The sequence below is a fragment of the Puma concolor genome, chromosome A1, assembly GCF_028749965.1.
Source record: "Puma concolor isolate L17-30 chromosome A1, mPumCon1.1.hap2, whole genome shotgun sequence".
Taxonomy (NCBI): domain Eukaryota; kingdom Metazoa; phylum Chordata; class Mammalia; order Carnivora; family Felidae; genus Puma; species Puma concolor.
In genome coordinates this window covers 227060544-227182047 of record NC_141667.1, presented here as the reverse complement: position 1 = coordinate 227182047, position 121504 = coordinate 227060544, and the positions used below count along the sequence as shown (strand labels likewise).

Genomic DNA, 121504 nt, shown 5'->3' with positions numbered 1-121504 from the left:
CCTGAGAAGGCACTGCCTTATCTCTGAGTTTCCAGTCCAGATTGTTCTGTCTTTGAGTTTTGACAAATCTGGGGACTGATTGTCCATGGACATAGGTCAGAGCTGCCCACTACAGTTTGAAATTTCAAGCTTATATTTGTAATCACAAAGTTTGCATTCTGCTCCTGATAGGTCTGGGCTTTAGTATTATCCCTGGCTCCCATCCATCTTTGACTAGAAAGATTGATCTGCCTTTTCCTTTGACTTCTCTGGTGCATTTTCCCTACTGTGAATCAGTTTGAGAAGTGTGAATGTGAGACCTTGTTGTCTGACAGAAATCAGCACTAGTACTCTGGTACAGAATTTATTTTGCTTACTGCTTGATCTTTAGTGCTGAGAAGAGGGACCCTTAGTAGTTATGTACGGTTATGCTAATAAACGACAATTTCAAAGATTTTTTAAGCATAAAAAGCACATGTGGTAAATGCTTGTTTCATTTGGTTGCTGCTTATCAGCATATTTTTGGAAAGTTGATAATTTATGGGAAAAATATAAACAGCAAAAGTTTTCGACCTATGGTTGCTACACTTAAAGTTTGTGTAAAATAGAATTGTTTATTAAATGCATGCTGGAGCTAAGCAAAGTCTTCAATTAGAAAGTAGGTTTTAAAGGAGAAAAGAGATTAAGGAAGTTTAAAAATCTATATTGGGGGATATTTTAAGCATGGGGACAGTTTGGAATTGAATTGTTTGAATAGAACATAAATGTAGTAAGTAACACATTTGATGGATAACATGTTTAATGTCCAAAAGAACAACCCAGATTTGTAGGCAAAAGAGAATTTTAAGCATTTTGAAGAACCAGTGCAATTAATATCAATTACGTACAAAGAGATGCTAAATATGTTCACTGCTTTAAAAATAAAACCTACAGGGGCGCTTGGGTGGCTCAGTCGGTTAAGTGTCCGACTTCACCCCAGGTCATGAACTCACGGTTCGTGAGTTTGAGTCCTGCATCGGGCTCTGTGCTGACAGCTCGGAGCCTGGAGCCTGCTTCTGATTCTGTGTCTCCCTCTCTCTCTGCCCCTCCCTAGCTCATGCGCACGCGCGTGCTCTTTCTCTCTCTGTTAGGAAATAAATAAACTTAAAAAAATAAAACCTACAGTTTAAAAAGAAGTGTAATATGAAGGGCACCTGGGTGGCCCAGTTGGTTGAGCATCCAACTCTTGGTTTTGGCTCAGGTCATGATCTCAGTTTGTGAGTTCAAGCCCGGCTCTCCACCCCCCCCAGCACTGTGCTGATGGTGCAGAACCTGCTTGGGATTCTCTCTCTCTCTCTCTCTCTCTCTCCCCCCCCCTGCTTGCTCTCAATATACTTTAAAAAATAAAAATAAAACATAAAAAGAAGTGTAATATGAAAGAATTCTGTCAATTACTCAAGTGGTATGGCAAATCCTGCACTCCCACTTTTGTGCTTAGCCTGGGACAGGTTGTGGGGAGCAAGTTGCGGGTCTCTCAGACACTCACCAGCGTCTATTCCCTGCCTTAGTGGCTTTCTCCTTTCTTCCCTAGCCAGAGTTCTCAGTTCTTCTCTCTTATAGACTCTCCTACAGACTTATAGGAGTGGGGGTGGGAGTGAGATAGGGATGGTAGAGGGATAGTCACGTATTATATATTCTTCCAAATCTTTGATTTACACCTAAACAATAGCTTTTGAAATATCAAAAGCCATGAATTGATGTTTTTGTTCTCTGGTTTCTTTGTAGAACCCCCTGCTTCTTTGGGTCAGGAGGAGCAAGAATTCTCTCCACCTGTAATGCTACTTCCAGATCACTACTCTTCCATCTTCATGTAAAAACTCACGCCTCTGGTGCTGATTCATAGGGGCACATGTACCCCAATGTTTATAGCAGCACGTTCAACAACAGCCAAATTATGGAAAGAACCAAAATGTCCATCATATTATAAATATATATTTCTCTTGGTAATGTGAAAGAATGAAATCCTGCCATTTGCAGCAACGTGGATGGAACCGGAGGGTATTATGCTAAGTGAAATATGTTTTCACTCATATGTGGAACTTGAGAAACTTAACAGAAGACCATGGGGGAAGGGAAGGGGGAAAAACAGTTACAGAGAGGGAGGGAGGCAAACCATAAGAGGCTCTTAAATACAGAGAACAAACTGAGGGTTGATGGGGGTGGGGGGGAGAGGGGAAAATGGGAGATGGGCATTGAGAAGGGCACTTGTTGGGATGAGCACTGGGTGTTGTATGTAAGTGATGAATCATGGGAATCTACCCCCAAAACCAAGGACACACTGTATACACTGTATGTTAGCCAACTTGACAATAAATTGTATTAAAAAAAAATTTAAAAAGTTACAAAAAAACCCTCACTCCTCTGATATGCATGGCTTTTAAATTGTTTTTAATTTCAATTTTAATTCCAGTAAAGTTAGCATACGGTGTTATATTAGTTTCAGGTGTACAATATAGTGATTCAACAATTATATACATTACTAGTGCTCATCACAGTGTGCTCTTAATCCCCTTCATCTATTTTACCCATCCCCCCACCTACCTTTCCTCTGGTAACCATCAGTTTGTTCTTTATAGTTAAAAGTCTGTTCTTTGTTTTCGTCTTTGCTCATTTGTTTCTTAAATTCCACATATGATGGTATTTGTCTTTCTCTGACTTATTTCACTTAGCGTTATACCCTCTAGATCCATCCATGTTGTTGCAAATGGCAAGATTTCATTATTTTTTATGGCTGAGTACTTCTGCATTGTATATATATACATCTTCATTCATCTATCAATGGACACTTGGGCTGCTTCCATAATTTGACTATTGTAAATAATGCTGCAATAAACATGGGGGTGCATATATCTTTTCAAACTAGTATTTTTGCATTCTTTGGGTCAATACCCAGTAGTAGAATTATTGGATCATATGGTAGTTCTATTTTTAGTTTTTTTTAATGTTTATTTATTTTAAATTTGACAGAGAAAGAGACAGAGCATGAGCAGGGGAGGGGCAGAGAGAGAGGGAGACACAGAATCCGAAGCAGGCTCCAGGCTCTGAGCTGTCAGCACAGAGCCCGACTCGGGGCTTGAACTCACGAACCGTGAGTTCATGACCTGGGCTGAAGTCGGACGCTTAACCGACTGAGCCACCCAGGCGCCCCTATTTTTAGTTTTTTGAGAAATCTCTATGCTGTGGTCCACAGTGGCTATACCAGTTTTCATTCCTACCAACAATCCATGAGGGTTCCCTTTTCTCAAATCCTTGCTGTACTTGTTTCTTGTGTTTTTTGATTTTAGCCATTCAGACAGGTGTGAGGTGATATCTCATCTTGGCCATTTTTGTTATCTTCTTTGGAGATATATCTGTTCATATCTTCTGCTCATTTTTAAATTGAAAAATTTAGTGGCGCTTGGGTGGCTCAGTAGGTTAAGCCTCTGACTGGCTCAGGTCATGATCTCACGATTTGTGACTTCAAGCCCCATGTTGGGCTCTGTGCTCACAGCTCAGAGCCTCGAGCCTGCTTCAGATTCTGTGCCTCCCTCTCTCTCTCAAAAATAAACATTAAAAAAAACCCCATAAATTGGAAAATTTGTGTTTTTGGGTGTTGAGTTTTATAAGTACTTTATAGATTTTGGATACTAACCCTTTGTCAGATATGTCATTTGCAAATATCTTCTCCCATTCCATAAACTGACCTTTAACTTTGTTGACTGTTTCTTTTTGCTGTACTGCTTATTTTGATGTAATAGGGCTTTTATGGTTTCAGGTCGTATTTCTTTTAAGAAATGTTTTTTTAAAGCTTCTTAAAAGTTTATTTAAAGTTTTATTTATTTTAAAGTTTTATTTTTATTTTTGAAAGAAAGAGCGTGAGCAGAAGAGGGGCAGAGAGAGAGAGGAAGATAGAATCTGAAGCAGGCTCCAGGCTCGGAGCTGTCAGCACAGAGCCCGGTGTGAGGCTGGAACTCATGAACCATGAGATCAGGACCGGAGCTGAAGTCAGATGCTTAACCCACTGAGCCATCCAGGTGCCCCTCAGATCTTACAATTAGATCTTTATAATGTATTTTGAGCTTATTTTTGTGTATAAGAAAGTGGTCCAGTTTCATCCTTTCACATGTAGCTATCCAATTTTCCCACCACTATTTGTTGAACAGACTGTCTTTTCCCCATTGCATATTCTTGCTTCTTTTGTGAAATGTAATCATGAGTTTATTTCTGGGCTGTTCTGTCCCATTAAGTGTCTGTTTTTGCATCAGTACCATAGTATTTTGATTACTATAGCTTTGTAATACATCTTAAAATCTAGGACTGTGATGCCTCCAGTTTTGTTTTTTTCAAGATGGCTTGGCTAGCTAAGGTCTTGTGTTTCCATACAAACTTTAGGATTATTCTAGTTCTGTCAAAAATGTTGGTATTTTGATAGTGATTGCATTAAATCTGTAGATTGCTTTGGACAGTATGGACATATTAACATTATTTGTTTTTCCAATCCACGGGCATGGAGTATCTTTCCATTTGTGTTATCTTCAATTTCTTTCAGTGTTATATGGTTTTCAGAATACAGACCTTTTACCTTCCTGGTTAAGTGTTTTCCTAGGTATTTTGATTTTGGTGCAGTTATAAATGGGCATTCCTTCCTGATGTAACACCATCTATTCCTCACTTCCCAAAGACTTCACAGTCATCCATTGTCTGACTTTGACATCAAAGTGGTCTTTCCACTGGAAGTCTTGCCCACACCTTGACCTTCAACTTGCAACTCTCATCACTTTAATCTCCACTCCACTTCCACAGCTATACTCTGAATCCTGTCATCAGAGTGGCTTTAACTCAGAAAACTTAAATTAGCAAAACTACCGCATACCAAAACCTCATTCTTTTAGGTCCCAACTCAGATACTCTCTAAATAACAATGTTTTGTTAACGAGGGATATTGTCTATGAAGCTTCTTAAACCTGCAAATGCTGGGACCCTGTCCCTTACCACAGAGATCTTGGTTCTTCAATAGCACACTCTAACAATTTGCTCTTCAGCTGGCTTCCAATTTTGAACAAAATAGATTGGTGTGTGTATGTGTACAAAGAACACTTTTCATTGTTACTGTTTCCTCCAATGAATAGCTTCTCCAGGGTGATCAGTTTCTTCACTTGTGACAACTTTTTACATAGAATACATTTGAAGATATTACTTGGGAGTTTTTTTCCCACCTCATCGATGTTCTTATAATTTTTAATTCATCTTTCTGTATCTTGAAAATATACTGTGAAAGAAAAAAATTTTGAAGAAAACAAAGCTATCGAGAAATATAATGTTCTCTTTTAAGTATTTCTGTTGCTAAACTAAATACAAAATGGTGAAAACAATAGGAAATCTTGAATTTGGCAAGAACAGACCAGAGAACTAGTTTCTGTTTGTGCAGAGCTTTACTCAGGCTTAACTAAAAAGTGAAATATAAAAGGATTTCTGGCTAACAAGCCCTAAGCTTCACTTTTCTTAGCTTGGCCTAAAATACCCATGAAGGCAGAGAAAAAGACAAGCTCACACTATCACCAAAACCGAAGACTAATGATCTGTTTGGTAATAACGTGGGCAATTTTCTACCAAGTATCAAGAGAGTGGAACTGTAATTTAAAATAAAATAAAAACAACTAGTGTTAAGCAGCTGGAGTCAGAGGATATCTATAAAGGCCATTTGTCCTTTCCTATTTACCTCAGTTTAAGAAAGATGTCTGGCCTATCACTCCATGTAGGTCTCTCCTTTTTGAGGTTAGTGTAGAACGTTTTTCATACTTTTAGATCTTTCTCAAGAACCTCTCTTTGATCTCTATCTCAGTTTCCGATTCTATAAAATGAAATTGTAATAGTATGTAACTCATAGGAATGTTGTGAGGTTAAAATGAGTTAATGTATGTAAGAGCACTTAGAACATTAATGGCTCACAGTAAGCACTACTTAAACATTAGCTATCATTATTTCTAGACAGTTGGTGCCTTGACGTACTCCCAGAAAACTACCCTATACAGCATGAGGAAGGGACAGTCTGTTGAGGCAAAATGAGGAAAAACCCTGGTAGCAGTAAATATTGAGAACTGTTGTTTTTCATATGGTGTATCTTATGAATACTAAACAGCAAAGCAGAGCTACTAGGTAAGGGCCTCTCTACAGTGAAAACGGGACTACAAAGCAGCTGTGATGGTTAATTTTGTCAGTTTAACTGGGCCACAAGATGTACACACACTTGGCCAAGTATTATTCTGGATGTATCTGTGAGAGTGTTCCTGGATGAGATTAACATTTCCATCAGTAGACCTAATAAATCAGATTGCCCTCCCAAAGACAATGGACCTCATCCAATCAACGGACCTGAATGGAACAAAAAGGCTAAGAAGGAACTTTATTTAGTTGAACTTGGTTTAAATCCTTAGTTTTCTGGCCTTTATACTCAGACTGAAATGGGCTCTTTTTGAGTTTTGAGCCTACAGGCTTTCAGAATGGAACTTACACCATTAGCTCACCTGGTTCTCAGGCCTTCAGACTTGGACTGAAACAACACATTAGATCTCCTAAGTCTCCAGCTCACTGAAGGGCTATCTTGGGAATTTGCAGCCTCCATAATTTCATGAGTCAATTCCTTGTAAATCTCTTTATACTCTCTCTTTATATATGAATCTCTTTATACTCTCTCTCTCTCTCTCTCTCTCTCACACACACACACACACACACACACACACACACACACACACACACACACACACACACGTATTTATCTCCCCTATTCTGTTTCTCTGGAAAACTCTAATATAGAAGCTATACTTATGAAGATTTTGTCTGTCTAGCCATTAATATGAAAAAGCAACCCACAACCAAGTAAGCAGAACGGAATAAAGGAAAATGGACAACACAAATCCAACTTTTCGACCTCTGGTCTCAGTGAACTTTGTAATCTTTAGGCTCCACTATTTGTCATCCCACTTCTCAAACTTAAGGCAGAGACTAACTGGAAGCTATATGCCAACTCATTTTTATTTCCACTTTAATTAGTACATTATCCTTGGCCTTAGGGAAAGGATCCATCAATTCTATGTGTTCCCGAAATACAACCCTGTGAACACATTTGAGGACAAGCAATTCAGAAAGTTTATTCACAAAGCACATTTTTTAAGACAGTTTCAAATAAAATCTAATAAACTAAGTAGCCATTAGACGTTTAGAAATATGAGAATGGACAATAGTTATGAACACCAGTACCAATCATTTTAAATCTGTAGACAAAAATAAAATGCTGTTAGGTACTTATTTATATATTTGTACCTTATAGGTCTGTAAGTGTCCTGTCTTCTGCCAGAGTGGAAACTGTTAAACCTACTTGCCATGGATTAAGTCTAAAGCCTTCACATTCTTTACCATGACTATGAACAGAACATTTCCTAACAATTTACTGGCTTTCTAACATATAAAATTCCAATGACTAAATCCCAAACTAAAAATATATTTACCATCCAAAGAATCCTGCTTGTATTTTTATAAAATTTTAGCCTCTTGGAATAACTTAAAGTGGATATGGTAAAATGATTTCTTAAAGCAACTTTGTCCTATTAAGCTCATGATATCACTTCATATTTTAACACAAATCATACACCAAAATTTCTTAAGTTCCTAGATCAACACCAGTCTAAATCCAGAAGACTTAAAAATCTTTGTATTCATTCTAAATCAAAAAGGCCATCCCACTTCCTAACAAAGATACAAGCTACCAAATAATTTTATAGAACCTCATTTTATTTTTCATGATTAGCCTAGTCCCTGTATTGAAAAAATCTTTTAAATATTATCTGAGAGTTTTTTTAGTTTAGGATTACAGTTGTTGTGTCTAGCTTACACACTGAAAATTTTGGCAAGCACCTAAAAAAAAAAAAATCCACAATTAGTGCAAAACCAGGAAATAATATTTTAAGTTGGTCTTTCCAAGTACAACTCAAGCTAAGGTTACTAAATGCGAAATTTTATGTAAATATATAATTTCCTACCTTGCTTTATGAAAGACGGCAAATACAAAAATAGCTTAACATTAGGTTTAATGAGGTTTATTAAAGCAAATGTTTCATTAGTCTTATTTTAACTGCAAAAATATTTCAGCCACATTTAGGAAAAATAAACTTACTGAGACTATATAATCCTGTATTTGTAAAAGCCAGATGCAAGAATACAGATTCTTTCCTTTTAAGTAGAATACATGCTATAAAGCTTATGAAACACTTTGTAGGAATGAATACATTTTTAAAATACTGGTTAATCTGTGGGGAATTCCACATTTGCCTATTAAAAAAAAAATGCATCCACCTTGTAAGGCTTTGGTATAGGTGATTCACAGCACTTCCATCATTTTTCTTTCTTCTTTGCCTCATTCTTCTCTCGTTCCTCTGTCTGCTCACCTTTCTCCCTTTTCATGTTTACATTTGCTCTTCCTTCTTGATGTCCCCCCTTAGAATTATCAACTATTTTATAGTCTTCAAGGAGGGTTTGTCCTGTTTGTTTTGCTGTTTTCTTCACCATTGCTTTGATACCAATGTTGTCAATATTATAGGCAGTTACACCAACATTGATGGCAGAATCTACTGCATCATGTGTAGCTTCTCCTGCAGTATGTCCGTATCTTTAAAAGATTAGAAAAAAGTGTAATGACATTATAAATGTAAATTAAGACCTTCTTATTTAGTATTATATAAGTCACATGATTAGTATGTTATTCCTAAAAGCAAAATCAAAGATTTGGTTTCAATTTTTTTTTCAATTTAATAACTTAAAACAAAGTAAAAAATAAAATCAAACTGTGCCAAAGCTATTATTTCTCCTTTAGCAAAAACTGTGTGAAAATAAAATCAAGCTAGCCGAGATTAATGTAATAAAGACTGTTTATGATGAAGAATAAAGTGTAAATTATAATCAGGGTACCTGGGTGGCTCAGTCAGTTAAGTGTCCAACTCTTGATTTCAGCTCAGGTCATGATCCCACAGTTCAGGAGTTTGAGCCCCGTGTTGGGCTCTGCACTGTGTGGAGTCTGTTTGGGATTCTTTCTCTTTCTCTCTCCCTCTCTCTGTCTCTCTAACCCCCTCACTGTCCCATCCCCACTTGTACATGCTCTTACCCAAAATAAGTAAGTTTTTAAAAATGTAAGTTATAATAAAGGTTGTTAGTCATTTTTTTTTAATCCACCCCTTCTGGAAATAGGAGAGAACTTTCAGTGAAAACAACTATAGGACATAAAGAATCGAGAGTCACTATAAATGGTTTTGAGTTCTATGTTAACCAGACTTTGGTAACGTCTTTAAACTATCAGAATCTGAGCTTGTCTTTAAGCAAAGATTGTATAACACTTTCTCCCTCACTCCACTCCACTCCACTCTGCTGCAGACTCACTGGCCTTTTTGCTATTCTTTGAACCATCAAGCATACATGTGCCACTTTATGACCTTTGTACTGGCTGGTATTTGCCTAAACTATTCTCATACCAGGTACTCACATGTCTAACTGCTTCACCTTCTTTCAAGTCAGGTAAGTATTGTATTCTAACTATCCCGCCGATTTCAACTGCCTTACCCCACATGCTCCACCCCACAGCCAATCAATCCCCCCTAAAGCTCCTCCCTCATTTTTTTTAATGTTTATTTATTTTAAGAGACTGAACAGGCACACACAAGCGGGGGAGGAGCAGAGAGAGGGAGAGAGAAGCCCAAGCAGATTCCATGTTCAGCACAGAGCCAACGCTGGGCTCAATCTCACAAACTGTGAGATCATGACCTGAGCTGAAATCAAAGTTAGACACTTAGCCAACTGAGCTACCCAGGCATCCCTTAAGCTGCTCTTCCTTATTCTATAACTTATCACCTGCTACATACTCTAGAACTTATTCACTCTCTTTGTTTTGGTTTGCTTATTGTCTGTCTTGCTAGAATATAAACACTATTATCATAAAAGTACTCTGCTGTATTAACATATCTTATGCATTGAGAAAACTGACATTCGATATTTGTTAAATAAATAAATGAGTAATTCCTGCCCTATCCATCTGAGAGTTTCTTTAGCATCAAACATACAGCAAAATGCTTGGGAGATTATACAGGCACTATACAAAATAGTATTATTGACAATTATCGATATAAGTGTTTAATATCATTTCTATGAGAAAATACAAGTTGAGGACCTATACAAGGATACTGAAAGTTATCCCACTGTATTTTCTCTTTCCCTTTTTAAAGTACCAGGTTTTTATAGTTCTCCTTGCTTAGCAGAGAACTGCCTAAACAAGCAACAAGAGGGCAACATTTTACAATTGTCTTCAGGATGCCCTCAAGTTTCATATGTGCTTTGTGACCTGTATCTGGACATTTTATACTAACATTGGATCTGCCCTCTGAATTAACAAGTTCTGTATTACTGTAAGTTTGGCCTGGAATAGTGGTTTGTGATCCTACTAGCTTGTTCATGCTTGGTTTTTTTTTTCAACCTCAGGGCGAATAATGTGAATCTTAATTCCTGAATGAGGATTCCATTATATCCTTAGCCTAATTTTAATAATTAGAGTCAGAGAATGGCAGAACTTATAATGTGCCAAACCTTACATCCATATCACTCTTGACTGGGGACTTCTCACCAGTTACCAGACATCAAAGCTTCTTAGCTGCTTTCTGCTGGTCTCTATTGCAACCCTTCAGCATTCCATAGTACTTGCTGATGTTGCAGAAGACATGGAGCTTTCTCACTGTCAATCAAGCCCCCACAAATACCAGGTGGCAATGGTTATGGTTAAATGAGAAGAAAGGGGTGGAAGAATTGGAAGAGTGACCATAACTCTTGGTTGAGCAGGTTTCTCTTAGGGCTCTTTTCTAGGACTGTGTGACTAAGAATTTGGCCATATTAGTGTTTATGAATACAGGAAATCCTCCAGATTCATGAACTTCCACTTCCCTATTCTAATGTTGCAGTTTGATACCTCTAACTGCACTCACAGTATTTAAAAAATAATTTTTTTTTAACGTTTATTTATTTCTGAGAGAGAGAGAGAAAGTGAGTGAGCACAAGCAAGGGAGGGGCAGAGAGAGAGGGAGACACAGAATCTGAAACAGGCTCCAGGCTCTGAGTTATCAGCACAGAGCCCCACGCAGGGCTCGAATCCACAAACCGTGAGATTATAACCTGAGCCAGAGTCTGACGCTTGATTGACTGAACCACCCAGGTGCCCCATTCACAATATTTTTATATATAACACAATTCTAAAGGCTACATTATTAGTAATAATGTGCTGAAAAGGAGTCTGTGTTGGTACCCTGATGTTTTGCTTGTTTTTCCATGCTATCTCCATTTCAGCAAGAATTCCTGTTAATTTGGGGAGAAGTATCAAACTAGCAGTCAAAGAACTAGATTCTAATACCAACTGTGCCAAAAACTAGCCATATGACCTTGATGAGGTCTCAACTTCTTTACATTTCATTAATTTTTTTTCTTTCATCTCATAAAATGAGATTTGTAGGTTAAAGCACTTTGAAAATTCCACAATACTAAATGTATAATTATTTTTAAAGACCTTATAAAATGGCTTTTAAGCAGTTCTGTTTATTTCCTTTAATATATCCTCACCCTATCATCTCTGCTTCCCAATATGCCTTAAAACCAGTATTCCTGGCAGGCATCTATTTTTCTCTTCCTTTATAAGTAACTGCTCAGTTCTTTCCTTTATTTGGACTACATTGTAAATTCAAACTACACTGTTAAAAACTAGAAAGTCTATCTCTGATAAAAAGACAATGTTTATTTTTGATTTCTTTTTAAAAAGTTAACTTTAATTATAGCTTATTAGATTTTATATTAAAGAGCAATAAAAATGAATACAAAGAATGCTCTAAATAAGTTTATGAGGGGCGCCTGGGTGGCGCAGTCGGTTAAGCGTCCGACTTCAGCCAGCTCACGATCTTGCGGTCCGTGAGTTCGAGCCCCGCGTCGGGCTCTGGGCTGATGGCTCAGAGCCTGGAGCCTGTTTCCGATTCTGTGTCTCCCTCTCTCTGCCCCTCCCCCGTTCATGCTCTGTCTCTCTCTGTCCCAAAAATAAATAAACGTTGAAAAAAAAAAAATTAAAAAAAAAAAAATTAAATAAGTCTATGAGACTTAATACACAGTTTGAATGAGACTTCTCAGAAATTTCTCCAGCACATTCAGTAATGTCTACAAAGACAGCACAGTGGTGGTGATTCTAGATTTCACTAATTGTAACAAAATTTCAGTCATAACAAATTTCAAACAAATCTTCCTAAAATTCAATTCACATGCAACCTTCAAAACTATTCTTGAAAATATTAATCTTAAATATTTTAAATAGAAATAGCTTCTTCTTAGTGTACCCATCAAAGATAGGTGGATTGTGGCCAATTTCTAAAGGATGTTTAAGGTGAAGCTGAGGAATTTAAACTTTGTCTTGAAACCAATGGGAATGGCATAACCAAAATTACATTTTAGAAAAATCTAACTCAGGTTGCATCGTGAATTGTAAGGGTGTCAGAGACAGACAGAGGAACCAGTTAGGAAACAAGCTGTGTGATGGATGAGAAACAATGAGGGTCTATTCTACAGTAGTGGCAATGAGGCTGGAGAGGAAAGGATAAATATAAGAAACAACAGCACTTGGTGAATGAATAGCTGTAGTGCTATATAGTTGGGACTTATGAAGCCTAAAGATTACAATAAAAGTTAATCAAAAAACATAGATTTGAGAGGTTGAGAGGTTGTATGGACACGGTATAGGTAATATCTATGAAGAGTAGAAAAGGATAGAACATAGAGTAAAACTCTAGAATGAATGGATGTGGAAGACAACAGCCCTGAGAAGAAGTCTGATAAAACTGAAAGGTGAGCTAAATGAGAATACTGTTAAGATTTGGAGACATCTAACCCACCAATCTTAATAAGCATATCTTAGAGCAAGATCAATCAGGACAGGCTACAGTAAGCATGTGACTGGATTTTACCCATGAAAATTTAAGGAAAATATCTAAGACATTAAAAAGACAAGTCTTTCAAATCTACAGATAACATAAAATGGAAACCTGGCTAATATGACATACACTAAATCTGAAGCCAAACTGAAGGACTTAATAATGGATCAAGATCAACAGATGAAATTAAGCGCAAATATAAAGTTCTTAATTTTAGGTACAAATATCAACTGCCCCTAAAATAAGAGGAGGGCCAAATTTTAAATTAAAGTTTCATTTTTTAAAAAAACAAAAGTTTGATATGGGTTAATCGAGTAACAGCCACTAAACAGATAGTCTTTGTCTTGTGTGCCATGTATGCCAAATGCTAAGTATGACCAAATAAGACAGGCAAATCTCATGGTATTCTAGCTGGTCACAGCAAATGTGAAATACTTCATTCAATTCTGGGTTCCGTATTTTGAGAAGAACAATGATGAATGAAGTATCTGGAAACCATACTATATAGAGAATTCTTAAAGGAACTGGGAGTAGTTAGAAAAAAGTAAGTGAAAGACACAATAATAATGTTTAAATATTTGTACAGTTACCACAAGGAAAAAAGAAGACTGACCTTAAATACTTAAATAATTCCTGAGCAGATGTTATATAGACTGGTTTTGGGTACTATGACATCTGCCCAAGGAATTGCCTTCAATAAATTTGAATTTACCCCTTCATCCAAAGGCAATTTTAATTAAAATTCACTAAACAAACCAATAAAATATGGTACCTGAAAAGCGTAAATTCCTCATAGAAGAACAATTTTACTAAGCTTATTCTTCACAAATATGTATTGTAAGATAAAGTTTTAATGCGGGGAAAACAAAAATGGATCTAACTGATGTTTTATGATTTTCCTCTAAACAAGGGTTTTTAGGGGCGCCTGGGTGGCGCAGTCGGTTAAGCGTCCGACTTCAGCCAGGTCACGATCTCGCAGTCCCTGAGTTCGAGCCCCGCATCAGGCTCTGGGCTGATGGCTCAGAGCCTGGAGCCTGTTTCCGATTCTGTGTCTCCCTCTCTCTCTGCCCCTCCCCCGTTCACGCTCTGTCTCTCTCTGTCCCAAAAATAAATAAACGTTGAAAAAAAAAATTTTTTTTAAATAAATAAATAAATAAACAAGTGTTTTTAGTTTTTTTTTTTTTTTTTAAGTAACCTCTATACTCAACATGGGGCTCAAAGAGTTGCACACTCTTTCAACTGAGCCAGCCAGGTGCCTCATCCTCTAAACAATTTAAAATGGAAAAAAAGAAACTTAAAGGTGAAATTTAGAAGCTATGTAGAAGAGTGATGAATTATTTACTAAATGCTATACTGCAATTATATATAACAGGTTTGAAGTTACTTATTGCTTTTCGTTGTTCCTGTAAGTCTTGATGTTCCTAAATCTAAAGTAAGACAAAAGCATTAATGTAACTGACAAAAATAAAAGTATTAATGAATAGTTCCCACACATTTACCTAAAAATTTAAGAGTATAATTAATTATACAGATCCTTAAGTAAACCACTCATCATCAGTGAACACAGTCCCAAATCATAATCAAAACCATCAAAAGTATAAATAATATACTTCTCCAACATAATCTGCTTTAATTTATTTATTTTTAAATGTTTATTTGAGAGAGAGAGAATCCTAAGCAGGTGCCACACTCAGGGCAGAGCCCAAAGCAGGGCTCAATTTCACAACTGTGAGTGATGACCTGGGCTGAAATCAAGAGTCAGACACTTAACCCACTAAGCCACCCAGGCGTCCCACAATCTTCTTTTAAATATGCTTAAATTAAAAGATAATCCTCTATGTTGGCTTGTAACACCAGAAATCAGATAAGGAAGTTTATATATAGTTTGTTTTTCTTCTTGTCATAATGCATGTAATTATGGCAGATTTAAAACAAGCTGGGAGAATAATTTATCATAGGCAAAAAGAATATAAATTTTCTATATTATGCAATCATCAGTTGGATTGGAGAAAAACACAAATGCTTACTCATCAAATACTTTTTCAAAGTGCAAACAAATGTAAATAAAAGTAAATTTATAAATATAAAAATATAAATTACATTTATACTCATAAATGTAAATTTACATAAATGAGAAGTAAATTTAAGAACTAGCTCTTTCTTTTCTTCAGTGATAAATATCACTAAGTTATTATTAGTTTCATACCTGCAGTTTCTTCTCTTAAAAGACAACTTTTCTTCTTCTGGGCAAGATTATTTATAAGTATTACAAAACCCTTTGTATCCCCTTGCCCCTCTCCATCTTTCCAAGTTTTTTTTTTTTTCTTTAAAAAAAATTTTTTTTAATGTTTATTTTATTTTTGAGAGAGAGAGAGACAGAGTGTGAGTGGGGGAGGGGCAGAGAGAGGAGACATAGGATGGGAAGCAGGCTCCAGGCTCTGAGCTGTCAGCACAGAGCCCAACATGGGGCTTGAACTCATGAACTATGAGATCACGATCTGAGCCGCAGTCGGCGCTTAACTGAGCTACCCAGGCACCCTTCATCTTTTCCAGTTTCTAATTAAATTACTGCTAAGACCAAAGTAGTCTTATAGTTAGAAATACAAACCTACTGGGGCACATGGGTGGCTCAGTCGGTTGAGTGTCCAACTTCAGCTCCAGTCATGATCTCGCAGTTCGTGAGTTCAAGCCCCACGTCAGTCTCTGTGCTGACAGCTCAGAGCCTGGAGCCTGCTTTGGTTTCTGTGTCTCCCTCGCTCTCTGCCCCTCCCCCACTCATGCTCTGTCTCAAAAATAAATAAACGTTAAAAATTAAAAAAAAAAAACATTATTTAAAAAAAATACAAACCTAATACTTAACTAAATTCTCACCTGTTTTTTCATTCCGTGAATCTTTGGAGGAAAGGATAAAATAGCAATATGTACCATAATAGAAATAAATGAGCTCAGAGTCACTGTTAAAATATCCTTCTCATCATATTAAGTTCTCCTCACTAAGGACAAAAAATACAAAATCTACACCAAAACTTTGATAGTTATGTGAATCCCTAACCTTTAATAAGGCTCCACTTAATCGTACTTAGGTAACCTTTTTTTTTTTCATTAAAGTAGGAAATGGACAAATCTAATGAAGCATTTCCTAACATGACTGCTTAATTATCTCTGCTAACAAATGATACTGATAATCTAAAATGAATTCACTTTTGGCCTAAAGGGCACTTCTGACTTTCTTCTGCTCTTGCAACAAGAAACTGTTATTCTAATTACGACTGATCCACCAAAGTAACCTCAAAGCCGTAACACAAAGAGCATTAGAGATCAATGGTATAAGTAGCAAAAGATAAGACTGAAGACTTGGGTTTTATATTTCCACCAAAAGAATTACAGATCTTTTCTGGATCTTCTTTGCCAAATCTTTTAGTCAAACTGAAACTGTAAGATGATGTGTCATGTTGCTTTGATTCAAAGGTATGCATGCCCCAGATGGAGATCAAATCAACTCAGGAGAAATTAAGTTAGTTTTTTCTAAGTCAAAGGTAATTTACTATGGTGGAAGAGAATCTAAATGTATGGCAGATAGTGCTGGAAAGTAACTCTAGATACTGAACTTGCACAGATGTCCCAACAAGGGCAGGGTTGGTCCACCACTGTTGTTTCATACTGCATGACACAAAGATACCTGGCTTACATCCCAGCTCTACCACTTACTAGGGGTATAATCTTTAACAAAGTTTAACAGCTCTACACTTTGGCTTCCTCATCTGTAAAAATGGAGATGATAGTGTTAAAGATTAAATAACATATACTGAAAAGAACCAAACACACTATCTGATACAGAAGTATGAACTCAAATGTTGTGAGTGGGTAATTAACACAAATAACTGAGATTTGAGAACACCACTAATATTACTTTTTTCTTTCTAAATAAAAATTTAATATTAGGCTTTAAACTCATGCAAAGCTAAGAAAGCAACTCAGGTCCTTCATATTATCTTTAGTTTTTAGACCTTGATTGCCCTAGGACTTATAAAGAAAAAAGACCTCAAATCAGAAGACCTGTTTTAAGTCCACCTTAAAATAGTTATCAGATCAGCTTAGATCATTCATTTTTTGTTTGTCCACTTGTTAATATATGAAATAGATGACATACCATCTGTCCATTCTAATAAAAATGAACAGTGGTAGAGTCAAATAAGATGTGACAGAATTTAACATTCTTTGTAAACAGAAGAGGCTAATATTAACAAGGTATAATAGTTTAATTATAATTCAAGTTTTTCCCATCAAAACTAAAGGCAAACATCACCCATCAAGAACATGCAGTAGGGGCACCTGCATGGTTTAGTCAGTTAAGTGCCCAACTCTTGATTTGGGCTCAAGTCATGATCTCATAGTTCCTGGGTTCAAGCCCCGCGTTGGGCTGTGTGCTGACAGTGTGGAGCCTACTTGGGATTCTCTCTTCCTCCCTCTCTGCCCCTCCCATGCTCTCTCTCGAAATAAATAAACTTTAAAAAAAATTTTTTAATCAAAAAGTACCAAAATTTACTAAAAAAAAAAAAGAACATGTAGTTGATAAGGTATACAGAAACTCCAGGCTTTTTTTTTTTAATTAAAAATATTCTCTGCATTGATGATGAAGAAATATAACCATTAGTAATAGGAGGCAAAGTCACAGTAATTCTATTAATTTGCTAAAAATATTATTAAGAAAAACAGTGAAAAAAATTTTGTTTTAGCAGCTACTCAATGACATAATCATTTTAACTGTCCTGAATTTTTACAAATGCTGTAAGAGTTTTTAGTCATTAAAATTATAAAAGTCAACTTACTTGTATCTGACAGTTTGTACAGTTTCTGCTGAAACATTGTTAACAATACATTTAGCTGCACATTCCAATCCCTGCCAGACAGTTGAAAATCCTGCAAATATATTTAAAAGTAAGTAAAATGATAGCTAAAGAAATGGACCTTCCTAGTTAAATTTCTGGCCTATTGTTACCTTGAACACTACTTGCTGCTACGACCATAGCACCATCCAGAGGAGACTTCCCATTTCTGTCTTTTTTAAGAGATTCTGGAACAAGTTTGCTTCCATGCTTCTTCACGTGTGGAGCTAGTTCCTTTCCAACACAATTTGCTACAGTGCAAACTCCATCAACTAATATAACCATAAAAAGAAAAGAAACACTTAGAAAACGTTTCCCTTGATTCTACCATTCTTACTTAGCAAAATTCTCATATGAGCATCTAACATTGTTTTACTGCATAATTTACCATTTCTATATAAGGATGAGAACAAGGCCTGGCTAGTTTTAAACAAAGGCTATTATCTGGTTTAAAGACATGTTTGCAGAGCTGAAGGATTATAACCTTGCCTCTTAAATATAATGTTCTTTATGGCAATTTGCTTAAAAGAAAACAGAGACTGCTGCAGTGTAAGAGCTATAGGTCCACCTTTCATGTTTTTTAGCTATGAGTGTTTCTATGTTCTATCAACAAATACCTTACTGAAATAGTAATAAGGTATTTAAATGTATAAAAAAAATAAAACCATAATCTGATTCAAAAGAATATTGAACATTGAATCCCAAGAAGATAATTTTACTAAATTTAATCATAACCTATTAAGGGGTGATTTGACCATCTCAAAATACCAAACTTTAAGGCTATGATTCTCAAAGGAGCAGGAACGAGAAGCATATTGCTTGGGAAGACGAACACCAGAATCACTGAATCTGCTTAACTGAAATAATACATCCCTCCACTTGACCCTCAGCTATGACACAGTGAGCTGTCCTTAAAAGAAGGTATCATATTCAAGGATAGCCAATACATTCAGAGCCATTCCTTTTCAAAGGTACAGACACTTCCCTCTCCGACCCATCAAAACAACCCTTTAACCAATGTTTCTCAAACTTTAATATACAAATAAAAATCACCTAGGAATCTTGTAAAAATGCAGATGCTGAATTGGTAATGTGTGCCAAGTACCTGAAATATATTTGGGTATCAGTATTTCTAACGTATTTGAGCCTTAGTATTTCTAAGGCTCTCAGGTTGATGCTGCTACAGATCCCACGATGAACAGCAAGGTGAAACAGCTTCATCCTAATCCTTTACTCTTAAGGTTAAACCACATAAATGTGCATTTAGATTAACCCAGATTAAGAGACCATTTTTAATTTAACTGAAAGGAAAGTCTTCCAAAGTTACTTTACCCAGGAACTGACTGACTTTTGCTGCTCCTCCTGTAGCCTGCTTTGCTATATAAAGTCCTCTGGTCACAGCTGGACTAACTTCCACTGGTTTTTCTTCTGGTTGAATCCGTTCACGGAGTTTAGAAGCGCCTTTCTGGATTGCTTTTCCAGTAAATTCAGCACCTTTGACCAAACCCCAGCTCACCCAGGAAGCACCTTTTTATAGGAAAATTTAAAATTGCACAATTAGAGTTGATTATACCTGTAAACCCTTTAATAACTTACCAACAGGAAAAAAACAAAACAAAACAAGGAATTCAATGTTTAGATCCCAAAGATGCCATTAACTTTCAAGCCAACTTTATACTTATAATTTTCTGCCTGGAATACACATCTTTTCTAAGTAAATTCATCTTTCAGTACTTAGGCCATAGATCACTCAATAACAGAGTTCTATATTACTCTATGCTGCCACTATAACTTGTAGGTATCTCTCCATGTCACTGACCACACTATTACTATTGTTACAAACTAATTTTGAGTTGGTACCATTAAGATGGTATTTGGCTTGAGGACCCAGGTATCCTTGTTCTTCTTGCCTTAGTCCAGGTACCACTTTTCGTCCACGAAGTGCTGAGGGGTTTAGACGCAAGTAATGCAAGCTGGAAACCAATACACCTGTATCTCAAACACCAAGGCAGAAGAACTCTTTGCTTGCTTTAGACTAAAGGCATAAGGCAAGGGGACCTGTTCCTCCCTCAAGCCCAAACCCCACGATCTCAGCACCTTTTAGCTTATATCATAAACCTGAATAACAAAGACAAAAGAATACTCAAAAAAATTCATGAGAAGAAAAGATGTAAGAAGAAAACTTGGGAAGCCTAGATGGTTTAGACATTTGTCATGAGAACAGGCCCTAGCACTTTGCTTTGGCTCAATGCTTCCTGCAGAATGAATGAAAAAAGAGAGAGAAAGCAGCACAGTACAGACTGCTCTAGCGAAAAGGCCCTGCACACATGCAGGGAAAGGAGAAGTGGGAATGAAATGGGAAAAGCAAGAAAAAATATACAAAGAGAATAGTTGCCCCTAAGAGGAAGAATCAAGTGTCACCCTGCCTTGGAGAGCTTACAATTTTAAATATTTCCTTTTTGGCTATACCCTGGAACAATGAGCTTGGACATATAAAATACTTAAGTATATTGTACCAAGGTCTGTGGCATAGCTTTTACATAATTACTTTCGCCTGTGAGTGAGCAGGCACCCAATGTCATGTGAAAATCCTGTTTGTTTAAAAAGGCTGACAATGAAAAGTAAAGTGGTGATTGATTAAAAAAAATTGTGGTACTTCTGTTTTTGTTTTAGTCAACACATCCATCTGACTCAAACCCTACCCCCACCATCCTACCCCTGGGGAAGGACCAGGTCTCAACCCAGGGAAAAAGCTTTCAGCCAAGAGTTCCCATAACAATAAAGAGATTAAAGACCTCTATTAAAAAACAAACCAAACCAAAAAAACACCAAAAAACAAAAAACAAAAACGTGTATTTTTAAAGTTAACTCACAAGTTGAAAAGATACAAGAAGTAAAAAAACCAACTGAACTTGAAGACTGAGAAATCATAAAACAAATGATAATGAAAAAGGAAAGCTCTATACTCCTGCAATGAAACAAGCAAGAGGGACAGAGTCCATTGATGACTGAGAAGAATAAATGGAAATGAGATAAATGAAAAGTCACAGGACTGATAAAGAGAAACACTAGATCAAATTATAAAGAAGCTATCACCATGGAAGAGCACATAACAGAGATAATGTGTTAAAACTGAAAAGACTGCAACAGAAGATCAAGAAATGTAATGCTTTATTGGTAGCTACTAAATTCTTTTAAATGGCATGTGTAGTGCCAGATATAAATTTATTCTATCCACGTTCACATTATTTGCACCCATTTAATGTTGAGATACAGAAGGCAATGAATGTTTGCTGAATAAATGAGAAGTTGGCAGATGACTTAAAATGATCTCACTCAAATCTAACATAATGGAGGGGGGCTCTAATCAGCCCATTGTCATATATCCTCTACCTCCTTCCAAATTAGCTTACTAAACTCTACTCCATCTAAGATGTTTGGCAGTTGCCTTCTTAAAAGTAATTCTAGGCTCCTAAGCCAATATTCTACACAGATAATTTTTAAGCAGTTCATATTTTTTCACCTTTTATATTCATAAAACCTAAGACTGTAGCTTTTACTGATCTTAACTGATTCTCTGACAGTGGACAGGAATCAATCATGGGCTAAACTGACTGAGCTCAATTTAGATCCCTGATTACTTATCTTTGTATAGAGCCTGCACAAGTCAGGAAGAAATAGTTGCTTGACAGATCAGATTATTTTCCTCTGGAATAAATCTTGGGTATTTTCTGCACCTCTTTGCTACTTATACTTTTAAGTATTTGGTGAGGTGGTGGGTTTTCATTCTATCTACTAAAAAGCACATAAAGAGATATATACTCTGATTGGCAGTTAGTTTTAATGTAACCAACTATTAGAGATATTTCTAGAATTCTGAGGGAATAAGATGAAAAGTGTTACAAACACCTGCCAAAGTCTCAAGCAGTAAAGTAGGCCTCTTTGCGTTACCATAATGTAGTTTTTGCTCATTCTCAAATGATGCACTGCTGAGAGTTTTTCTGAAATCTCTAAAGAGATCTCTGCCCAGAATTAGCTGATACTAAGGATGCTCTACCTCTCTGAATAGAATCACTGTGTGAAATCTTTGGAGGTCTAAGACTCTGTGACATGCTATACTTTCCAAAGATGGTCAAAATAGTATTTCCTGTTCTACATGTTCTTTTAACATGACCTTGACATTCCTCCCATTGAGAAGTGCGGTCTCTGTTACAATCCCTTCAATTTGAGCAGGTTTGTTACTTTCTTGTGATGAGTGATACTAGAAATTTCCAAGAATGTCAGGAAGAGTATGCAGCCTCTAGCTGTTTGCTATATCATATACGCTTCCAACCCTGAGCTACCATGTAGAAGCCAAACTGGCTTAAGGCTGCCAAGCTGTGAAGAAGTTAAACCACATGGAGACCATGTCTAGGCACTCTATTTGGCAGTCCTAGATTTTGAGCTCTTCCAATCCAGATGCCAGATTTGTGAGTGAAGGAGCCTTTGGATGATTCCAGACCCCAGATACTGAGTCACTAGTCAGCTTTTGAGTCTTCCTAGCTAAGGTCCTGACCTCATAGAGCAGATCTAAGCAATCTCTGCTGTGACCTTCTGGAATACCTGGTCCACAGTTATCCTAAGCATAAACAAATTGTTGTTTCATGCCATTAAGTTTGGAATGGTTTGTCACACAGCAATAGTAAATAGAACTATTTACTATTTACTATAAATAGTGGTATAAATTTTAAAAAGTTTATAATCTTTGAAATTAGTTATCTACCTATGTGTGAATATAGGCAAGTTTTCTGAATACTGACCTAATAGCCTAGCAACCTGTAAAGTTATGGGGCAGGGTAGTAAGAGTGAAGGTTTTCTTTATAACTTCTTTGAAAATCTTTTTCAAGGATCAATTTTAACTGTTAAAAATTGTAATTGAAAATTCTGGCTGTCTTTTCTTACCTCTAGCAGCTCTCTGACACCGGGCAAAATATTTTGTTAGCTCCTAGCTAATTAATTTTCCCTTATTTTAGCTTGTTGGCTTTTCATGTTGAAGGTTTTTTCTGCTTTAGACACCTTTTTATTTTAATGGGGTTTTAGTACAGACATGGAAGTCTGTATTGACAGTCTTTTAAATGACTGGTCAAGATGCCTTTACAGGGTTATGAATTTGGCTAACTAGTGACTGGTAATGTTTTTTAAAAACAAATTAGAATGTCTAAATCTGAGAGCTACTATAGTTGAAAAGCTAAAATGTTAACCAATAAAAGTGAAAAGATCTATGTCAGTAATGATAATTCTGGTTTTAAAATAACTGATCTGGGGCACCTGGGTGACTCAGTCACTTAAGTGTCTGACTCTTGATTTAGGCTCAGGTCATGATCTCACGGTGGGTTCGAGCCCCAAATCAGCTCTGCACTGACTAGCTGAGCCTGCTTGGGAGTCTCTGTTTCCCTTTCTCTCTGCCCCTCGCCTGCACTCTCTTTCTCCCAAAAATAAATATATAAATAAATACATAAATATATTTATATATATCCAACATATATATAAATGCATGTATATATTAAATATATACAAATATATATATATATATATATATATATAGGCCTATAAAAAATTATAAAATAATTGATCTGATGCCCTTTCTAGCCAAAATTAAATAGTAGGGCCTACATCCCAAAAAGCTTGGCTGTAATCCTCAGATCTTTAATACCTCCACTGCTATGTGGTTAGGGAGTGCTGGTTTGCTTCCAAAGATGGATGAATATCTTATCATTTTTTGGAGGAAGAGGGAAGGGGAGAAAAGAAAAGGATTAAGGGAGAATTTCAAAGAGGAAAGGAGAATAACTAATTTTATGTTCAGAGTTGTCCTAGGAGTTTGGGGATTCCTGAAGTTTTTCACTATCAATTTTCCCAAAAGTGAAACAGAAAAAAAGCAAGAAGAAACTTATACCTATAGGATAATATGTGATGTTCTAAGAGACTAGTTCCTTTCAGGTATTTATAAAATGATCATTTAGAACCAAAATACAAAATTACCTTTCTAAGTAGTCACTTATGGATTCCAAACATTTCACATTATATGGGGGAAAAGTTAGCATTACTGTAATACCTGACAAAATATTTTGAGCCACTTTCTCACTCCATTCGGGTAATTCCTTTGCTTTGTCTTCTGAACCTGGCTCATAGGGTACAATGTGACTCAAATTAACTTCTTCATTTGGAGTATCTTTGGTCTAAATAGTAAAAATATTTCAAAATGTAAAACAGTAAAATACTAAGGGGAAAAATGATAAGCAGTATTTAATAAAATATTAAGTCAACAAACACTAGTTATAATTAATAAGATTATTTCCACCCAACATAGCTATCAGTACATTTTATACACAATATCATAACTGCCATGAAACTGAAAACTATACTGGTCTTATGTAAGGTCTCACTGGTAAATAAGGTTTAAATACCAACATATCTCCAATAGATCATTTATCAACTCATATTTAAATTGATGAGATTACGGGGTTCCTTTATATAGCTATCAACCCCTTAATAAGATTATGCACATGGTGTACTCAGTAAGATTTAAAAGATTTGTTAAATGACTCAATCGGTAAGGATACATCCAAATAAATTGGTTTTGACAGAAATCAAATAAAGCAAGTAAAAATATATAAACACAGAAAAATCTACTCCATCTGAATGGAAATGGGGAACATAGAAATACCTGTATTTTGCTAATTTAATAGCTGTTATGTGAGCTAGGGCCAACACTCAAATTGTCAAAGCTCAATGTACTCATTCTAAGAACTTAACAGCAAGCTAACTCAGACCTCATAAAATAATTTGAAAATAAAACTGCTTAAGAGAACTAAGAGAACTTCACTTAAAATATAAAACATTAAAAACAAAAACTTCTATGGGAAGGGGGAAGCCATTCATAAGTAAAACCTAAAGACAAACGGCACAAAATATTTACAATTTCTATCTCTGATAATGGGCCAATGTGCTAATATATAAAGAGCTCCTGGAAATTGAGAAGACTAGTGACCCAGTCATAAAAAGTGGACAAAGTACAAGAACAGACAACACACAGAAAACAAAATTCAAGGAATCCTTGAGCATATACACATCACTCATAATAAAATCAATACAAATTAAGATATTCCAATACACCATTTCTCATCTATCAGACTGCCAAAATACAGAAAGACTGATCAGCTTCTCTGTGGATGAGGCTATGAGGAAATGGGTCTCCTACACTGCTGGTGGGAGTGCTGAAGAGTACAGTCCTTGGGGAGGGGAAATTAGCAAAATCTATCAAAATTAGGGGTGGCTTGGGTGGCTCAGCTGGTTAAGCATCTGACTCTTAATTTCTGCTCAGGTCATGATCTCACAATTTTGTGGGTTCGACCCATGTCAGGCTCTGCGCTAACCCTGCAGAGCCTGCTTGGGATTCATGCTCTCTCTTGCTCTCTCTCTGCCCCTCCCCTGCTCACACTCTATCTCAAAATAAACTTAAAAAAAAATTATTAAAAAAAATCTATCAAAATTACAAATGCATTTATCTATTGACTCAGTAGCCCCACTTCTAAGAATTTACCTTATGAATTACCTGCAATGTATGAATCAATGGATCTAAAAGTTATTCACTGAAGCACTGCTTCTAATAGCAAAAACCTGGAATCATCCAAATATTCCTCAATAAAAGATTGGTTAAAGAAAACTATGATAAACTCATACAACGAAATATGAGGTAACTATAAAAAAGATTGAGAAGGTTCTCCATTTATTAACATTGAAAGATTCCCAGAATTTATTATCAGATAAAAAAATAAAACAGAGAACACTCTATGATGTTACCTTTGGTGAAAGAGAAATCTAACAGTTTTTACGTTAGGTGATGCAATCTAGCCTTCTATGTACCTTCATCTAATGATCACACTGGATAGGGAAATTATCTCTTTGTTAATCTGTCCTCCTCACTAGGTATTAAATTCCTTAGGATAAGAAATTTAACTTTCCCACTATGCTCAGCATTCTGGCACTAAACACTTACCGAACTGTATTCCCAATTTACCATTTAGAGAATATATACTCATGAGATGAAAAAAAAACCTACTAAACATATTTTTAAAAATCCATTTCTTTCCTGATGACAATCCATAAAGAAACAAGACTGAATAAAAATGGTAGTGTAAGGAAAAGCATACCTAGCCCCAAGACCTTGGTATATACAGGAAAGTGGAGAACACCACAAAACAAAAAAAAAAATGCATTAATGTAAATACAAAAAATCTTTCAAATACTTGAAAAAAAATCTATCCCCAAAACACAGAATATGCTATAAAACAGTTTAAGTCACAAACACTGTAAAGGAAAATATTAAAGCTGATTCTAATAATTTTTACCAGTGATTTTATAACTGCAAGTTGCTCTGCTTTAGTAAACAAGAATAAGGTTTACTTATTTATTTCACCAGGTGAAAGGTACCATTTGAGTAGAACTCACACACATACCTTATTGTTTTTTTACTTACTTTTTTCCCCCGTTTTCCTTTATGACGCACGTCCTTATTGTCTTGGTCCAATGAAGGACCCAACTGTCTCACATCAGTGCCACTGGCTTCTTTCAACTGGTCAGAGGAACGTCTTGCTCTTCCAGGGATTTGGAATTCATTTTCTCCTTCTGCCCGGTTCCAGTTGGCCTAAGGGGTAAAGGACTAAGCTCAAATTCATATTTTCTCAAATGACTGTCCTCTTAGCTATGCTCTAATAATGTACTTGTTCAACTATCAGTGTTTGACAGTCTAAATATGACCACTTTTACTTGTCTTTCTTCTATAATTTTGTTTTATCTCATCATCCAAACCCCAACCCTTTGAGTTCTTTAGTTTGTAGCATATGGCCTAAAGCAAATTTCCAAAGACAAAGCATAAAAGATAAACTTACAGCAGTTATTAGGGTAAGTTATCATTAAATCAGATGTAGCTACATTTGAATTTAATTAAATTAACAAATTGTAAGTTTTAGGAAACAGATAAATGTAAGACTAAGTGAGTTTAAAGCAATGAATAAGGGGCGCCTGAGTGGCTCAGTCTGTTAACTGTCCAACTCTTGATTTTGTTTGAGGTCATGATCTCATGGTTCATGAGTTTGAGCCCTGTATCAGGCCATGTGCTGATAGTACGGAACCTACTTGGGATTCTCTCTCTTTCTCTCTCTGTCCCTCCCCTGCTCGCTCTCTCTCTCTCAAAAAATAAGCAAACTTAAAAAATAAATAAATAAAGGCAATAAACTCATGTCTGTTTAACCACTCTGCATTATTGGAAAACTGATTTTGTGTGTGTGTGTTTTTTTTTTTTTACTTAAAACTACAGGTATTTTGCTTGCATATACTTTACTGAATAAATACTTAAAAGTAAAAACAAGTCAAAATTATAGCTAATAACTAACTTTTGTTTACAGTTGGAGTTCTGGGACAATAGAGCAAACTAAAAATGACATGCAACTAGGGGCGCCTGAGTGGCTCAGTTGGTTAAGCATCTGACTTCAGCTCAGGTCATGATCTGACAGTTCGTGGGTTCAAGCCCCGCATCAGGCTCTGTGCTGACAGCCCAGAGCCTGAAGCCTGATTCAGATTCTATGTCTCCCTCTCTCTCTGCCCCTCCCCCACTTGTTCTCTCTCTCAAAAATAAACATTAAAAAATATTTAAAAAAAAATAAAACAAAAATGACGTGCAACCAAAAAATAACACCCGAGGAAAGTAAACATGTAACCTAAAAGTCAGTTTAATTTCTTTCCTAAAGCCCAGTAATATATGTCCAATGAATGTAGGGGTGAAAGGAGTAACTGCTCTATAATAGTTCTGAAATAATTAAAAATGTCACTTCACTCAGCTAAGTAAATGGCAAAGCTAAGACTTGAACACCTATCCACTTGGTCATGTTTCTGTCTTTATAAACTACTCTCTATGAGCACACTAAGGCTACACACATTTCTGTCTGGGGGGGGGCCACATGTTTTGTTAATATACTTTAAATGTTTAGTATTGGCTATGCTAAAGTATATATTGACCACCAGATCATTCTCATATGCAGTTCATGTAACCTAATGCTACAGATGACTCTGACCTTTGGTTTAGCCGGTAGTCTATTCCTATCGTCTGTGATCTTTTCAATATAGGTATGAATTGAAAGAGTATTCGAATTCCTGAGAAAAGAGTAACAAAGCTTTTGAGACTAAACTCAAGGGAAACCATTTTGTGAAATCCTCCCTGATCTCCTTCCTGAACTGTGTGTATACTTTTATTTCATCACCTATCATACTGTACTGTGGTTACTCAGCCACTGTAAGTACAAGAGAATAGGAGTTGTTCCATATCTTTATAGTGTCTTATTCTGTCTTCCCACCCACCATTTAATACCTAAACAATGGATTCTAAATACACACTGACTAGAGAATAAAAGATTATACAATTATGCTGTGAATCTCCTTCAACTTCAGAAAACTGTCAATATTCACAACAAAAATATTTTCCCCCTCTTGTCCTACATCAGGATGAGCAAGAACTAAAGAAAGCCTCTCCTTAATACTCTATTTTATCTCCCCATAACAGATCAACATGCAGGCAAAAAAAAAACAGGCTCAAATAAGGAAAATTCACAGGATGACCAACCATATTTTAAATCACACTTTATTTTCTCTTTATTTGGTTTCACTTATCATGAGAACAAAGATAATTCCCTCAAATAAAACCTGTTTCTTCCTCAAAATGCCAATCATACCCCTAAAATGTTCAACTTAAATCAATTTGACAATAAATTTCATATATAAATAAAAAAAAAATAAAGTTTAATTGCTGCAAAACAAAACAAACAAAAAAAATGTTCAACTTAGCCCATATGCTAATGCCAAAATTACCTTCACTTCACCATTTAGTCCCCTTAACCTATTTTTCCAACTGAGCAGGAACACAGTGATGATAACAAGAGCTAACATTCACAGAACACTACCGCTTGCCAGCACTGATATAAGACAACAATAACTTTAAATCTTCACCACGGCCCAATAAAGCAGATGATATTATTTCCATTTTATGATAAGGAAACTAAAAAGAAGAGCAATAAGTTGAGTTAAACAGCTATTAAGTGGAAGAGCTCAAATTCAAACCCAGAGCTCACAATCTTAATCATTACTTATAACCAATTTCCAACTAGTATTTGTGAACACACAAATTATATATTCTCAATCTCCTAACTCTGATTACATTACAGCCTATTACAATTTCTCTAAAAGCAAAAGTTGCTTACGTTAAAGCAGATTTTCATCCTAAAGATGATCATACATTACCTGAAGCCGAAGGTCAGACATCTGTCTTAATAAATCCTCGAAGAGTTCTCTATCATCTTCTGGTAATTCAGAAGACAAGACAACCCCCACAAAGCATCCTGACGCTTGTAACATGGTATCAGGAAACATGTAGGCTCCCACAGTACATTTAAGAACTGGAGATCTATCAGGAACTAGAGGATACAACCAGTCACAAACCTGAAGGAATTAGTTTAAAAAAAATTAATCAAAAGAACTAGGTTTTCACTGAAGTTTTAGAATTGTTATACCAGAAAATAAACATTTCCAAGTTCTAAATGCATTTTACAAAGCTTTACAGAATCAATGATTCTCCACTAAAAATTAGCTATTTGCTAGTATGATCTTTGTGCATACCACTCACAAGAACTGTCCTAAAAATGCTATTGCTCCACTAATTATACAGTGTTGAAATTAGTGACCTTAAATAGCCCACTAATTAACCAATGATGAGTCTAGTTTTAAATAAATAATGGTCAAAGTAAAGCGAAACTATATTATTCAAATTAGACATCCCTTTGTGGAAATACATAAAATCAAACTGTTTTCAAGTACATATAATTACTGATTTAATTAATTCTCACAACAATTCCATGAAGTTAGTTATTATCATTTCATGTACAAAACTGAGGCATAGAGAGGTTAATTAAGTTGCTCAGAGTCAACTAAAAAAGTAGAGCTAGGATTTAAACACAGATCTGGCACCAGAGAAGCCAGACAATTACTTTAATTAAATACCCAGAATTCATAATATTGAATAATTTTTTTTTTTTAGAAATTGACATGACATAGCTAGAATAGAATATGAAGTTATGTTTATGGAGTTACCTTCTATTATTAAGTTCAGTCAAAATGACACAAAGCTGCCCAGCAATATCATCAGATTGTCCATATGCTAAGACTTAAGCTCACTGGATGAGGCACATGGGTGGCGCTGGATTGAGTATCAGACTCTGGATTTCGTCGTGGGTCATGATCTCATGGTTCATGGGATTGAGCTCCCCATTAGGCTCTGCACTGAGGGGGCAGAGCCTGCTTGGGATTCTCTCTCTCCCTGTCCCTCCCCTCCTCACGTACATGTTCTCTTTCAAGTAAACATTGAAAAAAAAAAAAGGCTTAGGGGCTCCTGGGTGGCTCAGTCATTTGGGCATCTGACCGGCTCAGGTCACAATCTCGCAGTTTGTGAGTTTGAGCCCCGCATCGGCCTCTGTGGTGACAGCCTGGAGCCTACTTCTGATTCTGTATCTCACTCTCCCTCTGCCTCTCCCTGGCTCACGCTCTGTCTCTCTCTCTCTAAAAAATACACAAATATTAAAAAAAAATAAAAAAGAAGAAGACTTAAGATTACTTTCTGGAGATCTAAATTCAGGAAAGACTAAGCTTAAATCATAATATCCAAATGAATTCATTTCCATCGAGATTACATTCTTTGAGCAAGGAGAATACAATTGTGTTGCTCACTCAGGACACATGGTCTTCCTAATAATAAGAAACTGGGAAGAACAATCTATTATCAAAATATTGTATAGTAAATATGAGTCAAAGAGCATGGAAGATTTCATATAAAAAATGAAAAATTCTCGGGGTGCCTGTGTGGCTCAGTCGGTTAAGCGTCCAACTTTGGCTCAGGTCATGATCTTGTGGTTTCCGAGTTCGAGCCCTGCATCAGGATCTGTGCTGACAGCTCAGAGCCTGGAGCCTGCTTCGGATTCTGTGTCTCCCTCTCTTTCTGCCCCTCCCCCGCTCACACTCTGCCTCTCTCAAAAATAAGTACACATTAAAAAAAAATTTTTTTTAATGAAAAATTCTGGTATACTGCCATCATTTCTGACCAACAGAATATAAACCTGCAGGGATCAAAGAATCCAAGTCTGATTCTTTCTTGGAAAGTGCTTAAAAAACATTTTCAAATTCTTCTTTTATAGATTGTCTTTTTTAGTCATCTCAAATGCCACTTTCCAACTTTTTTAAAAGTCAAACTTTAGAGAAGTCACAAAATTGATTATCACGTTTTCAAAAGTATGATATATTGCCATGAATAGTATATGAAATAAATTTAAGTAATATACAGACTATTTGAGTAGTAATGTATTTTAATATATATTAACAAAAAAATACATCTTTCTCTCAACTTCACAGCTGTTATTGGTTAGGATAAAATTAACAAATGAGATATTTAAATTCAAATATTAGGAATGTTATAGCAGAGATATGAAATTGACAAAAAAGTTGTAAAAATTATACTTACATAACTAAAGTTTGGGAAAGTTTTATTTTACAATGTCATGATTTCTCTAAGATTAATTACATTCTGGACACCTTGACTGAAAGGGAGTATCCCCAAATCTTCTGAAATAAAACCTTATAGACCTTTCTCAGGGTAGATCATTAAGAACTGGAAGGCTCATCCACCACAGGTTGATTTCACCCAGATTCACTTTCAGGGGGCAACTTATGTCTAAGTTCTAATTAATGGAATAAATGTAATAGGTTTAAAAGGTATATTAAAACTAAAACCAGGGGAGCACCTGGGTAGCTCAGTTGGTTAAGCTTCTGACTTCAGCTTAGGTCATGATCTCACTGTTCATGAGTTTGAGCCCCATGTCGGGCTCTGTGCTGACAGCTCAGAGCCTGGAGCCTGTTTCAGATTCTGTGTCTCCCTCTCTCTCTCTCTGCCTCTCCCCCACTCACGCTCTCTCGCTGTCAAAAATAAACATTAAAAACAAAAATTAAAAAAAAAACCCTAAAACTAAAACTGGGGCATCTGAGTGGCTCAGTTGGTTGAGCGTTCAATGCTTGGTTTTGGCTCGGGTCAATATTTCATACTTCATGGGGGCTCACATCAGGCTTTGCACTGACAGCACAGAACCTGCTTGGGACTGACTCTCTCCCCCTCTCTGCCCCTCTCCCACTTGCATGCACTCTCTCACATGCACTCTTAATATTCCAATTTAAATGTCTCATTTGTTCATTTTATCCTAACCAAAGGAAATGAAATCTAGGTAACTAGTGCCACAACTAAACCAACCACATCATCTGGACTCTGGACAATAGGACCTGCTTTGCTCAAACAGTCATCTCCCTTCTAAGCAAACTCCTTTGTTATACCCAATGTAAATGGAGTCCTCATTTGTACCAATGTCCAATCTTTTAAAAATACATTGTTATTGGAACATCACCTTCAGAATAATTCATTAATTCTGTAACAATGCCCTAACATCCTGTATTTATAGCCAGCCTTTACTCTTCGACAAAGAGCATCCTGGTAAATTTATCTGCTTGGAATGTTAAAATGCATCTTAAATTATCATCAGAGTCTCTACTTCTAGACCAAGGTTTCTCAACCTGTGCATGATTAACGTTTTGAGTTAGATAATTTTTTTATTGACAGAAGCAATACTGTTTAGATGTTTAGCAGTCCCCCGGCCTCTACCTACTATCTGCCAGGAGCAGTAGCACAATAGCAGTTGTGACAACCAAAAATGTCTCTAGACGTTCCCAAAATGTCCTTGGGTTGGGGGGTGGGGTTGGGAACCACTGTTCTATATACTGGGCTGCGTCTAGCCCAGATCAACTGCTCAGATGGGGCTTGACAATATTTGTGGAAATTTACACATCCACATGAGTTACATAAATCTCTTCTGAATTGAAGTTATTAGGTTTCTTCTTCAATAAAAAATTGAAATTTTATGGGTACCTGAGTGGCTCAGTCAGTTTTAAGTGTCCCAATTCTTTATTTCGGCTCAGGTCATGATCTCACAATCCTGAGATCAAGCCCCACATAGGGCTCTCTGCACTGGGCACAGAGCATGCTTAAGATTCTCTCTCTCCCTCTGCCCCTCCCCATACGGTCTCTCAGAAAAAGAAAAAAAAGAATTCAATTTTAAGGATGAATGCTTCGATACCCCTCAGGTCCTGTCATCATAATTTTAAAAGTAAAACACAAGCTTGTATCTTTAAGGGTCATAAATTTCATACAATATATTAAAAAGAACCAGAAAGATCTTTTTACATTTATTCTCCTGGATACATAATATTGACAAACAAAAATAACGTATTTCATACATATTTCAGATTATGTTTACACTTTTCATTGGCTTACCTGAAGAAACCCAGGAGGACGGTTTAGAACTGTATCAAGAGAATTATCCAAGAACCTCACAATTCGAAGATACCCTGGATACGAAGGTGCACTAACCTCCCCTGCAGGATTTACAAAAAAAATCTGTACTCCATTTGGTATCAAAATCAACTCATCTGCATCTAGCCCTAAGGTCTCAAGAGGAGGTGGTTGAGAATGATTCCTATAAAAGTCTTCTCCAACTGATGAAAATTCCCCAGATTCTGTCCCATAGGATACAGTATAATGACCCTCAGCAGCCTGAGGAGTATAAGCAGGAGGTGCTTCTGCTGGATGACTCTGAGATGGTAAGGATAAAGAACTAGATGCAGAAACCAACCCTGGACTTGTTGAAGTGCTTCCATTTACTTCAGTGTGCTGAGAAAGTGAACTAAAGGAGTGAGGCTCTGGTGACTTTTCAGGTATGTCTTTAGGCGGAAATTCTGGATATAACTTGGGCACCTCCTGGAGATCATTCCGTAGAGAAGTGGCAAGACCCTTCTCCAGAATTTCCAATCTGGTACGTACATTCTGTAGTGTTTCTTTCATTTTCTGTTGCATCTGTCTAGCAGATTCCCAACCAGGACCAGTGTGTTCAGGCTCTGTGGATGAAATGCTGATTCCCCTGAGCAGGTGTCCTATTCCTTGCTTATAGTAGTTCTTTGCTTCTTCCTTCTGACCTAATTCATCTGTATTTAGTCCTTTATTAACAAATAAAAAGGCCTTTGTGTATGCTTCCTTGATGATCTTAATTTCAGAAGGTTCTCCATTTTGTGGTTCTTGCTCCATTTCTGCCAAACAGAAAATATTATCTTCAATTATCTAATTTAACTATTTCTTTACTGATTATCAATTTCTCCTACCTAAAGATATTTCAAGAAGACAGGAGCTTTGTTGGTCTGTCTTGTTCACTATTGTACTCCCTAAGCCTAGTATTAGATCTGACATAGAGAATGCACTCAATATGTATTTGTTGAATAGATAAATAATGCTCGTTCCTAAATATCTTTTTATTAAAAAAAAATTTTTTAACATTTTGGAGAGACAGAGAGAGACAGAGGCGAGAGGCAGAGAGAGAGGAAGACACAGAATCTGAAGCAGGCTCCAGGCTCTGAGCTGTCAGCACAGAGCCTGATGCAGGGCTCAAACTCAGGAACCATGAGATCATGACCTGAGCCAAAGTCGGATGCCCAACTGACTGAGCCACCCAGGTGCCCCTCTAAATATCTTTTTAATTAAAAACAGAAGAGAACAAGAATACATCTACTGAATAATTTTCTTGTTCCAGTTTCTTATAATAAATAAAAGTTTCCTATCACGTATCTAACGTTAGAACCAAAGAGCTTCATTCTAAAATGTACTATAATACAGATCCAGATTTTAGCCAACTAATTAAAAATGAGGTTGAAACACACATTAGAGAGGAGAAAAATGAGAAAAAAATATCTGGATAAATCTTTAAAGTTACCTGCTTCCATTTAAAGATGTCAAGTTACTCACATGTGGTTAGTTCTATTCCCTCCCAAAACTCCATTAAAATAACTCTAACAAGGGGCGCCTGGTTGGCTCAGTGGGTTAAGTGTACAACTTTGCCTCAGATCATGATCTCATGGTTCGTGAGTTCGAGCGCCACGTTGGGCTCTCTGCTGTCAGCAGAGCCCACTTGAGATCCTGTCTCCATCTCTCTCTACTCCTCCCCCGCTCATGCTCTCTCAAAAAATAAACATTAAAAAAATAATAAAAAAATTAACAAGATTAAAAAGGCATAACCTCTCATTCTTGTTAATGAGAAAATGACGTGAACAGGTACTTCACAAGCATATATTTTTTAATGTTTATTTTTGACAGGAGGAGCTAGTGGGGGGAGGGGCAGAGAGACAGTGGATCTGCATGGAAGAGGGCTCTGCAAGAGGGCTCTGCAGGAGGGCTCTGCACGGGAGGGACAACAGGGAGTCCCATGTGGGCTCTTACTCACCGAACCATGAGATCATGACCTGAACACAAGTCGGAGGCCCAACCGACCAAGCCACCCAGGTGTCCCCCAAAAAGAGTATTTAAATTTTTTTTTTAATGTTTATTTATTTTTGAGACAGAGACAGACAGAGCATGAACAGGGGAGGGTCAGAGAGAGAAGGAGGCACAGAATCTGAAACAGGCTCCAGGCTCTGAGCTGTCAGCACACAGCCTGACGCGGGGCTCGAACTCACGGAGTGTGAGATCATGACCTGAGCCGAAATCGGCCACTTAACCGACTGAGCCACCCAGGCGCCCCAAAGAGTATTTAAATAGCCTATGAAGGGGAGCATGGGTGGCTTAGTCAGTTAAGCGTCTGACTTCGGCTCAGGTCATGATCTCACAGTCCGTGAGTTCAAGCCCTGCATTGGGCTCTGTGCTGATAGCTCAGAGCCTGGAGCCTGTTTCAGATTCTGTGTCTCCCTCTCGCTCTGCCCCTCCCCTGTTCATGCTCTGTCTCTCTCTGTCTCAAAAATAAAATAAACGTTAAAAACATTTTTTTTAAATAAATAGCCTTTCAACGCCTTATCTTGTGCATACCTTCATTTCAAAGCTTATTTTACACAGTGTGCTGAAAGATTTCCTGAAATAATGTGTCTCTGGAAGAAATGGGTTGGCTACTGAGAGGGAAGGCAAGGCATGGGGGGTGAGGGGTGGGGGGGGATGGTGTCCAGGGGTCTACAGCTGAATAGCATTCCTTGCTGGCACCTCCATCTTGGGGGAGGGAGAGGGGGAGAAGTTTAGCAAGGAAAAACGCCTGGAAATTGATCAGGTGAAACGTAACTGGACTCTCTGCACACGGAAAGGAAAAGTGTGGGCTAAAATACTGTATTTTTAATTTGGGATTTATCCCAGGATGTTATATTCTCCGTAGTCTCTGAGAAAATGCATTTCACAGGGGTAGCAACTGCAGAATAGTATTTTTATCTTTTCTAGTGCCTGTTATGGGGTGCCTGGGTTGGGTCAGTTAAGGGTAAGACTACAGACTCTGGCTCAGGTCATGATCTCACAGTTCTTGAGACAGAGCCCCAAGATGGGCTTGCCCTGACAGCACAGAGCATGCATGGGATTCTCTCTCCCTCTATCTCATGCACAAGCACTCTCTCAAAACAAACTTAATCTAAAAAAGAAAAAGAATTACAAAATGCCTGTCATATCCCTAATCGCAATTAAAAGTTTATCAAAGGCTTGAAAAAATGAAACCCATTATTGCATGATTTCACTTATTTTAATTTTTAAAGTTTGGAACAGAAAGTCTTCAAAATGTCAATCTGTAGTATTTAATAAAACAGTATAATCGTCTTAAAACCGAAACCTGGTTCCAGATACAAGCGGTGCATTTTTTTTTTTTTTTTAACGTTCTAACAAAGTAAGTACAATGTGTGGTACATGTGTGTAAGCTTTAAAAAAAATCTCAGGAGAAAAGGTGAAATTCTGAATCAAACAACTAACAACTTAGTTCAATCCCATAAACCCTAAAAGCAGTAACGATCAAGGTAAAGGTCAACATTACAAGTAGTCTTTAATACAGACGTTGCTCTACTACCCACCTATCTGGCCTTTTACCAAAAAAGGAGGGGGAACTTTACCTGTATGCAACGCCCTCCAATACCATCCCATCCCATTCTCGTCAGGAGAAATATACAAATGATGGTCCACAAGGCCCCACAGGTGAGAAAGAACCCACATAAAAGCTTCCTGTTTCAAACAGGTTTCCTATAAAAACACCGAATGAAGTTTGATACTGCAATGGAGAGCAATTAAAAAATAGCTCGATTCGTAACCGGGGACCTTACTATATTTTTTCTCGGTTTTGCTTTCGGAAACTTTGAAGAAAAACTGTTGAATTCTGAACTATTTAAAGCAGGATTTCAGAGGCAACAGCAATCTCGAACGCAAACCCATTAAAATGACACGGCAATAAAGTTAAGTTTCGAGGATCCTCAAGTGGGAGTAAAGCAATCCATTAGTGGAAAACTGGGCCAACCCTACGGTAATGCAATAATGCCACGTCACGAAACAGTGCACATTCCAAGAAAAACTTTCCAGGCACAGAAATTAGGTCAGAGAGATCCTCTGCGGTGCCCAACCTCCAATGAACACGAACAAATGTATTCCAAAGAGCAAAATCCTACGCTCTCCATTCCCATTACAACTGCTGTTGGTTGCTGACATTTTGTAAACAAAGACTACCGAACTTTCACGAAGCCTAACTGCTGGGTAAGGGCGAATAACCACAGCCATTTTCGAAGCCAAGTAAACAGAGCGGAATGAGGCAGCAAGAAGGGTCAAAAGAGACATTCCGGGAGGACGACGACCAAAGTGGAGGGGGTGGGAGGCAGCGCTGAAGGCGCAGGAAGCGCAGAACTTGCAGGTCCCATAAATATGTATGATATGGGGGCTAAGTGAACAACTTCTCAAACTTTCCTCTAGAAATTGCTCCCTTCAACGACAGTTGCATCTCCTACTTGGATGAGGGGGTCCGGGCCTTCTCTGTCCTGCCCCTCCCCCCAGCCCCGTCAGCCCGCGGGGCCCGGGGCGCTCACGCCACCAGCCCGCCTTGGGGGTCCGCGCGAGGGCGAATCTTTCTCCTCCGGCCGCCGCCCCACCTGTGCCTTCCAGATCTCGGGCGCTCGGGCGCCACCCGAAGAGCTCCCCGCCCGGCTGCCGCAGGCCAGAGGCCTGCTCCCTCAGACGCGGCGCGGCGGCGAAGTGCCCGGCCGGGACCGGTCCCGAGGTTCTTCGCGCTTCGCACTAGCGCGCGCGCGACCGCACGACGGAACTCACAAAGCATTCCAAGTCGCGCGCTCCAGAGCGCGCCACGTCACGCGGCCGCGCCGCCCCGCCCGTCAGCTCTCGCTCCCGCATCAGGGCACTGCGGGTAGGTTTTCACGTGACGCCCACTCGGGCGCCTCTCTCCCCGCCCCCCTCCCCGGCCCGCCCGGCCTAAGTCCTACCCACCCTGACCTTCTAAATGGTGTGTGCGGAGACGTCAGTCACCTTCGAATCCCGGAGTCAAGGCGAAACTCTGTGGGGAGACAAGGGGCGAGGGCGGAAGGCCCCAGAGAACTACGTGAACCAGCCCCTCGCCGCGGACCCCCGACCCGGGTCTCCGCGGCCACGTCGACAACCCCCGCGCTTGCGCAATATCTTCTGCTTCCCCCGCCCCCCCTCCGCGGACCCAAGGCTGCCGGAGAGGCTAGGAGAGGGCGGTGGGCAGGGACGGAAGTCATGGCTAGAGGGAGCCCTGCGCGCGGTGCACGTGCGAGAACAAAGGCCGATTCTCTCCGCTCTTCTGGAACCTGGGCTCTGTGACTCCTGTATTCTAAGACCGTTGCCTCCCAAAGTCCACGTACGCTACGTGGTAAAAGTCTCGGGGTGTGTAATCTAGCAGTATGGTACAAAATGTTAAATTCCTGACACGTCAGGATACAGAGCAACGGTGCTAATACTTCTTACGACTGTGAGAGGCTAAAAGGGGAACGGCAAAGTGAACATACCTTACCTTTCTTCAAGACCTCTTTAAAATTAGTAAAATAGTGTGGACGCCAGATTTTAAACTCTTCAATCGGCCTGCCTTTAAAAAACTGCATGTATAATGCCCTTAGCCTTTACAGCTAGTGACTTGTTTACGCATGGCAGTGACTTACCTCCAAATGTATTCTTTACCTCAGTCAAAATTAGTCAGAGGACTGTTGGATGACCACTGGGTGAGGCTTTTAAATTAGGGGCCATTTGGGAGTTTCCCCAAGTTGAAGAAAGGTAACAGTCATCCCAAAGAGAAAAACCTGTTAGGAAGATACATATTAATACGATGGTTTAAAGGATTTTGTACGTACACATCTTCAAAGAATTCTGGAAAAAATGTGACTGTGTACCTTCTCCCTCTTTTTATATGGACCATAAAAATTTTCATCTTAAACAGTTGCAAAAGATGCAAATTGTTTTACTGTAAATTGACATTTTTAAATAAAACTGTAACATGTAACAGTTTTAAATGTAGCCAGTGATGGGGCGCCTGGGTGGCGCAGTCGGTTGGGCGTCCGACTTCAGCCAGGTCACGATCTTGCGGTCCGTGAGTTCGAGCCCCGCGTCGGGCTCTGGGCTGATGGCTCAGAGCCTGGAGCCTGTTTCCGATTCTGTGTCTCCCTCTCTTTCTGCCCCTCGCCCGTTCATGCTCTGTCTCTCTCTGTCCCAAAAATAAATAAACGTTGAAAAAAAAAAAATTAAAAAAAAAAAAAAATAAAAAAAAATAAATGTAGCCAGTGAAACTCAAATACCAGGTAATTTGATATTGTTCACCAATTTTTAAAACCGCATTAACAAGCTTCTCTTTAATGGGAAATTTTACATCATTCCTTTTCTTCCTGAAACTGTATTTCCATATTTCCTCATAAAATTTTCTCGCAATATAGTATCTCTTTCTTCTGGAAAGTCTTTTATTGATCATCTATTACACTTCTCTGCATCATAAATAAGTACATAAATTTAAATCTAATTTTATTTTTTCAAAGGAAAGTATTTTCTATTTTAATTTTTTGAGAAAGACCGAGAATGGGTCAGGGGAGGGAAGAGAGGGGCAGAGGGAGAGAGAGAGAACCCAAACAGGCTCGGTGCAGAAGCCCAAACAACCTCAGGACCATGACCTGAGCTGAAATCAAGAGTCAGACACTTGGGGTGCCTGAGTGGCTCAGTAAGTGTCCGACTCCTGGTTTCAGCTCAGGTCATGATCTCAACGTTTCTGAGTTCGAGCCCAGCATCAGGCCCTGTGCTGATAGTGAGGAGGCTGCTTCGGATTCTCTCTGTCTCCCTGCCTCCCTACCCTGCTGGCACTGTCTCTCTCTTTCTCTCTCAAAATAAAAAATAAACTTAAAAAAAAAAAAAAGTCAGTCATTCAACCAACTGAGCCACCCAGGCACCCCATTTAAATCTAATTTTATAATTTTGCAATAGTCGTAAAGGTTAAAGTGTTTAAAAATGTGAAAATATACAAGATCGTTACATATAAAAACCCTAAAATATACTACAAAGCAACTAAAATTAATCAAGTACATCAAGGTTGCAGGATAAAAGATCAGCATACAGAACTCAATAGTATTTCTAAACACTAGCAATGAATGCTCCAAATATGAAATTAAGAATTTCATTGACAATATTATCAAGAGCAAAATACTTTGGAATAAATTTAACAAAATAAGTGCAAGACTTGTACACCAAAAACTACAAAACACTGCTAAGAGGATTTATAAAAGACCTAAATAAGTGGAAAGACATTCTACATTCACAGACTGCAAGATTTTATATTGTTATAATGGCAATATTCCCCAAACTAATCTATAGATAGAAGATAACCCCAACCCAAATCCCAGACAATTATTGTGCAGAAACTGGCAAACTAATCCTAACTCATATGGAAATGCAAAGGAGCCAGAATAGACAAAACAATCTTGAAAAAGACGAACAAAAGTGGAGGATTTACCCTTATTTTTTTTTTTTTTTTGGTTTTTGATTTGTGCTTTGCTTCTTTTATTTGTTCTTCAAGTTTTTATTTAAATTCCAGTTAGTTAACATACAGTTAGTTAACATACATACAGTGTAATATTAGTTTTAGATGTAGAATTTAGTGATTCATCACTTATATACAACACCCAGGGCTCATCACTACAAGTGGCTTCCTTAAACCCATCACCCGTTTAACCCATCCCCTCTTCCCCTCCCAACCTCCCCTCCAGTAACCTTCAGTTTGTTCTCTATAGTTAAGAGTCTGTTTCCCGGTTTGCCCCCCTCCTTTTTTATATGTTCATCTGTTTCTTAAATCCCACATATGAGTGAAATCATATAGTATTTGTCTTTCTCTGACATTTCACTTAGCATAATACTTTCTAGCTCTATCCATGTTGTTGCAAATGGCAAGATTTCATTCTTTTTTTATGACTAATATTCCATCATATATATACATGTGTGTGTGTATATATATAATATACGTGTATATGTGTGTATAATATATGTGTGTATATATATGTATATATAATATCTCATATTTTATTCATCCATAAGATAATGGACATTTGGGCTCTTTCCATAATTTGGCTATTGTTGATAATGCTGTTATAAACATAAACATTGGGGTGCATGAATCCCTTCAAATTAGTATTTTTATATCCTTTCTGTAAATACCTAGTTGTGTAATTGCTAGATCATAGGGTAGTTCTATTTTTAACTTCTTAAACCTCCATACTGTTTTCCAGAGTGGCTAAACTAGTTTGCATTCCTACCAACAGTGTAAGAGGGTTCCCCTTTCTCCACATCCTCACCAACACCTGTTGTTTTCTGTGTTGTTAATTTTAGCCATTCTGACTAGTGTGAGATGATATCTCACTATAGTTTTTATTTGTATTTCCCTAATGATGAGTGAGGTATAACATCTTTTCATGTGTCTGTTAGCCATCTATAGGTCTTCTTTGGAAAAATGTCTATTCGTGTCTTCTGCCCATTTTTTAAAACTGGATTTTTGGTCTTGGGCTGTTCAGTTTTATAAGTTCTTTATATATTTTGAATATTAACCCTTTATCAACTATGCCATTTACAATATCTTCCCCCATTTCAAAGCTTGCCTTTTACTTTTGTTGATTGTTTCTTTCACTGTGCAGAAGTTTTTTATTGATGAAGTCCTGATAGTTCATTTTTGCTTTTGTTTCCTTTGTGTCAGGAGACATATCCAGTAAGAAGTTGCTATGGTTGATGTCAGAAAGGTTACTGCCTGTATTCTCCTCTAAGACTTTGATGGTTTCCTATCTCACATTTAGGTCTTTCATCCATTTTGAATTAATTTTTGTGTATGGTGTAAAAAAGTGGTCCAGTTTCATTCTTTTGCATGTTGCTGTTCAGTTTTACCAACACCATTTGTTGAAGAAACTCTTTTTCCCATTGGATATTCTTTCCCGCTTAGTCAAAGATTACTTGACCATGTCGTTGTGGGTCTATTTCTGGGTTTTCTTTTCTGTTCCATTGACTTATGTGTCTGTTTTTGTGCCAATACCATACTGCCTTCATCACTCTAGCTTTTAAGTCCAGAATAGTGGTGCATCCAGCTTTGCTTTTCTTTTTCAAGATTGCTTTGGCTATTTGGGGTCTTTTGTGGTTCCATACAAATTTTATGATTTTTTGTCCTAGTTCTGTGAAAAATCCTGGTGGTATTTTAATAAGGATTGCATTAAGTGTGTGGATTGTTTTGGGTATGGATATTTTAACAATGTTTGTTCTTCCCATACACGAGCACAGAATATTTTTGATTTCTCTGTATCATCTTCAATTTCTCTCATCAGTGTTTTATAGTTATCAGAATACAGATCTTTTACCTCTTTGGTTAAGTTTATTCTTAGGTATCTTACAACTTTTTGGTGCAGCTGTAAATGGGATTGATTCCTTGAATTTTCTTTCAGCTGCTTCATTATTGGCGTATAGAGACGCAACAGATTTCTGGACATTGATTTTGTATCCTGCAACCTTACTGAATTTGTGTATCAGTTCTAGAAATTTTTTGATGGAGTCTTTGGGGTTTTCTATACAGAGTATCATGTCATCTGCAAATAGTGAAAGCTTGACTTCTTCCTTGTCTGTTTAGATACCCTTTTTTGTTGTTATTGTCTGATTGCTGAGGCAAGGACTTCCGGTACTATGTTAAATAACAGTAGTGAGAGTGGACATCTTTGTCTTGTTCCTGACTGTAGAGGAAAAGCTCTCAGTGTTTCCCCAGTGAAGATGATATTAGCTGTGAGTTTTTGTATATGGCCTTTATTATATTGACATATGTTCCCTCTATCCCTACTTTGTTGAGAGTTTTTATCATGAATGGATCTGTACTTTGTCAGATTCTTTTTCTGAATCTATTGAAAGGATCATATGGTTCTTATCCTTTCTTTTATTAAGGTAGTATATCACATCGATTGATTTGTGAATATTGAACCACTCTTGCAGCTCAGGAATGAATCCCACTTGATTGCGGTGAATGATTCTTTTACTATACTGTTGTATCTGATTTGGCAGTATTTTGTTGAAAATTTTTGCATCCATGTTCAAAGATATTGGCCTGTAGTTCTCTTTTTTAGTGGAATCTTTGATTTTGGAATCAAAATAATGCTGGCCTCATAGAATGATTTTGGAAGCTTTCTTTCCATATCTATTTTTTGGAATAGTTTGAGAATGATAGGTATTAACTCTTCTTTAAATATCTGGTAGACCTGGGATGCCTGGGTGGCTCAGTCAGTTAAGCGACTGACTTCAGCTCAGGTCATGATCTTGCAGTTTGTGTGTTCGAGCCCTGCACTGGGCTCTGTGCTGACAGCTCAGAGACTGGAGCCTGCTTCAGATTCTGTGTCTCCCTTTCTCTGCCCCTCCCCCACTCACACTCTGTTCTCTCTCTCCTTCAAAAATAAATAAACATTAAAATTTTTTTTTTTAAATATCTTTCAGACCTCCCCCCATGAAGCCACCTGGCCCTGGACTTTTGTGTATTGGGAAATTTTTGATTACTTATTCAGTTTCTTTGCTGGTTATCAGTCTCTTCAAGTTTTCTATTTCTTCTTGTTTCAGTTTTGACAGTTTATAGGAATGTATCCATTTCTTCCAGATTGTATGATTTGTTGGGATATAATTTTTCCCAATATTCTCCTATAATTGTATTTCTGTGGTGTTGGTTGTTATTTTTCCTCTCTCATTTGTGATTTTATTTATTTGAGTCCTTTTACTTTTTGATAAATCTGGCTAGGGGGTTATCAATTTTATTAATTTTTTCAAGGAAACATCTCCCGGTTTCATTGACCTGTTCTTTTCATTTCTATATCATGTATTTTTGCTCTAATCTTTATTATGGAAATAATAAGTTCTTCTTCTGCTGGCTTTAGGCTTTGTTTGTTGTTCTTTTTCTAGCTTCTTTAGGTGTAAGTTCATGTTGTTTGAGATTTTTCTTTCTGCGATCCATTTTTCTCTGAAACCACATCTCCACACTTCCTACCTTCCTCTATGTGGCTTCTTCTCTCCTTCTAGTTGTGCACTTTGTTCTGTCAGTCCTCAGGTCATTGTTGGGCATTCAGAATGATTTGATAGTTACCTAGCTGTGTTCGAGGGTCAAGGCAAGCCTAGAGTCCTCCTACTACACTGACATCTTAGCTCCCCCTCATATGTTTCCTGATAACCAAATTTACTACAAAGTTGCAATAATCATTTCAGTTTGGTATTGGCACAAGAACAGACATATGTGGGATAGAATTGAACAATGAAATAGAATTAATAACCCATAAATAAGCCCATTCACAGTTAACGGATTTTCAATAAATCTCAAGAATATTCAATGGGAAAGAAGTATTATTTTCAACAAATGGAACAATAGGAAATTCATTCAAAAAGGAGAATTTGGACCCCTACCTCACAACATACTAAAAAATTAACATAAAATGGATCAAAGACCTAAATGTAAGAACTAAAACTGTAAAACTCTTAGAAGAAAACATGAGTAAATCTTCATAAACTTGGATGAAACAATGATTTCTTTTTTTTTTTAAGTTTATTTATTTTGAGAGAGAGACAGCATGTGTATGCATGAGCGGGAAAGGAGCAGAGAGAGAGGGAGAGACAGAATCTCAAGTAGGCTCTGGCTGTTAGTGTGCAGCTGGATGTGTGGCTTGATTCTCATGAACCATGAGAACATGACCTGAGCCTAAATCAAGAGTTTGATGCTTAACCAATGGAGCCACCCAGGCACCCCTGAAGCAAGGATTTCTTAGTTACAACCCCCAAAATATAACGAATAAAAAACAATTGATAAGTTGTATTTCATCAAAATTAAAATATTTTGCTTTTCAAATGACGCCATCAAGAAATTGAAAATAACAACACATAGACAATGAGAAATGATTCGCAAATTATTATATCTGATTTGTATTTAGAATATATAAAGAACTATTATAACTCAACAAATAAGGCACAGTTTTAAAATGGACATAGGATTTGAATAGACATTTCTCCAAAAATATACAAATGCCCAGAAAGCACATGAAACATATGTTCAATGCAATTATCTTTAGAAAAATGGAAATCAAAAATACAACATGTCATTATTTATCCTCTAGAATGTCTATAATAAAAAGGATAGATACTAAGAAGTATTGACAAGGATGTAGAGAAATTCAAACTCTCATGTACTACTGGTACCAATGTAAAATGATGCAGCCATATTTTGGTAAGCAATTTGCATCTTAAAAAGTCATTTGTAGACTTACTATATGACCTGCAATTCCCATGACAGATGAAATTGTGTACATGTTGTCATTTCTCTTGGTTCAAAAAAATCAAGTGATGCTCTTGTTATAAAACTTCCACTTCTGTTTATTTAGTTTAGGTGCATAGAGTCTCTCAGTTTTCACATCTATAAATGTTAAAATTGAGATAGAACTGATGCTGTATCCTGTGTTATTCTGGAAATAGAACACATGTAATACAAACAATAATATAAATAGCTATACACACATACAAAGTGTACAGGTATACTTGACCGAAATGTTCACAGCAACATTATTTAAAATGGCCAAAAAGTAAAAACAACCCAAACATATATCAATCATGAATGGATTTTTGAAAATGTGGTATATCCATACAATGGAATATTGTTCAGTCCAAAAAATGCTGCACATGGATGAACCTCAGTGAGAGAAGCCAGATATGAACATATATTGCATGATTCTATTTTTGTGAATTTTTTTAAATGGCAAATATACAAAGACAGAAAGTAGACTGGTGGTTGCCTAAGGCTGGGGTTGGTAATTAGAATTGACTGTAAATGGACACAAGGTTTTCTTTTTAGGGTGATAGAAATGTTCTAAAATTAGATTGTGATGATGGTTGTATAGTTCTGTAAATATAATGAAATCCATTGACTTGTACATTTAAAATTAGTGAACACCATAAATGGTGTATACATATTATATTTAAAGCAGTTTGAAAAATACCTCCTGGGTAGAGGGATTATTATATTTGTAGTTATATATATTTTAAGTGTGGATAAATATTTATTGAACAAAGAGTATATATTTATTGGAAATGCATCTTAAAGTGGTGACGGGGACTTTTTTTCCAGTTAATTAGTATACTTCCAGATGATTATCATTTATTTCTAGAATGGGACAGAATTCAGCTTCAATGCTATTCTAATTTCAATATTTATATATGTAAAGGCTGAGAAACTCCACATAAACAAAATGAACTAATCTAGGTTATCACTGGTGATATTACCTAATTGCTCCCAGCTCATGTTGAACTCAACAGAACGACTTGGTATAAAATAAAAGTCCTGGAAAGTACATTTTGTTTAAGGCTAATGTGATAATACTATTCTAAAAGTTCTAGGGGACCTTGAGTGGGTCAGTTGGTTGACCGTCCAACTTTGGCACAGGTCATCATCTCACAGTTCATGAGTTCGAGCCCCACATCAGGCTCTGTGCTGACAGTTCAGAGCCTGGAGCTTGCTTCAGATTCTGTGTCTCCCTCTTTCTCTGCCCCTCCCCTGCTCACACTCTGTCTCGGTCTCTCAAAAGTAAATAAACATTAAAAAATTTTAAAATAAATGAATAAAAATAAAAATTCTACATGATGCTAGGTCTTCACTGTATGACCTCATTCAACTTTTCTTCCTTAAATTTTTTGCATATGAAAAGCATGAATTTGACCAAAGGTCAATAATTGTGATGTTCTTAGTACAGTATAATTTTCCCCTGGCAGACCAAATAGTGGATGATGGACAAATGTAGCATTTTAAAAACTGAGTAATAAATAGATAAAAGTAATTTCTTATTCAGATTTGTAGATACATATGTAGGCTTTATAAGTTCTATATTTCCATATAAAATATTTTATCTGTTCCTTAGCAAATATATATACCCTTAAAAAACATCTATTAAAGTATGAAAAACAATTCCTTTAATATTTCTTACTAGCCTGATTTGGCTTCATTCTTGCCAAATTGATGTTTTTTATATTATAAAGAGGCTAACGGCTGGTTCAGTAAACTACCTCATTTTCTTTTTCTTTTTTTAAATTTACATCCAAGTTAGTTAGTATATAGTGCAATAATGATTTCAGGAGTAGATTCCAGTGATTCATCCCCTACATATAACACTCAGTGCTCATCCCAACAAGTGTCTTCCTTAATGCCCCTTGCCCGTTAAATCCATCCCCCCTTCAGCAACCCTCAGTTTGTTCTCTATATTTAAGAGTCTCTTATGTTTTGTCCCCCTCCTTGTTTTTATATTATTTTTGCTTCCCTGCCCTTATGTTCATCTGTTTTATATCTTAAATTCCACATGAGTGAAGTCATGATATTTGTCTTTTCTCTGACTGACTCATTTCACTTAGCATAATACACTCGAGTTCTATCCACGTTGTTGCAAAAAAGTACCTCATTTTCTATACACTTAATATGCATAACAAGATGGTGGGGTAAAGTTTAACACTAGACACCAAAATAATAATAATTCTTCTTCTTCTTCTTCTTCTTCTTCTTCTTCTTCTTTTTAATTTTAGAGAGAGTGCTTAAGCAGGAGAGAGGGTCAGAGGGAGAAAGAGACAGAGACACAGAAAGAATTCCAAGCAGGCTCCATGCTCAGCATGGAGCCCAACGTAGGGCTCAGTCCCTCGACTCTTAGAATCCCAAGCATGATTCCATGGGCCTGGAACTCACAAAACATGAGATCATGATCTGAACTGATATTAAGAGTTGGATGCTCAACTGACTGAGCCACCTAGATGCCCCCCAAATTATTCTTACAGCAACTGTGTTGCTTTAAGGAAATCTTGGTAAGTCACTTAGAGTCAGGGTGAATCCCCAAGGACATAGGCAAATAAGAGAAAATAAATGAAAAAACACCTACAACATTTTTAATACTGTTACTACATTAGAAATGAGCCAAGGCGTGCTCATTTCTAATGGGGCTTCAGGAACAAAGGAAAGAAGGAAGGAAGGAAGGAAGAAGGAAGGATGGAAGGAAGGGAGGAAAAAGTCAAGATTGGAAACAGGTGGAATGGGGAATGAGGGGCACTGAAAACTTAGAAGGGAGGAAAAGCCAACCAACATGGTAGATTGATAAAGGACTCAGAAGAAAACAGTTTCCTGAGTTTGCATTTGTGGTGGTTTTTGCTACTGTAAGAGACCTACAATTTCCTGAATCCTTCAGTGTAGGTTTCAAAAAATTCTTTGTGTTTTGTTTTTGTTTTGTTTTGGTGAGGGATTTAGAAAAGAGGCTCAATACCCATCTTGTTTACATGGTTCAGAACAAAACAAGTATGTGAATGATGAGGAGAAGATCAATGAACTGAATTAGGGAAAGGAAAGGCCCAGATCCAGATGTGTCCTTGAGACTGTAAATCCTTTGGGAATTTTTGAACATCTCAAAGAGAGTATCAGATTTTTTACAAAAGGTAGAGATGGAGCTCAAGGAAAATGTCAATGTCTTTTGTCAGAAACCAAGAATATACTGGAGTTTGAGCTTCTGTTATACACTGCTTGTCTTTTTTTTTTTTTTAATGTTTATTAATTTTGAGAGCGAGTGTCAGTGGGGGAGGGGCAGAGAGAGAGAGAAAGACAGAGGATCCAAAGCCGGCCACACACTGACAGCAGAGAGCCCGATGCCGGGCTTGAACCCACCAACCGTGAGACCATGGCCAGAGCCAAAGTTGGACGCTTAACCAACTGAGCCACCCAGGCACCCCAACACCACTTGTCTTTTTATAGAAGAAACTGTAAGTGGAATGTGAAAGAACCCCTTGATAAAACACCAAAGCAGTTGCATTTTCAACCTTATTAAAATGTGGCTATATTTAAGTATTTCATGTATACTTGTAAAGGTTTTTCAAGTTCTGTGTAATTAGGGATTGTAAGAATAAAGAGAAGAAGGTATCTTTAGTACTGGTTGACTGTAATACCAGTTAGACACTAGCCCTTTCCCCTTCTTGAGTATGTCACTTATTAAGGAGGCTAAAAAGAAAAATGTGTGATGAACTGCTGGTAAAATCCACTGAACACCAGGGATTCATTTTTGGATATCCTGATGGTCTTGGAGGGATTCGCACTGCAGAACAACCAGCACTTTTCTGGCCATATTCAGGCAATATCAATTGAAAGATCTAGGTCTAGGAGTTCCATCTTCAGCACTCTCAATTCTTGGAACTATCTCATCCCAGCCTGATTGCCCTATAAACTTATGTGATAGCAGATGACAAGGAACACAATATTCAACAAAACAAAGATTTGAATGCATCAGTTCACAGAGAATTCATAAGCAAAGATACTGTTTATGAAATAGAAAGAAAGAAAGAAAGAAAGAAAGAAAGAAAGAAAGAAAGAAAGAAAGAAAAGCCTGCTATTTTGTGAGACTGTAAAAGTACACCAAAGGTTACATTTTTATAGTTAAAAATTTCAAGCAATTCTTTCCAGAAACTTTCTTCCTTGTTCAATAATATTTATTTCCTGAATAGTTTATGTTTCTAGGTCCTTTTTGTCAGTTTGTAGTCTAATTGATGTTGTTTCTTTAAAAATAAAGTCCCTTTTCCTAAAGCAACACAAACTTTAAAAAACATTCATCTGGGGCACCTGGGTGGCACCTGGGTGGCTCAGTCGGTTAAGGGTCCAACTCTTGGTTTCAGCTCAGCTCATGATCTCATGGTTCAGGAGTTCAAGACCCACATCAGACTCAGCACTGACTCTGCTTGGGATTCTCTCTGTCTCCCTCTCTCTGCCCATCTCTGCTCATGTGCTCTCTGTCTCTCAAAATAAATAAATAAACATTACAGAAATTTAAAAAATAGGGGTACCTGGGTGCCTTAGTTGGTTTAGCATCTGACTCTGGCTCAGATCATGATCTCACCATTCATGAGTCGCAGCACCATATCTGGCTCTGCACTGACCTCTCAGAGTCTGGAGCCTGCTTTGGATTCTATGTCTCCCTCTCTCTCTGCCCCTCCCCTGCTCACACTCTGTCTCTCTCTCAAAAATAAACATTAAAAAATTTTTAAATAAATATAAAAAAATGAAATTCAAACATTCGTCAACCTAATATAACTGCAAAGACTTGATGCCATGATTAATATATGAAGATGAGAAATCAGATAAATTTGAATTTATCCATTTTTTCTTACATGCTGTCTGGAACAATTGATATTGTTCTTGCCAACAAAAACCACTATTGGCTATTAAAAAAATCACATTCAGGACAGAATTGGAAGATGAGAATACCTGTGTGCCTGGCTGGCTCAGTCAGTAGAGCCTATGACTCTTGATCTCAGGGTTGTAAGTTTGAGCCCACATTGGGTACAGATATCAGTTAAAAATAAAATCTTAAAATAATAAATAAAATAAAGGAACCAGTTCTGCCATCCAAAAATAAATAAATAAATAAGTTCTTTAATTTACCTATAGACAAGTCCCTATGGTGTCAGATCACAGCATAGCTAAGCATCACTGAACTGCATTTAGTTTCAAGCCTTGCTTGTAACAGTGGGGTTCTTTCTATGCAGTTCTGAAGTGATAGAAATTAAAATGCTAACAATACCCAGTTTTAAACAGCCCACAGAAACTACATATGTATTAAGCCTACTCTCAGAGTCTATAAATTACTCCATCAGAATATATTAAGTAAGGGCTTTGGAATTTAACTCTTTCAGATGAAAACAGTTTCCATCAAATTTTCTAAAAAGTAGGGGCGCCTGGGTGGCGCAGTCGGTTAAGCGTCCGACTTCAGCCAGGTCACGATCTCGCGGTCCGTGAGTTCGAGCCCCGCATCAGGCTCTGGGCTGATGGCTCAGAGCCTGGAGCCTGCTTCCGATTCTGTGACTCCCTCTCTCTCTGCCCCTCCCCCCTTCATGCTCTGTCTCTCTCTGTCCCAAAAATAAATAAACGTTGAAAAAAAAAATTAAAAAAAAAAATAAAAAGTCAAATATGGGGCCATAGTAATATCAATTTTTTGAAGCCCACTGTACAGAAGGTCCTCTGCTGGCCATCTTACCTCCCTCATTTTATTTTACCCCCCAATAAACCAATAAGGAGGCTATCGTCAGATGAAGAAGTTTAATATATTCTAAACAACACAGCAAATGCCTACCAAAGCCAAGATTCCCAAAGATTGTTTTCAGAATTGCTATTTTGTCAAAATTAATGTTTTATTGAATAACTATTACCATATGCTCAGTATACAGTCATATATTATAGTTTCCATATATTACCTTTGAATCCCCCCCCCAAAAAAAAATCATACAGAATGAGGTTTGTTAACATTAACATTAAGTAACATGATCAAAATCTCACAACTAGTAAGTAGTAGAACTATAGTTTAAACTGGAGTTTTTGACTTTAAAAACTTTAGCATTTTCTACTGTAACACAGTACCTTAGGGTTGGTTATCCAGTTCTCAAAAAGTAACATAATTTGGAAGAATCTGAAACATCCTAGGACAGAGAAAATTTCGCCAGGACTACAAATTTGCTGGTTTCTTTGGTTTAGCTCTAAAAACAAATATATACTTAGAATCATGATCTATCTAACGAACTCATGTTTGAATCCTAGCAGTCATACCTACTGCCTACATAATTTTGGGCAATTTACCTTCAATGCTTCAGTTCTCACCTTTGTGTAATTGGGACAACAATAGCTACTTCATAAGACTATGCTAACGATGAAGTAAGATAATATATGCAATGCTCTGTACCTTATAAGAAGCAGCTGACCGGAGTGGTCAAGAGCACAGATCTTGAAACCAGCTGCCTGAGTTCAAAATCTCAGTCCGCCACTGATCACCTCTGTGATCTTGGGGGAATTTACTTTATCCATCTGTGCCACCATTTTCTCACTGGTAAAACAAGGTAATGATCAAACTACTTCATGAGTCGGTATGTGTAAAATGCTTAGGATAAAAATTGTTTCCATTAAATTAAATGTGCCTGGCACATTGTAAGTACTATTTAAGAGGTTGTTAAATTTTAAAAATACACTTTGAACACAGCAGATGCTGAATAAATGGGAGCTATTTTGCCCTGCAATCACTTGGGTGATTTTAAAATGATATACACGTATACATTTCTACCAGTATTTAATTTTTTTATCTTTGGAGAAAATTCCTCTATCGCCATTAAAATAACATGTAAAACTGAATCTGCAGCCCAGAATTATTAGTCTGAGAGCTATCCTAATAAGTTCCCTGAAGTTGGGGAGCGAGGAGGAGAGAGGGAGGTGTTAGGGTGTCTTTCAGATTTGAGGTTAAGCAACTGAACTTGTCTCCAGGTGCTATTTACTGAGATGGGAGGCACTGGAGAGGGTTGCACATATGGGAAAAGAAAGGGAAAGCGAACTAACAATTGTTTAGTACCTTCCAAGAACCGAGCATTATGCTAGGCACTTTGTGTCCGTATTACCTCACATCACTCTCAGAACCACCCTATGGGTATCACCCTCTGATTTATAGATCCGTGAAAATCTCTGAAGAAGTATGTTGCACCACAAAGGCAAGTGAGTCAACTTGTTAAATAAAAGTTTTTTTGCATAAAATAGTAAGAATTTTTTGTTCCCCACCTCCTCCCGCTACCTTTAAGTTCTGAATGTTCATACCAATATTTACATTGGTGTGTTAGCGTAGTCATCACTTTCAACCCAAAGTGACACTTTCCTATCCTCTGTAGTCCTTTAGTACCTCCGTGGACAAAGAACTTTTTGAGATGCCAGGGAAGCTGTAAAAGTTCAGTGACTACTTGGAAATCTGTAATAATTAGATTACTCTGCCCAAAAATGTCATGGGAGTTGCTGTCTTTCTCCAATACTTACATTAGGCACAGCCATACTACCATGGAGCTAAAATTCAGTGTAACCATATTGCACATTAACGTAGTAATGTTGTCTTATATCAATTTCAACGTTGATATAATGTAATTGGTTCCAACTGGAAGCAAATCAAAGTATATGTGTTTCTATTCCAATCTTCTGAATAATGCATGCTATCTGTATTACTTCAAAATTCGGGGAACAAAATGCACTAAACAGAACCTCAAATGGCCAAAAGAATTTGTCTTTTAAGGGTGGTATTTCTGAATTCTCTAACAAAGACAACAACAAAGTTCTGAATCATAGAACCCATAAAGTCTTCAAACAAAAGTACCACCAAAGCAAATTACCCATCCATTTTCCAAATTTACCGTAGTGCAAATATTAGATGGAACCGTATTAAAATGCTGATACAAGCACTTCCATATGGTTCCACTAATAGATCATAAAGAGCACATAGTTCATAAATCTCAGGGAACATTAACTACCATAGTTATTTTAAAAATCCCTGCATTCTTTAAAAGCCCTCTTTTCATTCTGATGGAAAATCAAAAGTGGACACTTACTTTTTATTGCTACTGCTTACTTTTCAAATTATATTACAACATTCTTACAACCAAGCTTTACTAATTATAACAGATGTATTTATGATGGATATTTTTGCTCTTTGGTTTTAAGATCAACTCTTGCTATTGTGACCATCAATGATAAACATATATATATATATTAGGCTCTTGTGAGACTTCACAGTTGTCAGCATCCTTGTGCAGATACTACATTGTGCAGTCCCTATGACCTTGCATTTTAGGCGAGCATTTGTTACCATTCCAGCCCTCACACTGGACATGTGGCAAATATTAGCCATGCATCATGGAAGAAGAAACAAATATATCAAAGAACTCAGATCTCACAGGTCATAACTGAGTGCAATGTATTCACTACATCTCTGTTAAACAACCTGTCCACTAGTGACTCAGTTATTGAATAAAACATGAATTCTGATATCACACCCTGAAGAAAGCATTGCTGTCAGATAGAGACATACCTTAGGATGCATATTCCCTACTTCCTCTCTGCTGTCAGGCTCATCCTGAGCTCCAGCTCCTCTTAGGCAATCTCCACACTACAGTGAAGAGAAAGTTTGCAGGCTTAGCCAGGGGGAAGCTGTAGGGGCCACAAGCACGGGCCCTTCCCTCTACTAAGCTCATCCACCACAGGGGGTGTGTGGTGACTGAGAAGGCCCCATAGCCTGCTGCATCTCAGCTACTAACCCAAAAGCAGCAGAAGAAAACAGACCATAATGTGGAAGAGGAAGATTTTTTTTAATGACATTTTGTTCATAGAGAATTAAAAAAATTAGCATCTTACCCTATGGATCTTTTTGGTTATGTGAGGTTATTTTCCCAAGTGCTGGTGGTAATTGTCCTCTTTATTAATTTTCTGTTGGTGATAATGAATGTGATGGAAAGGCAGGACTGGCAAGACCAGGCCTTTGCATTTGTTAAAGTGCATACATATCCTCTGAATACTTGGAAAAATACAGATTCATCTTCAGTAGGTCTGGGGTGGGGCCTGACATTCCATATTTCTGGCAAATTCCCAGGGGATGCCAATGTTGCTGGCCCACAGACCAAATTTTGAGTAGCACGGAACCAAATCATTTCAAACAGTCCTTATATCCCCTAGGATCTAGGAGAAGAGGAAATATCTAAAAATTATTAATGATTTCATTTATCCTGAAAGCAATAGACAATGAAAAAAATCTAGCTCATTTTATTTTTCATTTATTAGTTTTTCTGTGGAAGTATATGAAATGAAATAGAATTTATTTTCTTAGTGTCTGTGAACAAATTGGGTGTTGGACTGAATAGGCATTTCTCGCTCTCTTCGATCCCCAGTGGCACAGAGAAATGTTGAGCTGCTTCCTCTTGGTTCACCCCTTCTCAGAACTTTTCCCATCTAGTCTTCTCTGCCTCTGCCTGATTGTTTTTTTTTTTTTTTTCCTATAAAGATTCAGGGTTTTTATTGACCGGAGACAGATTATAGCAGGAACGTCCCAGTTGTTTTAGCTTGTGCAGTTGGCTGCATTCTTTTGAAATTAGCTTGGAATTAGATCACTGCTCAAAAGAGCCATAAAAATAATATCAGCATACAATATCTTATTCTAAATTATCAGCCCTGTCTGAATGCTGCAGCCTTGTTTGTATTTTTAACTTTTTATTTTGAAACCAACAGAAAAAGGTGCAAAAATAGTCGACTCATGCACCCTTCACCCAGCTTTCCTCAAGGATAACATCTTGCAAAACCATCTTACCAAAAACAGGAAATTTACACTGGTACAGTAAACTACAAGTCTTAAGTTTGGATTTCACCAGTTTTTACATGCAATCTTTATTTGAAGAAGGCGAGTATACATGACTATGAAATTTATAGATTCATGTAATCACCATCACAATCTGATTGTTAAAAGCTGGTGTCCCCCAGGATTCTGTCCCGAGCCCTAGTCAGCTTTCGTTCTTCACACTGTCCCTGAACCTTGTCATTCATAATTGTGATGTTAACAGTCTTGTATTTGGGTAATTCCCAAATTGATAGCCCTACCTCTCTCTCTTGAGCTCTATTCCTAACCATTTCATGGCCTATTTATGGGCACCCACTGAATATTTTATCGGTGCTTCACACTTAGCATATCCAAAATTGAACCAGTATTCTTTCATTATTAAACTAAATAGTCTGCATCTGTGGGAATAACACCCTGTAGCCCAAGCCAGAATACCCAGAGATGTATCCATCAGCCGTATTTCACCTTCACATAATAAAAACAGCTGACACTCCTATGGCAGTTACCATGTGTCATACACTCAATGTAAATTAGCTCTTTTCATCCTGGGAGCAATCCTAAGTACTGTCAGAAATGGCTCCAAGTTCCCTGAAGCCAAAACTTGGACAAGTTTTAGTGTCCTTTTTAAAGTAAAAACCCGGGGCGCCTGGGTGGCGCAGTCGGTTAAGCGTCCGACTTCAGCCAGGTCACGATCTCGCGGTCCGGGAGTTCGAGCCCCGCGTCGGGCTCTGGGCTGATGGCTCAGAGCCTGGAGCCTGTTTCCGATTCTGTGTCTCCCTCTCTCTCTGCCCCTCCCCCTTTCATGCTCTGTCTCTCTCTGTCCCAAAAATAAATAAACGTTGAAAAAAAAAAATTAAAAAAAAAAAAAAAAGTCAAACTTAAAAAAAAAAAATAAAATAAAGTAAAAACCCAAAAACCAGAAAAAACAAACATCAGGAAATCTTGCCAGATGCTACAACCTGGATGAACCTTGAAGGAAAACATCGTGCTAAGTGAACTAAGACAGTTACAAAAGGACAAATACTTACATGAGGTATTTCAAATAGTTAAACTCATAGAAACAGACTAGAATGGTGGTTACCAGGGTCTGGCAGCAGAGGGAACTGAGGAGTTGCTAATCAGTGGGTATGAAGTTTCGATTATGCAAGACGAATAGATTCTAGAGATGTGCCATGCAACGTAGGGCATAGTTAACAACGCTGCACTGTACACGTAAAGTTTGTAAGAGGATATACTTCATATTACGTGTTCTCATCACAAGAAAATAAAATTAAAAAAAGAAAATTACAAATATCAAAATTAGTATCTACAAAAGTAAATACTTGGACTGACACAAGTGATGGATCCTGAAAACTGACCTTCATTAGTTTCATGACACATCTACCCTCAAAGCAGGTGCTGTTCTTACTTCTATTTTACAACAAGACAATAGAGGCACAGCAAGTTTGCAAATTTAACTTGATCAGGGTCCTCCTGCCATGGAGGTCCCATGAGCCCATGGCCTCCTATATGATCTCTCAACTACTAAACACCCCTGCTTTGTCCATCCTCCACGTTGACCCCAGAGGCATCTGTGCAGGGACCACGTGTCTCTCCTGATCAGAAGCTGTGGTTAGTTCCTCATTACTTATGGAATAAGTGCTCAACTCTTTTGCATGACTTCTGGGCTGTCTCCGGCACTTGATGCCGTGGGATGCTGAAGTGCCCATGGCTCTCCAACACTCCATACTTCCAACTCCTTTCCACATGTCCTTCCTAATGCTAAGACTGCTCTTTGCCCATCCCCTCTACACTCAATGTTCTTTATCATTTTTTCTAAATTAAAAATAGCATTATTAGTTAATTTTAGCTTACAAGAGTAATATATAGTTCAAATGAAAAACAAATTATACCATACAAAAAAGCACAAAGAATTAAATGAAAACCACCAGGTCTGTAACTCCATTGTCTGGGGAGAACCACTATTAACAATTTAGTGTATACAAACTTTCTGTTTTTCCTGCACATCAGTGTGTGCGTGTGTGTGTGTGTTCTAATCTATAAAGTTGGGATATGTTACTATGGTTTTTTTCTTCTATTTTTATCAGTCTACCACTCTCCCTCCAAATATTTTGTTGTTGGTATTTTAATACACATCTCTGATTACTGGGGAAGCCAAGCATCTCTTTATGTGTTTCTTCTACTAAGAACTGCCTATAGACACCTACCCTTCTCTCTTGAGCTTATACTAACGATATTGGCTATGTATGTTACAGTATTTTTTTCAACTTTATCCTTAGTCCTTTGACTTTGTAATGATGTAATTTGGAGTGATGCAATTTCACATACTGTTGGTATGTTAGAATAACAACCATATATTTTTACCTCTGTAGCACCAGAATCCAGTACAATGCCTGCAACAGAATAGGTGGTCAACAAATATTTGTGGAATGAATGTGTGGACTAAAGATACATCACCTCATTTTAGAGTGTCCAGTGTGTTGGGGATAAGGTCTCATCCTCTGATTTCCTTATCCCTTCTCACACAGAACCAACAGCCAAATCCTGTGAATTCTACCTTCAGAATGTCTTTAAACATCCCACCTTTGCCCACTCTAGCTCAGACTATTGTCCTTCCTTACCTGGATTTCTGTTCTAGGCTCCTCTTTCTGGTCACTCTAGCTCCATCTTTTCTCCATCTGTGACCATGGTTTTCTAAAATACAATCCCTTCACTTCGCTCTCCTGCTTAAAATCCTTTAATGATTCCATACTTAGAAAGGGTCTGGAAGCCGCCATTGAATCTGGTTGGATTTCCCATCTCAGCCTCATCTCTCCTCCTTCCCTCTCTTTACATCTTCTATGCTCCAGCCACATTGCATTTTCATTTGTTCCAGAACAGATTACGCTTTCTATACTCTTTGCTTTCTAGATCTATCTCCAAGGCGGCAAGTGCCACGGAGACTTGTCCTTTCCCTACACCAAAATTGTCACTCTACTATCACCACCCACCACCAGCAGTACCACCACTGCCACCCCTGCCTTGGGCACCTCCCTCTAAGTTTCTATACTTGCTCGTTACCTAATACTTCTCCCCTATTCCATTTTCCCGCCTGGATAGGAATTCTGGTTCAGCAATTTCAAAGAAACAGTCAAATATCTCAGGACCTATTATGTGCAAAGTACTGGCTCTATTTATGATCCTCAACTCAGTTTCCAGCTGAAATTTTGAGCACAGCTGAGGTCTGAAAATATATTAGTTATAAAAGTCTAAGAGCTGGGGCGCCTGGGTGGCTCAGTCAGTTAAGCGTCCGACTTCAGCCAGGTCACGATCTCGCGGTCCGGGAGTTCGAGCCCCGCGTCAGGCTCTGGGCTGATGGCTCAGAGCCTGGAGCCTGTTTCCGATTCTGTGTCTCCCTCTCTCTCTGCCCCTCCCCCGTTCATACTCTGTGTCTCTCTGTCCCAAAAATAAATAAACGTTGAAAAAAAAAAAAAAGTCTAAGAGCCTACATGAACTTTTTTTTGTGATTTCAAAATAGTGTAATTTGAGCTCCTCTTCGAACAGGGGATCTGAGAACAAATGGGGAGGTAGATGTCAGTGTTCCCTCAGCCTTGTTAGCTAAGCAGGCAAAGGAGAAGCAGAAATTCTGCTTCACTGGTGATACCTTCTCACTCACAGTGGGACGATATAGTCATCAACCTAGAGTTTTTCGTTCAAACATAATAGACACATATACAAAAATTATTTTGATTAAGCTTTAAAAAATAATACATTCTCTGAATAAGTGTGAATAATCATCTGCCTCAGCAAATTTACAGTCCCTAATTTATTTGTGCCTTCCCTATTCTTGCTGCAACATGCTTTAAGTCTAAATATCAGAAACAAGAAAAGGATTCAATACATGTATATTACTATTCATAAACTCTAAAATGACCATGGCTATAAAATTATAAAGCTTACTGCTTTTCTTTCAAGGAAATGACCACTTCAAGATATTTTAAACATGCCAACAAAAAATACTGTTTCTTTTGTCGCTTCCTGTTGCTTCACTAGTTGCTGAGGATACAAGAATAAAAAACAAAAGCATGTCCTCTCCCTTCAATGGGCTTACGTGAGCTCCCAAATAAAAACCAGTCTGGAAAGCTTTTGCAGAAGAAGGGCCATCAAAAACAAAACAGAGAAATTCAACTTTCAGTCATTTATCAATCACTGAAATACAGTAAGACTTCCCCACAATCTCCATGATTCTCAGACAAGATATTTTTATTTCTCCTTACTTTTTTTTTATTAAAAAAAAATTTTTTTAATGTTTATTTTTGAGACAGAGAGAGACAAAGCATGAACGGGGGAGGGTCAGAGAGAGGGAAACACAGAATCTGAAACAGGTTCCAGGCTCTGAGCTGTCAGCACAGAGCCCGACACGGGGCTTGAACTCACAGACTGCAAGATCACGACCTGAGCCAAAGTCAGACGCTTAACCGACTGAGCCACCCAGGCATCCCTATCCTTACTTTAAAGAAATTGCCAATAGGAAGTTATTTCTAATATGTCATTTATATGCCTTTCCTAATAGAGTTGGCAAGCTAATGTGTTGGAACTTAGAACATCTGGTCAACTTAATCAGTTGGCCACTGAGTGTCAAATTCAATAGAGAAATCAAGCTGTCTATATATTTAGGTGTTCGTTTTATATTCTCCAGGCAATTTTTACTAAAGCAAAAATTTCAAACCCTAATGTAGTATACCATAAGTTTCTTGAGCATAAATATAATATTAAAATAAATTGCAGAGTTTTTTCTTTAAATACTTCCATTTTTCTCTAAACTAAATCAGCTACTGACTTGCTACCAAGGTCATTTGATTCCCATCTTTTTTTCTCCCAAGTGTCAACATCTTGTCCACATCACTATTTATTCAGACTTTAAATAGCAAGAGGGGCGCCTGTTTCAGATTCTGTGTCTCCCTCCCCTGCTCACACTCTGCTTCTCTCTCTCTCTCTCTCTCTCTCAAAAATAAATAAACACTAAAAAAATAAAAAATAAAAAAAAATAGCAAGAGGCTCAGACAGAATGAAAAAGCATATTAATTCATTTTGTCACTTAAAAGCTATTGCAGAAGCTGTAGTAGGAAAAAAAAAAGAATTATTAGGCATGTTGCAATGGAGAGTTTATCTGATGTTTTAGTTTTATACTCAGGATAATTGGCATCGTAGTATTAGCAGACACCTTCAGTGATATAACATATAACAATTTGTCTCCAAATCCTGGTGTGATTTCACCATTGCTTTTTGGGTTACCTCTGAGTTTTCGTTTTCATGTGGAAGTACAACTTATCCCAGCTGTGAAGAGTGCCTGGACTCTGGTTTGGAGTGTTTTCCAACCCAGACACACTAGCCTCTTAGAAAATAATCTTTGCCCAACCTGGGTTGCCATGCTTGACTTCAGGGTGACCCGAACATGATTTTGTGTCATGTTTACTCCTAAAAGTAAAGCAAAAACCAACGGATTCAACTCCCAGGAATTATCCCTCTCCTCTGACAAATGGGAAAATTTCCCTATGCTGTCCACTGCCAACTTCCCTCATTCCTCTTTCACGTTCACTCAGTGATTCACCAGATATTCACGGAGCCCTTGTTGTGTGCAAGGCAGCCAACTCAGCACTGCAGGAAGAACTGACACGTGGAACCAGGTCTGACTCTCCATCCCCTTGCCTTCTGAGGATGTTAAGGCATGGTAGAGGACGGCGCAGACAACCAGCCCTTAAAAAACAAAGTGCTCCCTTGAATACCTTCTGGAAGAAGGAGTGATATAGTGCATAAGTAAATAATAGTGATTAGTAATTATAATAATGTTTGTTCCTTTACTCACTCACGAGCAATCTTTCCTGGGCAAGTCACTTACGATTTCCTTCTAGAATTGAAGAATGCATTCGCAGAAGGAAGGTGGGGCTGTTGCTGGTGCTGTGCCTGGCGTGGGGGCAGGAAGAAGCAGGGCGTGAAAAGAGTCTTTCATTCCTCTGGCAAAGGCAGCCTTGCAGCTGGGGTCATGGTCTGCTCTGCTGAGCCTCGGCCTCCTGAGAGAGAGTCTGTGTTCCTCTCATGATAGGAGTCTAAGCCACCAGCCTCCGGCAGCAGCCAGGGATGGGGAAGACAGTTAAATGACCCATTTACTTTTATAAAACGTGGGCAAACATTTTATTTTCCCTCCAAATCAAGAATGTCTACTCAATTTAAACTTTTATCTGTAATGCCTCTACCTTAGGACCGGTATGGTGAATTTCTGTTTAATCTGGGCATGTCAGTATTACCCCATCAGTCTCCTCATCTGTAAAATGAGAAGGGAGTAACAGATGTTCCTAAAGTTCCTTCCGAGTGAAACAAATACGATTTTTAAATCAAGAAAATTTCAAGTGGCTCACACTTGACTGTTAAGGAAAAGAATATTTAAAAAAAAAAAACAAAACTATTTGCCTAGTTTTCTGTTGGCCTTTTTCTATCATTTTAATTACTTCTTGTAATTTATTGACTCCACTTTGTGTTTATTATTCCGTCACTAACATCCCTGGAATAAAACAAGCAAAAATGTAAAGGTTTATAGTCTAATGCAAAATTTTAAACACACACACACACCCCATGACGCAGCACGGAAATGAAAGCCCAACCGAAACAAAACTCAGTGCTTCCCAAACTTTAGCAGGCATTAGAATCACCTACTGAATTTGGTAGGTAAAGCAGACCCAGGGGTTAATGTTTTTAAAAAGTTCCAAGTGATACTGATGCTGCTGGTCCAGGACCACACTTTGAAAACTACTGTATTTTTTTTAGCAGAATTCCTATGAATTTAGCAGACCTATCCCCAGCTTCTGTTCTCTTCAAATCCTTAAAGTCATCATGTGCCTCAGGCAACAGTTTCTCCTTTGTAAGGCTTGTGTCAGCAAGTCCTGAGGATAATGGTGTTTTTCTTCATGTCGAAGCACTTTCCGCCTATTCCTAATCGATTGCGATTGCCTATTGATTTCTCTGTTCATTTGACTATTTCCTTAAAAGGAATTCAAGCCACTGTAAAACTTGCATTTTAATACCTAGCATGACATTGTCCTTTGTTTTATTTTTGCAGCAGATTAACAACTACCTCTAGCGCATATCCCTCCTTAATCCTTCGGCCACTGTGGTCCAAAACTCTGCCAAAAGTTTGGTGCTGCCCAGAACACAAAATAAACGCATGAATGAGAGGCCACTCAAGTCAGGGTAGTGAGGCAGAATGTTTGCAGCGCACTTAGCTAATGTGCTTAGGGATGTGGTGTCGTGTCTGTTCTACCAAGTTTCCATCTTTGCTTTAAGCAGGATATGAGTTTAAGATTGTGGAAGGATTCTGTTTGTAACTTTTATTTTGTGGTATTTGTGGATAGATAGTCCTTAGTAACATAGAAATAGCTTCGTAGGGATGCCTGGGTGGCTCAGTTGGTTAAGTGTCCAACTTCAGCTCAGGTCATGATCTCGTGGTTTGTGGGTTCAAACCCTGTGTTGGGCTCTGTGCTGACAGCTCAGAGCCTGGAGCCTGCTTCAGATTCTGTGTCTCCCTCTCTCTCTGCCCCTTCCTTGTTTGTGTTCTACCTGCCTCTCTCTCTCTCTCAAAAATAAGTAAACATTAAAAAAAAGAAAGAAAGAAAGAAAGAGAGAGAAAGAGAGAGAGAGAGAAAGAAAGAAAAAGAAAGAAAGAAAGAAAGAAAGAAAGAAAGAAAGAAAGAAAGAAAGAAAGAAAGAAAGAGCTTTATACCCCCAACTACAGGAAATGCTTGTCAATTAATGCTTCTTTATAATCAACGTGTTCTCAGGTCCCTGTCTTCTAAGAAGGGTCTAAAGAATAAGTTACTCTAGAAGTTTGTGGTATAGCAATAAAGAGGAAGAAAGTATATCATATCATATTTAATATGAAATAAAAACCATAAGTTTTTAAAGGTATTTATATGACTTAATTTCTTAAAAGGCTGATACCTTACTCTAGAGGTATAGGTACATACCCTATTCTCTTTTCATCTGCCAATATGAGAAATCAAGACTGACATCTTGTTAGAGTGCCAGCATTTACACAAAACATAATTCTAGAGACTTATTTAGCAGCCCTCTTTCTTTTTTTTTTTAAAGTAAACTGTACCCCCAACATGGGGCTCAAACTCACAACCCCAAGATCAAGAGTTGCATGCTCTACCAACTGAGTCAACCAGGTACCTCATTAGTGGCCCTCTTTCAAGATGATACAGCCAGGTCCACTCCTCACTTACCTGCCCCTCCTCCCCACTTCCCTTTCTGCCTATAAAGAGAGTCTTGGCATTTGGCAGCAAGAGGAGTGAGTCTAGAGAAGGCCAGTGGGGGCAGATGAAGCTGAGAGCTGTTGTTGGTGGTGAGTGCATGGGGTCGAGTAATTTCACCCAGTGCTAAGCAGATCCAAGCTTTACTTGCAGATAACCTTGCCGAAGCCAGTCACTCATCCCAGCCCTTCCAAATTCTGCCTACCCAATGGCTCTCCCAGGTACTAAGGCATTTCCTTTCCATTCATGCTTGTTATGACATATTTTAAAACTTACATGTATATTTTTAGCATGTGGTGTGTGTGTATGTGTGTGTGTAAGGGTAAGAATAAGGGTTACGATGCTTTGGGCCTCACTATCCTAGCCATTGCCCTCCATCTCAAGAATTCCAACTCTTTTTTTTTTTTTTAATTTAAATCCAACGTAGTTAACATATAGTGTAGTAATGATTTCAGGAACAGAATTCAGTGATTCATCACTTACATACAACAACCAGTGCTCATCCCAACAAGTGCCCTCCTTAATGCCCATCACCCATTCTGCCCAGCCCCACCCAACACCCCTCCAGCAATCCTCAGTTTGTTTTCTGTATTTAAGAGTCTCTTATGGTTTATCTCCCTCTCTGTTTTCATATTATTTTTGCTTCCCTTATGTTCATGTTTCTTAAATTCCACACACGCGTGAAATCCTATGTTTGTCTTTCTCTGACTGACTTACTTCACTTAGCATAATACACTCCAGTTCCATCCACGTTGTTGCAAATGGCAAGATTTCATTCTTTTTTGACCACTGAGTAATATTCCAGTGTGTGTGTATGTGTGTGTGTATACCACATCTTCTTTATCCATTCATCAGTTGATGGACATTTGGGCCCTTTCCATAATTTGGCTATTGTCGATAGTGCTGCTATAAACATTGGGTGCAGATATCCCTTCAAATCAGCATTTTTGGATCCTTTGGAAAAATACCTGGTAGTGCAATTGCTGGATTGTAGGGTAGTTCTATTTTTAGTCTTTTGAGGAACCTTCATACTGTTTTCCAGAGTGGCTGCACCAGTTTGCATTCCCACCAAGAGTGCAAAGTGTTCCCCTTTCTCCACATCTTCACCAACATCTGTTGTTTCCTGAGTTGTTCATTTTAACCATTGTGACAGGTGTGAGGTGGTATTTCATTGTGGTTTTGGTTTTTATTTCCCTGATGATGAGTGATGTTGAGAAGAATTCAAAAGTTCTTTTCACCAAATGCTTCTGAATTAGAACTTTCTACCAAATTTAATCTATGCAATAGAACCTAAAGTTTCCCTTTATTTGTTTTTATTTTTAGGTTTGTTTTTTTGTTTATGTAATCTCTGCACCCAACATGGGACTTGAACTCATGATCCCGAGATCAAGAGGCACATGCTCTTCTGAAAGAGCCAGCCAAGTGCCCCTCAAGCTTCCCTTTCAAAAGGCTTAAATACATCAAATACTTAATTTAAAAAACTTTTTCTTTACATTTATTCATTTTAGAGAGACAGAGTGTGAGCAGGGGAGGGGCAGAGAGAGAGGGAGACACAGAATCTAAAGCAGGCTCCAGACTCTAAGTTGTCAGCACAGAGTCTGATGCGGGGCTCAAACTCTTGGGCTCTGAGATCATGACCTGAGCTGGAGTCGGACACTTAACTGACTGAGCCACCCAGGTGCCCCTCAAATACTTAATTTTTGAAAGCTACTCACTCAATGACATTTTTGACACTTCACATTTCCAGAAACAGCTATCATATTTTTTTTTTAACGTTTATTTATTTTTGAGACAGGGAGAGACAGAGCATGAACAGGGGAGGGTCAGAGAGAGGGAGACACAGAATCTAAAACAGGCTGCAGGCTCTGAGCCGTCAGCACAGAGCCCGACGCGGGGCTAGAACTCACAGACCGCGAGATCATGACCTGAGCCGAAGTCAACCACTTAACCGACTGAGCCACCCAGGCGCCCCTATCATCTTTTACTAAAGAGATTCTAAAGTCACACAAAACTTATTCAACACATTGCCCTGACTCTAGTGGCTGTGTTGTGAATTATTACTGTGGGCAGAAGCTATAGTATTACTCCATGACGTTTATCAGTATAGATTAGTGGTGACCTAAGCATTCCTTTTTCTAGATGTCTTATATTTTTTTAGTCTTTAATTAGGCTGAGGTACTGGAGTGGCCATTCCTTTTTTAATTGTGAATATTCTCATTTCTACTGCTATTTATAATACAAAGATAGATACTTCCTAATTATTTACTCTGGCCAGGGGAATAACTTATTTACAGAGCTGGTAATGTTTTATGACTCTTGTGAACAGGTCTGCATCATCGTTTTTCTGTTGTTCTAAATTTTGCTTTCCATTTAATTGTAACCCTGAGCTAACACAGATATTGTTTTTAGCATTTCATTAGGTATTCACGTCAAGAAGGTAGCAGATCTTCTTTTTGAACTCTGAAAACAGAAGTTCTCTGAGGAGCCTCTAAGAATTGAATCCCTTCAAGGCTGAAACTCCTGGTTCTCATCAGCTTGTTAAATCTAGATTAGAGTTTTTGTGATTTGTGATGTAGTTGTATACACTAACTGTGGCGTTGCTGAGACAATAAACATTACCAGTTGCCCCTCCCCAACCCTGCCCCCCTGATATGCCTGCCAGAGGGGCCAGGGGAAGTGTCTGGGGAAAAGAACAGCTGTTAAATCCTCGCCTTGCCTTTTTGCTTCTTACAAAAACAAAAACAAAACCAAAAAAAAAAAAAAAAAAAAATCATTCTCCAGAAGATTGCCTTCCCTCCAAAGATTAAGTGAATCCCATCACCAGCAAGCTCAGATATACTCAGTTTTCTAGAGAGAGGAAACTTATTTTTTTATATGAAATTTATTGTCAAATTGGTTTCCATACAACCCCCAGTGCTCATCCCAACAGGTGCCCTCCTCAATGCCCATCACCCACTTTCCCCTCCCTCCCACCTCCCCATCAACCCTCAGTTTATTCTCAGTTTTTAAGAGTCTCTTATGATTTGGCTCCCTCCCTCTTTAACTTTTTTTCCTTCCCCTCCCCCATGGTCTTCTGTTAAGTATCCACATAAGAGTGAAAACATATGGTATCTGTCTTTCTCTGTATGACTTATTTCACTTAGCATAACACTCTCCGGTTCCATCCACGTTGCTACAAAAGGCCATATTTCATTCTTTCTCATTGCCAAGTAGTATTCCACTGTGTATATAAACCACAATTTCTTTATCCATTCATCAGTTGATGGACACTTAGGCTCTTTCCATAATTTGGCTATTGTTGAAAGTGCTGCTATAAACACTGGGGTACAAGTGCCCCTATGCATCAGCACTCCTGTATCCCTTGGGTAAATTCTTAGCAGTGCTATTGCCAGGTCATAGGGTAGATCTATTTTTAATTTTTTGAGGAACCTCCACACTGTTTTCCAGAGAGAGGATACTTAATGACCAACATACATCAACCAGCCGGAGCCCCTGGTACATAAGACTAGGGGAATAACTTAGTACTATCTTTTGAAAGGTAATCAGATCAATGTAAACCAGAACATTCCAAATAGGAAAATGTTATTAGTCATGAAAATGATTTCACCCATCATACTATAATCTCAAGTCTATGAATAAATACGTGATCATAATAATAATGATGATGATGGCTTAATTCTTATCTATCTAGGGATCCATATTGCTTATTTGCAGAGTAAAGTCACATTCCAAAGGCAGAATTCAGCAACCATAAATTCTACAGTGTTTACATTCTTTATTCACTGAAGAACTTTAGAGGGATAGAAGTCATAATCTGGGGCAACACCTTCTGAAAGCCCTTCTCCACTCTCTGATTTTCCTGTATGTTCCAGGATCTCTCCTGTGTCAGTGCTCTAAAACTGTCCCTCCAGGTTCTAACACTGAACTCTTCCTCTGTGGTAGATAGAGGTAGAGGTAGGTAGAACTCTTCCTCTGTGCTCTTACTGTGGTAGATACCTGGGCTTCTATTCCAGGAATTAACACACCCTCTTTAAGTGGAAGAGAAATGCAGACAACTGGATAGGCATTGTGTTAACCGTATTACTGGACCGGGTTTTGGAAGTGGAGGACCAGGAAAGGCATCCTACTTAATAACTTTTGCTGCAACACAGAAGCTGTCCTTCATTATGCTACTACCACAACGTGATCACATATTAGATGCAATACTTGTGTCTTGTCATTGAATTCTTACTAGCCTCATTATAAAGGAGAGACATCTGAGCTTCAGAGAGATTAACATTCCCATGGGCACATTGCCTAAATGTGGAAAAGTCAGGTTCTGAATTCAAATCTTTCTTCCTCCAGAATCTACATGTCTGCCATGTGTCATATGCCTATTATCCTAAAGAGTTAATTCAAGGGAAACAAATAGGTCATTTGTACACATCATTTAGCTTAGATACTGGCCAAAGCATCAAGGCACACACACAAAACATGAATATGATGAAGTAAATTATTAACCATCAACGTAACAGACTTATGTGGCCATTGAAGTATTATAAATTTAAAAAAAACTTTATGTGTATTTATTTTTGAGAGACAGAGAGAGCAAGTGGGGAAGGACAGAGAGAGAGGGAGATAGAGAATTACAAGGAGGCTCTGCGCTGACAGCAGAGAGTCCAATGTGGGGCTCAAACTCATGAACCATGAGATCATGACCTGAGCCAAAGTTAGATGCTTAACCAACTGAGCCACCCAGGCGCCCTGCCATTGAAACATTAGAAAGTAGATTGATAAAATATTAAATGAAGCTTAGTATACATATAATTATAATCATTTATAACTAAGCATACAGAGAATTAAAAATCATAAAAGTCATAAAGATTACAAGATAGATCTACTAAGGTGAAGGGACAGGGGTCATGTTTTCCTCTAAGATTAACCTTTAAAGAGGGGGAGAAGAGAAGGAGGAGGAAGGGGGAGAAAGAGAGGTGGAGTGACAATCCCAAGCAGACTCCATGCTCAGGGCAGAGCCCCATGCGGGGCCCTATCTCACGACACTGAGATCATGACCTGAGCAGAAATCAAGTCTGACACTTAACTGACTGAGCCACCCAGGTATCCCTGCAAGATTAAACTTTAAATGACTTCTGTTTGTCCGACAGAAAGATTGTCATTCCCAGGTGTACTGATTCTGTTGACCACAAGTTTTGTGAGCTCAGGTTCAAGCTGGGAGAGCTAAACTCTCATTAATCTGGTAGATGGAGACAATTCATATTCTTCAACTTCTTATCTATCTTGTTTCTACCAAAATGGTACCTAACAGGGAAAGAACCTAAAACAAAACCAACCAAACCTCTGCTCTCCTCCCTGCAGGGGGCACTGTGGACTTGTTTAAAGGGATGACTGGCCGTTTCAACCCAGAGCCAAGTGGTCAATTAGTTTGACTTTCCTGCTCAGTCTACTTCCAGGACTGTTTCTCTGCCACCGGCCACTGAGCGTTTCCTACTCTTCCTCTTCCTGCTCCACCAGACCACTCTGCTAGTCGTCCAAGGACAGAAGACTGGTATCATATGAAGTGTAACTTGAGGAGATTTGTGTCAAATCTTTCAGCTTTGCTCCGAAGAGAAATGGAGACCCTACGCTAAAGGGAAATTGAGGCACTGTTGAGAAGGCAGGGAAGATACATTTAGAGCCAGGCTCCCTCTGCAGTTCAAAATCACCTTTTTGCTGCTGCTAAGACTGCCTTCCTGAGGGGCTGTATCCTCAGAGGGAAATATTCTTTTTTTTTTCTTTTAAATAATAATTCTGGCATTTATTGCTTTTGTGAAAGAGTGGATTTTGAAAAGGAGACTTACCACAGTACATAAAATAGCCTGCTGTGCTCATATGTCAATCCACGCATTCTCTCTAAAGAAGTATCTCTTTATTCTACAAGTGCATGTGGATCCTTTTACCAGACAACTGGTGTGGAAGTTTAGGATTTACAACTCTACCATTCTCTGTGGCAGGTTCATTTTAAATTCAGTTTGTTTGTTTGTTTCCCCACAGCTCATCACAGGAGGCCTCACTTTACTCCAAATGTCAGGCTTTGTTTCAGACTCTGAGCTTGGAGAAGGTAAGGCATTCTGTGTGTCTGGGCAAGAGCTTGTGGTTGAGGGTGTGGGATTTATCCATCAATGGATTCAGGTTTCTTCCATATCTTGGCTATTGTAAATAATGCTCCAATGAACACAGGGATGCATATGTCTTTTTGAATTAGTGTTTTTGTTTTCTTCAGATAAATACCCAGAAGTGGAATTGCTGGATCGCATGATATTTCTATTTTTAATTTTTTGAGGAAACTCCACACTGCTTTCTATAGTGCTACACCAATTTACATTCCCACCAACAGTGCACAAGGATTCCCTTTTCTTCACATCCTCTCCAACACTTATTATTTCTTGTCTTTCTGATTATGGCCATTCTAACAGGTGTAAGGTCATCTCTCATTGTGATTTTGACTTGCATTTTCCTGATGAATTGTGATGTTGAGCACCTTTTCACATATCCATTGGCTGTTTGTATGTCTTATTAATGCCTATTCAGATCTTCTGCCAATTTTTTTTAAATTTTTTTTTTTTTAATTTTTTTTTTTTTTTCAACGTTTATTTATTTTTGGGACAGAGAGAGACAGAGCATGAATGGGGGAGGGGCAGAGAGAGAGGGAGACACAGAATCGGAAACAGGCTCCAGGCTCCGAGCCATCAGCCCAGAGCCCGACGCGGGGCTCGAACTCACGGACCGCGAGATCGTGACCTGGCTGAAGTCGGACGCTTAACCGACTGCGCCACCCAGGCGCCCCCTTCTGCCAATTTTTAATTAGACTTTTCTTTTGCGATTGAGTTGTAGGAGTTCTTTATATATTTTGGATATTAACACCTTATCAGATATATGATTTGAAGATATTTTCTCCGATTCAATAGGTTGCTTTTTCATTTTGTTGATGGTTTCCTTTGCTGTGCAGAAGCTTTTTAGCTTGATGTAGTCCCAATAGTTTATTTTTGCTTTTGTTGCCTTTGCTTTTGGTGTCAAATGATTGTGAATGCTCTTAATGACACTGACTTATATACTTAATAATTAGGGGGTGCCTGGGTGGCTCAGTCGGTTAAGCCTCTGACTCTTGGCTTTGGCTCAGGTGATGATCTTGAAGTTTGTGAGTTCAGGCCCCATGCTGGGCTCTGCACTGACAGTGTGGAGCCTGCTTGGGATTCTCTCTCTCTCTCTCTCTCTGCACCCCACTTCAAAATAAACAAACTTTAAAAATAGTTAAAACGGTAAACTTTACATTATGCTTGTTATATCACAATTTTTTAAAAAATTACAAAACTAAGATCAACTTGGACTGTCTTCCTATAAATCAGCTTGCCATTTCCAAACCTAAAATGCCCTTCCCAATATTTGCTCCTTATTTGTTCCTAACCAATTTCCCTGCCTGTGTCCTGAACTCTACATAGCCACCCTGACCATGCTTGTGCCAGAATCACAATTGAGCCCATAGCTGCCTGACTAGTCAGGCTCCCTCCCTCCGCATCTGGCTTTCCCCAGCTCCCTGGAAGGTTACCTTGCCTGTGACTTGCACCCTCCATTTTTGCCTTTAACTGTCCCTCCACCTGTGATTAGGAGACTGTATATCCTGCTCTACTCTCACCCTCTGGCTTAGATTCTTTCCTGCAGGGGCTCAACTCTGCTGTTTGTTTGAGGGCTGACAGAACAGATGCATTTGCCACATACTTCCTCTGCCTTATTCCTGTCCCCAGGTCCCAGTACACATGTGCCACATTTGTGAAGTCAGGCTGGAGGCACTGCTTCCAGTAGCACTCTCTTCTTTTTAATAGATTTAGACTTTTGTGGAAAATCGATACTTATGATTTAGGAGGAAGTTATGTATTTACCCTATTCATCTATATCAAATGCCAATCAAAAATCTCAGTTCACTTATGATGAAGAACATTACATGATACATACTGGTTTAGAGATGACTACATCCCCACTCTGGTGACATGTCTCTATTTCAGGGATAGAAACTGCTGGATCCAAGTGTTCTGTTCTCTCCCCACTTAGACCATCGAGTCTGCAATACAGACCCAAAAACAACTAGTTGTTATGAAACGTATCCAACCATAACAGAATTCTTCATTACTTAAGAACAACAAATTGTTATATGTTCAGTTGGAGAAGGCATTACTCTCTGAGGAAAATCTTTGTATAATGAAAGTATTCTTGACAAAGTATCCTATACACTCTATCATCTTAAATATTTGTGTAGAGTAATGGGGATTCCACTAGGAGTAAATAAATTTAATGCCATTTGGACATGTCAGTAGTTACTAGAAAGACACTCAGGGAAGCAACCACTTTTATTCAATTAATTAATTAATTAGTTATATTTATTTTGAGAGAAAGAGTGTGGGGGAGGGGCAGAGAGAGAGAGAGAGAGAGAGAGAGAATCTCAAGCAGGCTTCATGCTGTCAGCACAGAGCCCAGTGTGGGGCTCGATCCCAGGAACCATGAGATCATGACCTGAGCTGAGCTGAAGAGTTGGATGCTTAACCAACTGAGCCACACAGGTGCCTCACGACTCCTTTTATATTTACTCACTCATACATGGATTCTAAAAATACTTTTTAGTGTCTATCATGTGTCAAGCACTGTTCTAGGAACTGACTATAGTGGCAAACATATGAGGGTGAGTCTGCGTTTGTCTTTCTCTTCTTTCTACTCTTGGAGTTTATTGATCCCAGGCACTCCTAAAACTTGACTGCTCTGGAAGTTGTGCGAGGCTGGCCAACAAGGACATACACAATGGAAAACCTATCCTCAGCCCAAACAGTCCTATTTCTTCTTCTTAGATGGTTTCTCTTACTCCTGACACAATTTCCCACATCTACCCAAAACAATATCCATGGGTGAAGTCTTGTGAAAAAAAAAAATAAATAAAAAAATAACATCTTCTTTAAACTGTAATAACACTTGTCTGCCCCGAAATAGGACTGACTGCTCCTTTTTTCTCTTTCTGAAACTCTTTCAGGAAACCTAAGTAATCACTAGAATTCTGAAATTTGAATATGTATAATCTTTTAAGTTTGGCTTATGCGAATCACAAAGCATTAGAGAAATTAGCTTTACAATCTTCCTTGTAGAAAAAAAAAATCAATTTTCTTTTAGTCTCTGCCATATAAATTGCAAATTGGCTGAAGAGATTTTGCCAAAAGGCAAATCTATCATTATCATCTTAGGATTTACTGGAGGCAAAATGGGACCATTGGTTAGAAACTATAATATAGACTATATTTTGGTGTTTATACTTTCAGTGAAACTGTGTAAAACAGGACAATCCCTGCTGGAAATAAGATTTTAGAGTTGCAGGATACTTTTAGGATCTACTAAGTCCATTCCATTTGAGAACTTTTAAAAAAATAGTTTCTATGAAATTATAGTCATCCTTAATATGATAAAGATAATTACTCAAGGAATAATTAAAAAATTGTCCAAGCCCAAAGAGATTGCCTATGCGGGCAACTGAAAAAAGCAGAAATTTCCCTTTGTAGCTATAATTTGGAAAGAAAATTTCTAAACCATATAATTTACAAAGACTTCTTGCTTCCTCTTTAAGAGAAGACTTGGACTTGATATAACGCCTACCTGGTGATGTGGAATTTTGAAAAATTTCAGCAAGACCCTAACAGCACAAGTACTATGAGTGCTGAGTAACAAGCATATCAAGCCTACCCTGGCACTGAAAACACTGAAAGCGAGCATTTTCTGGTTTCATTAGTAATCTTGTTGCTGCTCTAACAAATTACCAAAAATTTAGTGTCTTAAAATACACCTTTATTCTCTCACAGTTCTGGAGCTCAAAAGCCCAAAATGAGCCTTGCAGGGATATAATCAAACTGCCCACAAGGCTGGTGCCTTGTGGACCCTCCAGAGGACAGTCCATTCCTTTCCTCTTCTAGGGGCTTCCCACATTCCTTGGCTCATAACCATTCCCTACCATCACTCCAATCTTTTTCTTCTCTCATGGAATCTTCTACTGCTCTCTCTTATAAGGACCCTGGTGATTCCATCGGGCTCACCCAGATAATCCAGAATCATCTGTCCATCTCACGGTCTTTACCTTAAATACATTTATGAAGTCCCTTTTACCATGTATGGTAACGTTCACAGGTGCCAGGGATTAGGGTGTGGACATCCTTAGGACACCATTACTTTGCCTACCACACAGAGCAACCTCAGTCAGTTATTTAACTTCTGCAAACCTCTCAAATGGAGAAAAAATAAATGTATTTTGTGAACTCTGGAAGGATGATACCCATATTAATATTTATGCCATCTCTAGCTTTGTGTATCTATGGAAATCTCACCCTAACAAGAAGAGTCTGCATCAGTGATTTTTTTCATCTTACTGAGGTATAATTGGCAATTAAACTGTATATATGTAAAGTGTACAATATAATGTCAGTATTTGACATATTTTGTGAAATGAGGTTAACAATTAGGTTAACATATATACCAAGTTATATAAAGCTACTTTTTAAATTTTTAATTTACTTTTTTGCTGAGAATGCTTAAGGTCTATTCTCTTAGCAAAGTTCACGTACACAACACAATACTATTAACTAATCACCACGCTGTACATTAGATCCTTAGAGCTTATTCATGTTATAACTGAGGGCTTGTACCTTTGACCAGCATCTCCCCCACTCTTCTACCATTCTGTTTCTATGAGTTCAACTTTTTCTTTTTTTTAGATTCCACATTTAAGTGAAATCATACAGAATTTGTCTTTCTCTGTCTGGCTAATTTCACTTAGCATAATGTCCTTTAGATTCACTCCTGTTGTTAGGAAAGCAGGTATTCCTTCTCAGCTGGAGACTCTCCTAAAACTTTTATGTTTTAACAAAAGCATAAGATTGGGTGAGAGGGTGTCTATGCTTGATCTGAAAAAGAGAACCTTGCAACTCATAGCCCATAATGCTGGGGCAAGCTGAACAGAAGGTAGGGCTCAGTATACACCTGCAGCTGCAGGTATGCATGGAACTGCATATTGCTTGCACTCAGATCAGCTGATTCTTTACAACCAAGCCCTGTCCCATGGGGGAGTCATGGTATGAGGGGCGAGCGAGAAATCTACGAGGCAATAAGATGTACTTGGGGCAGGAAAATATCCTTTGGTTTCTACCTCACCCACATGTTCAGATATCCCAGAACAAATTTTTATTCTCACTGCCACACTTTGCAACAATTCTAAAATCAGTAGCGTTGATTCAGTTTGGAAATACGAGGGTGGATACAACAGAATGGAACAAAGAGACATGGAGGTAAGCCAGTGAGAGTTGAGAATGGGATGTGGGTTGGAGAAAGAACTAAAAGTTCAGTGAGGTACAGATCAACTGTACAGCTGGTATTTGCCAATTGATACTATAGCTGCGAAACAAGGGGAAAAAAAAGAATGTTATAGCAAGTTAGTGATTATTTTGGGATGAAACGCTAGTGTAATAATTATTCAAGTATTTTTTTTACAGAATATCATGCTCATAACAACTTTATTTTTTTTAATTTTTTAAATATTTATTTATTTTTGAGAGAGAGAGGGAGACAGAGCATGAGTGGGGGAGGGGCAGAGAGAGGGGGAGACACAGAATCCGAAGCAGGCTCCAGGCTCACTGTCAGCACAGAGCCCGACGCGGGGCTTGAACTCATGAACCGTGAGATCATGACCTGAGCTGAAGTCAGATGCTTAACCGACTGAGCCACCCAGGTGCCCCACTCATAACAACTTTAAAAAGTGACAAGATTTAGGTACAGTCTGAAGCCGATAATTAATTGGTACCATATATATCTTGTAACTGAAAAGAAATGTAGGGGTGCCTGGGTGGCTCAGTTGGTTAAGTGTGGAACTCCTGACCAGCTCAGGTCATGATCTCACGCTTCATGAGATTGAGCCCCCCTGAGCTGACTGCACAGACCCTGCTTGGGATTCTCTCTCTCCTTCTCTCTGCCCCTCCCCAGCTCATGCTTGTGTGTGCAAAAGCACTCTCTCTCTCTCTCTCAAAACAGACTTTAAAAAAATGTAAATTTAGTTAATGAAAACATAATTACACACAAAGGTTACAACTTCTTTTGGTAACTTGATTGATGGTGTTTGACATGCTTCCTATTATTTTTAAAATCTGTTTTTTGTTATAGTATGACAAATCTGAGGGTGTTTAAAAGTAAACATTAGGGGTGCGTGGGTAGCTTAGTTGATTGAGGGTCTAACTCTTGATTTTGGTTCAGTTCATGATCCCAGGGTCATAGGATCAAGCTGTACATTGGGCTCCGAGCTGAGTGTGGAGCCTGCTTAGGATTCTCTCTTTCTCTCTCTCTCCCCTGCCCCTCTCCCTTGCTCATATGCTCTCTGAAATTTAAAAAAAAAAAGTTTTTTAAAGCATTAATTTGTTTGAACGTATGAGTCAATGGAAATTTTTAAACTGCTTCATAAACATTTTGTTAAAATCTATGGAATGCTAATGTACAGAATTCCACACCATTGCCAATGAACAGAAATTGTTAAGATAAACCTGGTTCTATTTTGTTTTGAAGCCCTCAGGTCCAAAACCCATAAATTCAAAATATTTAAAAATCTTTTAGTGAGTTACAAAACGTTACCATTGGTTCATGGGGCAAAAGGCAACTAGCTGTTCAATGAATCAAAACTTAAGCACAATACTCCAGGAATAAAATTCAGAGGTCTACCACTCCCTGTTGCATAGTTGGATATATAGCCTGGAGGAGCTAAGAGGGAGATAGGTGGGTTTTTTTTTTTTTTTAAAGGACATTTAGATATCATACCTATTATTGCAATAGAGACATTGCCAAGGAGAAACTTTCTGGCAAATGAGCATTATCTTGGATAAATTCATAGTCCTCAGCTTTGTTAGGCTCAGAAAAATATATATTCCTGGTTTGTTTGAGATTGATGAAATTCTGAAGGGTTGATTTATTCAAACCAAAAAAGAAACTAATAAACCTGGAAAATGTTTATAATGGGAGCAATAGCTGGCAGAATAATTTGGTACCTGCCATTTGCTCAGGGTGCTGTGTCCTGGTATCTGCTCGGAAGAGTGAATCAGACACTAACCACAGAGATGTAACAAAGGCAGGGAGTTACTGACCAATGATGAATGAGCTCTTCGTAACTCTGGAGACGTACTCATCCGTATGTCGGATCCTCCTTGCTAACCTGCTAGTATCTCAAGTAGTTGAGGGCCTCTTTGGTCTCCTGGATATATTATGTTACATCTCTACTAAGCTTATCTACCTGATGCATAGATATGTTTAAAGTATTCTGAGGTTGGCTGACCTCATCAGCATTTTGTTAATTCTCTGGTTTTTATCTTAGATGGTCATATCTTCTGACCTTACCTTCATTTTTTAGATGTTTTCTTGTATTGCTTTACAGATGGGCTATATATCTTGATGTTCAACTGTAAATCTCCACTTATGGTTTACCGACCACACCAATAGCACATGATATCTTAAAGGCAAACTATGTAACTTCCCAGCTTAAAAACCCTTCAATGATTTCCTGTTGTCCATGCACTAAAGCCTAAACTGCTTAGGGTGGTAGACAAGTGCTTCATGGGCTGACCTCTGCCTTTCTCTCCAGTCTTATCTTTTGCTATGGACTCAACCCTTCCTTTTTTCAAGCTAAGGTCGTGTGAAACTTTTCCGAGGTTCCCCTGACGTGTCATATGATTTCACACCAATCCCCCCTGCACACACATGCATACTTCTGCCTGGGATGCCCTTTATTTCCCCTGCTGACCTGGAAATACTTTTCTATGAAGTCTTTTCAGTCTCCTCAAGTTTCAGAATCAGTCATTCCTTTCTTTGATCTGAATATTTCCATCACAGCATCTTTAGCATTGTATTTCATGTTCTTATTCATACATATGTCTGGACAGCGAGATGTTTTGGATCATTCCTGCCTGAAACAGTTCTTGGCATATAGCAAGCACTCAGTGAATATTTGCTGAAAACACGAACAGAGGTCCTAAATCTATACATTTCCAGTCTACAGCACTGAAAGGAGAGAGGAGAAAAAAGGAGAAAGAGGGAGGTTACATGTTAACATCTTTGAAAGATGAAGTCAAGAACTGCTCAAATATTGGAAAATTCCCCTGACTAGAGAAATAAATATGATGGAGAAGAAATTTTTGAAGTAGATTGAAGGCTCCGATAACCCTACCATTTTTATCTCCCCAATTATGTTATAATTGTGCATATTTATCCACAATTCTGCTTTTTGTTCATTTATTCATTTTTCCTTAAGATTCCACATATGAATGAAATAATGGTGTTTGTCTCTCTGTTTGACTTATTTCAGTTAGCATTATACCCTGTACTTCCATCCATGTTGCCTCAAATGGCATGAGTTCATCCCTTTTTTGTGACTGTTAATATTCCATTTATTCATCTTTGAGAGACAGAGAGAGACAGAGAGTGAGTGGGAGAGGAGCAGAAAGAGAGGGAGACACAGAACCCGAAGCAGGCTCCAGGCTCTGAGCTGTCAGCACACAGCCTGATGCGGGACCTGAACCCACTGACTGTGAGATCATGACCTGAGCCAAAGTCGGACACTCAACCGACTGAGCCACCCAGGTGCCCCTTGCTCACATTCTTGAATCACAGTATAGCCAGATAAATTATCCTACTTTGATGTTACTGTTGCTCAACATCTTGAGGATATTAGATTTTTCCCACTATTCTGACTTCCATTATTACTTTAAGAAGTCAGTTGATTGTCAGTGCTTCAGAGATCATCTGTTTTTTCTCTAACTGTACATCTCTTTTTACTTGTCTTACTTGGGATTACTGAATCTGAAGGTGGATGCCTGCATTTAATCCATCCTAGAAATATATACACATACACATTAAGATATATATCAAATATATTAAATTCCTTATGTAAAAGATAATTATATATATATGTTAACAAATACATATTAAAATAACTTATTGAGGTGAAATCCATATAATAAAATTAACCATTTAAAATTTTTGTTTCAACATTTATTTATTTTGGGGACAGAGAGAGAGCATGAACGGGGAAGGGGCAGAGAGAGAGGGAGACACAGAATCGGAAACAGGCTCCAGGTTCTGAGCCATCAGCCCAGAGCCTGACGCGGGGCTCGAATTCACGGATCGCGAGATCGTGACCCGGCTGAAGTCGGAGGCTTAACCGACTGCGCCACCCAGGCGCCCCTAAAATTAACCATTTTAAAGTGAACAATTCAGTGGTCTCTGGTATTTTGGAATATTGTCTCTGCCCTATTCTTTCTTTCAGGAACTCCAAGTTATATTAGATTTTCATATTTTATCCTCTATGATTCTTATATCTCTTTCACATTTTCTGTCTCTTTGTGCTATGTGCAATTTCTTCCGTTCTATCTTTGAATTCAATATATCTCTCTTCAGCTATGACTATGCTGCTTAACCCATCTACAGAATTGATATTATTTTCTTGTGATGAGAACTTTCAACTGTGTTAGCAACTTCCAAATATACAATACAGTATCATTAACTATAGTCACTATGTTGTACATTACATCTCAGGATTTATAACTTAAATTTTGTGCATTTTGACTGCAGTCACCCTTTTTGCCCACCCTCCACCCTTACCCCCATCCCTGCCTCTGGCAACTAACGATCTGTTCTCTGTATCTAGGAGTACGGGGTTGGTTTGTTAGTTTTAAATTCCACATAGAAGTGAGATCACACATTTGTAAGAGTATTGTATGAGTATTTATCTTTGACTTCATCCATTAATAAACACTTAGGTTGCTTCTATCAATAATATTTTTAATTTTTAGAAGTTATATTTGGTTCTTTTCTAAAACTTTCTAATCATTTATAATATTGCTATTCTTTTTTTTTTGTTTGTTTGTTTTTTATTTTTAAAAATTTACATCCAAATTAGTTAGCATATAGTGAAACAATGATTTCAGGAGTAGATTCCTTAGTGCCCCTTACCCATTTAGCCCATCCCCCCTCCCATAACCCCTCCAGCAACCCTCAATTTGTTCTCCATATTTATGAGTCTCTTCTGTTTTGTCCCCCTCCCTGTTTTTATATTATTTTTGTTTCCCTTCCCTTATGTTCATCTGTTTTTCTCATAAAGTCCTCATATGAGTGAAATCATAGGATTTTTGTCTTTCTCTAATTTCACTTAGCATAATACCCTCTAGTTCCATCCATGTACTTGCAAATGGCAAGATTTCATTCTTTTTCATTGCCTAGTAATACTCCATTGTATGTCTATACCACATTTTCTTTATCCATTCATCCATCGATGGGCATTTGGGCTCTTTCCATACTTTGGCTATTGTTCATAGTGCTGCTATAAACATGGGGGTGCATGTGTTCCTTCGAAACAGCACACCTGTATCCCATGGATAAATGCCTAGTAGGGCAATTGCTGGGTCGTAGGGTAGTTCTATTTTTAGTTTTTTGAGGACCCTCCACACTGTTTTCCAGAGTGGCTGCACCAGCTTGCACTGCCACCAATAATGCAAAAGAGATCCTCTTTCTCTGCATCCTCACCAATATCTGTTGTTGCCTGAGTTGTTAATGTTAGCCATTCTGACAGGTGTAAGGTGGTATCTCATTGTGGTTTTCATTTGTATTTTCCTGATGATGAGTGATGTTGAGCATTTTTTCATGTGTCGGTTGGCCATCTGGATGTCTTCCTTGGAGAAGTGTCTATTCATGTCTTTGGCCCATTTCTTCACTGGATTATTTGGGTTTTGGGTGTTGAGTTTGGTAAGTTCTTTATAGATTTTGGATACTAACCCTTTATCTGATATGTTATTTGCAAATATCTTCTCCCATTCTGTTGGTTGCCTTTTAGTTTTGCTGATTGTTTCTTTCACTGTGCAGAAGCTTTTTATTATTTACTCATATTTTTGATACCTTTAAAGCAACCACAATGAAATTGACAGCTGGCCTGTGTATTTATATTATCCATGTGATAATTTCAGTATCTGAAATCCTTTCATGTTTTATTCAGACTTTTTGTTTCTGATGACTTTTGTCAATGGTGGCTTATTTCCTCATGTGAATTACCATTTCATATTGGGAGCTCATATTTGGCTGATTTGGAAAATCCTGAGTTCTGTGTTGAGGGTATACTTCTCCATAGAGGACGTGTATTTGATTCTGTCAGGTGCTCTCAGACACTACCAACCTGATACTGCTTTACATTTTGGTGTTTCCTAGATGCTGTAGTCAGTATAATTTGAACAACATATCCAAGTAAAAGGGTCATAGTTTAAAATTCTCACATAAGAGGTTCCAGTTTTTACTTTACTTTTCTACCTATAGCAGGAATTAAAATATAAAGTCTCCTGGTTTTCTCCCTTTTCCCAGGGCAAAATTTTTCTTTTACCTTGTTATTTTAATGAGGGTACAGTCTTTTGAGTGCACCAATTATTTGCCAGGGCCTTGATTCTAACTCTGCTTTACTTAGGCTTAAGGCCCTTCTTTCTTATTCCAGAACAGTCATTAAAACCTAAGACTCTTTTTACTATGTTTAGAGATGTTTTTGTGTGGGAATAGTTTTTGCAGTGCCATTTCACTAAAAAGAACTAAGGTCTTTGGCAATGGACATAGCTCCTGGACCTTTTCACATTATTATGTATAAAAAACAATGAGGAATTATTATTAGTAAATCATATAAACTCTGGTTACGATTTTCTTATTAGCATTTTTTTATTAGAGAACAAAAATATAAACTGATGTATTGATTTGTGTAATGAAATTCTGAGAAGAGTTGTATTTTAGGATAAAATACATCCTACGCAGATACAGTTTTTATCCTAGTAGGACAGCCATAAGGCTAATACAGCAATTTGATACTTACTAATTAATATCATTAGACTGGAGCACCTGGGTGGCTCAGTTGGTTAAGCATCCGACTTTGGCTCAGGTCATGATCTCACGGCTCATGAGTTCAAGCCCCCGTCGTGCACTGTGTTGACAGCTCAGAGCCTGGAGTCTGGTTCAGATCCTGTCTCCCTCTTTCTCTGCCCCTCCCCCACTCATGTTCTGTCTCTGTCTCTTTCAAAAATAAATAAACATTAAAAAAATTTAATATAAATATTAGATTGACATGTTCAATTAACACCCTAAAAAATGTATATTTTTATAAATTGTTAAAGGAAATAGGCTCTGACACAAGAGTATATAGGTGTACATTGAGAGTAACCCACAGAAAAACTATAGTTTAAACCATATGAAGTCAACACAGTTCTTTGAAAAAAATTCCACTAAAAAGGAACTGCCTGTCTCTTAAAGGTCATTTAATACAAGCTCTGCCTGATTTCTATCTAATCTGTGGTGTTTCATACAAGTTCCATTCTTATTAATAGATTGGTGAAGTGCATGCCACTTTTTAGATACTAACATTTTTTTTTTTTCAGATTGCTATTAAGTGGGAATAAATCAGCCACTTTTCTCAGCCACTTTTCATGTAAGTATTTTGGTAGAGAATTATAGCCCTCAGCAGGAGTTCATTTTTGAGGATAGAGTCCAGCAGTAGATTGATTAACCAACAGAATCTCCTAAGGATATCTAGTTTAGATTTACTTTGGGGAACCACTAACTCATGCATGTGTACCAAAGGGAAACTAGAGTCCCTTGAAGCAACTTCTCTATTTCAGTATTTGTAGAACTTGCCAGGGAATTGTTGGGAATCCTAACACGCCATGGTGAAAAGCTCCTTCTCTGTAAACATGAAAGCTGAAACGCATGTAGATTTTCAGGGTGCTTATTAAAAAACAGACTCTATGCAATAATAATAACAACAACAACTATAAAAATAAAGCTCTAGTTCCCTGCTGTTCAGATATCTGGAGGTCAACTAAGACCTCATAGCTAGATTAGCACTCAGATATTAGTCTTTTCTTTATAGAAGATCCCTCAGCATTGTCTTACTTTTGTATGATCTTGGCTATACATTTTCTGAATTTTATATCATTTCCACAATCTCGCAAGGGAATTATCTCTAAAGAGATCAATCTCATTGACTTGGCAGCTTTATTAAACTTCAATCACCTTTTCAATATTTTCATTGTTGAGGAGTACATATTCCCATAAGGTAAAGATTCAGCCACCTAGGGCTTGAAAGATAAATATATAATATTCATAAAGGTCATGTAATCCTTACATACTGGTTGAATAATAACAAAATTAAATAGTACTGTGAGCACTGAGTCTATCAGTGAGACCAAACAGGTGACATACTTCAATAAACTGTACCAGCAGAATATCAGAAGAAAACTGATTCAGAATAGTTGGGAAGACAAAGCTTCAAACCTAATACTGAAATACTATTTAATTACTAATACTAATTATTAGTATTAGTATCATACTAATTCACATTCCTTCTATAACAGGGAAAGGAGACCAATAAAGAAAAATAACCACGTGATTGAGGTATAATTAACATACAAAAATGTTTATATATTTAATGTATACAACTTGATTAATTTGGGAATAAGTATAAACAGTGAAACCATCACCACCATCAACATCAAAACATATCTATTACCTCCAAAAATTTCCTCCTTTTTTTTCTTCTTCTTTTTTTTTTGGTGGTAATAACGCTTAACCTAAGATGTACCCTCACAGCAAATGTTTAAGAATACAATAAGTATTGTTAGCTATATAAGCACAATAGCATACAGCAGAGGTCTAGAATTTATTCATTTTGTATAACTGAAACTTTGTACCCTTTGACCAACACCTCCCCATTTTTTTAATGTTTATTTATTTATTTTGAGAGAGAGAGAGCGTGAGTGAGCAAGTTGGGGAGGGGCAGAGAGAGAGGGAGAGACAGAATCTCAAGCAGGCTCTGTGCTGCCAGCACAAGGCAGCAAGAAGCCCAATGCAGGCCATGATCTCATGAATGGCGAGATCATGATTCGAACTGAAATCAAGAGTAGGATGCTTAACTGACTGAGCCATCCAGGTGCCCCCAACACCTCCTCATTTTGAACAGATCTTAATCTGACCTGATCTTAAAATCATTCTAATTCAAAACAGGTATTCACTTTCAATTTATTCATCTCAAAGAAATAATGTTGTCTACTTATTTTGAATAATAAAGTATTGTATAGAATTTCTAAGTGAAAACCCTATTAGTGAGTCAACAGTCATATTTAACCACAATAGGAAACACACATCCTTCCATTTTTAGAAATAAGTAACTGCTTTTATTGGTTCACAGAGGGCCGAGCTTCAGCTCTTCCTAACATTCTGGGCACCATGGAAAATAACCAAATAGAATAATGGTGCATTAGTGATGGCCTGACATCTCAAGAATCCAAGTATTGGACAAATGAAACATTAGACATAACCACTACCTATGAGACAAAAGGTATACATAAAAAAAAATCTAACAGTACAATGAAAAATAACAATATTTTTCCTTAATTTCATTATAATAGATACAGAACAAATATTAAAATGCATAAAAAGCATAACAAGTTATTTAATTCAATGTAAGAAAGATGTCAGTCTACATGGAAGAAATTATGTTTTTACCTGACTTTGCACAGACGTGTAAGCCCTAGCTCTTTTCCAACAGAAGATGGCGAGTGCTGGATCTGGGCCTTTCCAGCTCTGAACATGGCCAGGAGCATCCACTGTTGGGCTCTTATCATCTCACAGACTGAGAAGAGAGCTTTCTCTACCAAGGGTCCTATAATTTTTTGTGCTACTTGTTGGGACAATCTAAATTAGACCTACTGAATTACTTCAGTGGACTCTATGTTGAATGGGCCTTTATATGTATGGTATTATATTGCTTGTGTTCAAAGATTAATCATATTGATAATGCATTTACTCCATAAAAATATGTATTAGTGCTCACACAATGATACAAAGTGAGATGAAATCTATTTAGCAAAAACACAGACTAGGTGTTATTTATGGATTTGGACTCAGATAATAAATTAACGAGTGCTAATATTTAAAAATATTGTATTTGTTGGGCTGCCTGGGTGGCTTAGTCAGTTGAGCAGCCGACTCTTGGTTTCGGCTCAGGTCATGATCCCAGGGTCATGGCATGGAGCCCCATGTCAGCCTCCGCACTGAGCATGGAAGCTTGCTTAAGATTCTCTCTCGCTCTCCCTCTGGCCCTCCCTTGCTAACAGACTCTCTCTCTCAAAATAAATAAATATTTTTTAAAAAGTATCAAGGAGATAAAATTTCTATTAAAGGCTCTAGGGATCAAAATAAAATGTCTTTGGGGAACCTGGGTGGCTCAGTCAGGTGAGAGTCCAACTTCAGCTCAGGTCATAATCTCATGGTTCATGAGTTTGAGCCCCACATCGGGCTCTGTGCTGACAGCTCAGAGCCTGGAGCCTGGTTTGGATTCTGTGTCTCCTTCTCTCTCTGCCCCTCCCTTGCTTCTGCTCTGTCTCTCTCAAAAATAAACATACATTAAAAACATTTTTTTTAAATAAAAATAAATAGGGGTGCCTGGGTAGCTCTGTCGGTTGAGCACCCAACTTCAGCTCAGGTCATGATCTCAGCCCCGCATCAGGCTCTGTGCTGACAGCTGGGAGCCTGGAGCCTGCTTCTGATTCTTTGTCTCCCTCTCTCTCTCTCTGCCCCTCTTCTGCTTGCACTCTGTCTCTCAAAATAAACATTAAAGGGGCACCTGGGTGGCTCAGTCGGTTGAGTGTCCGACTTTGGTTCAGTTCATGATCTCGCAGTTTGTGAGTTCAAGTCCCACGTCGGGCTCTGGGCTGACAGCTCTGAGCCTGGAGCCTGCTTCGGATTCTGTCTCCCTCTCTCTCTCTGCCCCTCCCACGCTCACACTCTGTCTCTCTCCCTCTCAAAAATAAGTAAACATTAAAAAAAAATTTAAAAATACATAAACATTAAAAAAAATTAAATAAATAACAACAACACAAAATGTCTTTCTTTTGAAAGTTGTTCCTTATCAGGAAAAATAAAACTCTTTCTATTCTTCTATGGGTGTAAGTAAAGAATAATAATCAATGAAAAAGAGCAATGTAAGAAAGAAAACAAGATAAAGGCAAGGTTAAAGGCATCAAATTAAAAACTGGCAAAGTCTTTTCCTACTGTAAGCCACATTTATCTGATGTGTCTTGTGGCTCGGTGTGTGGGTATCACAGCTCCTGCTCCCCAGCAAATTCTTCATGTTCAAGACTCTAACTCCCAGTCCTAAACATGGTATCTCACATAGAGTGAATGCTTAATAAAAAAATTGCTGAATAAACACATGAATATGAGTTATAATAAATCATATGTCCTTTTTTGAATGCAATGCTGATACATAATTTTTTCTGACATCACTGTTTCTCACTCTGTATGGGCAGAACCGTGTCCCCCTAAAATTTACATGTGGAAACCCTAACCCTGTATGGACTTAATTGTGTCCCCCTAAAATTCACATGTGGCAGCCCTACCCCATATTGTGACCACATTTGGAGATAGGGCCGATAGAAAGGTAATTAAGTTTCAACGTGGTGATAAAGATGAAGCTGTAATCTAAGCAGAGAGTCTCACAAGAGGGAGAGACAACAGGAGTGCACACACAGAGAAAAGGCCATGTGAGGACACCGGGAGAAGGTGGCCATCTGCAAGCCAAGGAGAAGGCCTCAGGAGAAACCAAACCTCCCAGCACCTTGATCTCAGACTTGCAGCCTCCTGAACAGTGAGAGAAGGAGTTTCCGTTGTTTAAGCCACCCAGCCTGTGGGACTTTGTTATGGCAGCCACAGCAAACTAACACACGTGCCAAATTCCCTCTGAGGGTCTTTGTACCTGCTGGTTCCTCTGCCTAGAGCTCTTTCCAGACAGCCATGGGGTTTACTGTCTCTTTATTCAGATCTCTGTTCACATGTCACCTGATCAGAAGTCTTCCCAGACTGCCCTGTAAAGGGTGGGTTCTCCTTTGACTCTTTCACCTCTTACCCTGCTTTAGATTTTCTTCTTAGCATTTATCACTCGTTCTTATTATATATTTATCTCTTTGTTTTTCTTTCCCCCAATAGGAAATAAAGTCTTTGATGGGAAGAACTTTGCCGATTCTATATTACTCTGCTATCCTTGTTCCTGTAACCGCTCCTGGCACCAAGTAGCAGCTCAGTAATGTTGAATGAATTTTTTAAATGCATAATTTCAGATTGATGAAGGAAAAAATAACATCCTCATAAAGTTAAAAAATATATATTTGTGATACTGCAAAAAAGCATTCTAAGTTTTACCACAAGGCATTCTAAGCACTATAGGAAGATCAGGCAGCAGGCAGCAGAAAGTTACGGCCTGAGGCTGCTAGAGAACGCAGGGTGATGAGAGGTGAGGGGCCCCCAATAGAACCTTAGCGAGTCCTGTTCTCACAGAGCACAGAGGTACCCTAAAATTCTGGTTACAGCATGGCAATGGGCAGCTCTATCATGTCTCTAAATATCCCTGGCTAATTCTGGCCAGAGAGACCTTGGATCTAGACTACAGATGGTTTCTTAACTGACTGAGGCAGGGATGAGAAGACCTGTAGACGTGGCTTCTGGGTGGGTGACCCCCTCTGGGAGTGGATTCAGAGTGAAGTCACTGCCATACCCTGTCACGTTAGGCATCACCAAGATGCTCATGGTCTTGGGAACCAAATGTGCTCCAGAGGGATGAGCTTGGGCCCTTGTGCAAGAGCAAAATGTCACTTTTTTTTTTTTTTTTTTAGTTTATTTATTTATTTTGAGAGAGAGAGCACAAGACGGGGAGGAGCAGAGGGAAAGGGAGAAGAATCCCAAGCAGGCTACATGACTCTGAGATCATGACCTGAGCCGAAATCAAGAATTGGACACTTAACCAACTGAGCCACCCAGGAGCCCCCAAATGTCACTGTTCTAAATATAGAGTGTAATATGGAATTTTAAAAGTTGGTAGGATTGATCCACAGCCACTATTAGGAAAAAAAAACCAGGAAGTAAATTGAAAATTTTGTGAGAACAGGAATCTATGTCTTTCTTGGGTACTGTCACATTTGCAATACCTAAGATCATTCCTGGCACATATTAGGTGCCTGATAAATGTTTGCTGAAAAGCCACAGAATGAATACACAAAAAGGAAAGGACAATAAAACTGTATAGCTTTATGTAGTTCTGATTCTCAGCAAAGAGCCTCTCCATGAATCCAAACTCTGCTTACTTATAGTTGAACCATAGGAAAGGTCTGACAGGTTGTTAGAGAGAAAATAGCAATCATTATTTGACTTTTATTCTAAATGTGTCCTAAAGGGGTGCCTTGCTGGCTCAGTCAGTATAGCATGTTGATCTTAGGTTTGTGAGTTCAAGCCCCACATTGGGTACAGAGACTACTTTAAATAAATAAATAAGTTCTAAAAACTACTTATACAGATGCCCAACAAAAATAAATATCAGGTTAATTTTTAAAAATCAGATATAAAAATGTAAACCAAAGTGTTTGGTACTATTTATTATTTTGTTCCTAACAACTACAACAAAATAATCAATTTATAAATTGCGACTAAACTTATCATGGCAAGGTATAAGAATAGATTCATCTAAGCTTTAAAAAGTTCTACATACAGATTAAACAAATCAAAGACAGTAGTAGAAGCCAGATTTGAGGCTAATTTATAGGCACCATGGAAATCAGAATTTTGGGGGGGATTTATGCCTATTTTATTTCTGAAAACCAGTAGTATCAGCAAAATAATTCCTTAACAGTTTATTTATTTTGAGAGAGAGGGAGAGAGAGGGTGTGCACATGTGTGGGAGGGGCAGAGAGAGAGGGAAAGAGAGAGAATACCAATAGGCTCCACACTGTCAGTATGGAGCCCAGTAAGGGGCTCGAACTCACTAACCATGAGATCATGACCTGAGTCAACATCAAAAGCAGATGTTTAACTGACTGAGTCAATGAGGTGCCCCCCAGCAAAATAATTCCTATTTAATATATATATTTAATATATATACAGAAATAATGGACTTCAACTCTTAAATTACAAGATTTTTCCCAAAGATAACATGCAGTATACATTTTCCCCCCAAAGGAACATAACAATGTTCAGGAAAAGAAGTGGTATGCAATTTTGATTGTATATAACTCAGGTTCTCTTCCCAAAAGTGTAATTTCAAAGTGAAAAATGAATAGGCCCTATATAGTTTATAGGAAAAAAAATGATTAAGTCTTTTTGATTAATGACTTAAAATTTAAACAAATATGCTTAAATCAGTTCTATCCTGAAATACTCTTAGAATACATTACTACAGATTATTAATTCACTCTTATGTGTTGGAATTTCCATTTTACTCATTGCACAGAAAGCATTGCTGTTGTTGAACTGACAGATGGTTGGTTAATCCTGAACAGATTAAAGTTTATTAACATTAGCAGGAAGGCAGAGCATTGCACTCTGTGTGTTGCGTATATTTGGAGAACACACCTGGCTCTGTTCCTCCTAGCTTCAGAAGCTTCCCTCCTTTATTTCTCTCTATGGTTTTCAATTATCATGGAGTGTTTCTCCCTATTGCCTTGATCTTTGCTTGAAATCAATAGAGATCTTAATCAGGATTTGACAAGTTTTCATATTGGCTATTCCTCTTGACTTACCAACAAAACTATTTTTTTCTGTATTCATTTAGTAAAAGGATCAGAAGCTAGCTTTTTACAAAACAAAGACAACTTAAAAATGGTTCATCTGGGGCGCCTGGGTGGCTCGGTCGTTAAGCGTCCGACTTCGGCTGAAGTCATGATCTCATGGTCCGTGAGTTCGAGCCCCACATTGGGCTCTGTGCTGACAGCTCGGAGCCTGGAGCCTGCTTCAGATTTTGTGTCTCCCTCTCTCTGACCCTCCCCATTCATACTCTGTCTCTCTCTGTCTCAAAAATAAAATAAACGTTAAAAAAAAAAATTAAAAAAAATGGTTCAACTCTAGTGGGATAACATACTACCTGTGGATTCAAAGCCAGCAAACAGAAACAAAGAAAGTATTATTTTCATCACCTCAGAAATTGTTCACAGTATTCTCTCATTTTCAAATCCCATTTATAAAGTACACATGACTTCATCACTGTTTATCTGAACTTGTTTTCATTAATTGGGTAAATAAGTTTCTGGATTATCTCCCCAAATAATTGGCACAGCAGCACACTGTTAGACTGATCTCTTTAGCTTACCAGCTTCCTTTCTCTCCCTGTAGCCTGAATTACAAACTCTCTGTTTCTCTTCTTTTTAGCAACTGTTCCTGCCATCTTCAGTAAAAATTTATAATTTGTTCTAAATGAATTCTCTTGGATTTGAAATCCAAAGAAACTCATAACTGTAGCTATATATCTTCTACATTCATTGTAATTATAAAGATTTCTGCCAGAAAAGTTCTACCCGAAAAACTTATCACGTTAACAATGTTCCTAATGTATCCCTAGCACATCTCTAGAATTCTTAATCACTATAGTGTTCTTGCTTTATCAAGTAAGTTAATATATGAGGGGAATCACTATGGAATCTATCAAAAAGCAACCCTTCAATCAAGGAAACTCATAATAAAAATTATTTGTTTACAGTAACCTCAAGAAGCAGAACTGTGAACACAATGCTGCATACATCAACTACATATGTTCTGGAAAGCAGAAGTGCATTCTAAGTGTCTCCTCAGTCAGGAAGAAACAAACAAAAATATAGATCCCAATGAGGACAGGTCTTGGGTGCTGATGAAGTATTGGTGGAGGGATGAAGATTTCACAAACACTGGGATCAGTCTGACAGGTGAATTTTGTTTTTAAGTTTATTTATTTATTTTGAGAGAGAGAGAGAGAAAGTACAAGCCAGAGATGGGCAGAGAGAGAGGGATAGAGAGAATCTGAAGCAGGCTCTGCACTGTCAGTGCGGAGCCTGAAGTGGAGCTCCAGCTCACAAATGGTGAGACCGTGACCTGAGTGGAAATCAAGAGTTGGCCACTTAACCAAATGAGCCACCCAAGTGCCCCAGAAAGGTGAATTCTTAAATTAGGGAAGGAGAGTATGGATTTGCTCACAAAATTCAACATACAACTTAAGTAACAAAAATGAAGCTTAAGCTTCAATTTATATTAACTGTTATACAAGGCCAGCATCCAGCAAACCTAAGTATACTTACATCTATAAAATTAAATGGTGAATATTTGATTAGTTCACCAGATTAACAGAATCCAACTTGATCTTTCAGTTTGTTCTGGTTCTATCTCTAGACAATTGTCTGACCAGGGAAAAGCATAAGCATTTCATTTTGACAAGGAACATGTAATTTCTGGATAAACTCTCCTTGTTCATTTATAAATGGGTCTTCTTTATGAACTGCACGAACTCAATGTCTCTCAAAGAACCTACAATGAATACATGCTTTCATATCATTAATTATCGGTGCACTTTACCCCAAATTATGAAATGTAAGGATAATTTATAGAAGAAGTATAAGAATAACTTAGGAGGAAGTTAGTCAAGAAAAACACTCACATTTGCATACTGTAGAATGAAACTGTCCATGATGTCTATTAATGCACTATGACTGTTCCCAACCACTAAATATTTTATCCTGCCTTGACCAATAGCTACATGTGACTATGTAAATTAAATTAAAAATGCAGTTCTTCAGTTGCATTGGCATATCAAATGCTCAATAGCTACATCTGGCCACTGATCACTATACTGGACAGTGCAGATACAGAACATTTCTATCATTGCAGAGTTTTATTGGACAGTACTGTTGGTATGATCCTGTAACGTGCCATGATAATTTCTCTCTTTAATAATGACTTCTTTTTTTATTGAGAAAAGAGAAGTCTGAACCCAAGTGTCCTCACCTATATAGGTCAGGGTTTAATGACATGACCTCCAAGTATTCTTCTAGCTTGCCAGGTCTAAGAATATTTTTCAACGAGTGCCAAATTCTGAATTTACTAAAATTAAGAGAAAAAAAAACCCATACAGCCTTGTGAAAGCAATTTAAAGCAATGAATGTGTTTCTCCTCTTGTACACTTACATTATCTGTAGGCTCAGGGATTTAGGAATTCATCAAGGGAAAAGATATGACCACACGGTGGCAATAGCACACAATGAGCTCCATTTGAGAGGTTTGCATGTGGAAGGGAGAGGGGTGGATGGGAAAGTCTCTCCAACTACGAAACCTTCAGTGGCTTGGGGCCACCACCCAAAAGAGGAAGAAAGCAAGGGAACTCCAGGGGGAAAGAGGAATCAGAGATGGGAGGTTACATGTCTAGGTGATGTTACTCTGCAACATAAGGGTCAGATAGATGGAAGGACAGCAGTGACAAGGGCCTTTTATAATCCTAGGGTTTGTTTAGCTAAGGCTCTTCATATACAGAACACAATGCACTTCAGATGGATACAGTGGTTTTGACTGCTGACTAGAGAAAAGGTTCATCAATGATAATAAAACAATTTTGGCAATATGAACAAATAACTAAGCTGCCTCATTTAGTCAGAAAATATATCAAATGCCTAAAACAGAACACATATACATACATGCAGACAACTTTATGACTCATTGTTGCTATAGGAAAAGTTATATGAATTTGAGATTTCTTCTATCCAGATAGAATTTTCACAAGTGAGGACTATATAAATTCTTTAGGCTAAATAGTTCTGATTGTAATCAAAATGGTATAATAGTTCTACGGCAAAGTTTGGATTTTTTCTTTTTTGTCTTTAGCATGGAAAATTTTGTTTTTCTAACAATCTAAGTTTGTAATTTTTTTAAGTTTTTACTTATTTTGAGAGAGAGAGTGCACACACACCTGCATACATGAGCAGGGGAGGGACAGAGAGATAGAGGGAGAGAGAGAATTCCAAGCAGGCTCCACAGGGTCAGCACAGAGCCCAATGCAGGGCTTGAACTCATGAACTGTAAGGTTCATGATCTGAAACCAAGAGCTGGAAGCTCAACCAACTGAGCCACCCAGGTGCGCTGCTAAGAATCTAAGTTTAGAAAGGGAGCTAATGTCATTTGCTGTGACTACGGTTGATACTACCATAGATGAGCAATAAAAGGACTGAGGCAGTGCAAAACAAATTTTACAAATATTCTGTGATTTACTGACAATAGGATTGAATGAACAAAAATATTAATAGGCAGATAATATTAATGGCTGCTGACGTTAACACAGAATGAGCCTGTCCTCAGATACAGTATTTAGACAATAAGACACAGGCAGCTGACATGGAAATTCTATAACACTTTCAAATTAGGGACTGAGATAATTAGAGACAAATGTGAAACACAGGAAAACTATTTTACGGAATCTACTGTGTCACAAAATTGATGGTGCAATAATTGATTTGCAAAGAAAAACTGGTACAAATAGGATTATTAATGGAAAGGATATAACCAGTAAATGACAGTTAATTTTAAGGATGCAATGACTTCATATTAACTTGAGTTGTGAAATGAATTTTAGACCTATGAAAGATTGTGTAAAATCCAAGTTCTTGACTTCCTCTAATAAGAGATTTTCAGCAAAGATCTGGCAACTCAAAACTTTAAAAAATTATTTAAACTACAATGGCTCCATCATCCCATTGAAACTTATTTTTCCCTTGGTGTAGAATTTTGGAGAGGCTACTCCCTGAGAACTCAACTCTGCAGTCAGAGGTATCTGATTTTTTTTTTTTTTTAATTTTTTTTCAACTTTTTTTTTTTTTTTTATTTATTTTGGGACAGAGAGAGACAGAGCATGAACAGGGGAGGGGCAGAGAGAGAGGGAGACACAGAATCGGAAACAGGCTTCAGGCTCCGAGCCATCAGCCCAGAGCCCCACGCGGGGCTCGAACTCACGGACCGCGAGATCGTGACCTGGCTGAAGTCGGACGCTTAACGACTGCGCCACCCAGGCGCCCCGGATTTTAATTGTGTACCTCTAGTTGAGCACATTATTAGGGACTGGGTCTTGGTAACTAAAGTCACTAGAACCTTCTTCCTCTTACCCAAGTTCTTGGGAGGTTGATTTCTTCATGAGATAGTTACTGTGGAGTCTGTCCCAGAGCCAGTAGAGACATACTTATGGGCTATTTTTGGACATCACAGTTTATTGCTCTCCTTTGGAAGGTACTGGATAAACACAGCTGAAAATTCTTGTTCTTTGGGCTCCCCCTTTCTAGGATATATGTAGACTATACCATCTGCCCTGCCATTTTTTTTTTTTTTTTTTTTTTTACTTTAATCATCTTTATTGTCAGATCTGGATGCTGCTTCCAAATCTCTACAGCATGTTTTATTCCTTTTCTCTAAGCTCCAAACGCTCCCTGTTTATATATCTATGTCCCCCACGGTGAAATAAACACTAATTATGCTTCACCATAACTACCTGTTTACCATCTCTCTGCCTGGAACAAAAAGCTCTTTGAGGGCAGGTATCATTTTTAATTGCTGTTCCATACCCAGTTACTGCCTGGTATAAAATGGATGCTCAAAAAATATTTGTAAAAGGAGTGAATGAATAGTAGACTTTGGCTAGTCTGGTGTATCCAAACTATTTTCCTTCAGAGAAAGCAACTTCACAAATTTTAAGGAAAATTCACCTCACCTGTTATGTATGAAGGGCTCCACTCTGCACCATCCAAGGATGCCTGCTTTCTAAGGTTATACATTTTGGACTACTTCTCAAACTGGGCTTCCTTGACCCTTTGGTCATCTTCCCCGGAATGATGTGGGCTAAAAGGTCACAAATTGCCCACCAGCCCCAACATCTGTCCCTCACCTCACTATTATAGCCATATTGTGAAATTAAATCTATCATGGCAAAGGTGGGTCTATGAATAGGCAACATATGTCTCTGAAAGGACATCTGTCCTTAAAAAAAAAAAAAAAAGGCTCTTCTACTTTTTCATATATTTTTCAGCCCTATGCAGAAAATCAACTTGATTTCATACAAATTAATGAAAACTGAAATGTTTGAACAGGAGGTTAATTACTAGCTACCATGAGCAAATGTAATAGAAGTAATAACAGCTTCTGGAATGCAAGGTAATTGCTGACAAACAGAAAAGATTGTAATTTGGAGGGGAGAGGAATTGATTTTAAAAGGACTGTTGGGTTTCCAAAATTCCTAGTGAAGAATTCAGCTGTCATCCTTATTATGGAAATTAATCCTATGTCAAAACTAGCTGAGTACTGAATACCAGGCAGAAATGCTGACCAGCTAATTTTTAAGCTAAGAAAAGTGTGGTATCAGTATGTAAGTTTCCCCAAGTCTTTTAGACATTAAAGATGTATTTACAGTTAAATGTACGGTTCACTTCTCAATATATTAACAAATATATAGTTCATGTAAAACATGCATTTAAAATTGACTTAACTTTGAATTCTAATTCTGATTTTGCTATAACAGCAAAATTGTAACTACGCAGCTCACAAAAACCATATAATTTGTGAGAAAGTCTGTTCTATTCTCTCTGCTCCTGTTTGTCTAAATTACAAGGCCAAGTTGTTTGTTTAAATTTTTAATGAAAATTGTGCTCTTATTTATCAGCTGTTTGTTTTTTATGCCATAAATCATTACTTGTTCAAATACTTACTGAAGATTTAGGTCAAGAAAGCCATAATATTGCACAAGTTATACAAATGTTTGGATTTATATGCCTACACATAAAAAATATATATAAATATCAGTTCATCTAAATTATTCCCCAATTCAAGATCTGACCAGAAGACTACCGTGATTTAATATGTAATTCTAAGCCAGCACAATAAAATCATAAGCCACGTGTCACTTCCCTTTGCCAAGTTTATCAAAGTGGAAAGAGAGGATGGTAAGATGTAATGATAATAATATTTCATATGTATTAAGGCAGAATTAGGCTGCAGCTACTCACATGAGAAAAGGTAGGGGGAAAGGATTATGAAAATAATTCGAGGATTCCACCTTGTTACAAGTTATTTTCTTTATCTAACGGCAGTTTTCAGACCCAGGACAGCTAAGAGACACTAGACACCTTAGTAGCCTGTCTTCTTGTCCTGACTAGATTAAGGTCACGGGTATACCCAACTTCAAAGAGCTGCCTCTGAAAGAGCCTAGCACTACCCTTTCCCTGCTCAAGCTCCAATCAGAAGAGAGGATCAAAACCACAGGCTGCCAGAACAAACACTGCACTGGCTCCTTTGTTTAGGAAGAAAGGCAAGGAGTGAGGTTTTTCGGTCAATTCTGTCTAAGAAACCAGAAGGGGCATACCTAAGGTCAGGTCACATGAGTGCAGGGAACTCTTGAATCTACCAAAGCAACCATCCTTCTAGGCAAGACTTGCTACCAACTACTCCCTCCCAGACAGAATTCATCCTATGAGGCCTTCAGTGTCCCCAGAAGTCACGACAGTGTCCCCAACAGGGCAGAAAGGCTCTTTTCCTCCACCAGGTAGAGGTACCTTGCAAAGTGGACCATTTGGTCTCTGCTTGCATCTGACTCGTCCATTGCCACAATCAAGAGGTTACCAGGGATCCTGCTTTGCCTTCATTTTCAAAGACACAGGAATTCCAGGGTTCGAGGGGATTGCTGCCTCCCAATGGAGAGTGGGTGATAAACGTGATTAAAACTAGTTTCATACTAAGTAAGGGCAGTTTCCGTGCTCCTTTTGCACTGATTTCCAAGATGCTTTCCAACTTCCTCCACAGCTGACTGGATAAAATGCTTTCGTAGGCACTTTCGGTAGAATACTTCAATTTTCCTATTAAAATAATACATACCCAGCTCGCTAATGAAAACCACTTAAAAGATTTTTTTTTTTTTTTTTGGTAAGATTAACCATCATTTCCATTCAAAATAAGGAGGAAGCCGTAATTAACCATTTCGTAAAGTGGTCATTTAAATGGCCTTTGGGGGTCTGCTTTAGAAATTTGGGACGCGTGTTTAAAATAAAAACAAAACAAGACGAAAGCAGTAACACTATGCAATATGTGTTTGAGTGTACACGCATTTTTATAAAATAATAATAAAGTTTAAGGTTATTTTACCTGTTTTGCCAGTCGCCAGTCACCTCTGCTGGGTGCCAGAGCTCCCCCGGTTCAAGGACCCTCTCCTCCCTTCCTGCGTGGCCAGGCCCCCTTCTCCCCATGTAAGGTCCTCTGCTTTCTCACTACCTGGCCATGGGCTTCCAGTTCAGGGATTTCTCTTCCCACGTGCCCAGGCCACCTGCCTAGCCCCCACTTCCGAGGCTCTCTCAACGTCCCAGGCCCCAGTGCTGCCACCTGTGTTCCTTCCTCTTCCTGGGCCGCTAGCTCGCTGTTCCTAGACCCGCTTCACGCAGTGCCTGCCGGAACCCGACTGGGAACACCTCTAAAGGGGACTGCGAACACCACTTGCGAACCTAAAACCCCAATCTCTCGCCCTGCCGGGTCTCATGCACCGGAACCGAGCCGGCCAGGTGCGGCCTCTGGTGCACAAGGATCCAAAATGACCGAAGGCAAGCCGCCACCATGGACTGGAGGCCCCGGCTGAAACCTGGGGCCAGCCCGCTGCTTCCCGGCCTCTCTCTGGGAGGAAGCGTAGGTGTGTGAGCCAGGGACTGGGAGCGAGCCGCGCCCTCGGGCGGGCGCGGTCAGGGCGCCGCAGCCTGCGCAGCCCCGAGGGCCCCGCGTCGCTCTCCCGAGACAAGGTTCTCAGGAGCGGGCCGGGGAAAAGACGTTAGCGGGAGGAGTTAGCGGCTGTTGGAAGAATGGGTTCACGGAAACAGTCCCTTCCAAAGCCCTGGCCATCGCGGCGTGGGCCGCCTTCCTCCCTCCCAGGCCGGGGGCGCTGGCCCGAAGGGGCGCGTGTGCAGACCGCGACCGCCTGCCCTAGCACGCCCGGGCAGGGCGGTGCTGGGGCAGCTGGGGACCACCGCCCGTTGGCCCCGCCAGGCTCTGAACGCCCAGGGGTCGCGGCGCGTCCGCCCGAAGAGTGTCAGGTGAGGAGGTCGTCATGGCGATGCGGCCCCACAGCGCGCACGCCCGCTGCGGTTGGCATGGAAGCGGCCCCCGCGGGGCCCGGGAGCGCCGCTGATTGGCCGATTCAACAGACGCGGGGGAGGGGGGGTTGAAAGTAATTAGCGCTGAGCGCCCCGGCCGCCGCCGCTGGGAGGCCAGCGCCCCCGCTGGAATCTATTAACACCTCTGTCCCTCCCGCCCCCGCCCCGCCCCCGCCCCGCCCCCTCTGGCGGCCCCTCATTCCCAATCCTCGTGTGCACTTGCTAATTGTTCGAGATTTATATAAAGATATAGAGCTGAGAAGAGCAAGGCCCTCTGTGGGTTCCAAGCAGGTTTTGGGGCCTTCTATCTGGTGGAAGGAGGGCCGCGGAGGAGAACCCTGCTTGTCATTTGGGAAGGGGACGTACTTTCCCGCAGTGATGTATCCTGGGTCTTTTGTTTGCAGGGAGGTGGGGGGTGGTGCGGGATAAGATAAGCATAGCAGTCGGGAAAGACTCGAAGATTCGAGCTTGTGGTTTCAGACTCCCGATTAACGTGGCGTTTAGTATCCTGGCTCGGAGGTTTGTCAGGATTAATCTCCTTCCAGCCGTCACACCAGGTCTTGGAAGAAAGCCTTGAGAGATTCAAATCACTGTTTTGGTTCACAGCAGCTTTGATCACTTCCATCGTGGCTCACGCTTTTCTTTTCAGCCCTAATAATTGTAGGGAAAATCATGTATCTTAGTGCTCTCCCTCCTAGATATTCACTGCATGCTTTGGAGCCCAAGGTGGAATAGGTTACTAACCGTTGGCTTGTCTGTTTCTCCTTCTCTAGCTGCACCCTGTGGAGACCGAGGGTATGCATTGCAGCGGCTCCAAAAGCGGAGTAGCCCTAGTTCCACTGTCTCGAGGTCCTGATGGCTGTCAGATGGTAACCAGAGCCCAGCTTGGCCAGGATCCCCCACAAAGAACAGTGCTAGGGGTGCTAACTGAGAATGGACAGTACAGGAGGTCCTGTGGCCAGGTAATGACTGAGAACTGCTGTGGAAGCTGGTTGTTGAGAAGGGCTATTACATCATGGTGGGAGGTGGGTTTTTCTTGCAGTTTTACCAACAAATACCCATGAGTATTCCAGCCCTGGAATCTGGACAATAGGGACATTGATTTTGTTAAAGATCACTTTGGTCCCCTTTCCAACCAGAAATAGTGAATTATTTTATTATTTTTCTAATATCAAGGAAATAGCTCTAGGAACTGTTTGAATCTTTTAAGTATACGTAAAGCCATTTAAGCACTGGGCTAAGAGGAAATATTGATGCACCAAAATAAATTATGGAACTGGGGTTCCTCCAGATCAGAGTGGTGTTCAGACTGACATAGGTTGTGCCTGAGGCAATCCTGAAAAATCTTTGCTGTGTTCATTGGAGATGGTGTTAGAGTCCGGATGGGATAAGGCTAGGCGAAATTACTTCAAAAAGTGTGCCCTGCCATCTGCATCCTACTGTATGACTTATGTGTCCCTGATCTCATGCAAGGTGAACTCCCCCCCACTCCCCCAACATGTGCAGTATACCTTATGCCCTCTTGCCTCTTCTAGGATGTCATTCCAGCAACTCCTCTTTCTCTCCTCAGTCTTGTCTACTCGGTTAAACTCAAGCATACAAATATACTGTAATTTTTTTCCATCTTAACCTTTCAACTTCACAGCTCTTTGTAGTGACTACCCATTTTATAGCAATAATTCTTGAGTTTGTCTATCCTGCTAGACTATAAACTCCAACAGGAGGAGGATTAGGATATCAAGTTCACTTGTTCTCTTTTGACTCAGTTCTTAGTCCTGTCCTTACTTGACTGATCTGGCAACATTTGACATAGTTGATTTTTCTTTATTTCTTGAGGTAATTTCTTCTCACTCCGCCTGGGGAACACCACTCTCTCCTTGTTGTCTACGTAGGTCATTGGCTGTTCAGCCCCAATATCCTGTTTCTTCTTTATCCAATCTCTAAAAGAATACTCAGGGCTTGGTATTTGATCTGAATCTGCAATGTACTCCCTAAGCAATCTCTCAAGCCTGTTAGTATTAAGTACCATCTATCTGTTGATGACGTATACTTTTATCTCTGGTCTGGACCTCTTAGCTATATTACAGGCTCACGTATTTAGTAGCCTACTTGACATCTTCTCTTGGACCATGTAATAGACATCTCAAATTTGTGCAAAACCAAACACTAACCCTAGCCCCAAATAACTGTTCCAAAAGTCTTCCTCATCTCAGTAAATGGAATATCCATCCTTCCTATTATTCAGCCCCAAAACCTTTGTCTTCTTTGACTCTTTTTCTCCCACCTCACATCAGATTTTCTGGGAAAATAATATTGGCTCCTTTTTAAAATGTCTGGAATCTCTTTACCTCTTAATCTTTACTGCTGTTAACACTGGTTCAGATCCCTCTTGTGTCTCACTGAGAATTTGCAACTTTCATAACTGGTCATCTTACTCATCTTACTTGTTCTCTGTACATATACACAGCCAGGGTGATTGTATTAAAACAAATCAGATGGGGGGCGCCTGGGTGGCGCAGTCGGTTAAGCGTCCGACTTCAGCCAGGTCACGATCTCGCGGTCCGGGAGTTCGAGCCCCGCGTCGGGCTCTGGGCTGATGGCTCGGAGCCTGGAGCCTGTTTCCGATTCTGTGTCTCCCTCTCTCTCTGCCCCTCCCCCGTTCATGCTGTGTCTCTCTCTGTCCCAAAAAAAATAAATAAAAAACGTTGAAAAAAAAAAAATTTAAAACAAATCAGATGATACCACTCCTCTGCCCAGTGGCTTCTCCAGTGGCTTCCCACCTCTGAGTAGCAGACAGTCTTAAATGGTCAGTGGTAAGGCCTACCTGATCTGGCTTCTCTTTTCTTTCTGACTTTGTGACCTACACTACTCTCTTTCTCACCCTGCCCTTTGCTGCTCTTTGCTCTTTGTCTGCTCTTTGCTGTGTCTCTAAGACATACTTGAACATCCAGGCATTTACCCATGCTGTTCCCTCTGCTCAGAATGCACTTCCCCCCTCTATTTGTGTGACTTACTCCCTTACCTCATTCATATCTTTGCTCAGCTCTGTCCTCTTCATTAGGACCTTCCATGATCACACTGTTTAAAATGGCAAGGACTCTCTTTTCGCTGTGTTCTTCTCCTCCAAAGCACTTAACACTATCCAGTGTAATAGATCTTGTCTTATCTTTCCCTACCCTCTGAGCTAGAATATGAACTCCATGAGGGCAAACCTTCTTGAACATTTTGTTCACTGCTAAATTCTGGGCACCTAGAATAGTGTCTGGTACATAGTAGATGATCAGTAAATATTTATTTAATGAATATATGTCTCATCCCACATACATATATCTTTGAGCAAAAGTCAAACTTGCTAGTAACGTGGAATCATGGTTCTAGTAACTTATGATTTTGGTCCTTTATATATTCCATTATTTCTTTTCTAGTACTATCTTAAGGAGTTTTTTTTTTTTCTTACTAGAAATAAGCCAGATATTTAATTTGCTAGATATAAGGGAAAGTTATGGAAAACACATACTAACTTGAAAGTAGCCTCTAAAGGAAACACCAAGATTAATTATAAACAATAAAATGTTAATACAGTAGCTAGACCTAACATTTTCATAAATATAACTCAGATTCATAAACCTTGCCCACCTACCCTGGTTCAGCTGCATTCAGGCCTTCCTGCATGACTCACGGTAACGTGCTTGTTCATGGAGGGTTTGTACACTGCAATACTACAGGGATAAAGAAAAGGGATTGAGAGATAGATTTCCCCGAGGTAATTACATTACATTATGTCATACAAAAGATTCTATGGCTTTGTAAGAGAAGTTAGTAGTATGAGTTTCTAAAATGATCATGTTTCTAAATAACAGGGTATAAAATGGGAACTTTAGAGGAGCTTACTGACTAAAAGCTATTTAAGGAGGAAGACTACAGGAACTCAGTGACTGTGTGTGAGAGCGTTGCTGGTACTTACGAAATCCCATAAGGCTACAAGTATGAAAGGCAATTAACAATCCCCTTCTCCCCTTGTAATACCTATTTCATTTTGGAGGAAAGCTATGCTTTCCCTTTTTTCTATAATCTTGAATCCCCTTTGATAAATACGTGAGGAAGATGACAAATTACAGGTAGCTCTTTTCCCAAATGTCAGATGTAGACAAAGATAAGGGAGAAGTCATACTTTCGAAGCTTCATTTTCTGAAATTAAATTGCAGACCTAGATATTTCAATTTAAGCCTCCTTTCATCTTCCCAGCCTCCTGGTTTGAGTCACACAGGCTTACATCACCTATACAATCTTTGGGGTGACCTCTGACAAAAAACTTAATTCTCTTCTAGGGGATTACAACAATCAGGTGTTTCTCTGGATCAGAAAATGTCTTCCCTCCAGCTGGAAAGAAAGTGCTCGCTGACTGCGGGGGCCAGGTGCCAGCCAAGCAAGGATTTGATATCTACATGGATGAGCCTGAGCAGGGGGACAGAGACAGCTGCACAGGGAGACAGGGGATGGCATTTGAGGATGTGTATGAGGTAGATACCAGCACACTCCAGTCAGACCTTCACTTCCTGCTGGATTTTAGCACAGGTAATCTGACTCACCTAAGGCCGATGGTACCCCGTGTTCATAATTGCCTACAGCATTCAATAGCATGTAACTAGCAGGAGAAATCCATGAGGTAATGACTTATTTTCACAACTGCCTGTGGAGGGTTAGTGGTTGGAATGAATTTTTAAATTCAATGTCTTACCTGATAATGTTGAACCCCCACAGTTTCCCCTATGCTGGTAGATTCATCTCTCCATTCCCAGTCTGAAGATGCATCAGATTTTGGTACAGATGTGATAAATGTGACTGAATATGCTGAAGAAATTCATCAGTACCTTAGAGAAGCTGAAGTGAGTTTTCCAAATTCTATTTCAATTTCCAGCACCCAAAACATTTAATAATAAGATAGTTATAAACTCTTGGCCATAACCATTAGTGAAGAGCATTCTTATGACATCTAAACATAGGAAGATCTATGAAAAATAACAGTTGTGAGGCGAGTAGCAATTACCTGGACTATTTCTCCATGATTCAGAGGGGTTGTACATTAAGTATTTCACTCTTAGTAATAAGCCATATTGCTATTTCCACCCCTCCTTTAAGTTATTTGTTATCTAATTGGATTACATACTTTTTTCCATAGTAAAGATTTCTTTGGCTCTTGATCAGTGTCTTCTTAACCTTTGCTCACGAGATTCTTTTTTGAAATAGCAACTGAGTGATCTTTATGATAGGGCAACGATTTAAGTGTCAAAATTCTTTTTCCACACAGATAAGACACAGGCCCAAAGCACACTACATGAGGAAGCAACCAGACATCACAGAAGGCATGCGAACAATTCTGGTGGACTGGCTGGTTGAGGTCGGCGAAGAGTATAAGCTTCGAGCAGAGACTCTCTACCTGGCCGTCAACTTCCTGGACAGGTTTCTTTCGTGCATGTCTGTTCTGAGAGGGAAATTGCAGCTCGTGGGAACGGCAGCTATTCTTCTGGCTTCGTAAGTGTTCTTTCAGCTTAATGTAAGACTGCAGCCTGTCAAAACGCTTGATTCTGTTTCCCTTTTATTGAGGAAATGCAGTGCTTTATAACTAAAGCTTACTCATACCTCCTTGATAAAGTATCATCATTTTTTGCAGTATTTACTGACAAACTGAATCTTAACACACTTTCACTCTTCAAATCGGGTATTTAAGATTTATAGCAACAAGGTCAGTATCATGACTGAGGCAGCCATCAGCTCAGATTCAAGATCCAATTTAACTTTTGCAGGGTGGTCTTTGGACTGCATTCTAATACAAAAATATTTTGGTTATATAAAAGATTTTGGTTATAGAAAAGCCATCTTCAGGATCTAGCAAATGGTAATAGCACAGTTTATTTGGTTACAATTTCAGCTTGTTCCTGTTACTATCAGTCATTCATAATAATAGCTCATTGTGTGCAAAAAAGAGCTGGCTTGTGGCTGAGCTGCCTTTAATTAAGTGACCTGTGGTGGATGGTAGTTTCTTCTATCTTTTTGTCTCAGATATTCTAGTTAATATGCCTAGAAACTTGCCAAAATTCCCCTACAGAAAGCAGAAACAAAAACAAAAGTTGGTAATAATGAAATTATATCATTATTTTATTCTTGGATACATAGCCTCACTTGCTAATTCATTAGGGAATTCTGAACATGATCTTTTTAAAGACCTAAGTTCTAAGGAATTTTTCTTCAACTATTGTGTTCAATATGACATTCTTTCCCACAAGATGAGTGAGTGAGGTCTCTAGAATTAAGACGAATTTATCTGTGTGTCTGTCATTCGGAATCTTTCAGCCTATCAGAGGCCAAAACCTAAAATCCTCAGTTAGAAATTGTTTCTGTTACTGTTCCTAGCGATAAGTACAACATTAATACTCATGTTCTGGTTCTGGCACCAAGCCCTAATATTTTCCAGGCCAGTACCATTTAGTGATACTTAAGTGGGTATCTGGATAAAAAGTAAAGAAGTCTGCGAGGGCCACACAAGAGGCGTGGTGGTGAGAATGCAGGTTCCAAGCTTTACTTCCAAAAACTCTCTACCTTTCACAGGAAATATGAAGAAATATATCCACCTGAAGTAGACGAGTTTGTCTATATAACTGATGACACTTACACAAAACGACAACTGTTAAGGATGGAACACCTGCTCCTGAAAGTCCTGACTTTTGATCTGACCGTGCCAACCACTAACCAGTTTCTCCTCCAGTACTTAAGGAGACAAGGAGTGTGCGTCAGGACTGAAAATTTGGCCAAGGTAGGCCACGTGACTTCCAGGAACTTGGGAGCCAAGGAGAGTAAAAAGTAGTCTTTCCTGATCATCCTTCAGTTCTTCCTTCTTTTTTAGTTCTTTGTCTTGGGCACAGAAAAACTCTTTAGGATTCAAGAGAGCTAATCTTAGGACCATGATTTGTGGTTCCAAGACATTATGGTTGATCACGTTTGGTAGGCATGGATTGTCTAATCACCCAACTCTTAAAGAAATTCAAGTTTGGAAGCTGTTCCCTTGTCGGATACAGACCACACGCGAGCAATACCTCTTCTTAGGTTTACAGAATGGGAACAAAGTAAATACGGTTTTTATTTGGCTCTAATCTTATCCTGACATATTAAGTGATGAAACATTATTTGGTCACCTGAGGTTATAGTACTTGAGTTGAAGGCACTGAAGTATTGATTTAGAAAACTTGCTTTCTAACCACGATACTATGAGCTAGTATATCCGGTATGTATATGCTATGCAAAAAGTAATATGGGTACGTGTAAGTTTCACAGTATGTTTCTTCTAATCTAACAAGTTCTCAGATGTACTGTTCTAGCCTCTGAACTGAATGCATTTGCCTGACAAATTAATAGCTTCAATATGGTTGTGTTTTTGCCATCGGCCAAAGACTCTTCCACACTAGTGGCCAGATCAGTGCTACTTTACCTGACTAGCATAAGTCTGTAGTACTAGTATAAGATAAGTTAATCTATCATATATAATGTGCAAGTGGACCAAATACTTGTATACTGACATTTACTACAACATAAATGTTATTCCGGTTATGGACAGACATAGCAATTATTAACTTGAATAATTAATAAAGTGAATAATTTTGAGCATCTGTTTTTGTCTGCTCATCATTAGATACAGGATGAACAGAGATAAGACAATTTTTTTCCCTTGACATTTCTAGGTTTACGTGTAACCTTAGTCACATTTCTAATTCCACTGGGATTTTCTCTCTTGTGCTTAGTATGTAGCAGAACTGAGTCTACTTGAAGCTGACCCATTCTTGAAATATCTTCCTTCATTGATAGCTGCAGCAGCATATTGCCTGGCAAACTATACTGTGAACAGGCACTTCTGGGTAAGATTCTACTTCTTTCTAGATGAGATTCAAGGCCTATGTAAAAATCTGTTCAGTAACTCCCAAGGCTTAGAGTGAGGGAGAGTTGGTTTAATAAGGAACTGGTTGTCTTGCCAGCAGATTCCAATATGCCACTGAGTCTTACAGGTCAGCCTTTATGACTTTGACTCAGTGACTTGGAGTAGAGATTGCAGGAAGTCAAGGAGATGGTGTTGGCATGCTTATTGAAAAGAAGCAGGCCTGGAAACCCCAATGCCCCCCTCATACAAGGTGAGCAAAAGTTGTTGAATTTTCCCCTCTGTGTAAAACAACCTGGATCCACTTAGGATGGTCAGAAGGTTGCAGCAAGTTTTCAAGGAAACAGGGCAGTTAGTATTGCCTGTCGGTCCAAGAAGAGGCAAGATTGAAAATGGATCCCTTGATTTGCTTCTGAAGGCTTCCTTTTGTGCTGAAAGAAGTGGCATGTCTACTTTTACTTTCTAGAATACTTATTTACTATCCTGCTTTTCACTAAGAATCTTTCATATTCTATGTAAATATGGTGTCTGGTAAGTAGAGGCTCTTTAGGGACCAGTAAAAATCCTGCTCATGAGGGAATAGGTCAAAGTAACTTGTCCCAAACCGAGCATTATAAATAATATAATATGAGCAAATTGAGAACTCTGACTGTTCTTCCTAATATTTTTTTTCTAAAGTCACTGAAGGAGGATTATGGTTTCTTTTGAGATGAATGTGGATACTTCCTAAGTGATCAATTTCCTTTATTTCACAGTTTTATCTTCAGCTTTCTGATAATCTTATGAAGTTATATGATGCAGTTTTTTCTTTTGTCTTGATTAGCCAGAAACCCTGGCTGCATTTACAGGCTATTCATTAAATGAAATTGTGCCTTGCCTGAGTGAGCTACATAAAGCATGCCTCGATATACCCCATCGACCTCAGCAAGCAATTAGGGAGAAGTATAAGGCTTCAAAGTAAGTTTCTGAGATTTTCTTATCTGGGCTTACTGATTTAAAGCTTTAATAGGTTATAGGAATGTCAGAATTAAAAATAGAACAAGTCGGATCTCTAGTACTAGGCTTGCATGTTAAATCAGGGGAAATCAGTTGAGAGAGGTCCAGATGTATAATTTGTCAGCTTGTAGTACATACAGTCGGACAGCTTTCTTCCTTTCTGTTGAAACTACTTCTGTTCAATTACTGTTGAAAGTTTTCTGTGGCCCAAGATTTTACAACACTGAAATCCTTTGGGTCTCATTTCAGGTACATGCATGTGTCTCTCGTGGAACCACCCGCAGTTCTCCCTCTGCAATAAGTTTCCTACTGAAGCACTTTCAGAACTTAATCTCCAGATCAACAGAATTCGTCTTAACTTTTATAGGTTTCTGCAGGTTGGATCAACTAGTGTTGCTACAATATAGATGACATATTTTTAAAAATGTAATTGTATTTAGGTTCTCTTAGACTTTGGTAGCTTGTACTGTCATCTAACATTTTTTAAAGAATAAACAAAGAACTTGCCTTATGATCACGAGTTAGACTTATTTACTAATTAGGATGGCTGATGTACTTGCCTGGAGTTTTAGTGGGGAGCATTCTAAATGTCCTCTCTATTTCAAGGGTTCTCCTAAGCTGGTTTCATAAATCTGGCCTGCTATTAGGATTAAGTGTTCTGAGAAATTCAGAGATTTTCATGTTTGGTAAATGGCTACCCCGAGGGTTTTTCCTTCCTGTCTCTTTACTTTTCACATAGCTCTCCATAAATGGGAAAAGGAAGGAACCCCAAGCTCAGGGATATAAACAGGCACTATCTGTTCCAGCTTCCCTCCTGGACCCTATGGAGTAAAGACAGTGAGTTGAGGACTGAGTGTGGTCAAGGTACCTCTGAAGGGTGATTTACGTTTAATTCTACTCCAGGGACGTGACACTCATTTTGTAGGTTATGTCAGTGTGTAGTTTTGATTTAGTCACCCATCAAGCATATATTTCAGCCTTAGAAGATGCTCAGAGAGATGGAAAAAGCAAATTTCACCACAGGGTGGGACTTCAGAACAATGAAGCTGACCCCTCATAGTTGTCCCTGGGGAGATGTCCGTGCTAAGCTCTGCCATAGCTCCAATTATCCTACAGTTCATACACAGTCCTATATGGCCCCTTGCAGCAGCACTCACATAGTATGCAAGGTGAGGAAGACTGCCAAAACATCCATTTGTTGCAACTTTGTTTTAAAGATTGGAAGGAAAATCAAGAGTACACTTGACCCGATGCAGGGTGGTGGTACTTACTGGGGACTGAATGTAACTTTTGTAAATGTCAAGCCAGGAGGCCGTGGGCACACATGAGCTTTCTGTGCTGTGTGCCCCGTCTCTAGACCTGTCCCCGGGCTCAGTCCCCATGGCTCTGTGGAGGCAAGAAGGACAGGAAACTTGTGTTTTCTAGATCCCTTTACATAGAGAAGATTAGACCCAGGTAAGTTTTGGTAAAATGGTAGTAGATGAAATTAACTCCAAATACTAAGTTTCAAGCTCTGATGAAATTATTAGTATAGAAATACAGCCGTATTTTCAAATTTTGTGAAGACTTTTTTGTTTTAAGTACCCACAAACTCTAAAAAGGTTTTAGCATTGCCTTTTTTTCCCTCTGCAGATAAACATTCTCAAGGTGTCTCCATTTCTGGTTCCACTGAAGAAATCAACACTTCCCTAAGTAGTCTGTGAATTATTTTCCATGAGTTTCACCAAGGGGATACAGGACCTATATCACTACCGAGTTTTCTGTTTTTATGTTCTATAATCCGCAGCTTGTAATGTCACATTCTTTTTCTTTAAAAAAAAGTTTTTTTAAATCTTTATTTATTTTTGAGAGAGAGAGTGTAAGCAGGGGAGCAGCAGAGACAGAGGGAGACACTGAATCGGAAGCAGGCTCCAGTCTCAGCTGTCAGCACAGAGCCCCACGCGGGGCTCGAACTCATGAACCGTGAGATCGTGACCTGAGCCTAAGTCAGACACTCAACTGACTGAGCCACCGGGGCGCCCCTGTCGTGTCACGTCCTGACTTATGTATGACTGGGCACCTTTCTGCTCACTGCATAGATGTGCTTACCTTCCAACTACCCTGTGGACTTGGCAGTGTAACAGACATGCACTATTAGGTGAGCCATAACATTGCCTTCTCCTGAGGAGGCAGTGGGGGAGGCTAATTCAGGCTAAGACTTTCGTGGTAGAAGTGCTGTGTTTGTCCCTTTCGGGCCTTAAAGATTTGAGGGACCTGGCCAGGGAAGCTTCCTCTCATCCTCTGCCAGTTTACACGGGCCAACCAACTCCCTGTGAAATCTGCCTGTCTCGAACTGCGGCCATGTGGAATCCTGACAAAATAACATTTTCTTTTGCTAGCGATATTCTTGTTCTGGAATGTTTTGCTTCACCTAGAAGAGACCTGAGAAATAGTCCTTCCTTATGAATTATTTTGCAAAGGAGGATTTTATTGCTAACCTGGGTCCAAAATTTAACCCTGACTTTGGGTCACAAAACGATACTAAGGCACATAGAGGTCTGAACCCATAATTCTTATGTTCTTTGCTGCCAGCGATTTGCACACACTCATTCCCAGCCCCCAACACACACCCGCCAATTGCAAAGAACTGGTTCTCAGTTTTGACTTGCTTGTTTTATTACTTTTTTGTGTCCCTGAAATACTTTATTTAAAACTAGAATACAACTGTCGCCTGTGGCCCTCCCAGCCAGCCGGAGAGAGAATAGCAGCCTTCATTCAGTGGCCCTCCTTTCATCCCATTCTTTTTTCTTCCCTGAATTTGGTGTTGGTCACACAGGGTTTTTATACTTCATAAGAATGTGTGCATAAACAATAACATTTCCTTTTAAAATTTAATGATTGTTGACTATCTTGCATATCCTTCAGTGATAAGTGTTTTAGGCTTCTCTGTATTTGGAGACTATCTGGAGAATCCTAGTTATTTATATACTATTGTGGAAGGTTAAATGAATATACCATGGTTTTTCTGTTCTCTTGATTTTCCCACATCTTTTTCCTTGCCCTGCCCCACACCACCCGCTACTTGCCAGCCAGTGAAGGCAATTGGTTGGGACAGGGCTGTGGATGTGGGAATATCACACCCGTCTCTGTGGTCTCTTTGGCCTGTGGCTTCAGGCCTTTCCCACAAATTGAGGGGCCCTTGTTGAAGTGGGCCATGAGAAAGGATAATGGAAACCACATTTGCCCACCCATTATCCAGAGCCAAAGAAAGAAATTGAATATACCCAAGCTGCTCTGTTGTTTCTGTCATTCCAGTAAGCTTTCCCCACAAGAGCGTTAAAACTTCTAGATCTGATGTAGCACTAAAACCTTGAAATTGAAGTCCACACTGTTTGGCTGAGAGTTCCCATGCCTAGGTACTCTCAGGCTTTCTGTTTCCTGTGTCCAGATTGAGGGGATGGGACATACTCCTTGGGGCTCATGGCTGTGACCCCATTTAGCCTCCTGCAAGGCCCAGCATGCAAAACCTATGGTCTGCCGTTAAAGTTTTACTTCAGGGAGGACTTTCCCTTAGAAATAATAAATGACTTTTATTAGTGATTGTGGACTTGATGGTATTCTTAAAAAACTGAATGGCCAATGCTCAATTAACTAGTGTAATGATGCGAACAGGCACACGGGGAAAGGCATGGGGGAAAGGGGCTATGGGAAGGAGATCATAGGTAACACAGAGAAGTTAAAACAAGTCATACCAGGATCTGTGGATTGAATGTCTCTCATGAGGATGAAGCTTACTGGGGCAGGTAGTTGAGTGACTGGGCCCATGGTCCTAGTCACCTTGTGGGGTAGGTGTTCACCCAGGCTATACAGGTTTGCTTCTCCTTAGTTGTCTCCTCCCCTTCACTCCTCTCCTTCACTGACTAGGTTTCCTGCTTACATCAATCAAGATATTATTATTTGCATCAATTTATTTGCTCCTTTAAACTTGATCAACCAGATGACTGGTGTGGCTGTTTACACACTGCAGTGAACACAGTGGAATGTTGGCTGGTTACTATTTAGTTTCAGCCACACGCTACAAATACATATATATTCTCAACTGATTCATAATCCTATTAACTTTCCATCCTATATGTCCTCCCACCCTCCCCAATGGCTGATCTTCGCATCGATTGCTCTTTCCCTGCATCATCAAGAGTTACCTGTAGAGGCATCCTCCATGTAACATCCATGCCAACCTCCCATCTTTTATGCCCAGTGCATGGACTATCACATTCAAAGACAACCAACTTTTCCCCCCACTGGTTGGTAGGCAAAGGGAGAAAGAGGATACCAAAAGCCACAATCTCAGCAGGGAATCTGCAGTTGTTATATACATGCCCAAGACCCTCTGGAATTCCTTTTAACTGCATGGACAGTGCATATATAGTACATAAAACAGAACACAGCTGAACTCACTCTGATAAAGCCCTGAATCAGTTCATGGAGGAAGTGGGTCGGGACATGTTTGTTACCACATTCAAATCCCACAGTGGAAGCCTGGATTCTGGAACCACCAGCTGCAGGAGCTGTGCGTATCTTCTGTACCCCCTTGTTTCTCCAAGCAGCTGATGCTGCAGTTACAGACTCAAAAATAAAAGGAAAGTGCTATCAGGGTCCCTGCTCTGCTATGCCAGTCCCACACTGAACCGGAGATAAGCAGTGAGTGAAATGTCTGGAACAGATGCCAGATGGAGGGAATGGGGCTGGCTTCCGCTTATCAGACTAAGCTTAACCTACTGGCAAGGGGTTTCTCTCCTCAGTTTAATTAACAATGAAAGAGAACTACAACCAGATACCAATCTGTGGTGTTGGGTATGTCAGTCTTCGGACAACTTGTTTCAAACTTTTGTCATCTAAAAATGTGCTTTCTGCTCTTCTGGTGATTAACAGCAGCTCATTCTTTTATAAGAATTGAAACTAAGATGCAGACAAATGCAGTGAAAGGCCAGTACTGCCTTTCTCTTTTCACCCAGGAATTTATCCTTCACAAAGACCCTTAGGAGACCAGGGTCCTAATTCCAACTTGGCTATTAACTGAGTGATGCTGGTGGTACTAGGTAAGTTGACTGCATTGATTGCTTTAACCACCCCAAACCTGTGTGGCTCATCACATGACGGGTTCCTCTCTCATGTCACTCTCCATTGTGTATTAGGAAAAAGGGGGCCTTTGTTTTCACATGACCATCCTTCCCCTGGAGTCGCCCACTGAATTCTTGTTTTCAGCAGGTGAGGGAATAGAAACATGGAGAAAACATACCTATTCTTACTGCAAAGGCCTGGGAACTGTAATTGAGCTGTAAGCTCTGGGGGAAGGGCAGTGTGGATAAACAATCAGTCCTTGCCTGTGGGCATTTTACTTAGGGTCCTGACTTTAATCCCATCATGAACTCAGAGTTTGGATGAGTCTTTGTTGATTTTGAGTGACTTATCCATTTTTACTATTTCTCTCCAATCTGAATATGGTCTTTAAAATGACTGACCTTTTAAACCAACCACTTCTGAACAGTAACATTTCTTAATAATGGATATGATATGCCAGTTACATATTTTCTAATATGCATCTCAATATATAATTACTGAACGTGAGTCACTTAAAATTCTGGGTGCTATGTCACCTCTTGGGAAACACCAAATTCAATTATCTTAAACTCTTCCCAGTTCTGTGGTAAATTTTTAATGCTTCAAAAAGTAAATGCCAACAAGAATTCACTTTTTTATGTGTCTTAAACTTGATGGTACTTGGGCAGGAAATACGAAGGCTGGTCATGAACTGCATTGAGAATGGCACTATCTTAGGATGATCAAGGGCCACAGAGAGGGGTGATATGGATTTAGGCCTCTACAATAATGGGATAGCATCTCTTTTCAGCCTTTACCCTATCCTTCCTCCTCAAGCATTAAAAGCAAGAGCCAGGGAAGTCGGAAGATTGACATATCTGTTTCGAATGAACACTTTGATGTGGCAGTTCTGACATTTAGGGGAAGAAAAGGGCTGGAAAAGGTGCCTAAAGTTGAGATGATACGTCACACTAGAAGTTCTCACGGAAATAAAACATAATAGGGATTATGTTCCCGATGCCTGCATCCATCTCTGTCCTTATCCTCCTGCTGTCACTGCCTTAGCTGAGCCCCCGTCATTTCTCAAATGCACCCATCCCTGTAGCAACCTCCTAATGGCTCTTCAGTTTCCTTTTCCATTTCCAGAGTTTTCCGAAGTAAAATTGACGGTATCTCTTTCTTGCATCTAATTCTTCAATGCCTCATCACCACTGGAATAAAATAGAGGGCATGTAGGCCCTTCATTAGCCAGACCCTGCCCACCCTTAACTAACAGCTTCTGCTTTAGTTAACCCTGCCAAGTTACTTGTGGTTCCCTGAATAGGCCATGTTCTCCCTTCCCGTATTCTCCCACACAGACTACTCTCTATTTGAAAAACATTTCCCACTTCCCAAAACCTTTTGGCTACCTCTGAGGTGATTTTTCAGAACCAGTGTTTGGCTTTACCTCCCCATCAGCCTCAGGGTAAGTGTCTCTCACTGGCTATTAATTGTCTGTTTGCCCTTGTCTATCTTCCCCTAGAGTACACATTTCATCCCTATACTCCTAGCATCAGGCTTCATGCTAGAGATTCAATAATATTTTGTTGAATGAATGAATGCATTATTCTTTTTATAGAAAGTCACTAGCCCTCAATTAAATCCAGTATAAAGTGATATTGCTGAGAAGTATAAAACCTTTCAAAGTACATTTGGATAAAATGAGTTTAAAAGGAGAAGTTGTGGGGCACCTGGGTGCCTCAGTTGGTTAAGCGTCTGACTTCAGCTCAGGTCATGACCTCACGGTTCGTGGGTTTGAGCCTCGCATCAGGCTCTGTGCTGACAGCTCAGAGCCTGGAGCCTGCTTCAGATTCTGTCTCCCTCTCTCTCTGTCCCTCTCCTGCTCATGCTCTGTCTCTCTCTCTGTGTCTGTCTCTCTCAAGAATAAATAAACATTAAAAAATTTTAAAAAAAAAGGAAGAAGCTTCAACAGAAGGTAAGAGTGGATGGCGTCAATGTACTGTCATACAAAGTTCATTCTCCTCATAATTCTTTCATTTATTGTAACATAAGAAACTAGAACATAAAGGGAAAACTTTCATTAGGTTCTTGAAACAAAGGCATTTCTTAGATGAGAACTGGGAATACAGTGGCTTTTTGAGAGACAGATCTAGGGCTTTGCTATCTTTTTGGCCTTTACATATTTCTCCATCTGTCTTACAGGGAAGATTTTTGCCGTCAAAAGAGGTCTTCCTGAGCTGCCATTTAATGAGCAACAACAGCTTTATTTTGCATGTGCTGTGATCTATCATAAATCATATTTGCTTTTGAAATGCATAAAGAAGAGCCCTTTTAATGGAAGGGTTTATTCTTTGATCCCTTAAAAAAAAAACAAAAAAAACTTTGGCTTTATGGCAGAATGATAGGGGAACACCATCAAGGCCCACCAGAAACAATGATGAATGCAAGAATGTTTGTGCTTATGGAGCACTTCAGTAGCTAAGGCCAAAGCAAAGGTACTGAGCTCAGATTAGGGAGCGAGGGTGGTGGGTAGGGGATAGTGGGTGGGCAGGAAATAGGTGCAGACAAAGGGACTTTTAAATTTTTTTTTTTTTTTCAACGTTTTTTTATTTATTTTTGGGACAGGGAGAGACAGAGCATGAACGGGGGAGGGGCAGAGAGAGAGGGAGACACAGAATCGGAAACAGGCTCCAGGCTCCGAGCCATCAGCCCAGAGCCCGACGCGGGGCTCGAACTCCCGGACCGCGAGATCGTGACCTGGCTGAAGTCGGAGGCTTAACCGACTGCGCCACCCAGGCGCCCCCAGACAAAGGGACTTTTAAGCGATAAGGAAAATTCTTCTAGAGCTCATTCATCATGGAAGATATTACCTCTTCCCTAAATCCTGGGAGGTGGAGAAAGTCCTTCTTGCCATAACAGCATAGAGCTAAGCTTTTAGGTTTTTGAAAGAAGCTTTGCAGAACCGACATCTTCCTATGGATCCTGTATTGTATGGATTGTTATGTTAGTCAGCTTAGGCTAAGCTATGCTGAAATAACAAATAAAGCCCAAATTCCAGTGGCTTAAAACAAGTTGGCCAGCTTGTCTGTGTACTTGCTTTAAACAGTGACTCAGGGCTCCAGGTTGCTTCCATCTTTCAGCTCCGCCAACCTGCTTTCAGATGCATCCATGCTTTCAGATGCAACCTGCTTTCAGATGCATCCATGGGTAAGAGAACACGGAGAAGACACAAAGGAACTCAACCACCCTCAGGCTAGAACTGCACATATTTCTGCTGACACAGGGGCTGGAAAAAGTAGCTTAACTTTTTGACCTGGGAAGAGGGAATGGTTAGATGAACACATACCAAGGGCTGTAAGTAACAGTTAACATCTTTCTGGAGATTCTCTGTTGAATTTGAGAGTTAGGAATTAGAAACAGAAACAGCCTGGGCAGTAAAACTGCATTCTGAATTGCAATTAAAGCAAAAAGGTTACTCTTCAAGCATGGAATTTTGAACTATTACAGACAAGGATGGTAGGCAAGAACAACAAAAGAATCAGAACAAGAATGGAATAGTTACCCTGGTGTACTATTTCCCAGGCTGTGTTCTGGGGGACCCTAATACTCCTCGAGATGAAGATCGTGAAGGCCGGGAGGGGAAGCGTAACATGTGTGTGGTGGGGAGGCATTTTTCAGTCAAATAAGCCTGGTGGTTAAACAGTTTAAATGATTTCTCTATTATTGGAATTCTCGCAGTCTTTACCTGGCACCCCTCACATCTCCTTCTGAGGGGAACATAGCTGACCCAGGGTCCAGCTGTTGTGCTCTGCAATCCCTTGCTGTGTTTGCAGGGAAGGCTGCCCTTTCCTCTGGCTGCTCCCGATGACTGGGCACAGCAGGGATACTAACGGAAGATCATTACAAAGAGATCTGGCATTCTTCTGACTGCTGACTTGGGCTCCAGGACTCCTAACAGTCTTCTGAATACTTTCTTAGCATCACGCCACAGTCTGAGTCTCTTCATTTCCAACCCTCCTATCTCCCTTCTCTCCTTCATGGGGCCTGCATTGTGGTCTGAAGGCTCCCCTGGCCTCCTCCAACTCCATCCCCTTTTTGTCTCCCAGGCAATTTGCCCGGTAAATCTCTTGCACATTTAATCCTGCCTTGGTGTCTGCTTTTGGGTGGCCCCCAAAAAGAGGGGATAGACAGTATTTCCCAGATGCACTTGGCCAGAGAAAACGTTCTTTACACAAACCTGTCATGTTAAAAAGGCCACTAATATCTCAAGGAACACGATTGGAAATGCTGCCTTAGAGAAAAGGGCAGTTAATTAATAATTAAGCCATCTACACTTTAATTTGTATGTTATTTATAATTTGATTTGTACACATATGTTTATTTTTTTTTAATTTTTTTTAACGTTTATTTATTTATTTATTTATTTTTATTTTTATTTTTATTTTTTTTTATTTTTTTTATTTTTGGGACAGAGAGAGACAGAGCATGAACGGGGGAGGGGCAGAGAGAGAGGGAGACACAGAATCTGAAACGGGCTCCAGGCTCTGAGCTGTCAGCACAGAGCCTGATGCGGGGCTCGAACTCACGGACCGTGAGATCATGACCTGAGCTGAAGTCGGATGCGTAACCGACTGAGCCACCCAGGCGCCCCTGTACACATATGTTTAAATTATGTGTTAATTTGTGTAAGTCTTTCATAGTCTTTTCTTATTATTTCAGTTTTCTGGATTAAAATAATCCTTCAGGTGTTATTAAGGACCCAATCACCATCATAGTTATTGCCCCGGGGGCCTAGGGCAGGACCAATCCAGGCAAACAGCAGCCTTCTGCTTCCCCTGGGCGCATTCTATTGAATGCTGTTAATGCAAATCACCAAGTTAGTGACCATATATTAAATATTGATGCAAGAGGGATTTGGGGAATCTTTAAGAATGTCTACTAGGTTATTAGGCATTTAGAGATTTTATTATCGCACTCAGGAGAAACTAAAGTTTTGGTTTCTAACATCTGACAGTATGGAATGCTAAAATTTATAACTCCATGGCACTGGCTTTTTGAAAAGAATTGAGCCCCCAAAGCACTTATTAGTATTGCATATAAGAGAATCCTTCAGGCGTTATGTTTTGGAAATTATTCAAAGATCCTTACAATTATCTAAAAGGCGGCATCCTGAAGAATTATTTATACATGTGTATTGGTGGTAGCATTATTCGTAGTAGCAAGAGGTGGAAGCAATACAAATGTCAATCAGTGGATAAAAGAATAAGCAAAATGTGGTCTATACACACAATGGGATATTATTCAGCCTGAAAAAGGAAGGAAGCTCTGACACATGCCACGCCATGGATTAACTTTGAGAACATCATGCTAAGTGAAATAAGCAAGTCACAAGAAGAGAAACACTACATGATTCTGCTTTTATGAGGTATCTAAGTAGTCAACATCATAGAAACAGAAAGGAGAAAATGGTGGCTGCCAGGGGCTTGGGGGAAGGGGGAAGACAGGGAGTTGTTTAATGGATATAGTTTCTTACAACAGAAAAGGCTGAAAAAATTTGTTGGGCAACAATGTGAATATGGTTAACACTAATTGTACACTTAAGAATGGTTAACATAGTAAATTTTACATGTGTACCTCCCCACAATTAAATAAGTGATCTGTAATCTGAGAAGCTTTACAATGATACTTTTAAGCAATCATATGGTTAGTCCAGCTTGAGGCAAAATACAAGCTCCTTAAAAGCAGAAATACTATTTTATCTATTTTATTTTATCTTTCTATCCCTTACAGCTTTGCTGCTCAAAGTGTAGCTCATGGGTCACAACATCAGCATTGTTTGGGTGTTTGTTAAAAATTGTAAGGTGTACTGAATATAAACCTGCATTTTATTTTATTTTTTTATTTTATTTTTTTATTAAAAAAAAAATTTTTTTTTTTCAACGTTTATTTATTTTTGGGACAGAGAGAGACAGAGCATGAACAGGGGAGGGGCAGAGAGAGGGAGACATAGAATCGGAAACAGGCTCCAGGCTCTGAGCAATCAGCCCAGAGCCTGACGCGGGGCTCGAACTCGCGGACCGCGAGATCGTGACCCGGCTGAAGCGGGACGCTTAACCGGCTGCGCCACCCAGGCGCCCCTAAACCTGCATTTTAAAGTTTGTTTATTTGTTCAGAGAGAGAGAGAGAGGCAGAGAGGCAGAGAGAGAAGGAGACAGAATCCCAAGCAGGCTCTGCACTGCCAGTGCAGAGCCAGATGCAGGGCTTGAACTCTCGAAACTGTGATATCATGACCTGAGCAGAAACCAAGAGTCGATGCTTAATCGATGGAGCCGCCCAGGTACCCCTAAACCTGCATTTTAATAAGACACCTGAGCGATTCACATGCACTTTAAAGTTTGAGAAGCACTGTCCTACAGCACCAACTCAGAAATACTCAGAGATGAATAAAGTTTGGCTGTTGTTTGTTTGTAGATTAGAAACCTTCAAGAATTGATAGCTGCATTTAACTTCTTTGCTCCAGGGTTGCTGTGAACTTTAGACTTCACCGTTACACATCTGCTGGAAATAAACAGTGAGCCAAGATTTACATACATTTAAAGTGGGATTTTTAAAAAGTTACCTTCTATATGATTATCTTGCACTTAGAACAAACACTTAATTTGAAGATGGAGCCATCTCTGCCACCTTCCCACTTTCTCTGACCACTTAATGACCTCCGTGTGGCAATATAACTCTGAGGAATGTGCAGAAAGGTCAGCATTTAGTCTCCAGTTACCACTTCTCAGTTCTGAGGCATCGGTCCCACACCCATGGAGGGTGAAGGACCATGGGTGAGACCTCTGATTACAAATGGGAGGCCCTCGGGGCACCTGGGTGGCTCAGTCGGTTGAGCGGCCTACTGCGGCTCAGGTCGTGATCTCGCGGTCCGTGTGTTCGAGCCCCGCGTTTGGCTCTGTGCTGACAGCTCGGAGCCTGGAGCCTGGAGCCTGTTTCAGATTCTGTGTCTCCCTCTCTCTGACCCTCCCCCGTTCATGCTCTGTCTCTCTCTGTCTCAAAAATAAATAAACGTTAAAAAAAAAATTTACAAATGGGAGGCCCTCAAAGATTTTCTCTCCTCCTTCCCTTTCTTTCTCTCATTAAACTTCAGAGGCCAAGCTTGCCAGATCTGGCCATATCACAGTACTATATACCCAAATGCCTCCTCTAGGAGGATGCTTAACTAGAAAGGAACCATAAAAAGATCAAGTTCACATCCAGGAGCACTCCCAGCTCCTCCTCCTGGAACAGCACCTTGCTTGGGTCTGAGAGAGATGGTGGATTAATAGGCCTCATATGGAATCTTCCAGCAAGTCTTCTCCTTGAGCAACCCCCCTTGTGATGGTTCCTGTGACTAATATGAGCTCCAGGTATCTAGGCAAGATTGGTTTGTATCTACGGATGTGCGACCCATGGTTGGAGAAGTCAACAATTAGTACACCTTCTAAGTGTTAAACATGCTACACTATCACACTGAGCTTTCGTAGCTCTGGGGTGGGGAAGATAGTCATTGCATGTGCTGACAAGGCAACAGCACATGGCAATTCAATGCTGGGAAAAGAATTAGTATCTTGTACGTTTATTGGATATACACTTTCCAAAGCACTTTCAATTATATTATCTCATTTGATCCTCACAAGACTTTGCAACAGTAAATAGGGCAGTCATTATCAGCCCCATTTTACAGAAAACAAGTCTCGGCGAGTTTAGAGTCTGCGGTGGTAGTTGACAGAAGTGGCTCAAATTCACTCACTCCACTCATTCCTTGACCATTAGCAACTAACTAACTTCATGTCTCTGGGACGCAGTTTCCTCATCTGCAAATGAGAAGGAAAATAATTCGGTCTTGCCCACAAGGTAGATGGTACACGTGAAGACTGTAGCTTAGTGCCTGCCTGCACACAGGTAGAGGTGATACCTGTTAGCCACTATGATTACTGACAGATCATACAGCTAATGTGTGATCACATTAGATCTAGGACTCAATTTTTTTTTCAGTTTATTTATTTTTGAGAGACAGAGAGAGAGACAGAGCACAAGCAGGGGAGATGCAAAGTGAGAGGGAGACATGGAATCTGAAGCATGCTCCAGGTTCTGAGCTGTCAGCACAGAGCCTGGCACAGGGCTCAAACCCATGAACCATGAGATCATGACCTGAGCTGAAGTCGGTTGCTTAACTGACTGAGCCACCCAGGAGCCTCTTTTTAAAATTAAAAAAAAAAAAAAAAAAAAAAAAAAAAATTAATAGGCCTAGGCTCAAACCATCTTCTTCATGTTCTAAGTTCAACGGTCTTTTCATTATACATCAGCACATTTCCAGCATCATCTCTTTCAGGAGGCATTTTCTGATCCCATCCTTTCCCTGGCAGAGTGCCCCAACTCTCTTTCCCAGTTGCATTCGGTACATCACTAGCTCTCCACGTTGTGTATGAATCCACTGACTCTAAGTTCCCTCAGGGCTGAGACCATGCCTCCTCATTCATCTTGGTATCACCAGAGCTAAATCACTGCCAGCACATAGTAAGCACAGTGTTTGTTAATCTGAACTCCAGTATGGCTCACTGATAGGAACTTTGATAGGAAGCAGTCTTGCATTCAGTCTTTGCAGCCAAGACCATACTGTATCCCTCTGCCTGTGTTTTTTTGCCTTTTTATCTTTTACCTCTTCTCCTAGAGGCCTATTTATTATCTATGTCTATAATTCTCCAATTCTCATGCAGAGTTTGAATAAAATTACAGTTTAGCTCCAGCTGTGTAGATTTCTACAGCCCAATATGAAGCTCCTGCCTGCTGCTGAGAAAACACACAGATGCGCTTTATAATCAGATTTCAGGAGAATGTGGCTTGTTGTTAAGGTTTCATTTCTGGCCAAACAGGAGGGAGGAACTAAAAATGGGCCTGCCAGAACAAGACGAAAATGTCAGGTGCTTAAAAGGAAGTGCGAAACTCTGACTTTAAACCACTAGATGATACCCAGAGTGGCCTTTTATTTATTTATTTTTGCTTTGTTTAATTTGGGGAAAGTGAGTTATATTTGAACAAGTCAAATTCAGATTTGCACACTATGCATGTATAAATGCACAGAGATATATACACATGTGGATATGCATTTTCATCCTATGTAGCAAAGCCTTGATATACGAGCCCATCTTGTCATTTAACTGGTGTTATTTTACTCAAAATTCTTACTGTGAGGTAGTAAAGGTCATAACCCTAACCCAAGCATTAGCTACTGCTATTGTACACAACGCATTGAATATCGTGACCATTAGCCATCTATGAAATGGACCTCCATTCTAATAAGTTAAATAGTTGTGAGAAGGAATTTCATAAGCTTAGGGGAGTATTTCAGGGCAACAATTCATTAAACAGATCACAGCAAAATCGTGTTGCTTTGGACAATATGTTGAAAAAAACCGTTTCTGCTATTTTTTGCACATCATCCTTGAGAAGGAAAAAGTGAAACAGCGATTTGCTCAATTTGAAACTTCCAAAAGGATGGGATATAAGATTTAGAGCTACTTTAATATGTGAAATACAAATAAAGGCTTTCTGGATTGGTACAACTATTTTTAAGTTCTTCTAT

General features: G+C 39.0%; 2 protein-coding genes across 12 annotated transcripts; one reads left to right on the top strand and one right to left on the bottom strand.

Annotated features, from left to right (window-relative positions):
* Window positions 1–7011: 7011 nt before the first annotated feature.
* On the bottom strand, window positions 7012–97268 carry SPART (spartin). 7 transcript variants are annotated; one of them, XM_025924595.2, is made up of 10 exons: window positions 37964–38097; window positions 33324–34132; window positions 29204–29401; window positions 26391–26558; window positions 23967–24090; window positions 19208–19402; window positions 17989–18147; window positions 17819–17909; window positions 8347–8659; window positions 7012–7108 (listed from the first exon to the last, which is right to left on the bottom strand). In XM_025924595.2, the coding sequence occupies exons 2-9, from the start codon at window positions 34128–34130 to the stop codon at window positions 8386–8388; spliced, it is 2016 nt and encodes a 671-aa protein (XP_025780380.1). In that variant the 5' UTR covers window positions 34131–34132; window positions 37964–38097; the 3' UTR covers window positions 7012–7108; window positions 8347–8385. The 7 variants fall into 7 exon arrangements, with proteins under 7 accessions (XP_025780380.1, XP_086569594.1, XP_086569585.1 ...); XM_086713486.1 differs by lacking the exon at window positions 7012–7108 and adding an exon at window positions 14374–14416 and having other exon boundaries at window positions 8534–8659; XM_086713468.1 differs by lacking the exon at window positions 37964–38097 and adding an exon at window positions 96892–97268 and having other exon boundaries at window positions 7012–8659.
* CCNA1 (cyclin A1) lies at window positions 97132–107317 on the top strand. Of its 5 annotated transcripts, none has more exons than XM_086713515.1 (9): window positions 97132–97426; window positions 98657–98845; window positions 102212–102458; window positions 102645–102769; window positions 103192–103415; window positions 104490–104694; window positions 105677–105790; window positions 106631–106764; window positions 107053–107317. In XM_086713515.1, the coding sequence occupies exons 2-9, from the start codon at window positions 98681–98683 to the stop codon at window positions 107102–107104; spliced, it is 1266 nt and encodes a 421-aa protein (XP_086569641.1). In that variant the 5' UTR covers window positions 97132–97426; window positions 98657–98680; the 3' UTR covers window positions 107105–107317. The 5 variants fall into 5 exon arrangements, with proteins under 5 accessions (XP_086569641.1, XP_086569623.1, XP_025780077.1 ...); XM_025924292.2 differs by lacking the exon at window positions 97132–97426 and adding an exon at window positions 97602–97823; XM_086713507.1 differs by lacking the exon at window positions 97132–97426 and adding an exon at window positions 98059–98159.
* The last annotated feature ends 14187 nt before the right edge of the window (window positions 107318–121504 follow it).

Coding starts and splice junctions, on each gene's coding strand:
- SPART (XM_086713468.1), bottom strand. CDS start 34,130: ATGGAGCAAGAACCACAAAATGGAGAACCTTCTGAAATTAAGATCATC. Junction 24,091..26,390: donor AAGGAAAACGGGGGAAAAAA/GTAAGTAAAAAA, acceptor TTTACTATTTAG/ACCAAAGATACTCCAAATGA. Junction 19,403..23,966: donor GGCTCAAAATATTTTGTCAG/GTATTACAGTAA, acceptor TCCTATAAAAAG/GTGCTTCCTGGGTGAGCTGG.
- CCNA1 (XM_086713497.1), top strand. CDS start 97,593: ATGGGTTCACGGAAACAGTCCCTTCCAAAGCCCTGGCCATCGCGGCGT. Junction 104,695..106,630: donor GGACTGAAAATTTGGCCAAG/GTAGGCCACGTG, acceptor TGTCTTGATTAG/CCAGAAACCCTGGCTGCATT. Junction 106,765..107,052: donor GAGAAGTATAAGGCTTCAAA/GTAAGTTTCTGA, acceptor GTCTCATTTCAG/GTACATGCATGTGTCTCTCG.